Consider the following 144179-nt stretch of genomic DNA (forward strand, 5'->3'; position numbering starts at 1 on the left):
CTCACATCATCTCTTCTCTTGCTCTGCCCAGGAACAAGGCGGAGTCACGGGAAGTGACATCACATCACGTGACTCAGCTTTGTTCCTGGGCGGAGCAAGAGAAGAGACACTGTAAGGGAGCAGCGCGAAGGCAGCCCTGCGGGACTGCGCAGGATTACCGGGACGTGCAGGTACAGTGCCTGACCACCAGCTAGACCGCCCGCGGCGGCAATTTTTTTGGCGGGACCCGTGGGACCCGCCTCCCAATGCAGTCCTCTAGTCTGCTGGACCCTTGCACCTTACCACCTTAGTTATGCATTATGAAAGGCCAACAGTAGAGAGCTTCTGTTGCTAGGAGGACTGAGCTGATCATATGGAATGTGCAGTTAAATCAGCGAGATTTCCCCAAAACTTCATATATTGAACTACGCATTATGCAAAGCCAGCTCAGCCCTCCTTGTAAGGTTATAAGACTATAACCTTTCAGCTTAAGCCTTTTATAATGCATGGTGAAGATGTTGAATATATAAGCCCATAAAATAAAAGGTTTTCTTGAGCTGCAAGATACATGACAGTATACACGCATGGAAAACCAATTATTTAAACAAGTTTATTCATTCCACTGTAATGCAAGGAAGCACTCTAAAGGTTATGGTCAACCAAACACAATAAATAAATGACCTGGAATTGACGTCCAGTATGGGTTAAAAAAAAAAAAGGTTGGGTTGCATGAACTAGCAATTATCAAGCAAAGTTAAATATGACTCAATGGTTAAAGCTTCACATTAATAGTTTTGTTAGTGTGATCGCAGTAATGGAGCGGTGTCTGCTGCAGCTTCTGACTTGTTTTGTAACCCAGACAGACAATGGCAGCGTGTTTGTGTTCTACAAGCTGTTTGCCAGAGGAAAGGGATGTGTGTGTTTTGGCTATTATCTCCTGGAGGTGCTGCCATTTGCTCGTTACGTGGCTGCCTTTCCCGTATATTGCACTTCACTCGGTGTCTGAATTAGACAGGGTGGGGTTGTTATTGAGTATCGCACAAATGTTCTAGCAGGGCTCAAAGTCTGCAAAGTTATCAGAAGGCATCCCCTGTCGGGAAGATTAACCTTTTTCTAGCTATATGGCTGTTTACCACAAAAAGCAGTTTAAGATAGTAAAAGGAAAAACATATCTCTACCGAGGGGAGCCACACATGGTTCAGCAGCTGATGATGAACTTGACCCCCAAGAGCCATAAATTAGGTTATTGTTGGAGCAGCAGCTGCAGATTTGTGATTTTCTTACAGAGCTGCTAGTATAGACCTTGATGAAAGTGCTCTGTGGTTTCACGATGGGATTAAGCAAGATTGTCTACTCGAGGCATTGTTTCCTTTTAGTGGGGTCTAATACTGATGATAAAATTAATAATTGAGTAGAATATTTGTTTAAAGTGGTTGTCATTCCACATTTTCTTTAATGATCATTAAGACAAACTATGTTGATAGGTCGCTTCTCTGGCGGCTACCTTTCAGCACTGTTCACAGATGTAGGGAGCGCCTGTTCACTTGATTCCAAGAAATATCCCCTCCGCTTCTGCGACGTTCTACCAGCGCCGAAGCTCCAGTGCCATCTCCATTGCCTGCTAACCGTCTGATCTCCCCTCTGTCATCGAGAGACAACATCACTGGCTCCGAGATGATCAACATTGTAGCAACATTCAATGTGGGCTTCACTGAGTTTGAATGGCCGAAATGTGTTTTAGGAATTATTCTGCCACTTTTATCTCCTCCAATAACATAAAGACCTGTTATACATGTAGGGTATTAGTGTTTCTGAGATGCCGTAGAACATACCTTTATAAGAGGTTGGCGGGGCTACTGTGGCTACAGTGAAAAAGGATGACCCTTCCCTTAGTTGTCTGCTCTTTAGAAGCATATACAGTAGTGGGACAATTTTGGAATTTGCAAGCGGTATTTAGGATAAAGTACATGCATATTAGCGCTCCAAAAATGATACACATGCTGAAATATTTTTCAATAGATTGAAATCCTGGGCATATGAGATGTTTTCAAACACAAGTAAGTAAATCGAGTTTAGGATTTGTACAATATATAATGGGTAAAACTGTGGGAACATGGGTCTTTCCCCAAAATTTCAGACAATTGGACAGACTCCATTATGGGCATCAGTGATGGTAGAGTCTGCTTCCTGTCATGTGACATGATCAGCCTGTAAGAAGCTCCTTTTTAGTCACGTGTTGCAGTTAGTAATAGTGAAAGCTGTATGGCTCTCTGCATTTAAGGAAAAGGCAAGGATCATGGTTCCTGTGTGAGCATCCCCAGCCAGAAGCCTGCAGCTACAGGAGAAGAGATACTCTGCACGTATCAAATAATAATCGTAATATGTATGTGCCTTTATGCCTTTGCATGTCCCTGTATATCCGGGTAAGAAGCAGCTTCCATGACATATGTAAAGATGTGTTTATATACTGTCTTGCCTGATGGCTGCTTGGTTACGTGCAGACATTTTTACCCGTCATGCAGTTTTCTTGAATATGTCTGGAGCTTTCCTCTCCCTGGCTGAATGGTGCTGCGACTGTCTATAGGTGAATAAAAAAAAGTACCGGTACTGTAGAGATGTAGTAATTGAGCTACCTTTAGACCAATGCATATAGTGTGTAAGTGTGTAAACTTGTATAGTTTACTGGAGGGGGGCACTGATTGCTGCTAACATCACCAGATGCCACGGATGCTTAAACAAGGGGTTATATGCCAGGCATTTTACGTCAGTTATTGGTACTATCGCAGATAGTCGGTGTAAGCTGGGGGTAATTTAGTGCAACCTCGTTTCACAGCTTAAGCAAGATACAAGACATCTTGTGAGAAGAGCCCTCTTTACCTAATGTATTGGTTTGTCTTTCACCCTTTCAATGTGCCTATTGTGAGAAGCCTGGCGTAAATTGTTGGCGCTATCTCAATAGAAGATAATATTACTTTTGCATTTAACCTTGTTTCTGTTCATGTTCTGTATTAAAAAATAAAATGGGCTGAATGACCATGAAGGAATTACTCAGTGTCTGAGAATACAGACAGCTGGCATTCCTCGAGAAATATTTCTTTTAATCTTTGGGCGCAGAACACTGTTTCGTACAGAACATTGTGCAATGAGAACCAAGCCTTCAGTTACTGGGATATCCGAGAATACATTTTGGAGGGTGCAATATAGATCAGTCCTTCGAGGGCCGGATAGCTTGGCAGTAAGTATTTCTGCCAGCTCTTCCACCCACTGTTGCCCACAGAGGATACATGCTATTTGTCATTCCCTGTCCGTTGTATAACCTCACACTGTTGTCAAGAGTCTTGGACGCGATTCTTCCAAAAAATGCAACCTTTACGTTTTTGTTCATTGATATAACCACTCATTATTATTACATCCATGTAAGTTTTTCAGGACGGTAAAACTTTTTTTTCTTGCTTTTTTTTCTTTATATACTTGATAGATGGGTGTCACCTTTAAATTAACATTTAGGGTGGTAAGCAGCAGCTTTCTTTATTTGCTGCTGTAAAAGATGTATATTAAAGTGCTTAGGAAGTATGTTAATAACATTCTTCATTGGTTAGGCTGTGTAGGGGAATTATACTGCTTTAATTTTCCACTCCATACCAAATTATCCCAGCTCCTAATTATTATTATTTTTATTATTATTATCTTTTATTTATATAGCACCAACAATTTACGCAGCGCTTAATACAATACATATATTCAAGGGGTATGATAAGACGAGAATTGACAGACTAAGACAAACCGATACATTAGGTGGAGAGAGCCCGGCTCGCAAGCTTACAATCTTGAAATTTGGTAGGATGGTAGAAGACCTGAAGTAACATAGATCAGCACAATTGTATTCCTCAGTGGTGAGTGATAGTCATACAGCAGGGTTGCCGATGTGGTTTAAAAAAAAAAAATACAACATCTTCACTTCCAAAATAAAAATTCCTAACCTTGACCTTGAATATCTTAAAAAAAAAAATAAAGTAAAACTAGATAAAAGTATCTATTTTTAGGGGAAGAAAAATATGCACTCTCTCAATAAAATACCTCAGCACTTGTTTATGGAAATTACTGTATCGGGGAATGAAATATAATGCAATATACTACTTTGATGAAAACTTTAAATCGTTACAAGTTAGTGCCTTCTCCCTTGCGGTGCTTCTTCTGAGCTTTGCGTGTCCGCGGCAGGTAATGTGTGTACGTTCAACCCAGTGACAGTACGTGAATCAACCTTGTTCAATCAAGGAAATGGCAATGAAGAGTCCGGTTGTCTTTCTCAGTGGGCCAAAACAAGCATTTTTGGCATTTCTTTAACCAATGTAAAGAAATGATTTCTTATGTAAATATACAGAACCTTCCCCAGCCAGAGGTGTGTTGGGAAGCTGGTGTGTTTTGCACTAAGACCTGCACAACATCTGTAAAAACAAAACATACTTTTATGCTAATTTTCCATTATTGGCAAAGCCGACTAACTTTTTCATCCTACCAGAACACTATACTTCACAGAAGCAACCATTTGTAATCTAGGGTGAGTTTGGTAGGAGAGGGCTGCTCTTCACGGCTTTGAACTTTATTCCCCATGTTCTTCCCATGGGAGTATTTTATTGAGCTTTTAAGCTAAAAGCGCATGAACAGAACATGTCTACCAGCCGGCATCCACTCTATCTTGTTTTTGCAATCAGTGCTTCAGAATGGATTAAGTTTGCGTGTTGTTGGCAGATTTCCTGACTTTGCATACTAATGCAGAGGCTGAGCATTTTTGTAAAGCTCCTTTTTATGTTTTTAGTGACCTCACATCTTTTCTTGGATTGTAATCTTGTGTTGATTGCTTGTCTGCATTAATCTGTGCAAGTTTCTGAGAATCTGCCCATTGGACATGGTACCAATTTAAGGAATCGTTTCTTTTTGTAATTTCACTGTTGAATATTTTATTTTATCCCCCATAAATCAGCAAAGGGATATTGATGTAAAGTGCATGCATAGTTAATCCTGCATACATATATATGGATTTGCATCAGATGTTGGCAAAACTAAACCATGTGTGTAAACACGTACCTAACAAACTTAGCATACCATCTATTTATTAAATGGACAATCTAATGCCCCTGACCGTCCCACCACAGAAGCATGCATATGAAAGTATTCTGTACATTGTGTTTATTTATATAGCTCCAGCAGATTCCATAGCACTGTTACAAAAAGAGGCATCGCAAATAAATGACATTGAGTACTTTTTATTTGTTTACTTACTAGAGTTAGAAACTGTAGCTCTGCAGCTGCCCTCGGTCATACTATTCTTGCCACTGATTTGGTTGCTTGAAGTAGCCCACCAGTGGCAGGAAAGCCACGTGTTAGCAGATGTGCTCCGCCAAACACATCTCTTGCACGGAAGGTAGCCGGGGAAGGCAAAGGGGCAAATACATATGGAGGGATTCCCCCTTTATTGCTTTTGCAAGGGGAACAAACATGAAATTCTGAAGGGCCCATGCAGCTATTGTATACATAAACTGCTTATGGTCCCTTTTTATATGGCATATATGAACATAATTAGTGTGTGTTTAGACAGCCCATGCCAAGAAATTATTCACCGACATTCCCCACGAAGCACGTTTGGGAATTTTATTACTCTATCCTAATTTGTTTTTGTTTCTGTACCAAGGAATGGAAAAGGCATCAGAGAATTATGCAGAATATCAAGGCTATGATGAATTCACACTATAAAGGGGATTAGTACAACGCAGGTTCTTTTTATATATCGAGTTTCAATTAGTTATAGACTACTGATCTGAGCATTGCCTAACAGTGCAAGGTCAACTGAACATGCAAGGTCAACTGGAAAATGAAATCCAGTATGTTATGTGTCGTTGCTTCCCCTTTCATTCTATCTATTGGTATAGTGTCTGCTGATAATGTACTCTGCTCACTATGACATCATTTTCTCTCACTTGAAGCTGGACTGATTATCTGCCACACCTTCGAAGTACTCATTGTGATATTAACTATCCGTATGCCAATGAAAGGATTAATATGATCTACATATGATATAAATAATGCTAAACAAAACATAAATAAATCTTACTTTGTGTACAGTTGCGTATGCAAAGTGAAACCTGTACATTCATTGGACTTCCTCTGTACTGCCAGTGAATGTTGCCGAGCATCAAACTTTTTTACTGGGTTTAATGACCATATGCATATTTAAGTAGACAATGCCATGGAAATTAGTGTGGGAAGTGGTGTATTAATCTAATAGAATATGCGTTACTTTTATTTTTATTATACAGCATTAGTTATTGGACATACAGCCGTAACAGATCCATTTGTTATAATGGCTGCTACTTATACGTTGAAAATTCATGTCTCCGTACAAGGTCACTCTATGTACCAGTCTGAGCAATTTTAACAATTTACTAATAAAATGTATTAACTTGTGTGGCCCCATCATTTCGTTTTGGCAGTATGTCCCGGTGCAGGTACCAGCCAACCTGGCATTAATAACATAATACATATGCTGATTGCACCTTGGCCTTCACGCAACAGATGGTACTGTGACGTTCCTAGGGGCATAACACACAAGTGGGATTTGCTGTTCTCTCCCCTTGGGTTTATTGTATCATATGTAAATAGTCTCTGTCCCATCTATAAGCTTAAAAACCAACTACATATAATTCATCGTAGTGCATGGAAGAAATGTATTGAACAGTTCTATTATATGTCTAAAAAGTATAATCAAAAGGAGAGCTCATCCGCATAAATATATCCTGATTGTATGACCTTTTCACTGAAAAATGGACAGGTTGGTTGGTTTTGTAATTTACTCTAATAATAAACACCAGTGTAATAATAAAGTTATAATGTATATTATTTTGGTTTTTGAATGGCTCCTTAATGTTTAGGAAGCATATTTTTTATATTTCCTTTACATTCCTATATTTAATTTAAAATCTAAAAAAAACAATAAAAAAAAAACCGATGAAACTATGCGTTTATAAGTCCCCAAACCAGCTTAAAGGAACCATTGTTTCAGTTTTATTAGGAAAAACAACTCTGAACCTTCATTTGGCAAATTTCCTTGGTAGAGATTGGGTCATAATAACGCTCTATTTGTATGCAGCTTGCCAAGAATCTTCATTGTGTTTTCTAAACAAGTAGGCACATGATTTAGTTCCTGCTTCAACCTGTGATCCTTTTACTGTGGATTGGCGTCCGGCTGGAAGTCATGTAAGGACGTGGGGATGTCTGTCCACTTTCTGTATTTAATAATAGTAAGAAGTACCCCCCTAGTGTGGATTTGCAGATATATTCAGTGTGGTATGTTTTGAAAATGTTACAATCTTTGACTCCAGATATGATTGTCTGGTGGATATTTGGTTTAGCACAGAAGTGGCTTTTGTATCTGGTCACACTTGTTCCTACACTGATGAAAGGCAAAATAATATGGCTTTTAGATAGATAGTTAAGGGATTGTACAGTGGACTGCTATCGGATGCAATCAGATTTTTTGCAGTAAAATTGTGTTTTGTGAGCTCCAGCGTGATTATTAGTCATAAGGACATTGTGACGAATAGAGGCAGGACATTGTGAAGAAAACAAGAGTTAAAGCAACACTCTGGGCCCTGAAAACTGTATTTCTATTGTTTTAATGCATGGAGTCCAATTGGAGCATACATTATAACGTTATTGTACTTAACTAAATAATTTAATTCCTCTCCTGTCTCTACCGAAAGCAGGAAGCATTAGTGTGTACTTGAAAATGCTTGGTGACAATCCCATTGAAGTCACGGAAGCAGCAATCATGTGTATGCGAGTGAAATAGTGCTCAGACATGCATCTGAGTGGCTGCTGCTCCTCCCTTTGATTTCTGTTGGCGCTCAGCTCCCGTTGACTAGAAGGGACTTCTACTGAGCATGTGCAGGAAGCATACTGTGGTATGCTCCCCGCTTTCAGTTGAAGCAGCTGGAGGAAGAGTTAAGTGAAACCGAATTAGAGACTGTCTGCACCGGTTTGTACGCAGTAAAATGCAAAATGTACTCCAAAAGGCATTTAACACAAGAATAGAGTTTGAGTGTCCGTTTAAGGGTCACTCATATGTTGTACATTATTGTAATGTTTTTGTTTCTTCCTTAAGGTCATAACATCTGCCTTGTCATTGTTCTTCTTTGAAATCTCAATGAGTGCATCTCTCTGTATATGGTAAGTGCATTGATCCGAATTTTGTCTATAAAAAAAAATTGCAGTTTTTTTTTTTGCGTATATCTTTTAAGTACCTTTTTGTTGTGATAGGCATCCAATCTGTATTAACTTTAAACTTTTGAATGTGGACTCTTGAGTAAAACCAAAGTGAGTACTCTGTAATGCCTATTGTCTAGTGGAAGGATGGAGTTTTTTGATTGAATATGGTTGGTTTACACCAGTGTTGAAAAAAATCTTTCATTCATATGAAAACAGCCCCCGTTTACTAGAACACCACAAATTGTGATGGCAGGCATAAGTGTCCATGTATGAGTACCCTGCGGCCCCTCAAAGTAAGGGCAGACTCTGCTTTTTTTGCAGGAACAGCGTAATTTGGGATGTTTTGGGCAGGTTGGACTCAATGTACTTAACACATAGTCAGTGGGGGATACAAGATAACTGCTTAAGAAATGTATAATGTGTGGATGTGTTCACCCTTTTAAACATTCTGATATTCAATGAGAGAATAAGAACTACAGGTAAGGCAGCATACAGATGAACCATCACATCATTTACCATAACTAAATAATTACCCATAGCTTGTCTGTTTTGTTTGGCAATCAGTCTTGGTGTTTTGAGATATTAAGTTTAAGCATTAAACTTCAATGAAGCTGCGATTTGTGTCCCAAATCCACCAAATACCTAATCGGTAACCTCTACCACCCTTACAAAGTGTGCTAAAACCAATAAACAAAGATCGGCAACTTAATACGGCAGAGATATCATAATGGGTAGGAGTAATAATGCAGAAAAGGAAGAAAAGTAACCGGTTCTCATGGTATGCATAGAAGGTGGCCATTTGACTATTACATTGGTTTATTTAGTTGTCTAGAACGGTAAAAAGTTAGATTTAGGTGGGGGGGGGTCTCTAGTTGAACATAAAATCCAGTGATGTAGTTTAGCATTGACAAAACTCATTGACAAAAATGAGATGACTTTACATTGTGTACCATCACTAATCTTTCTTAGATTGTGTTTTCTTTCTAAGAGATATGTTGTGTAAAAGGACAGTGAATGTAAATAAATTGTTGTTTTTTATGTTGCTTAAAGGGCTAGTTTAATGTCAATGGATATATATAGCACTTAAGCCAAACATGTTTTGCACACAAAAAAGTTGGGGAAAGGGGTAAATGCAAACAGGGCAGAATCCCACCCATGTATTTCTAAGGGGTCCCCACAAAACTTTAAAGGGACTATGCAGCTTTCACTTGTATTAAATGGTGCATATGATGGTTGGTGTCCCTTTAATGCTAATCCTCTGCCTTTTCTCCCTACAGTTTTGTAACTTGTGGTTTAGGAGAAGCTCTTCTTGTCTACACGGAGAAGGCAGGAATATAACCGGGGGATGTGGATCATAATTCTAGACTGTAGAACACGCTACAGAATGGTAGCTTTTTTCATCCAGACTTCCACTCATAATCGCAGATCTCTTCAGTCTCTGCTGCAAATGGGAGTTCTGGATTCAACTCTTGCAGTTCTTAAAAAAAAAAAATAAATAAAAAAAAGTCAAGTCCATTGCCTGCCTGGCATTGATCTGTCAGTGGACAAGTTAGTGATACCTGACGTTTCACACGTGGTACCCTATGCATTGTAGTTGTGTTCTTACAATTTGTGTAAATCCGGGAATGTTTGCATTGGTAACAGAATGATGTTCTCTTACAGGTGAACCACAATACCAATAATGTGTTTTGTCTTCATCGTTGTAAATAATTACTATCAAGGACATGAACTTGCCTTGTTCTAAACGTGCATTTTATTAATACGCAGCAGGCAAATCATGGCACATCAGGATTTGTCTGCTTTTGATGTCACTTGTGCTACAAGGGCCATGATCACTAGGACTCCCAGCATGCTTAGGTAGCCGTTTGGCCAAACGTGCCAGAGATGTTTACAGCCCACGACACAGTATGTTTTGAGAAGTCAGTAGGAAGAATGTTTGGCATGTAATCTTCCGAAAAAAGATACATCCCGCTGCCAACTCCATTCATACTGTCTGTATAAATAAAGTGAAGATGTTATTTTTACCATTTAGCATCATATAGAATGGGATGATTGCAATCTGTATCTTACATGCCATTCTTCGCAACATCTCTCCAATGAGTAAACTGAGACAAGAATATTATCACCATGTTATTATATTGAAGACGTAAAGACTCGAGCTGCATCCTCGCTCGTTATACTGTGAATTTCTACAAAAAGCATTTTAACCGTTATCGTGGCCGTATGTTTTATAAAGGGTGCTGTAGAAAAACGTCCTTATCCTAAGAAATCCCTAGAAAATAGAATTCAATACAACACATTGCAAAATGTTTCTATTCTCACTTGATATACTTGTATATAAATATATTTATATTATATATGTACTCGCTCTATCCAAATGTTTTTAAATATTTTTGTAGCAAACAAAAACACTTAAGGTGGTCTAGGTCACCGGGTGGAATCAAAAGATAATGTTTTTTGTTTAAATAAATGTTTTGAAGCAACCAGAAAGAGCCCAAGTAAGCATCCGACAAATCTTTGGAGAAGGCTGCACATTGTTCCAAATGCTAACCATGGCTCTTGTTAGAATACCTAAAATGTAACCACAAAATAAATCAGTGCCTGTTTAGAGTTCTGCGATGCCTGAAAATTAATGAACGGTCTGTATGATTTTACAGAAACCAAGGAGATAAGTACCTCTTGGCTCATGTCCCTACTCTTTATAAAATGTACGATCATATTTCATCTGTTTCTGTCTTTATGGATATTAAAAAAAAAAAATATTTAAAAAAAAAACAACTTTCCATTGCTTATTTTATATATATTTTTATAACTTCCAAGCATTTTCCTTTAAAACCTTTCTAGAAATCCTGGAAAGCCGAAGCGAATTCCTTAATCGAGGATGTTCACACAAATAACAGGAAATCATTACGAAAGGGCAACAACCTAACATTTACATTTTCACTTAAAAAATCCACTGTTCCCTTTCTATTATCCTTTTGTAAATTTTCTTTTATTTACTATTGGTCAAGAAAATCCATGATGACATCGTATGGCTTTATAAAGCCTCAAGCCAAAGAAAGTGGACAGAATGAAAGATTGAACGGTGTACAACAGATAAACTTATACTGAACTCTTAACATGTTAACGTTTTGTGTTCTAAAGTATCATTTGGTCAAATACTGTATTTGCTCGATTATAAGACGAGGTTTTTTTCAGAGCAAATGCTCTGAAAAATACTCTCGTCTTATAATCGAGGTCATCTTCTAATCAGACCTCGATTAGGTTGCCAGGCTGCTTACCGGTACTTTGGTTGCGAGCAGCGTCTCTTCTTCTAGCAGCAGGAGAACAGGAAGCTAGCACAGTCCTCACATAACTCTACCTCCCCCCTCCTTCCTCTGGGGGCGGGGCCAGAGAAGTTGCTCGCACAGCCGGGCTCCTGCAGAAGTCTTCGAGTGAGAGATCTGCAGTTCAGGTAAGGGGGTGGGGGAGGGTTTTTGTGAATAATGGAATGAATGAGTATTTAAATGTTTGTGAATGAGTGTGTGTCTGATAGCATGGATGTGTAAGGTGGGTGGTGGTGGTAGCATGGCATAGGGAGGCTGTACTCACACTCCTATCATCCCCAGGTTCCAGAATGTACTGGCTGCCTTCGCTTGATAGGAGTGTGATTGCTGTTAGCAGTTATATATATATATATATATATATATATACACACACCTCCACAAATGCCTTTTAACCCCCTATATGCCACTCTGGCATATAGAGGGTTAAAATGCACATAATGGGGCAGAGTGGCAAATAGGGGGTATAAGGCATTTCTGGGGGCAGAGTGGCAACCCTGGGCGCAGATGTGCATAACTGGGGGGGCAGGTTGGCAAATAAAAGGAAATAAAAAAAATATATATTTTTCTCAATCATAGCTTTTATTAGATATGAAAAAAATGTTTACATACATTAATATTTACTAGTAAAACTTTTTTTTTTCTATAGGGTAGTCTTATATTCAGGCTTTTTGTTCTTTTCCTAAATTAATATTTAGATTTGGGGGGGGTCGTCTTATAATCGAGCAAATACAGTAATTGTAGCCCTGTGTAATTTGAGTGGCTATATTGCTGTCGGGAACATTGCAAAGACATAAGGCGCTAATATATGAGACAAACTACTCTGCATTTAGGGATTTTGTAGCGACATCGTTCATTTTAATTAATGAAACTACATTCCTATACGCTATATGGATTAGCTAAGTAACCCAGATAGGATTTTCTAGCACATCTGCTAATAAGATGACTATGGACAGAGATGCTTATGATTTCGTATGAAGGTACGTTTTCTGTGGATCCTAAGAAACTTTCAGGTATGCAGATATGTGGTGGTTATGTGAAGGCATCAGGTTTATTTCTTGTAACTGTTTTCGTAGAGCTGGAGTCCCTACTCATGAAACAAACTTTATTTTTTAGCACATGATGCATTGCTTAACTATTTCCCTAGCTAAACCTGTAGGTTTTTTTTTTTTTTTGTTTTTTTTTTTAAAGCTCTAGGTATAAATAGTACAAGTCATTAATACTTTCAGCAGATTGTGATGATACATTACTTCTCTTTTCAAATGCAGGAAAACAACTCTAGATAAGGACTCTATTCTGAAGTGCTGGGCAGATAAGAATGTAAAGCTTGGCCATAAGGTGAACTTTATTCACAAAAGTCTCCGTCCCACAAAGATTATTATTCAGAGTGGCAAAAAGTACAGTTACAGTTGTGGGTAACATCACATCATGCTGCTATTGTATATACAGTTACAAAAACAGTGAAACAACTCACTCAGAACCTGGATGGGTTTATTACTGGGTAAAGGGACACCTGCACTTAAGTAGATATACCCAGTAATTCTGGGTACTGCTTGTCTACTTGTCTTCTGGCACTTAAACACTATTGGTTATGAATGTCTGGAACTTATATGTGGATATCCTGTGGGACCAGCTTGAATAATGGACTTTGGGACAACGTATACTGCTCCTTATAGAAGCACTAGGCGACTACTTTGAAAAATTGAAGTATTTCTCATGTTTCCTATTAAAAGCTTTAAGGTTTGACAAAGGAGGGGGGAAAGAAAATATTTTAACAAGTAAACATATGTGCTTTTTAACAAGTAAACATATGTGCTTATGGTGGGTCAAAAAGAACAATAGCCCTCCATTGTTAGTATTTTTTACTTTTCAACATTGTCGCTGTTTTACAAATGCTATAACTATAGCCCTCGGAAAGTAGAAGATGTAGAAACTATGCTTTTCCTTGTGACTTTTCCCAAAATAAAATACTTTGCCATTATGGGCACATCTAAGCCTGAGGTACGCACACAAAGTCACAAGTGTATTTTTCTGGTTCTCCTCCTTTTGGCGAAGATCATGTGTTTCTATAAGAGAAGGGAACACTTGATTCTTTGGCCGTAGGGCTGAAGAAACAATGAAGCCTTAGTTGCACGGGTGTGTTTTTGGTGATTTTTCACAAAGTACCCACTGGGGCTGTGGTGGTAAGCACACAGATGATTCAGACATGAATTTGCACACACTGGAGGTCGGTCCAGAAAGACTCAACTTTGGTGGGGGCTAACTTTGGTGGGGGCTGCCTTTGGCCATCATCTCACCTCAAAAGACTTAAATGGTTTCCCTCTTCTTTGTGTATGTGATGGGGGGGGGAAAAGAAGATTGAGCCCTTCTTCTGCTCTTTTGGGAAGGTTGGGTATCCACATGGCCACCTCCATTTTCTACAACAGATAGGAAATCATAATACCTTGAGTTTTCTACAGTGGCTTTTTTGGCTCTTACGACCCAACATTGTTGGCTATATGCGCTAGATCTAGATATTCAAGATTCACTACTGTTCCTACCATGTACCTCAAAAAAATGGTTTGAAATGGTTTGCAGGTGGAATACTCACTTTACGCCCTTCCAACATCATGCTTAAAAGGTTGTGATTTAAAGCTGTGTATTCAAATGAGGGCACCCCTGTAACCAAGGGTAAGGAATAATAATATAAAATACATACTTTGTGTGAGTTATAAAATATGCCAATGGACAAGTAAATGGATTTTGACCACATACCATTCAGCCGATCTAGTCTGGCTGTTTTTTCCTGATGTAAAGCATAATGTTCCATATACATACCTGTAAACCTAGGTGCATTTTCTTAGGCTGGAAAGTAAGGCATCTGCATGTAAAAATGCATCTTTCCCTGTTAAAAGCCAAAGTAAATTTCACAGCACAATTTTTTTTGAGAATTGCATAAAGAAAATTAATATTTTTGGTAGGTATGCCTTAAAACAGGCATGTAGTGTTGGGTCTCCTTAACATACTAAAATGTTTGAATCCGGATCATTTAGGTCATCGGTTCAACTTAATAAAATAAGTGCATTATCAATGTAGATGGGGGGTTTTTTTGTGCCATGGCTTCAGGAACATTTTATCATAAATGCAAAGCTTCCATGTTTTCTAATTTTTTATATATATATATATGACAAACATAACCTGTCTTAATTATCATGCTAATGCGTTTCCAGGGGTTTCTTTTAGATGATTATGGTTATTCAGAGGCTGGAGTTTGTTAAACCCCATCACTGGTAGGAGAGAACTAGTAGTATTAAGTACCACCATAAATATCATGTCCATGTCTGGCTAGAATCAATGGTGCTGTGTTTTGTACACAGCTTTAAGTATTGGTTGTTACATTCCCTCAAAAATGAAACAAAAAATGAAATCATAAGAATGACGAGTAACAGCTGTTGACCTGCTTTCCATTTGGCAGAGTCAGTGTCTTAAATTTTGATGATTTACGCCAAACTGGCTTTTGACCTCCTGGATTTGCCTCTAAAAAGGTAATTGCTTTTAGTTTAAATGGTATAACCTATTGAGAAAACCTCTACACCAGGATTGACATGGACAATATCCACGTGGTGAGATATAAATTGTAATTTTGGAGCTCTGCAAGTCATTACAAAATGATCTTTGTTGTATCGCTATTATTTGACATAGAAAAAATAGTCTCTATCATACAGATATTACAGTCTGAGCACATTTTCCGTTTACTGTGACCTGTTATAAACCATATCCAGAATGTGTTAATAGCTGGCCACCCAACTGCTAATGGTATTATAAGTAGCATTACATGCAAGGATATCATTCTTTATGGTATTAACTCTTACTGTATCTAATGTATAACTTAAACATTAAAGAATAGCTTGTAGTCAGTTTTTGGTATTGTCTTTGGAGCAATATAAAAATTGAAATAGAGCTAAGATTCAAATTGAGCTTTTGACATACATATATTTTGATAATGTAAATGCTGTACATTTTGGTATTCAGATCATAACGTCAAGACAACCTGCAACCAATTACAGGGGATTAGTAACCTCACGGTGAAGAATGGATGCAGTGTTCAGCGCTAAGCAGAGTTAAACATTTCTTATTCGGTTAGGAATTAGCGTTCTCTTTTTTTTTTTTGCTGGCAGGAATGATCTGGAACCTGGGAATTTCCACTACTTACAGAAGCATAGCTGAACTAAATGTTTTTGGAAAGCAATTCTAACCACAAGGCTGGTCTGAGGCCATCTCACTGGGAGCGTGAGCTACCCACAGCAGACAGACCAAACACAGCATGTAACAGAGCACTGGCAATGCTAAACTATGCTGCGAAACAGAGGACATGCTTGGGCCACAATATTCTTTAATCCTAGACACACATGGAAAATTAATGTAAAGGTACTTTATCACGATAAAGTAATATCTTTTGAACTAGTAGGTGGGTGAACATAATAATGATACATTCTTGGTTACTTTAAAGCCCCACTAAATACATTGGCAGTGCTTTAATACGCATTCTTAAATTAAAAAGCATCCCTACAGCTCCCCTCCTCCTCCATGGTCCAATGATTCTCATCACTGATAGGCTGCTTGAAGCAGCCTATGAGTGGCAGGAATGAACACATCTCAAGCATGGCTCCAGCACAGCATTTATCTTGGAGGGAAGGGGAAAGAGATACAGATTCCGCCCATGCATTATATAATATTTAATGCATATGATGGCTGGACTGTCCCTTAAAGGTTCTCTGAAAATGCTGAAAGGCTGTACCCCTCCCTCAATTAACCAAACCAGGAGAATGCATAGTGAGTCATTTAAACCGTTCCCTCAAGATTGTAAGCTTGCAAGCAAATGTATCGGTTTGTCTTAGTCTGTCAATTCTAGTCTTGAGTAAATTGTTGGCGCTATATAAATAAAAAATAGTGTTGAATGAGTCAGCCTATGCCATACAGCGAGATTGCAGCATTAGCATTAGTATTAGGTTCTTGGGACAGATGTAGCCCTTTTGTTTATTTTCACAAGAGCCATGAAGCACAGGTATGCTCCTTGCATTAGTGTCAGCATCTTGTGCGAGACCTAACAAGAGGCATAGGCTACACGATCCAAGACATTCCAGGTCGGATACAAAATATAGCGGGGTCAAGCATCTTAGGTGTCAAATTAAAACAGTTGTGGAGGATAAGATATCACAAACTTTAGGAATTTAGTCCAATAACCTGGGCCATAGATAACATTAGGGGGTAATGAACCAGGTTCATATATTGCACTGCCATTGGCCTTAACGCAACTTACCACAGAAATCAAAAGGAGATCGTAAGTAGCTCAATCAAACAAATGACATTGTTATTGAATCAGCATGTTAGAAATAGTTTAATTCATGGCATCCAGTATGGGTAACGGAAAAGCATCTCCACGATTCAGTCATTTTATACTATTATAATATTATTGGAAACGAAAACATTGTGTGGCATAAATTACATATTTGATACAGCTCACACTTCCGTTTTCACTTATTTTATTCATCCAGGAAACAGTGGTTCATTTTAATTTCAGACTTGCCTTGCCAGAGGTTGCTTATTTGTACCTACAAATGACGATATTGATAAAAGGCTCATATTTCTTCCATTATAACCTATTTAGTGACAGATAAAGATATGTAACGAATGAAGAAGCCCTTATATATCGTTTCAGTTCATTTTCAAAGTATAAATCAGACTATAATTATTGCATCATAGGCAAAATTTAGAATGTTCCCAAAATAATACACTTTTACACAATTGGCTTTAGCAATCAAACTGCGTAGTCTCTTGTTCATACAACTTAAGGTGTTCAAACTAGGGTCATAAAAATTATTTCATAATAATATATTAGGAAATTGGTAAACTGCTAAAAAGCAAAGCAATGCAACGCCGATGATACTTATTGTGGAGAAAACAAGCAGATACATTTTTCTAAAATAAAACCAAAAGGTTCTCCTTGTTGCGTTTCCATACCAGGATCTGTAATACTATACTCATGTTATTTCTGAAAACAGAAATGACCTTTACCAGGTTAATTTAAATGAATTATGATGGTCTGGCAGAGCTATCCGAACATCTGGTCCCTGGGCACAAAAATATTCCTCTGAGTTCTAGGTCTCTGTGGCCATAACACATTTCAAAAATATTGAAATTAAGTAGCAAATCACACAAAAACAAAGGCAGGTGCACTCTTGTTACCAACATCGCATGGTATGCACTATAGCTATACTAGCCAGAGTGTACTTAAACCCAATCCAGTCTGGTTCCTCAAATGGGGAGAAGTATGAGCAAGATCCAACTAAAATACGCCTCTCCTTTGGTATTATTGTCCTAGCATATGTCCATAAACATCTCGTATGCAGTTTGATGAGCCAAGCAGTGTCAAGGCCACTCACTCTTAAAACCAGTAAGTTTTAATTGGCTTTAGTTTGAATATCTTCCTTTGCTAAACATTAATAAAGGGAATACTAACACAAGATATTGACAGTTTCTAAAATTCTTTTTATGGGGCCAATTACCTATGTTACATTACCACCTGTAATACAGCTCCTTTATAAAGCAGACCTGGCTTGACATAGATAACAATACATGTGGAGCTCGAGGACCGTCAGCACTCAAGAAATTCCACCTTTTTCTAGCTCACGTCTTCTCAGCCACTCCGAGTCACAGAGAATCCAGGCTCGCAGCTGGGTTCAGGGGGAACGCGTCATAACATAGCCGAGTGATTTTTTTTTCCAGTCCTAAATGTATAACGCTTTGTATTAAAACTCTTCTTACCCCAAAAACATCAATGCAGCCTTGCTCGTCTGTTTTTTTCCCTTACATAAAAATATCTTCTGTCTCGATATCTGCCTACACAGATATATCTATCTATATATATATCTATATAGATATATATATATTATATATTCTTGATAGCGTATGCAAAGATGTGAGCAGTAGAAGACATCCACATCATATGGATCTGCACGATTAACAACCTAGACCTTTTGCACATAATTGGCAGTGGATTCTTGATTTATTAAAATGCAATGATGCTTTCTGATTGGATTGTTTGGTTTATAAAAGGTTTTAAAAGCAAGAGGATTCACTGAATAAAGTTACATTTCTCATAGTCATGAAGTTGAATGTATCTGCACCACAGATGACTGCTTTAATGCCAACGAAACACTGCAGAACAAAGAGCACTATAAATCGTGCGTTATACGTACTCTAACATAGAGCACAGGAATGCCACACTAAAGAGTGCAATTATCCGCAACTCATCCACTGTGGAAAAGTGCAACTGTTTATAAAGTCATGGCTTTTTCACCAGTCTTATTTTGGCCTTCAAGATACACAGTAACAGCAACTCAAAAAAAACGTCCAGGTTTAGCTATATATCAGTGGAATGAAATGTTCTGATGCACTTATCCATTTGTAGTGTTGGATACTGTGTCAAGAGAATGTAAAATCGGCTCGATTTTCCTTGTATCTATGTTCAGAGGATTAAGACACGTTTTTTCCCCCGAACATGAATCTCTGTTCGATTTTTCCAAGGGTAGAAAGAAAACCAGATTCTGTATTATGAAGTACAAACAATAAAAGTGCTTCCAAAAAGCGGATCATAAAAATTGATTGGCACAAACATTTTAACAGCTAAGGTGGCTTCCGAAGTTCAACACAAGTGTAGAGTCCTTTATCACTATGTTCAATGTCAGATGTGTAGTTAAGTGGAGAGATGAAACAAATCTGATCTGTAGCTCCTAGAAAAGCTGAGGTCCAGTTATATTTTGTCTCTTCCTAGTAGCATCTGCAATAGTGTTTCTAATCTGTTGGTATATATATATAAAAAATACCAAAGATCCGCACCAAAAAAGACATTTCATTCATTTTTTTGCGTGTCCAGTAGCAGCTGCAGCTTGATAAATCCACACAGTATTGTAGAAGAGTTGTGTGTCCTGTGCTAGGAATTTTGGATTAAGCGTCTATAATGAGGCATTATTTCATGCTCCGGCAGATGAAGAGCAAACTCCAAGGCAACCAGTACAGGGAATTCAAAGGCCATTAACTCCCTTCTGTTCAAACGAAACTTTTCTTCTAGTTTCTAAATACAGAGCAGCAAAGGGCATGTTACATACAATCTGACATTTACAATGATTAAAAAAAAATTGTATAGTATACAACGCACTAAAAGCTGCAGCTTAAAATCATGCATCCTTAAAACTGCCAACCCCAGTGAGCTGTTCCTACAAGAAGAGCTTGCAGTAAAGATTTCATAGTCATCTTTCCAGGTGAGCTACGTGTTATTAGGACCAGTTCAGTCCTTCATACATACATTTGTCAGGGTTGGTCCTTGATATTGCATAATGAGCAGGAGTTGAAAATGCAAATGACTGTAAAAGATGGCTCACATCTTTATCTCATCCTGCTTCCTTCACAAACAGCTAAATTGAGTCCCTGTTTTAATATACACACTCCTCCTTTCTCGCATCCCCACTTATGCATTCTTCTCTATTCATGCAGTCCTTTCATTCCTCTCCTTTTCTGCACAGCCCCTTCCTCTCATTCCCCTCCTTTTATACACAGCCCTTTCCTCTCATTCCCTTCCTTTTATACACAGTCCTTTCCTCTCATTCCCCTCCTTTTCTGCACAGCCCTTTCCTCTCATTCCCCTCCTTTTCTGCAGAGCCCTTTCCTCTCATTCCCCTCCTTTTCTGCACAGCCCTTTCCTCTCATTCCCCTCCTTTTCTGCACAGCCCTTTCCTCTCATTACCCTCCTTTTCTGCACAGCCCCTTCCTCTCATTCCCCTCCTTTTCTGCACAGCCCCTTCCTCTCATTACCCTCGTTTTATACATGGCCCTTTCCTCTCTTTTTCTGCACAGTCATTCCCCTCCTTTTCTGCACAGTCACAAAACTTTGACATACAAATCTGCTCATATGGAATGGGTATTTTAAGCTTCCACATATGAATTGCTAGCAATATGGTGCAATTTAAAAAAATCAAGCAAAGTACATAAACTTACATCAATGAGGTGTTTAACTTCGTGTTTCCGGAGGTCACTGCCAATTTTGGCAGCTAATAAAACGCAGGCTCCAGCACAAAGCTTTCTGTTCTGCTTGTTCAACTTCCCCTTCAATGCAAGCTTCTCAAAATATACAAAAGCCATGGCTACCGTGGGCTCCTCATAGCCACAGTCATCCTGCGCCAGCTTACGAATATCACGTTTCAGACTAGACACCAGTGAAGAGAAGAATTGTTAGATCCAGTGTGTATACCTATGGTGCACATAATCTAATACATGCCATCATTCTACATTGGCAAACAAAAAACAACAGTACTACACTGTCCTAGAACATGGATGGATAACACTAGAAGGAGGGTGGATGTAATAGGATAATGGGTAGCATTACTTGATAACCATTGTGTGGATTGGATTGATGATAAATACCGCATATCATATACATTGTGTGGACTGGACAGAAGTGACATGTTTACAGTGGAAAAATAATGGTCAAACCTAGAATGACGACGAAAAAAACACGAGGGTGGATTGGTAGCAGCAGGGGCTACACATACAATTTACCATACCTTCTTATTTTGCTGAGCGTCAGCTTAATATGAGGAAACTTCTCTTTGAACGTTTCATTCATATCTTTCTTGAGGTCGGAGGGTTTCACATACTCTATCACAGTGGTCTGTGGATACAGGAAAATACAATCTAAAGGACTTCAAATGCTTCAGCTGTCAGTGTGCTTGCCCAACATAGTCCGACACCAAAGCGTAATAATAATACAGACATAATAAGTTAAGCATCAGCTTCACCGAGTGCTGGGACGCAGAGCATGTTCTCTGGAATATGTTGGGGCTTTACACATTCACATTTTCAGCGTTACAATTTATGGCTAATGTTCCTCTAACACCATAATCAGCAATTATCTGGTTCCATTATCCATTGCTTAATTAGTTTAGCATTTAGTTACTTGGGGAAAGAGTAAATCAATTTTTAGCTTTCCTCCTTTGTGCATATTACTTTGCATCCTTCCTTAGCATCTTCATATGAATAAAACAATATCTCAACCATTATCATCCTCTTACAAGGTTTGTTCTTTAATGAATGTGTGACGGAACATGACATATACACAAATCAATATATTATTAAATGAGCCCACTGTAACAGTCTTAACAGTTTCAATAGTCAACACACTAACACAATAACTATAACACAATCAATGAAAAATACTCAAGTGCTATCTATGGGGATGGAGTTTATCTGGGTTGTTTCTGTGGAAACTCCATAGGCCTTGACAGAAGACGCACCTCTCCCAAGATCCTCGTGCTCCTCAGCATAGGCACACTCTAAGGGTAAATTCTCTTCTACAGAAAGATTGTTTCCCAAAATGTCTGCTCCTGTCTTTCCATCACAAAAACTGTGTCTCTCATCCCAAGATACATTTTGTTTTATGAACAGGTCTGACCACTCACCACCTTTCTGGTTCCAGGACTGTTACACTGTGCTCATTTCATATATTTATTTTGATACACTTGTGTATATGTTTTGCCCCGTCACACAATCGCTAAGGAACAAACCTTGCAAGAAGGTCACAATTTCATATATTTGTGTTTATTATTTTTTGATTTGTCCAGAAATCCATTTGTGCCCTTTGGGACCAGTTGACCCTAAAAAACCAGCTTCAGGAGCCAGAAAACAGGAGCTAGGAAAGCGAGATCCCATGAGAGATGTGACTTTCGCAGTTGATTTTCTTTTCATAAAGCAAAAAAAAACAAAAAACATTGCACTCTGCTAGGGAATAGTTCCTATTACAATGTTTTAGCCACGTAAGGCCTTTATCTGTATTAAGAAAAATGAGAACAAGTCCTGTTTTTGTTTTTTGACCGAACAAAGGACACGCGTGGCCAACATGTTTGTGCATGACATAAAACATGCACGTGGTATGCTTGTTTGTTTCATGCCATCCTTTGGGATTGCCAAGTGCTATTTCCATTAGCTGGTGTACTTCTGCACTTTAGTATTCTTGTTTTACTTTTAAAATGCACCACCAAACTCTTGTTTTATGCTTATTTCTTCAGGCGTTAGCGAAGCAAACGTTTTCCCGCAATCTAGGCAGCATTTGCTTGCAGAAACCTAGTGGCCGTCTCCTGTGATACCGAGGATCTTCATGGGTTCCCCATAACATTTTTCCTTGTGGCACAAAACCTAGCAACACTCCATCCATGCCACAGAAGCTTACTAGATAGGAAGGAATAGTGGCTTAACGTTTCCTCAAGGAAGATTATACCATATTTGCTCGATTATAAGACCACCCTGATAAGACGACCCCCAGAATTTGAATATTAATTTAGGAAAAAAGAAAAAGCCCGACTATAAGACTACTCTATATGAAAAAGTTTAACTAGTAAATATTAATTCACATTATTTGTTCATATTTAACAAAAATTATGATTGAGAATTTTTTTTTTGTTTTTATTTCCTTTTATTTGCCAACCTGCACCCAGTTATGGACATCTGCCCCCCCCCAGATATGCCTTATACCCCCTTATATGCCACTCTGCCTCCCTGATATGCCTTTTAACCCCCTATATGCCACTCTGCCTCCAGAAATCCCTTTTACCGCCCTATATGCCAATCTTACCCCCCAACTTACCAGTGCATCCCTAAACTTGTCTCCTGTGCTTCAGATTCCCCGGTGTCTAGTGGGGGCAGCCGGTGGACGTCTGTGAGATGCACACAGACATCCTCCGCTGCTGCTCGTTAGTTCCACAGGGGCTTCTATGCCTGAGCACCAGAAGGCCATGTCACGCCGGTGCTCTGTCATAGAGGCCCCAGCGGAAGTGGCGTCAGCAGCGGAGGTTGTCTGCGCGCATCACACAGATGTTCACCGGCTGCCAGTGAGGAGGATCCAGGTCCCCTGCAGCGCTGCGGGGGATCTGGATCTTAGTCTTGTAGTCAGACCTCTATTTGAGGTCTGATTATAAAACAACCTTGAATATAAGATGAGGGCTATATTTCAGAGCATTTGCTCTGAAAAAACCTTGTCTTACAATCAAGCAAATACGGTATATAGAGAGTAATAGAGAGAAGTTATCGAGGACCCAGAAACCCCTATAATCTCTACCCCCTCACCTGTTCCCAATTAGTTCAACAACCTGTTAATCCGGGTGCAGAGACTATGGGCCAGAATTGACTTTCTAGGAGCAGGACAACTAAGCAGTGCTTGAAACAAGTTGGTTAAACCTATGCTAACTACCCTGAATTAGTTAAAAGGTATGTAAAGTTAGTGCTTAGTATTCCAACAAGTTTTAGTTTGTAGATTTTTCTTTATTTTGTTTTGTAAAATTGGCTGCTGTTTGTAACTGCACATCATTTTTAAGAACTGTGGACTGTGTGTGCGTGTGGTACCCTAGTTCTTTTTTGTGTCCTCTTTATAGATGTATTAAACATACTCTATGTCTATTGCATATGTAATGGTGCATGTGAAATATTGCATGGTAGAGGGTGACATATGACATGCAATAGTAATGCCATAAATACCAACACAATTGTTGCTTCCCTTAGGATTTAGGTTGGATCTTGAGGCCAAGCAAACTGTTATTTTCATTAGGATGCTGAAACACCAGAAATTAACTACAACATGTGTAACATAGGCCATGCATCTTCAGGGGAACGACAGGCCTCTTAATATACAATGGTGCCTCGTAGTGTTGGCCAAAGAAGGAATTTTAAATTTTATTTCAGTGATTTTTTGACCTGACAGTTCATATACTCAGCTGGGTACAGTAGTAACCTCAACAAACTAGGCCGCATCAGGAGCAGACTTTGCGGTGAAATACAGAAATAAGGTTATAATTTTTCAAGAGACTTGCTCTGCTTCCTGTATTGCTTTCCCATACAGAGATCACGTTTGTATCTCATTCGCATTCTGTAATTTTTACAAAAGGTAATTATGCTGATAATTGCTAAAACGGGTCAAGAGAAGCTGTTTTGATGAATGAATTTGTGTGATGTCGTAACCCCATCTTCTTGTAGAAGTACTATATTTGTACACAGAGTATGTGTTCATCAACGTGATCTGTGGGATTAAACACAGACAAATGGTATGATGCGTGTAGACAACCGAAGAATGACTGGGGCTTTATCTTCAAAAGGAAACCCTAGGTAAAATAGGTTGTTGAGAAAACAAAAGACAGAGAACTTAACATTAATCAGTGGACTATAATTGTCAATTTGTTGACCTAGAATTGGTTGCCCACTGAGTGGTGATTCTGCCAAGTCCTCAAACTTGTGTTTTCTGTTATTTTGTGCTCCGCACAGGTAATTAACGGACGGCTAAATCACCCCGACGCACTTTAGTAATTTGGAAAGGTGTGAAAACAATGGTATGTACAAATTGGTGTCAAAAGTATGCTTAAAAACACAAACTACAAGATGACTTTACACCACAGCTAACAAAGGAACCAATAAAGCGGTTGTACAGAGTGAACTGTAGTGACGTACCATTTAAGTGACCTCATATTTCTGAGAATTATGTTTCATTAAGAATACTTTTTACCCCAAGACAAAGCCCACTAAATTACTTTGTTACGGCTCTGGGGAAATAGTCTGCCTCCGTGGTACAACATTGTTATAACACAAAAAAGTGGAGTTGATGGAATACAGAAAGTTACAAGTTTGTTCTATTGAAAACATTAAAAACTGAAGAAAAATAATAAATAAAAAGGCTGCAAAACCACAGATTACATGTTTGTGAATTATGCAATATAAAATATTTTCTAATAGCCACAACATATATAGAGCATTTTTTTTTTACTTAAACACACATCAAACTCCATTTTGCCTAAATAAATATTGATAAGTATCCAGATGTAATTAGAGGGCTTTGTGCACTTGTTCGATAAACACTCATCTTAAGTCTAAGTGTAAAAATATAGCCCCGTAGCTGAAAACTTACTTACCATATAGGAAGGGAATATTAACACCCTTTTGTGCTTGCCGCATGGCCACTGAGGGTCATCCAGAAGGTTTGGATCATATTCAATGAAATCTCCTATGTCGCTACCTACATCATAAACAAAGACATGAAATGACTTGATTACTTTCGGAATATTATGGAAAACGATCCTCATCACTGCCCAGCTCATGATCTGATCTTGTACTCAGAGGTCCAAACCATGATTGTTTTACAAAAATACATACAGACTAGATCTATAAATTAAAAAGTCGTGTCGTGGAAAAATAACCTTGCATTCTGACACGGTGCTGAAAATGCACACACAAAAAAAAATAATCTATTAACAAATTCATAATCTGCAGTGCTGTACAATGGGAATTTGAGCTACTTTGATGTATGTCATTGCCAGCGATTAAGTAAAAAACGCGGGATGTCGGCTTACTGAATGCTAGGGTACAATTCAGAAGATGAGCTCTGAAGCCATTCATAAACAGTGATCAAAATGACCGTCACCTGTATCAATGCTCCCCTGGATACTGTTGGCTCTGCCCAGCGTGAGGTTGCGGTAACTTGTGTTTCGCCCCTGGGCAAAGGAGCAGGTTGAATCTATTGTGTTTCTGCGAGCTCCCAAGGAGTTGGTGGAGTACAAAAACTGGGTATAGGAAACAGTCTGGAGGAGCAAGAACACAAATATGTACAGACAGATGCAAGAATGTATATTTTAAAAAAAAAGCTCTTTAAGGGGTTAAATAGTTACACACAGTTACCGTTTTATTCTTGCATCATCGGTGAAATATTTTCCTAGAAGCAGTTACACTCAGAAAGCCAGGGAAAGAATCCTACAGTTATTATTACATAATCCGCTTCCTGAACCTTATCTGAAGACACTGTACCGGTGTTTATTACACACATTTTTGCCTTTTATGCCATTTTGTTAATCCTACGGGGTCCGTCAACTCACTAATAAAACAGTGAAGAACTGAGGTGAAAACTTTTGTGGAATCTTTAACAAACTTACAAAACCATCACGTAACATATATTAATAGCTTTGGTGGTGTTTAAGAACAGCCATAGTCAGTCACTTAAAGACATCCATTCACCTCCATGCAATGTAGCCAGAAACAGCATCTCAGAGCCACAATGGGGATTGGACTGGATTGTCAAATGACTACTGTACACAGCTGATACATGCCATTTGGTAAAACAAGCCAATAAGTTTCCATTTCCAAAGATGAAGCAAAGAACCTGTCATCTGTAGAGACTGCATAGATCAGAATTTGTGCAATACAAACACTTTCACTTAACCCGATTTTTGTATAATGTTAACTTTAGTGAATAAGCTCCCCTAGGTTTCGCGGACATACAATCTAGCCAGTTTTAGTCACCAAATGCCAATTATTCCACACATTTATACGTTAAGCCGCTTGCTGTACTCCAACTCACACCACTTCTTGACAATATGATAGCCCTGGTGTATAAAGTAATTGCCTACGCTCTCACCTTCCCATCAGCACCGAGTTCCACTCCTTCCAGGCCAAGGATCATTTCTCGTGTTCCGATTCCACCCGAGGAATGGCGCTGCCTTGTCCCTTCGAGTTTCAGATCCCTATTTATCGTACACAACCAATGAAAACAGGCTCAGTGTTACTCCTCATAAATCCAAACACGTTTCCAATAATAAAAAAAAAAGCATTATACATGAATAAACGTGTATTTCATATGTTAGTAAAAAGTGGGTTGCCACGTGGCGTGACATGACTACTTTATTCACTTGCAAAATATAAGCAAAAAAGTTTGGAGGAGGATAATTTTGGAGCAATCAAAAGTAATATAGATTATCGATTTTTATGGCTATTTTTAAATTTGTAACCCTTTTTCAAAATTCTTCTTAGAGGCTGTGAAGACTCCCAGGGGTAACAAGGCAGGAATATAGAAAGTGACTACCCTGGAACAGTTTTTTTTTTTATATTTTCAACATTTTTTGTTCTTTTAAGTATAAAACCTTAGTGCTTCTATCGCAAAGGGGTTCGTTCAGCATGCCAAGTTCAATGTATTGTAAACAGGCAACCCTACTGAGCTCCTCCTGCAAGCTAAATTACTAAGATTTCTTCAAAGTCTCTTCACTCATTGAACTATGCATTATACAGGGCCACCCCAGTCCTTCTTGCAAGAGATGAGGTTGACCCAACACATTACATGCTAATTCCAGTGAATTGAAACTGCAAATCTCCTGCAATCTCCTGATTTACTGAATAAACACAAATTACTGGAACAAAAAACACAGGCAAGTCTCCTTTAAATAGTGGAACTTGTAAATCACAAGTCCACTTGGCTAACATGGAGCCACAAAAGGATCTACCTGTTCCAAGGACGAGCACTGTCCATTTTTGGCAATAATGGATTAAAGCCAGCTGAATGTAACCTCTTATGGACAGGGATCTACTACCATTTTAAATGTCATTATTAATGATAATTAGCTGGGGGGAAAACTGCTTAGAACTCTAAAGCCAGGTATTAGAAATGTCCAGACACTGCACCAGGATAACCCGGGCAGCTAAGCCGACTGATGTTGGCTTCACGTGATTAATCCTGTCTTCAGGCCAGTGGGATGTCTGCCTAGTCATGTGAATTACTGAAGAACTGAAGAACGGCTACTCCTCCAAACAACATTCCTTTACTTCGCTATTTTAATCCCCCCCCCCCCCAAGTCTAAGGAACCTGGAGTACAGCAGTTTATATATTCAGCTCCATAAATAATCACATATAAAGTCATTACTTCTATAACATGGAGGAATTTATCTAATGGATCATTAATAAGCCAAACAATACAATGCTTTGTGCCAAGTTAAACACTACAAAAGACGAGTCTCAAAGCAGTCATGTCTGTTTAGCTCTGCAAATGAGCTAAAGAGTTATGATTGTTGACATTTTATAGACAAAAAAGTGTGAGAGTCTTAAAAATAGAAATGTCATTACTCTAAATTAAGGATGACAATGTTTAGCATGTTGGGCTAGTGACGAGGGGGCTAACGTTAGCATACAACGCGAACCAGATGGTGGACCTACTTTCCTTCACTCTTAGACCAAATAACTCCTACATCAGCAGCAGAAGGCATAAAAAGACACCTGACCCCCAACAACACACGGCAATGAGTTACCTTTGAGAATGAATTTACTATGCTTTGAGTTGGTGGGATATGATAAATATTTCTCTAATAACAACTCAATGTTAAGATCCAATGCAGAACCTCTAGTATAATAAATATATTCCCCTACATGATCACATATCTTAACACAAGTTTCACACCCAACATACTCTCTACATGTGCTGTCTTTGAAACAATGTGACAGACGAAGCATGAAATACAACTGGTTTTCCTGGCATTTACTGTTAAAGGGACATTCCAGCCACCATTTATACTTTAATGCTGTGTGGCCCTTTTACATTTTACATGTTCCTTTTGCAAATTCTGCAGAATATCCCAATATGCATTTACTTGTTTCACCTCGAAAGAGGAGGGCAACTGCAGCAGCAGGGCTGCAGTTTCTAGCTTAGGTAATTGTTTTTTGTTTTGAAGTATGCATATTAAAGTACTCACAGCGTACTTTAGTATGCATTCTTCTTTAGTGAGAGTGTCGGGGTATTACATTGTTCCTTTTATTCGCCAGCAAGCGAATTATTATCTTAAAAAGCTTATTAAATATTTGAACATTTTTAACAAGAAATGAAACGTGAAAGATAAAGGCCTTGGTATGTGTCTCTAAACAAGATAAATCAAAGAACAAAATATGTTTCCAGCGATTCACAGAATCAGATTTCCTGATTTACAAGGCTTGGTTAATATAAATTTTTCCTATTTCATGTGCACAAGCTCTCTGCTCTTATCACCCTCTTGACACTTATTATTTAGACAAGTATATTAATATAACAGACACGCACACACACAAATATATACACACACACCTAGCCTGCGCTGTGAAATGCTTTTTTGTCCCCCAAATTCTCTCTCACTGAATTACACCTACTTTCTCCCACAATACCATGGAAATAACAGCATAAAAGCAGCTCCCTTTGTCTTTCATATTTACTCTGATATTGGCCTTAGAAAAGTACTAAGATTCAATTTTGTCAACAGGTCCACAATGGTGGCACCAGTGCTTTCTCTTTACTACAGCCTGGTGCCACATGGTGTAGATACGGCCAAGTGAGAAACAATACCCCAAAGACACAGACATCTTCCTAGATGTAAAGGTATAAGAGCAGAAGGAACCCCCTTAATCCTATGCCTACTTTTAGTCATTAAATTGTCACAAGGAAGTGGGGGGTTATTTGGTGCATCACTTTTTATGGTTAAAAATTCATGGCGGTGGAATAGGGTGGAGAAAAAATACTACTAACCACTTTCCTGTAATCATTTATTAGTATGGATATAAAGATAATTAACCAAGACTGGATGACTGCAAATCTGACCAGAGCTGGCTAATTGCCGATTTGGTCCTTACAAGTTTCCATACAAACAGGAACTCTCCCTACGCTGCAGGTAAATCAGCTCGTGCTTTTTATGGAGAACCGTTCTTCCGTTTACAGGGTTAAGAAGAAATGCTATGGTGGAATAAACCAGATAAATTTAAGGAAATCTACAGACAGAGCATTGCATGAAAGTTTGTACATACCCAATATTTGCACAGTCTTTGTAGGGTAGCACTGAAAATATGCTACAGAATGATCTTCTTCCACTTATCAAGACTATTCTGTAAAATGAACAATAATTAAGATTGACGAGTGAAGATTATGTATAGGATTAAAAACAAGATGCACACCACAGAATTATATATATATATATATATATATATATATATATATATATATATATATATATATATATATATATATATATATATATATATATATAAATAAATAAACACTCCATACACAGGTGTCACCACATGATTAATTCCATCAGTAAAGCAATGCATGGTTAGCTGGGTATTATAGCATTATAGAATATAATATATTATAGCATTGTTAACATGTAAGAAATCTTAGGAAGTGTGTGCACTGTAGGTTACCTGCCACTTCTGGTGTCATGTTGTCTCATACTCTTAATAAAATGCACCTTCTTAAAACTCTTTGGTCTGGGGGAACCGGACAGAGTCCGACATCTGAAAAATAAGGATATTAGAGCCAAGGCTGAAGCCGCTAGTGGCATGCCAACACAAAGACAGGAAGGAAAGACCAGACAAATGACTCCAGTCTACCCGCATTTCACAGACGGCAGGAACGCAACGAACAAATACAGGGGGGAGATCTATTTTTTTTCCTACCGTAACATTTTCTTACAGGACTACATACAGTTTCCTTCCATTTAATCTACCAGTCACAGAAGAGGCAAGAAAATAATTGTGATCACAATTGAAAGTAAACATTGTGTGAGAATGTGCTTGCGCTGCATGCACACAGAGTAGGAATTTAATCTACCCTCAGGAGCTCTGTTGGATGGAGCAGTTTGGAATAAAAAGGTAATCATTCAAAGTTTCTCAGTTCTTTCTAGTATTTCTTGTCAATCTCTCTCCGTCGGAACGGCTATGCGAAGGTGTCAAACACAAACATGAATTGCATTTTACGTGGCTACAGAACAAAAACGAGCTCCCTCAATATTTAGTGACACCAAGGCTTGAAGTAGCAGCACACTGGTATTGAGAGTTGAACATCAGAGACTTGCTGGTAACCAGATGTTATTGTAACCCATTCAACAAAAACAAAAAATAAAACCCGGGGGGAAAAAAAACAAACCAAAACAAAAACCCCAGACAACAGGGATTTTACCTCCGCAAAGGAGCATTTTCTTCAATATCTTCAAGTGTTTCCAACGATGATCTCTGGGAGATAAGGCGTCGCCTGGATAAAATAAACATAAAATTAAATTAAATGCTGTATATAAATAAAATACAAAAATCAGAAAATACCTCCTAACATTTCAAATGGCCAAAGGGAGCATTTTATTTTCTGAAGTGGCATGATGATCCACTTTTTAATACATTTTTCAATACATATACAGTATACTGCGTATAAATATGTTATAAACACATTTACGGTACTTTAAGCAGACACCATATTGAGTTTTGTTGCTTTGGAAATCTGAGAAACATACATTCCAAAAAAAAATTAAAAAAATTAATCTCCTACAAACAGCATCAGACCCACACTGAGAGAAAGAGGAATGGGGGGGACGGACAAGACGGTAAATTAGAATGCATTAGAAAATGAAATATAACACCTGCTGATCACTAAAACAAGAACACAACAAAATGTTAGTCAACATGATCAACTGACATCAGTTTATTTTACTGCAGTTTCCCAAGGAACCCCATGATGCTACTTCTAAAGCAAGCGCTTCTGATTGAGTATTTAGGCAAAGTGGACCAGTTTGTTTAGACCCCCTCTTGGGCAAATTGTCTCAAACATGCTTTCAGCATACAGCACTCTATTTTATATTTTAAGCAGCTTGAGCAGGGAATGTCACCCAAAATATGACATGGCTGCTACTAGGCAAATCGATAGCGTGACCATTGGCCAACTACACCGATGAAGTTGAAATAGGTCCTATGATTTCTGAGATGCTGGTTCTAGAACACCTGTCACTGAGACAGAGAAGGAATAACCTTTTGTAGGGTTTTGTGAGCCAAATCAACGGCTTTGTTAATCAGAAAACCAGTTCTACTGTAAAACCTCAATAGGTTTCAGATAGATGCTCAAATGTAATGAAGTAGAAATGCTTTGGAATGGGGGCCATGTTGGTTCCGGGAGTTCCTTCAGAAATTCTAGAATTTTTGAGTGTTTAGCTCATGCAAAGGTCTGAAACTCTCATATAAATGGAAGATGTAAGTTAAATTGTACATGGGCTGAAAGTAAGAGTGGTTCTAAATAAAAAGTTTTAATAACTTTTGGGGACTTAAAAAAAATTAATCAGATTTGAATCAGCTGTCAGACTATTTGTTTCTTAAACAGTCGTCACAAAAAAATAAAAGGTGTGAACAGAGTGGTTTTAATACTGTTTGTTCTGGAACCGCTGGAAGCAAGCATGTGATGTACTTGCTGGAAAGAGAATCTGATAAAAAGCCTGCTGTACAATGGGAGTTGTTTATTTTCCCTGTCAACAGGTGCATTCAGAATGGTTATGTACACTTCCAACAATGGCATCCCATGACCGGCTCTAGCATTAGGCTGCTAGAGTTTGCTTTTATCCAGGCTGTGCCCGTTACCTTGTTTATATATATATACACATATATATATACACACACACACACACACACACCGTATTGGCTCGAATATAGGCTGCACTTTTTTCCCCCACTTTAAGCCCCGGGTGTCTTGCTGGGCCGGCGGGGGACACCTACGCAATACACTTATACAACTTCCGGTGCCGGCACATCCGCTGAGTCCCGGCACCGGAAGTTGTATACGCGTGTTGCGTAGATGTCCCCCGCCGGCCCAGCAAGACACCCGGGAGTCTGCTCTGGTAAGTCGGGGGGGGGGGCAGAGTGGCAGCATATCTCGGGGGGGGAGGAGGAGGGGGAGGATAGTGGCAGCATATCTCGGGGGGGGGGGGGGGACGACAGCAGCGTATCTCGGGGGGGGGTAGACAGAGTGGCAGCATGTCTATTAAAAAAAAAATTTCTTTAAAAAAGCACCAAACTTTTAGGGTGCGGCCTATATCCAAGCCAATACGGTATATATATATATATTAGAATGAGGGATTATTTGTTGTGTATTAAAACATGATACATGTTTTACATACATGATCCCTTTCCATAAGTGTATATATATGCTTTTTAAATCTATATCTCTCATATATATATATCTATTATATATATCTCCATTATAATATATATATATATATATATATATATATATATATATATATATATATATATATATATATATATCTCATAATAATAATAAGACATGTTTCAGTTTTGAACTTTTCAGGTCCGGACCTTGAATGAATAAAAGCTTTCCTGGCCATGGGCTGCTGTAAGAGGCTTTTATCACCTTCCCCCAAATTGCTCTTGTTTAATCATAAAGGTAAAAGGGAAAATTTATTGGAATATTCCAATTATGTTCTGTTTTCCTGACATCATTAAATCATGTGCCACGGGTGTAACAGAATGGCAGACTAACAATGTAGCCCCAAAAGATGTATGTCAACACACTGCACATCTATAGAAAAGAAACCAACAAAAAAAGATCTGGTTAGGGTGTACATGCTACCATTAAGTTCATTTTACTTCAGACAGCCTGGCGATGTATGTGGAATCGCACAAAAAAATATTGTGGAAGTGGCCCAAAGCGAAAGTTTTCCCCTTTCCCCATTTCGTACTTTTCTGTTCCAGAGGTTATGAAGTCACCAAGTACTGTACGGTGGACAGCTGTGAAGGGCATGCCTTTATCTAATCAATGAACTAGTAACTACTATTGTATTGATTGCAATAAGAATATGTTTTCCTCACTGACCCCAGCAGTCAGGATACTATACTCCCCCCTCTAAATAGATGTGATAAAACTCACGCGATAAGGAGAGCTCTTACAGGAAACAGGGTTGGAACATTACATTTTCTAAAAATATATTTTGAGTATTTTTAGCAGGATAGCCACAAATATATTGTCGCTGATACCTGAGTAATGGGGAAAGGATTCTGAGTAAACCGTAGATTGCAAAATTTCTGTTTATAAACATGGCAAATAAAATAAAAAATAAAATACCAAAAACTATTGGCTGACTGCCCTATTTGAGAAATGTGCTGAAATTCTAGGTCACGTGTGGAAATAAAGCAGAAATGCCTCTAACAGACATCGTAAATAAGAGTTTAATGTCCTGACGCTCCTATTAAAGAAGAATGCCTATTAACCCCTTAAGGACCAGGCTGTGTTTTACCTTTTGTACCATTGGGACCGAGTCTTTTTTTAACACTTTTGCGGTGTTCGTGTTTAGATGTAATTTTCTCTTCACTCATTTAGTGAACCCACACAAATTATATGTTGTTTTTTTCAGGACAAGAAGGGCTTTCTTCAGATACCATTGTTTTAATCATATTATCTAATTTCCCATAAAAAAAATAAAATATGATGAAAAATGTAAAAAAAACAAACCACATTTTCTGACTTTTACCCCAAAAATCTTTTACTCGTCCAAAAAAGCTAATGAAAAAATCTACTAAATATATTCTACTATTTGTCCTGAGTTTAGAAATACCCAATGTTTTTTTGCTTTTTTCTGCACGTTAGCAAAACGTTACTTGTACTATTTCAAAACCATTTTTTCCAAATCTGGTAATTCTTCTCCCCATGTGCCATTTCAGGTATCTTTGAAGCCGGCCAATGCAATTTACCCCATCAAATCATATATTTTTGAAAACTAGACACCCCAAGGTATTTCAAATGCTAGAATTTTAACTCTTTCCATGCACTAATTCTACCACCAGTCTTTGTCAAACTTTGTGGTAGTCATTTATTTTGTGTTTTTTAATCGCTAAAATTGCTCTTCAGGTATGGATTTACAGCTCCTGGTATACATCACTTTCAAACAACACCCCAATATGTGTTCAGCAACATCTCCCGAGTACAGTCATACGCCCCATGCATAGGTTTGTCGGGTTGTTTGGGAGGTAAAACGCCACATTTAGGAAGTGCACATTTTTTAACTTGGAACTTTTACATCTGGTCATTTTGCCCCCATGTCCTAATAGGACCATCTTTGAAGCCGGCTAATTCAATTTACCCCATCAAACCATATATTTTTGAAAACTAGACACCCCAAGGTATTTCAAATGCTAGTATTTTAACCCTTTCTATGCATGAGATTCTACCACCAGCCTTTGCCACACTTTGTGTTAGTATTTTTTTTGTAATTTTTTTTTTTTTTTTTTTTTTTTTACACAAATTGTACTTTGGGTATACATTTATAGCTCCAGGTATACGTCACTATCAAACAACACCCTAATATGTGTTCAACAACATCTCTCGAGTACAGTGATACCACCCATGCATGGGTTTGACTGCTGTTTGGGATTAAAAGGCCACATTTGGGAAGTGCGCTTTTTTCCATTATTTTGGTCAGTCTGTGCCTATGCCCTATCTTTGAGCCTGGCCACTACAATTTACCTCATAAAACCATATATTTTTGAAAACTAGACACCCCAAGGAACTTAAAATGGTAGTATTTAACCCTTTCCATGCATCAGATTCTACCACCAGCCTTTGCCACACTTTGTGGTAGTATTTGTTTTGTATTTTTTATCACACAAATTGTACTTTGGGTATAAATGTATAGCTCCAGGTATATGTCACTATCAAACAACACCCTAATATGTGTTCAGGAACATCTCCCGAGTTCAGTCATACCCCACACATGTATGGGTTTGTCTGGTGTTTGGGGTTAAAATGCCACATTTTGGAAGTGCGCTTTTTCCCCCCCCATTTCGGTCAGTCTGTGCCTATGCCCTATCTTTGAGCCCGGCCACTCCAATTTACCCCATCAAACCATTCATTTTTTTAAATTAGATACCCCTTGGGTATTTAAAATGCTTTTATTTACATTTTTCCACGTCAGGATTTTTGGGAAGATACAGCGCTAATTTTAATAAACTTTATTTTTTTATTTTATTTATTTTACTCTTTTTGGACTTTTTTTTTTTTTTACATTTTGCTGGAACTGGATAGTTCCTCTAAAGCATAATAATTTTTAAATGTTACCGTGTTTTTTTTTAAGCTTTTTCTTTTTTTCCTTTTTTTTTTTAAAATATTTTATTAATCACATAGTGATTAGAAAGCTGGGCTCCATTGACTTGTATGGTTGAATGCATTACCTGTATTCAACCTGCAAGTGGAGCCAGAGTTCTCTAGAGGGTCTGGAGACCATCTAGCGAACTTTTTCAACTTTATTAATTTTTTTCCCGGGCCGCCGCCATCTTGCGGATGGCGAAGACTGCGTGCAGCTGCGGCTGTGACCGCTCTCCGGAGCGGTCACAGCACGCCCTGGGGTAAGTATTTGGTGTCGCTGGATGCCTCCTGATCGAGGCATTCCAGCGACACAATTGAAGTTTAGGAGGTGATCGTTGATCGCCTCCTAAACGCTTTTAAAACGGGCGTCCATCGCCATACAATGTATGGCGGATGTTGACGCCTCGGGGAGGGGCCAGACATGGCCCATCATGCCTATCTCGGTGTTGCTGAATGCCTCGACATTCTAAGCTTGTTTAAGTCTCAGGACATGTCAGGCACGTCATAGGTCGTTAAGTGACCGTTTTGCATGACGTGCCTGACCCGGCAATGGACGTTAAGGGCTTAATGTAGTCTGTGAGTGCTTTAATACGCATTCCTCAAAACAAAAAAGAAAAATATATAAAATAGGTCACTTACCCTATTGCTGCAGCTGCCCTCCTCATCCTTGTTCTTACTTTTCTTGCCACTGATTGGCTGCCTGAAGCAGCCAATCAGTGGCAAGAAAATTCTCTCATTGTAATTAACTCCACACTGCTGCCTACAACAATACTATGCATCTATAAAAAACAAAGAACACTATGTGTTGTAAGCCTGTCTGTTATCACACAGAGTGATGCATGTAGAAGTGCTCCCAATGCTTGACCACCTTCATGACCAACGTTGGGTAATTAACCAAGCACCGAAACACCACTTAGCGGTGCTTACGCGGTCTGCCGACACCGAGCACCAGCATATGGTAGCATATCCCAAATACTTCTTTCGCAGACAGTGAGAGACAGTCCTGGAACAGATGCCACTGGTATGGTACAATACTGGGGCGCAACATTTTCACCACCATACAGTACGTATTACAGGTACTTGTGATGAAGCGGTGTGGAGGTGATAAAACAAGTGTCACTATATACCCACAACACTGCACGTTTTCAAGATCTCCTCAAATATGAGCACAGGGCGATTTATTCTCTATGTGCTTACTCAAACTATTTTTTGGGTCCAAAAGATGGATACCTGGCAGCTACGGCAAAGAACCATTCTACTTAATGGTTACCATGGTGAAAACCCATATATTCCAACACGAAAACATGGTTACATAACAGCAGCTATCAAAGTTGGTACTTAAGAGTGAGGAAATAAACACTTGCCGGTGTTTGGAATACAGACAACATGTGTTGTGAATACACTCTTTACTTGTGCTTTTTTCAGATCAGATAATGTTCTTATAGTTTGCAGTCTGGCTGGAAAATTTTACCATTACATAAAGTGAGCACCAGTAACAAAAGGGGACATTTCCTATATTACATAAAGGGGATGCTTATAGCGCTCTCCTGTAACTTAGCAACAGCCTAATTAGAGACAGTCTTTTGCAATCTGTGAAGCATAACAGAATAGCTCAATTTAAGCATAAACGGCTTTTATCTGTGTTTAACACCTGCCAAAAAGGTGGGGTTGCCTAGAAGTTGAGAGCAGGAATGCTTCATTGGCTTCAAGCAGCCAATCAGAGGCAAGAATCCTAGGGTCACGGGGGGGGGCTGCAGCAGCTCTTCTTAAATACATTTTTATTTATTTTTTATTTGATGCAGATGAAAGAACTTACAAAACTACTTTCATATACATTGTTTGTGACCCTTTTAAGTTATATTGGCTAAAAATTCTACCACCATCTGGGACCCCCAAGATAAAACCGGAAATCCTCCCAGAATCCAAAACAACAGGTTGTTTTATTTTCATTTTTCATTCATTTTCCTTCATCACACATGATTAACAATTGAAGGATTAGTTACCACAGGAAGGCAGATGTTAGAATAGCTCCCTTCCACTAAGAGAACGTATGTGATCGCATCTGGTACAAGCAGGTAAAAACAATAACACTTGCAATACTCTGTAACAAAGCACAGCAATGTGTGTAATAACATAGGATTGCAGTCCCAGAAGCCTAATTTAATTTTAATTATATGTTGCAATATGTTTAAAATGCATGAACAGGTTACAGGCGGGGTCAAGTTTAATTATATTCGAATAAGAGGCCTTAGTAAGGACAAGGAGAGGCTGCTTTGAAAGGAGAGACCAATTTTGCTATAATAATATTATAAGTCATTTGTTTAGTTTTCTTTTTTACCCATTTTTGGATTTTTCTGTGCATTCTGTGGATTTGGATATTTAAACTTTGCTGCAGAACCCAACGACTTTCAGCATTTCAGTGGCATGCCCAAAACTTGAGGACAATGAGTTTACATTGTGTAGCGGGTACACAACATTGTGTGATCTGAGAGATACTACTTTAATGGGCCACACAAAGATCTATTTAACTCAAAGGAGTCCAATAGCCTACATACTTCCCTAGCATTACTTAATGGATAGAATAAGCTACCTGCAGTGGTTTGTATTCAATGTATTTTTTTCCCGACCTTGTAGGACCAGAAATAGGTGTTGCATATTTTGAGAACCTCAAAGTTCTAGTACCAATCTCGTTTAGCATACTATGCATGCCATGGAAGCCCCAAGGCTGTCGGATCAGACGACTGGATGTTGCGCAAAGCTTTTTTTTTTTCTGGCGACAGAGAAAAGCCATTCTACCAGCGCTGAGTCTACACCTTGGGTACCAAACCCAGCTGGATCGATCACAAGATTTCCATCTGTTATAATGCTGCTCAAGGTGTTTCGACTTTCCATCATGCATACTTTAAGTGTTATTTACAATTATCAGGTGTTATACTAGCCACATTGTATCTGTTAGCTGGGACCTGTTGGGTAGGACAGCCAATTCTTCACCAAAAAATTGCTGGTTAAAACTAAAGAATAATACCAACAAGACCTGTGGAATATTGCCCAAGTTTGTGTCTGCTAAAATAACATTCAAATCTTACCATCTATAAAGTGTGCCAGTTCATAGGCATGCAGAAAGAAATAAGGGCTTAGATACCTGGTCCCTATCGGCCACACACTTCCATTTGGTTGCACTTTGGATTTAAACATGGTTTTATTGTAGAATGTACATTAATCACACCCGACTGATTCTGAGCTGCTGCATAGCTCCTCTCAGCAAACCTTCCTATTAAAATTTTTGATTTTATTCACATTTAAAGATCTGCATGTTGCACGGTTCATCTTATTGTAAAGGAGAGTGGATCGCAGGCCAATTAAAACAGAAGGGGATACGATACACATATTTAAAAGCCATTACTAACAAACAACAATGTTCTGTATTCTTACAGAATACTTCTTACTTCTGTATTCTTACAGAAAGTCTTACAGGGACTTGGGGAAAGTGACCCACTTTAATTAAATTAACACAGTTTCTTCATAGAGCTCCGCTATGTTTTTCTAAACACTGGGGCTCACTTGCTGTAACATAATACTATCCTTGATAAATAGCCCTTTAGAGAGGCTGGATCCCTTCCAACCCAGATATTGTGCAATGAAGTAGTCTTTCAGGCATATGTACCCAATATAAAAAAAATAAATACAACCACAGCTCAATCACTCATTAGTTCTAAATGTATATTATTACATTGATATATACGTCTGTTAAATATATAAGATTGTATTGAGGGGAGAACCAGGGGAAGGGTGACAATGAAGGACTGATGAACAGGTAAGGCTAAAATAAGAGGAAAACTTAACTTATAATGCTGGCCTATATAGACAAGTGTCAACTGTGAAACAAAGTCTGTCAGCTACCTGATCATTTATTACCCATAAGTAAGCAAGAATGAACAGAAAAACAAGAATACATCAATGATCATAATATAAAAAACACAAAGACAGGGTGGAAAATGAATATCCTGGTCTAGGCCAATTAGGTCCAGGGTGGAAGGTCCAGGAGTCGGTAGTCCTCTTGCTGCAAAACAAGGGGCAGATCTCCCTCTTGGCCCCTCGGTCTCCTGCTGCTCAATGGGTCGGTTCCAGAGGAGATCTTTGATCTCACCAACCGGTTAATTTACATTATGGGCTGCATTAGAAGGAGTAGAAGCCGCAGGGAAGGTAAATACATGTCGACATATACCCCAACTAGGAGAACAGGAGATGTGTCCAGTGAGCAGAAAAAAGAGGAGCTGGGCAAATAAGAGAAGCCTACGTGAGAATACAAAAGTATTAAAGAGTGGGAAGAAGATGAGAAATGTAAGGAATACAGGGTTCAGCAGGTGGGAAACCAACGAAGGAGAATCCACGACGACAAAGACTTGATGAGATAAGACACAAAGTTGTACGCATGCTGTGCAGATTAGCATGGGTGTAACCAATGACAAAACTCTCACCAATGTGAAGTAACCATTTACAAAACCAAAATAAGAGCATTCATTGAGTCTCTAAAGTCAAATCAGAAGCCAAGTCTATTTTATTAAGACACAAGGGGCAACAGTCAATGTGTTGCCTGACATCGAACTACCTTTACAGGCATATTAAAAGGGCACGTCTATATCCCATACAGCCCCGCCATCAAAGAAAGCATATGGTAGCACTGTGTGGGCACTCTAATATGCATTCTTTACCTGTAAGAAATAAAAATTAGAAACAATTAGAATAAACTGCAGCTTCTTTGTGGACTGCATTTAGCACTTTCTGTGCAGGGGGTTCCAGCTGGTTTACTATCCCTTATAGTTATTAACCTAATGGAGGATATTTCCACTTCGAGGGGGTACACAAGGTTTCAACAGCGGAAATCATAATACATTTTCCAAATATTATAAAATACATTTTATTTATCGAGAGCCCTGAATATTCTGTAGTGCTATAAAATAGGAGAGAATACAAAACACACAATAAGGCAGACTGGTGAAGGAGGAGAAGATGACTGTGCTTTTGTGAAATTACAATACAACAGATGGTGTGTTCAATGCTGCAGAACACAGGGATAGTTAGGTGATTATATATTATAGATACACACGGTGTATGTATAATATATATATATATATATATATATATATATATATATATATATATATATATATTAATTATACACCTATACAAATGAGGATAAAGTGGATTAATAAAAGTATATAAATATATCTTCCTTGATCTTGGTTTAAACCAATATTTAGAAAAGGGAAGTACTGCTTCCTACCACATAAAATACAATGCTGTAAATATTTGACAATGTATACTGGACTCAAATGGCACCCCTCCCCCTCCAAGACGGCTTTCTATGTTTCAGCTACGATGTCGCACAGTCCCATCAGACCATAATCCAAAATGGTACCTCAGAAGGAATGTTTGATTGAGCATTCACACATGACATGGGGACCCAAAAATAGCACCCTGTGGGCCAGAATAAAAATTTTTTTGGAACTATTAGGCACTAATGCAGGGGCGTCCAACATGCAGCCAGGGCAACCGATCTTACGCGAGCCGCACCTCAAGACCTGCTACTTACTTGTGGGAGGGTCTTCTGGACTGCACAGAGGAAGCGGAGTTCACGTGACATCCTACTTCCTCTGTGCTTTAGCAGAGAAGGCAGAGGGAGGCCGCGCCCCCTTGCTGAAGTCTGTGAGCGGCATCGAGGAACTGCAGTGCAGGTAAGGGGGTGGGGAGGGTGTTTGAATGAGTGTGTGTGATTGAGGGAATGAATCTGTGAATTAATGATTATATGAATAAATGAGTGTGTGTGTGTGTGATAGCATGGATGTGTAAGTGCTGGAACCTAGGCATGATGGGACTGTGATTGCTGTTAGCAATCACACTCCTATCATGCCAAGTCAGCCAGTACATGCTGAAACCTGGCCAGCTGCCCCCCTTGTGTAGTGATGCTGCCAGCAGTATGGGGTCTGCACTTACAGCCACCCTGTACCAGCATGTACTGGCTGACTTGGCATGATAGGAGTGTGATTGCTAACAGCAATCACAGCGAGCACAGTCCCATCATGCCTAGGTACCAGCATTTACTTGTTGCCTGGGTATGATAGGAGTGTGATTGCTGTTAGCAATCACACTCCTATCATGCCAAGTCATATTGCTAATTTTGTCCAATTGTGTGTTACCTACTTTTATTAAACATGTGAGTTTTTATTATTATTTTTAAAGGTGGGGGTCATTTTCGGTTTTGGCTAAGTGAACCCTGAATGTTTTGGTCCAGAATTTTTATTTTAGTTCATCCCTAGAATAAATCTAGGGAATCCTGAATTTGTAGTCGCAAAACTTTCAAGGCCCAGAAATCAGTGAGAGGAAGAGTAAAGGTTTTGTGTCATTTTACTTTATTTTAATCTGCATATTTTATTAAAGGCCATATTTTTTGTCACAGTGAAAAATGAGTGCGGCCCTCGCACGTATACAATTCTGATGAAGTGGCCCACTGCAGAAAAAACTTGGACACCCCTGCACTAATGGAAACTGTGAATTCAGAGCAAAAAATTTTTAAGACAGGCCCATGTTGGCATAGTATTTATGAAGAATACCGCTAGCTAAGAATTTCGGATTAAAAACACACAGATTCCATGACACAACATTTTATAGAGCGCCAACAGATTCTGTAGAGCCATTACAATAAGGGTCAGTGAAAAATAAACAATTTGAGAAAAACTTTAACGTGCCCAAGGCATACTGGTACAGAAGGAGAAGAGAACCCCATTTTTGCAACCTATTAGGACAAATAGACTATACTAAGTCTACAAATCTAGTTCCAATGAATAAAGATAACAGTTCCTATGCATATACATTTTCTATTTTTTTTTTAAGATTCAAATATTGTCTACTTCTTCAAAGGAAAAACCAGTTGCGGCTTTTAAAAGAGCAAGGAACATAAGGATTATGCCATAAGAGCTGAATCTAAGACCTTACCTTTTTTTCATGATGATGATTTTTTCAGAATACCTATTATAACACAATTAGGTAATTACTTAATGTTTTACTGTGCAGTTGCATAAGAATATTAGCAATAGGATTCATACCTAAAATCATTAGTATTGCTTGTTCTACATGTATTTCACATGTATGCAAGTTGATAAAAACATGAAGTGGAAGCCACTCCACTAAATTAATTATTCTATAAAATACGAGGTTGGTTCAATAAATTAATCTGAAGCATTTTATCTTGCCAAGCAAACTGTTAGTTAACTTGCTGAAGAACAACAGGACCGTTGCCTCGTTGATCCTCCAAATGCGATTATATAAGCACACATCCGATGTGGGTAGAGAGCGGGCAAACCGATAGGCGCGTGCACAACGCCAATTACGTCTAGGCAGATCAACAGCCGGATCGGATGCGTGATGACGCAAGACGCTCGAAACCCAGAAATAAGTGTATTTAACCAAGGCACGGACACGAAGCACTTTACTTTTACTTCTTTTGACTGCACATATTTATACATTTTGACTTTTTCTCCTGAAGAAGCCAGCGTACGACTGGCGAAACGCGTAGAGAGTTTTCTTGAGAGAGTTAACTTCAACAGTGGACTTGGGACTTTGGTTTACATTGCGCTTTTGCACACTATTTATACATAGTTGTGCTCTTCTCAACTGTAAGTGTATTCAGAGCTCCCTTTTTCCTGAACTGTGATGATACTGCACCATTTGTGGTCTCTTTGTTTTTATAGATTTTAGAAGATATTAAACTCTGCAGATATCCTACTGAACCTTGATGAGCCTAATTTGTCCAATGCGTTTGTGAGTGGATCTTACACCCCTTCTTATTTTTTATTTTGTGTGTACATATTACACTATTATTGTTGTTTTTTTCTCCCCATGTATATCCGCTCCATGGTTGTCGTATTGTATCAAGCTAACTGTTACAGAGGGCTGACCTTGGGCAGTTAATCGAGATGGGCCTAGTTGGGTTAGTGTGTGGAGAAAAAAAAATGATTAAAAAACATTAAAAATATTCCTAAAAACCAAACAGGATGTTTCTGCATAATCCTCAAATTTTTGATGAATCTTATGTATTCTTGGAAGAAAAAAAAATTCTCCAGGAGAAGTTGTTGAGTTTGCACAGCTCAGATGAGTTTGTGTATACAAGCAACTCCGCCATTGTCTTAAAAACATCTCGTTCTGCTCACCTCTTGTAAAGTTTACAGGTGTTGCCTGCGAATGTACCTGACTCACGGAAAAAAAAAAGATTATCACCAATGATAACTCAAAGTCTTTATTTATACAGTAACAGTGTTTGTTTTTTATAGTTGTGACACGTGGTGACCTGCAATGCTACCAGATGAACCTATAAGTGTCATCAAGGAGAGACAAAGTGCACGTCTAAGACTCAGATAAGCATTTGCAGGTTTATACACTAAATCAGGGACCGGTTCCCAAATGCTAATTATTACTGCTTAATGTTATACTTAACACAGAATACGCAATGCCTTCTGGGAGCACTGACATCACAATTTTTTTTTCAGAAGCCCCTCAATGACTAAGGTCCAATGTACTGTATATTAGCATTTCAGTTACTGTAGACAGTACATAGGCATTTCAGTAAAACGTGAATAAAGTTTGTAAAAGCAATAGTATTAAAACACATCAAACGGAGGATCCCCCCGCCATTTGTATGGGTTTCATTTCTGATAATTAACACAAGGATCATCCAATTATCATCCATACGGGGTCAGTTTAAATTACTTGTGTCACCAGCCTGAATGTGACAGGGCATGAGGCAACGCGTTAAAAATAGAACAAACAGCTTTGTTTGGGAATCAGCCGTTAACGTGCATTGTTATGCTAATTCCTGTCTTGGAGCTCAGCACACACTGGTCTGTGTATATCACCCATCCAAGAAATCATTATCCATTCACTGCTACACCTAGGCTAACTTCAAAACAACCAACACAGGACATTTTCACTTATTATGACCATGGCTTTTCTGCAAAGAATGTTTGGAGAAATTCATATTTTAATAAAAAGAAAATCACTTTCAATGTATGTATTACTAATATCTTAACACACATCACGTGCACCCAGCCTGCTTGTCTATCCAAATCAGCTCTGCTTTGTCCACTGTGAAGACAATCACAGATTTGTATGTCACACTGCTTGTTTTGACTTTTTTTGCAAGAATAAATCATGTTTAAGGACCGAGTGTGGCACAGTTCACTCTGGGGTACACTCACTAAGGGCTCAGCTGGTCTAAAGGGAAGTGGTCATTCAATGAAAAGTCTGAAGGACAAACTCAGGACTTCTTGCAGGAGAACCGCTATCTCTTGCCAGTTATGACCCTGCAAGCCACGCTACAGGTTTTCACAGAATCCGGGAGATGTTGGTTAAATTGCGAACTGGCCAAGCACTCACCACTCACAAAAACGGCGAGTACTTTACTTCGTATCCTTATGCTTACGATTTCCCATCGCTTATTTGGGACTACTTCTGGTTGGCAAAATATCTCAGATATAAACTGTGTCTGTATATTTCTTAAAAGGTAAATTAACGTAGAATATTTCCAATTTTATGCTGTAATCCATGTTTCAATCTAAGGAAATGCATAAAGATTTGCTATTGGAATATTGTCTGAATATAAGGGCTGAAGTAACAATGAACTACAAAGTGCTCACTCTGGGGAGTTTTTCCCTGCACACAAAAAAAATAAAAAAAAAGGGGAATATTTTGCAATTGGTGAGAAAACATTATTTTACCGATACCATCACCCAAATATATAACAAATACACTGTTACTATCCACCCTTTTAAAGCTAAAAAATGCACCAAATATTTCACTGGAGCAGAGACTAGTTTACTTTGTGTTTAAACAAACCTTAAAAATATTACAAACAATATAAAAAAAAATAAAAAAAAAAAAATAAAAAAAAAAGAGTAAAAGATTAAAAGAAATAGAATACCATGAAAGCTCTTTCACTACGTACTAGAGCACCAAGGGCTGACGGGAATGTATTGCGTACCCTGAAATTCTGGCCCTGCTGGGCCAAGCACCACCCATCGCCCTGATAGTGAACCCTGCTAATAACTACTGTGTTGCGTACAGACCGAAGTGGCTACTGTATTTATTGTTAAACAGAAACTCCTTTTTTTCAGGGCTAAATTCTACATCTGTCATTCCTGGCAGTCTTTCTTTGAAAAATTAAACACTTTATGGTTTATTAAAGTAAACATTCACTTCTGCAATCTGTCACCTGAATACACTTAACCCAATGAAAAATATGTATATGATTATTTGGTACTATACTGTATGACAAAGATAAACCAATTCTACCTGCATTAAGGAACACAGGTAAAAATGTGTGTTCAAGTGAGCACTGAGTCAGATTTTTGCTATGTGGTCATAATATATTTACTAATAAGTAAATAAAACTGATGTTTTAATAGGAAACTCGGAGATCTCTCCTTTCAATGTTGCCCAAAGACGCCAACAATAAATATCATTTAGTATACGAGGTAACAAGTTTACCAGGACAAGAAATTACAAACATCTCTATACAAGATTAAGGGGTTGGTGTAAGTAGCCCACGGCAAAGCCTTGTGTTGCCAACACCTATTCTACAGACAGAACGTGTGCAGGCAGGGCTGGTGCAACGATTTTTGCCACCTCCTGGCTCCACCCCCACAAGCACCTCCCCTTTTACCACACCCATAGTGACCTCGAGCCGCAGCTCTAATGAATTACTGTGGCCGGTGGTTCGCGGCTGCAGGCTGCCGGCTCCCCCTCCAAGTAGGCGCCTTAGGCAGGCGCCTACTTTGCCTATAGGTGGCGCCGGCCCTGTGTGCAGGATAGAATGCAAAGGTAGCCCTCAAAGGAAAATGGCAACTGGAAACCATGAGCTGGACCAAGGGTCAACAAATTTGCAGGAGCCATTCCCCCCCCACAATGATACTAAGTATTACACATACTAACACAGCAACACATGCACACCAACATACATACACAACCTAACACACACTCAGTAACATTCACATACACATGCAGGGCCGGCCCGACAATGGAGCCGAGTGGGGCAACCGCTCCAAGCCTTTTTTTTTTTTTTTAAAAGCCAAGAAGAGAGAGTTTTTCGCTTACCAAGTTGTCAGTACCCGCTCGGCGCCCCTCTCTCTCTCCTCTGCGAACCCTCTAGCTCGGTCTCGGTGCCGGCTTGTAATGTTGATCGCCGGAAGGTGACGTCATTTCCGGCGCTCAGCATTACAAGCCGGCACCGAGACCGAGCAGGGAGACTCGCCGCAGGACTGCTGAAAGGTAAGTACGGGGGGTTGGAAGGGTAGATAATGGGGGGGGCGGCATTTTAAACTTCGCCCCAGGCAGCATTTTGTCTGGGGCCGGCCCTGTACACATGCAGTAAAATACTTTCATACACATACATTAACATACTAAAAAACATACGCACGCAGTAAGATACTTGCACGCACAGTAACATAATACACACATTTTCACAGACAGGCGAGAAGACCTAGGAGAAATCTTGATGATTTAATACATTATACAGGGCCAGCCAAACTTGTGTTGCAGCAAAAGTGCTCTGATCTCATTATGCATTTTCTTATAATGTATAATGGAGTGAAAGAGCCGAAACTCAACTCTCCTACAAACCCTCTTGTCAACTAGCACTATGGTGAATACACTTGATTCCACTATACATTATGATGGCATAAAAGCACTTAACTTAGGTAGAACTTGTCCTCCTCCTCCATGGCCTGATGATTCTCATCACTGATTGGCTTCTTAAAGAACGAATCAGTGCCAGAAAAAAAAGCTCCAATTGAAATAAATGGGAGAGTTTTCCAGGCGATGTCCACCGAGCCAGCTAAGTATGACAAGTGCCAAGAGGTGCATTCGGCCAAACATAACACCCCCGTGTATTTGCAAGGGGAGCATCATAACATTGTAAATGCAGCTATGTGACATGAAGGCTTTTTACAGGCTTGTGTTGTTTTTTTTTGGGACAATATTAAACCATTAAATAATAAAATGAAACTTTAGGCGCATTTTCTATTATACTAATCAAAGAGATCTGCCAAGAGCTGTTATGCAACCTTTGGTACCTTTTGCCCGTGCATTGAGAATATTATTTTAGACTAACAAAGCATTAATTAATCCATGACAATTGATGTGTTATAAGGAAGATTTTTACATCAATTTAGACAGACAATGCACACAGATTAAGACGCACACAAAAGCATTTTTGGATTTACAACACATTGCCAACATAATACAGTTTCCGAGCATTTAAAGGAATATTGCTCAACAATGGCCTCCCATTGAAACAAAAGCACCCTGTGTTACTACACAGATAGAATTATATTGCTTTTCCTAAATTAACCTAAGGACCACCCTACAAAAAAGCCACAGAGAAAAGTTGATGAGACCTACTTGCCATTGATGAACAATTTGAGAGCTACAATGAAAAGTGGCATTTCGGGGATTACAGATCCATGTAAAGCCAGTTGCCCCATGGCTATTTGGAAGTAGCCCAACAGCTTGTGTTCCATTTAGTGCACAATATGGTATTGCTGTGAGAATATCTATAAAATTATGTAGGCTACATAATTTCCCTAAACCTATTATTCATGCGCAGCCTACTCCGTTCAGTGCATTATGGAGGCAAGCACTACGCTTCTGGACCTTATCAAGAAGACTTCCCAAATGTTCTTCAGTGCTATGAAAAAGATGTTGCCAAAGTAATGGATGTCACCAACATCTAGCTCACCTGAAATGTTTTCTGATACATATTAAATACTGTGGGTCCATCAAGGTCTCAAATATCAGTAAAGCTAGTCTCAGATTCTGTAACATGGGTTTCACTGGGGGTCACTCTGAAAAAGCTTTATTGCCATAGCAGCAGATCCTTTTTGTCTAGGTGCAACATCACCTTTCTAAGCTCTTCCTTTAAGCAAAATCATGTGAATCTGCCCCCAACTACTGCACGCTCCTTAGGCTAAACTACTTTTTGATGCCTTCCTGTTTTTAATTAAAATGTTAAATCTAATTAAAAATAGGTTACACACGCTTTGTTAAAAAATAAATAAATATATATATATATTTATATATTCTCTTGAAAAACCAATTACTATTCCCAGATATGAACAGCAGATAGAGATAATTTCTTCATAATGGGCTCCTGTAAAAGCACAAACTATTTACATACTTGTATCCACACGTCTGAATCAGCCTGCACTAATGACAATTTGTTTGTTTTTTCTGCATGGTTCCCAAAAGGAAAATATAGCAAAGCTAACACATGTAAAGGCTATGCTTTTGTTCGCGTGAACAGTCGTGCTCTGAAACTAGAAAGGGTGGCTGCCTTTCTAGGAGCTCAACTAATCACCCTCTATATTTGTATTCCAAGGGAAGGGAAGGATATAAAAACAAAAGAGTGCTAGAGGGATTTCACATAAGAACAGAATAATTATTGAAATGGCTTTTACGATCTCAAACAAGCAACTCAGACAAATCCCTGATTGCGGTATCCATAATAAAGAGATATTAGAATTTCCATGCCTGGGGTCAAAGAGAACAAGCATAGCCTATATTCTCTCAGTCCTCCTTCAAGCCACTTCATTTAATACCAGAGTCAACCTAACTGGCCCCTTTCGTGTTCACACAGCTGTCCTGTTGTGGCATTACTGTCGGGGTTGGGCAACGTCTCTGATCCCATTCCCGCGTTTCGTGAATCGCCCTAGAATACTGTGTTATAGAGTATACCATGCTGTGATCATGGGAATAATGATTCTGATACCCTTTTAGGACATCCTTTCATTTTAAGAATACAAGACATCTCTGCTAAGAGCTGCTTTACACACTAGAGAACGCAATCTGTTTTCTCTTATGGAACAGCACCTTTACATAATCCCAAAATAAAAATCTATTAAATTCAATAGCTGAAATAATAATACTAGTTCAAATTTACCAAAAACTTACTTGTCTTACCAAGTAAGACAACTTTCTATATTAAATACACAGATGTATTCTTGTTTTGGAAGACATGCTCTCCAGTTCATATTCTTTTTATGACCCTGCAGACCACAGAACGCCACTGATCTAGTAATTGACCAACTATTGTAACTTTCTCAACAAATGTAACTGGCCACTGATAAAACATTACAAAGTCTGCCCAAAATGGATTGAGCACGGCCTGTGTAGTATACAGTTCTAAGTTTGATGAAACGGGCATAGTATCTCACTCATCTGCCTCCTCATTACAAGATGCTGTAACATATATATATTATATATATCCTTTTCAGCGCAGGTGCATTGCTCTGCTTATATATTGATCAATGAATCATGCTTTGCTATTAAAGGGGTAATCGTGATAAACAGACTGTGCTTAAGATCCTTCTATTTAATCGGGGGGGGGGGTAAGGACTGATCCCGTACGTGTGTAAGAGAGGCAATATCTGCCCTCCTCATAGGAAGACTGACTTTCAGGTCCATTCAGTTTGGAGAGCAAGTGGAAAAGGCATGCTAATGCACACAGCCACACGCACAGCACGCTGCATTCCCATGGAAGCTTTTTGACATACAGAATGCGTGTAAGATCACCAGGCGTCTACTCCCATAGTCTATTCACTTCTACGGAGGAGGCTTTACATTAGGAAACCTGAACAATGGATGGCTTACACCCACAATTCTCCAGGCAGCTCTATATAAAGTGATGCAATGACAGGGCAGAGCCGACCGATGTGTACACATGGACAGTCGTTCATTCATTCTCAGCGCGTCTCAATGAATTGGCAAAGTTCCATGAACCAGACTAAGATTCTTAGAGGTGGTACATTAGACACCATCTTTTCCCCAATCACCCATTTTCATACCTGTCAGAGGTGATGGGTGTTGTAGCCCAACAGTAACTAGAGAACTGGATTTTACCATGACCTCATTAAAGACATTATTGTAAATGCACACAAGAACAGGTTATTGATAGCAGTCACCCATTCATCACCAGTGAAGCTGCAGTGTGTTGGGGGAAGGGTATCCCTTTTAAACCGGGGTGTGTACAGAACTGTTGCCCCGTGCAATGCATTTCCAAAACACATCCAACGGCATACATTTTCTTACGCCGCAAGCATTTTTAGATCAGTTTAGACTGTATGCACATATTTACATATGCAAGCGGGTATCTTACAACTGGCTGCTATGCGCCTCAACAACTCAATGAACCCACGCTAACTTTAGATGTGTTAACAAGGTGTTCGAGTGATATGTGATAAATGCATGCGATTGACTGGGGAAGCACAGCCATGCATGATGTACGGAAGCAGGGGAAAAACGCTATAGGTGGTTTTTAATTCCCATCTACCTCAGCCATTCCAAGTGGTTGAAACCTGAACAAGCCTGCTCTCATTGCACAAGATATTAGATTGTCTATGGTTCATGGCCTATGTCAAGCAACCAATCTGTGGCAGGAAAGCCAAATGCGCATGCACACCTTGTGTCTCACTCGAGCCTTTCCTCAGAAATCTCACATGAGCCAGAGCTGGATTTGGCAGAAGGTAGGTTCCTTGTGCAACGGTGAGCAGATGCATTTCACCAAACGTATAGAGAGGGCATTAAAGTGCACAAGGGCTGGAGTGTACCTTTGACACTTATTAGTAACACCCTAGTACATAGGTGCTAAAAACACACCCCTCTGTTATATAAAGGAACGTCATGCCAAAAGTCTGAACCCGGCTGTGACCTGTCCATGCCACGGATATACCGGCCTCCTGAAAGTACTAGTGCATGGAGACAGAGGGGCTTCGCTATCCGCAGAGTGTTTCACATACAAACATTTTTCTAGGCAGGGAAAGGTTTGGGGGACTACAAATTATATAGAATGATAAGATACGTCAAAAAAATATTACACAAAAGTCTCCAAAATAACTACTCTACAGAGCTTCTAGAAAACAAGAGAGCTGGCATGTATTATATCCGAGTTACACAATTCACATGCCTTCTTATGAATACGTAAAGAACACCTGCATTTCCGCACCCGGCCTCCGTCGACAGACGTCCCTTATATTTGTTTTATTTTGCTATACTTAGATTACCTTCTTGTTGGTGAGGTCATGCAACCCCTGCCGGGGGTTAGATCACTATGCCTTACCGTGACCTGGGAATGTCGAAGGCACTGCTGGCAGTCCCCTGCATTTGGTCAGAGAAGAATGTCGGGGTAGCTGATGTCCTGAAGGCAGGGGATAATATTCCTGAGGTAAGAGAGTTCAGGCGACTCCGGCAGCCAGGTAGGCCAGACCCAGCACCCCCGGGGGGCGCAGACAGTGGAACACTGCTTGTAAATGCATCCTCTTCTTCGTCTTCCTCATCACACGCCTTCACCTCCTGCCTTTTAAATTGCATCTCTTGCTCCATGGACTCCTGTCTGTTTACTATAGCACATGGTAATGGTCCCAATGGAGAGGCCCAGCCTCCCCTATTGTACTGCACACTGAGCTGGGGGGCTGCAGGTAATCTTGCATTGGGTGGTGAACCCTGATTTGCCCCCTTACATGCAGGCTGCTGCCCCTCTATAGCCCCGTCTTCGGTAATTGCATCTTTCCTTGATACCCCATAAGGCTGCAGGGGTCTCCCATCCAGCGAGATGTTGGTGAGGAACAAGAGGGCTGCCTGCCTCCTTCGAGGGTCCATGCGCTGCTGCTGCTGCCTCCTAACATGATTCAGACTGTGGGTACCTGGAGACTGCACGGAGCCTCCTATCATTATTCCATTGCTGCCGATTTTAGTGCTGGTGGCAGTTGCCATAGTATGCGTGTGTGTGTGTGCGTGTGTGTGTGTGTGTGCGATGAATGGGGAGCTCGGTGCAGGCAGCACAGAACACGAGTACACAGCAGATCACAAACAGCAGCAGTAGGGCACTGCTTGTTATTGCTGGGAGGGGGAAGGCTCCCAGATGACATGCTTCCTTTCCTCCCCTCCCCTGTTTATGACTACCGCACGTGTGCAGGAATGGGCTGGATCTCCCCAATTTCATACAAAAGTGCAATCTCTTCATAGATCATTTGCTCCACCTACAGGGCATTTTAAATACGATAGAAGTAGGGTTTTTGTTAAATATAAATAACGTGCCATCGGCTTTCATAGTTATTTATTTCCTTAAAACAAACAAAAAAAAGTCCAAACATGTTCTGCAGTTTAGTATGCTAGGATTCCATAATAACCACGTTACAGGGGATATTTCCAGAATTCTGATTTATTGTGAATTTTAATGGAAAAGACCAAAACAAAAAAAACAAGAAACATGACTTTTCAGATGATACAAGTTAACCTTATACAAGTTTGTTATCATAGATGAGCAGCCTAAAAAATTGTACCTATGGCTGATGATTTTGGACGGGTTCCAAACTATTCTCATTAATTGTGGAGAAACGGGACAGTAACCATATTATAAAAATACCATAATTCACGTAAAACTGTAATTTTAGAAAAGCCTATGGACAGGAGCTTACACCCGACAGGTGTATAATCGGCAAAGAAAGTATAAACAGTTCAACGGGTTATATAGTTCATTCATTTTTAGTTATCGTGGCTGGAGCTATAAGGGTTTTTCGACCGAAAACATCAAAATGCTCTCAGGGACAGACATACAGAAAAGAGCAGTGTTTGGGAGCAGCTAAGGAAAATGTATAAGAATGTGTAAGGAAATAGCGATCTTGGCATCTTCATGCACAGCCCGTCCAACAAAAACGCAAGAGGGCAATCACGACAGCATAACCCAACATCCATACGCTTAGGATATGTCTGCCTTTTATTGATGAACCAAAATATAAAACCTTCTTGGAAGCTAAACAGATACTTCAGGAAACACCTAAACATTGCTTTATATCCACAAGTGACAAAATGCACACACATGGCTTAGTGATGGGTCCAGACCTATGCTGCACCAGATGCCTTTTCCTCAAAATATTAGTTTTCTGGTTGGTGAAACAATGTATAAAAATGATATACATGCTACTCAATGACACCAATGCCTCTTACATGAGTGGCAACAACAGCAGCAAAAACCTTATGGCAAATCAATCCAAATGAAATAAAGCCCATTCCTTCATAGGGATCATACTTAAAACGCCAGCAGACCATGAGTGTTCCTCCTAAATGACTAAAGCACCGCAAGATCACAGACTGCATGAGAGCCATTTGGACCATCAGCCAATGAGATGGCAGCTGAGCTCCAAGCAAGCAATGTATTATTCATGGCAGAAATCAATAATGTAAACAACTTCATTCTCAAAGGTCCACGTACCTAATCTGATTTAGGTGCATTAATCAGCTATCCTTTATGAGTTAATATATAATATATAAGGGTAGGAGATGCATTACAAGGAAATTAAACTAGTTCAAAAGCCTTCCCGCATCCTTGGTTAGTAGGTCCCAAAACGTGTCTGGGAGTAGACATTCAAGGAACTTTGTTCAGTCCAGCTCAGCTAATGTCGCTTTATGACCATCTTACCCATTTCTGGGTCTGCTCCGATTAAAATAATTTGGGCAGCTAGTAGCAGCTTTTCATTGGTCACAAATTTCTACATGGTATTGTGGACCATCACTATTGCTCCCTTGAGGGCAGTCTAGCTTGTGAAAGCCAGTGCTAGCTGAATAGGATTATGATATATGCACGTTACAAAATGTAAGAAGTGCAGTAGCAGAGTGTGAATAGCTCCTATATTCCTGCTAAATCAAAACTTTTGTGTTTAATAAGAATATAAAAATCACCACCTTACTTCTAAATACAGTCATATGATCCAGAGTTCTTGAAGAAAGTATTTTTTTATTGTTTAAACAAAATAACACTCTGTCAGCATTGTCTCCTTGGCATGATGTAGCCTGTTCACTATAGGCCTCAGAACTTAGCTCTAATTTATTGAGGTTGTGCCATAGGTCTTGATGTTCTTCGTTCATCTAAACTTGAGGCGCCCCCCCCCCCACATCATTACATTTACTGGTTGCCATGGGGGATTTTCTTTACCATTTGCTGTACATCGCAACAAGGTATACACTTTCTTGTAGATTTACAACATCAAAATCAGGTGCAAATAGTAGACAAAAGCTGCCTTTTCCATCCAGTCTGTCCCTAATAGGAATGTGATCATGAAGAGCCATGACATTGTTGAACAGGTGTATACACAAATGCGGACAAGCAAAGGTGAGAAGGGCCCTGCTCAAAGAAGCTTACAATCTAGAAAGAGGCAGGGCCATATTACACAAGACATTACCTTTCTCATTCACGCCACACAACTCTGACCAAGTACTAAGGAGGCCACTGAAACGGCCGCAAAGACAACTATGGCATCCAAAAATAAAGTCAAACCTTTACGCGGGAAGCGCCATGAACATAGTTAACTTTGCACTTATTCACTGATCTCATCTAACACAAAAAAATATGGGAAAGATAGACATAAGATGAAACCATAAGTTTGCTCACAAGGGTCAGGAAAAGGGTCTAATAACGAGTGCATTAGACACCCACCTAAATAGAGCAATTGAGAGACTGCCGAGTTCAAAGCAAAGTTCACTGTGACCGCTAAGACAGAAGACACCTGCCTTTCACATAAGACCTTGATCTGGGGCTGATCATTACTCCTCCATATAATCTGTAGCCTAGCTGGTCGGTTTATTGACCAGGAGACCATTAGGAGAGAATGTAACCTATAACAAACCCAGAATGCAGCGTCTAGAGGTGTTTTGCAGTGAATGCATACATACACACACATATATAATCTATAACATAAACACGGAGGCCTGTCAATACTGTGACACCCAAATGACCATCTTTAGGTTCCGAAAAATCTAATCCATTGGGTAACATCTTGATGTATACAACAACTCTACTTCTTACCTGAAAGACCGCCCAGAAAACCCTAGGCAGAAATTCTGTTTTTTCTACACCCTTCCCGTAAATGGATAAACACAGATAAAGTGCTTTTTTAACACGTTGCCACTTTATTTCCAATCACTTACAGAGGAAAACATGCTCGCCGTTGTTGATACATATATTTGCCTCTGTGATTCTAGAACAGGCCCGGGCAACGTACAGCCTTCCAGCAGTTGTAGAGCTATTAACCCAATAACGCCCAATTTAGTGGGAGATGGTTTAACTGGTAAATGCTGCCACATTGCCTGGGGTTGCTTTATTGTTAGTATTTGGCGTTAGCGTGAGTGTGTGTCAGGGATGAGCCCTAACTTAATGGTGCCTGGGAGATGGGAAGCAATGTATTAGAGAAGAAATATTGCTCTCAGGCACCACTAACCTTACGCTCCCCCCTTCTCGCCCCACACGCTGTACTCATTGCTTACTGGCAGGATTAGACTTTCTAGGCTGGCTTTATACATACAAGAAGTGAGACTGCCGCGTTCTACCCAAACATAGAATTTCATGGCAGATAAGAACCATTCAGCCGTCTAGACTGCCCGCTTTCTTAATGTAGAGACTGAGGTCTTAACCAGCCCTTGGTCTTGTCTCAGATTGAGGATCGCTTTATGCCTGTCCAATACATGTTTAAATTCCCTCACTGTATTAGTATCGACCCCTTCTGCTGGGAGGTTGTGCCACGTATCTACCATTTCCTCAGTAAAAGTAAAAGAAAGTCAGAATTTGCAAAGAGTTTATTAAAAGGTGCTGGGGTTTATTTATTGAAGGAGGGGGTTCCTCACTTCACTATTTATCATTAAGGAGAAGCACTGGCAAATTTCTGCACATCTCCCTGATTAATATATACATTATTCCAGGGCAAGCCAAGCGCTTCCTGAAGCAGAAGCATATGGAGAATAGCCCTTCATAATGTATAGAGAAGTAAATAAATGGAAACCACAGCGCTCTCGCAAACTGTCCTGTCATCGCTCCCTTTAGTAAACAGATCTCGCCGTGTTAAACCGGATGGATCTGCCACGGAGGTGAAACTGCACTTTTTTGTATTTTTTTTCTTCTTGTTTTTGGGTGGACACATCTCACATGGCCCGACATGCGGTATACTTGCTGCCAGTGAGCTTCGGCACTGGCTCCAAAGTGGTCTATCAAGACCCCCTTCTGCACACCTGTTAAAAGTGCTCCGACAGCCACTTATTGGTTGTTCCATACAGCCAATCAGCAGCATGAAAAGTCAGAGCATAGAGGAGGTGTTCTGCAGCAGCTCTGGAGATGCAGCTTCTACGTAAGCAGGTTTAATGAATGCATATTAAATCACTTTAATATGCATTCATTTTTCAGGGGACACGGAGGTCTTCTCTGACACGCACCTTATAATATAATACGGTAATTAGATGTTCATATGGGATAGATAATTACATTAAAGCTGCAAAAAGATAAAAGTCTGTATTATTGGATGTATCCTCTGGAAGGAATAGTTCCAACATCGCCCTGCATTAATACATACAGCACACAGGGCTCTCTGCACACCCAGGATAAAGCCAATTGGGTCAACATAATTGGAACAGCAAGTGGCCCATTTAACCCTTTGCATTCCAAGGCTGTCTGCCATCGAATGGCTAGGGCAGCAGCTACTGACGCCCTGTAGCCGGCCTTCATCATGCCCCATACCCCGGTGCACCTCGCTGGGCTCCTGCAGCGGCACAGCTAACACTCACCGAGACCTCTGGCAGTCGATGGCGCTGCACACGGCCCCGGGCACCGGGTCCGGAGAGGAGAAGCTCTGGGCAGCCGGGCTCCTGAAGGCAGCCGGTAGGATCCCATAGGTGAAGGAGTTGAGGCGACCCCGGCTCCCCGCGCCCCCGGGCACCGCGCTACCTGTAAAGGCAGACAAGGGGATGCCGCCGCCTCCGAACTCATCCTCCCCTTCGCCAAGTAGCACACTTTCCACGCACGCCCTGCTCTCCCGACTCTGCCGTAACACGCCCTCCGCACATATCGTGACAAGCTGCGGGGAGGCCCAGCTCGCCCTGCTGTAGGGGGCATGCAGCCGGTGCACGGGGGACTCGCTGGGCGGTGAACTGTATGCGGACTCCTGAGCGCCCGCTGCATCCTCCTCCTCCTCCTCTCCGGTTCCCCCGTTATCCTGCAGGGGTCTCCCGTCCAGCGAGATGTTGGTGAGGAACGAGAGGGCTGCCTGCCTCCTACGGGGGTCCATGCGCTGCTGCTGCCTCCTGGCACGATCCAGACTGTGGGCACCCGGGGACTGCACGGAGCCTCCTATCATTCCATTGCTGGCGGCAGTCGCCATGTATCTGCGTATGATGAACGGCAGCCGGTCGCAGCGCAGCAGTAAGGCACTGCTTGTTATTGCTGGGAGGGGGCGGGCTCTCAGCTGACATGCTTCCTGACCGCCTCCGGTGTGTGTAAACAATGCAAGCCCTGCACCGCGGCCTCCCGCCGCCTTACCCGCAAGTCGCTATATTATCACTGGAATCACGTTAAAAACACAGAGTATTGTGCGCTCACCTTTTATAAAACGGTCTATTAGCCTTTTGTTCTGTAGTCTTAGCCCAATCTACTACACAAACACGCATTCTGCATGTGGCAATAGAATGGCTTAGTCTTAATCACTAAGCAGGACACTGACTTGTTAAAAGTCTATGGAGGAACAGACTTCATTAGCATGGACATAAAGAATCAGCTCAGTGTGGTGTTTGAGCAGGAAAGTCACCCAAAATATCACACGACTGACAACAACGGCGGCCTCCAGGTCTGCAAATAAAAGGAGTTTATCGGCACAAAATGAAATAAAACCAGGATTTTGTCAACGTCGACCTACATTACTGCGTACAGCATTGCATTTTCTGTAATCAAAGAGAAAAATATACCGTATTTGCTTGATTATAAGACGACCCCCAAAATTTTAATATTAATTTAGGGAAAAAAGAAAAAGCCTGAATATAAGATGACCCTATAAGAAAAAAGTTTTACTAGTAAACATTAATTCACATGTAAACTATTTTTTCACATTCAATAAAAAACTATGATTGAAAAAAAAATGCATTTTTTGTTTTCATTTCCTTTTATTTGCCAACCTGCCCCCAGTTATGCACATATTTCCTCTAGATATGACTTATACCCCCTTATATGCCACTCTGCCCCCCAGATATGCCTTATACCCCCTTATATGCCACTCTGCCCCCAGATATGCCTTATACCCCCTTATATGCCACTCTGCCCCCCAGATATGCCTTATACCCCCTTATATGCCACTCTGCCCCCAGATATGCCTTATACCCCCTTATATGCCACTCTGCCCCCCAGATATGCCTTATACCCCCTTATATGCCACTCTGCCCCCAGATATGCCTTATATACCCCCTATATGCCACTCTGCCTCCCTGAAATTTCTTTTATACCCCCTATATGCCACTCTGCCTTCCTGATATTCCTTTTAGCCCCCTATATGCCACTCTGCCTCCGATATTCCTTTTAACCCCCCATATGCCACCCTTACTCTCCCCCGACTTACCAGTGCATTCCTAGACTTGTCCCCCCTGCTTCAGATTCCATGGTGTGTAGTGGGGCAGCCGGTGGAGGTCTGTGAGATGCGTGCAAACAACCTCCGCTGCTGCTGTGCGCGCTTCCACCGGGGCTACTATGGTGGAGCAACAGAAGGTTATGTGACACTGGCACTCCGTCATAGAAGCCCCGGCAGAAGCGGAGTTTGTCTGCGCGCATTGCACAGACCTCCACCGGCTGTAAGAGAGGAGGATCCGGGTCCCCTGCGGCGCTGCGGGGGATCTGGATCTCAGTTTTGCAGTCAGACCTCTATTTTCTCTGAGAAAAAACTAATCGAGCAAATACGGTATATTTTTATGGTGCTTCCCTTTAAGCAGAACATACGCTACTGTTCAAAAGTTGGCGGTCACTTTTCATAGGAAAACATGGAAATTTTTAGCTGTACTATAATTACAAAACGGTTTTCTAACGATCAATTATCCTTTTAAACTGAAGCTTGGATTACCAAACACAGCATGCCATTGGAACACAGGAGTGATGGGAGTGATTAAAGCCCTCTGTCTGCCTATGAAGATATTCCATAAAAAAAAATTGCCGATTCTTTCTACGGTCATTTACAAAATTAACAATCCGATCCATTTCATGTTATTTTGAATTAATGGCTTTTTTTTTCTAATGAAAAAATAGTAATTTGTAAGTGAAGTGATAATCTTACACTTCATTATTAATTAAAGTGACACTTCAGCCATCATATGCACTTTAATGCGTATAATAGCTTAGTGTTACCCTTAAATTAACGAACCATGCATGCTCACAACAGTGGGTAGTGGGCGCCATGCCCCCCCTTCATATTATCCTGTCCACCCCATATGCCACCCTACTGAAACACTGTCTGCGGGTTTTTTTTTAAATACATGTCACTGGAGGAGTAGGACCCAATAGGCTGATCGTGAATCTCCATCTAACCAACCCAAATTAAAGAAAAATGTCTATACAGACCTCTGCTTCACTGCTCCCTTTTGAAGCACCCTGGCTATTAACCCTGAGTGCCTGGATATGATGTTATCATACCTTGCGCTCCCACTACAGGTCTGTAGAAAGGTAAGTGATGGGAAAAAAGGGGAGGGATAAATAGTATAGAATAGGTAGTATGAAAATGGAGAGATAATAAGAAAGAAGAGATATAAAGAGAAAAGAGGGATGACATAAAGGAGTGAGAAATGACGAGAAAGGGAAGAGATAATGAGAAAGGAGAGAAATAGGGATAAAATGGAGCTATAGGAAGAGAGAAAGAGGAGAGATGAGATGATTAAAAAAGAGGAGAGATAATGAGAAACAGGATTAAAGAAAAGTATGAGAGGTAAAGGAGAAAATGGAGAGGTAGGAAGATAAAGAGGAGGGGAGATAACAGGAAAGGTAGGGATAGATAAAAAAAAGGGGAGGTAAAGTTAGAAAAGCAGAGATAAAGAGAAAAGGAGAGAGAAAGGACATAAGAGAAAATGTTGGGAGATAAAGAGAACAAAGAGATAAAAAGTAAGGAGAGAGATAGAAAGGAGAGATAACATGAAAGAGATCAAAGATAAGATGAGAGATAAAGAGAAAGGAAAAAGGTAGGAAGAAAAGGGAGAGACAAAGAATGGGAGAGATAAAGTAAAAAGGGAGAGATGAGATAAAGAGAAATGTGAGATTATGGAGCTCCTAAAGACAGGGTTTAACCCCTTGGAGGAAAGACCTCCCAGATATAGAGCTGGAAACCGTTGCAGAAGCCACAGCTTTAAATTCTAATCTTTTGGTGGTCTGATTGAGGTCTCATTTGTTACAGCAGGAAAAAAGGCAGACTAGGTGAGATGAATTGTTCTTATCAGCTGTCAAGTTCAATGTTTCTATGAAACTTTTGATATTGCTGATGTTTTCAAAATCACCTACAGTCCTATTATACAAAAAGTGTGGTTACGCCTAGGACTTGCATTAAAACAAAAACAACAATACATACAAGCGGCATTTGTAGTGTGTGTCTCACTCTAGTGGACATTTGAGGAACTGCACATACAAACTGCTATTAAAAGTCTCAATTTTGACCACATGGATTTTTACATGAGCAAAATTTTAATCAATATACGAAGTTTTGGAGACTTTACGAAGAAAGCAGGGAGCAGGAGTTGTAAACACATAATAAAAAGAGATCTGGCACTGTTGAAACCAAAGCAGAGCTCTGCTTGACTTCTTGGGTTGTCAGCTGTAATTGAAATTGTGGTCATTTGCCATAAAATGCACAGTGAAAAACAATCTGAAATCAGAAATCTGCTTCAAAATGGAGCAATAAGGCTAATAAATTCACAGTCACTTCAAACCATTTTCAGTTGAATCTAGGTGTGATCTTTCATATAAACTAAAGTCATGGGAGCAGTCAAATGTTTGCTTCTGGTTCTGTTTGGATGACTGTATATTAAACGTAACCAACCATATTAACTTTTTCTCAGGATCTGAATCATTATTCCTCTGATTACTTTTTAGATTAATCCAGTTTTTGTAAGAGAGGGTGAAGACAAGGGAAATAAATTTCAACAGCAACATTTGATGATGCCAAGTCTGCCACATACAGCCACATATCTCATCTTGCTTGGGGTAAGCCATTAAACTAAGTAACGACAAAGCAATCAAAATGACAGATAGGAAAAGTAATAGGCAGTGTTACCGCCTTAAAAAAATAGAATGGATTATTTAAGAGCATAATTGTCATTAAATATTCTATGGCCACTTTAACTGGAATCAGGGGGTGTTCTAGGATGTCCCTGGCTGTCACGGCCACCTTACTCGTAGCAAAAGCCGGTTACAAGATGGGTAGATGCTCCGGTTCTCAGAGTAAAGGTGTTCCACCACCATTCATCACACGACACACCAGTCAGGATGCATGAGAACGCTTTATTGGGACTGGGTTTAACACATAACACAACGGCATTGGATTATGCAAACATCGGCTCCAAAATAATCTCCCCACTAATTCAACAATGGTGCAAATGAAGGGATTATGGAAGTAACACTTAAATGTAGACTAGACGGTGAGTCATTCTTAATACACAGAGAAACAGAAACAAAAAGGGGAATGTACAAAATATTACAATTTAACCCCTGTAACTCAATGTAAAATTGCAGTGCCAATAATTTTGATAAAATGAGGGTTCAATATCCGTTACAGATAACATTGGGAATGCTAGACCAGGGGCATAACTAGAAACCGCACAAATAATCAATCAACAAGTGCCACCTCTGCCCCCAAACAGCTTGTGAGCACTACCTTTGCTTCAAGCAGCTTATCAGTGCCATCCTAACCCCCAAACAGCCTGTGTCATCATTGTCCCTTCCTCCCTCCAACATACACTCTGGCATACATATGAAAAAACACACATTTACACATCCTGACACACGTACACACTCATCCTGACACACACTACATCTAACCCCACTTACACATCCATGCTCACAAACACTTACACACATGTATACATAGACAGTCATGTTCACATACATACAAACATACACACTCCCTCTCTCCAGCCTGTACCTCCTTACCACTCCTGCAGTCCTGTGGCATAACATGACCCACCTGCGTTTATGTCTCCCCGTGCCAGTTCCAAATTGTTCAGAAAGAACTGAAGGTCAGAAGGGCCACTTTGAACAATTTGAAGCCAGCACTGGTCGCCTGGGCCCCCTAGAGGCACAGGCCCCTTCACAGTCACGACCCCTGCAGTTACCCTACTGAGCTGGACAATGCTGACCCTACACAAATTAATTAGTGCTGTGGAAACTGCAAATAAAGAGCGCTATTGCCATGCTATTATTCTCGGAGAATCAGATTGGCAAATCAAGTATATAGATTATTGCCTGAATTGGGAGATTACAAGTACATGTCTTGTGTAAATTGAGTTGGCCCTGCCTACTGCATAATAAAATCATTAAAATATGCTTTATACCAGGACCATGCCTCTTTCTTGCAAGAGAAAGTTGCTGGGGTTGTCTCTCTTTGAAATCACATTATCCCCCCCAGTGGTTTTTATTCCACCTACAAATTTCTGTATAAAATGTTTGTGCTTTGCTAATTAATTTGCATCTTTTTTTTTTTAATTATACACATATTTTAAAGGAATTTTTATCAGATTTAATATATATATTTTTTAAACTTCTTAAGGCAGAGAACATGGTCTATGATATAACATTTCTTAAATTAGAAATATTTTAACTAAAATAAAGATATAATGCTTATAGTGCTCCATCATACAAGGTCAGAATGAAATCCCTGAGGCAGCTGGATATGACATATTACAGTGAGACACATTTTTATGTTTACTCGCCCCCAGGATCCCAACGTGTATTAAGCGTAAACCATTAAGCCTGACACGTTTTCTTGTGAATGTCATAACTGCTTCAATTGGGATGCCTATTTAGTTGGTCAAGCAAGGATTATTCTATATTTAAGGGCAGCTGAGTGAAGCATAAACTTATTTTTGTGGACCAAAATTTCATACTAGTAGCTTCAAATCCTGAATGCGAGATTTTTGCTATTTTTTCTTTTCCTCGTTTTGAGTGATCCTTTTGCACCTCTCTACTACAAGTTGGTGTTATGGTTGAAATTTTTAAAGATATTACAGTTAAGAGTGGTCTGAGGTAGGATTCTTCTGAGTATGGATATTGCTTACTGTAATAAATACTTACTGTAGTTGTCACATACACTCCCTTTACCACCATTCACTAACACATGGCCACCAGCAGGAGGTACAGCAGCCACAGATACTCACGGAGATGATTGTCCCTACCTTTCCGTGCCTTGGTTGTTTCACGTGTAGTGTGTAGAGCTGCCCGACAGAATGAATTATATATTGCTTTAAGGATGAAGGGAGATTTCTTCCAATACAATATTTATATATTTGACCAATTATTTAATTTGTAAAACACACAGTTTATTACAGGAAACTAAACAAAACACATAAAACAAACAAACAAAAAACAGTTGCACCCCCCCCCCGATCACATCACCCTAGCAAAAACATGGAAATAGGATTTTTTTTTAATATTGTATCATCTTAGCTTTTTCTTTCCAACACTAACTTCAACTTCTAACCAACTAACGCCCCCCATTTGCCCCAATAACCTATAGCTTAATATAGCAATATTCTATGACATCATGCTAGATTTAATGGAACCCCAAAATTACAATGGAATTGAATTTCCAGGTGGATGCAGCAGGGTTAGTCACATAGGGAATGTATGTGTATGTTTTTGTTGATATATTGGTTAAACACTCTTGATTGTAAGCATAAATGTCTTAGTCTGTCAATTCCAGTTTTGTCGTACCCACTGAATCCATGTACTGTAAGCAGCACAGTGTAAATTATTAAACTATATAAAAGAACACACACCCATACTATAATCCACAATTTTATTACAATTACTGGTATTTCAACTATTAAACGAAAAAATATGTTTTTACATTAAGTTATCCAGTGCAAAACCGAGTGCACCCTAAACACTAAAAAAGGTGCTAGAATACAAACAGACTCATTTACAAATACAAAATTACACATAAATATAATAACTGCAGATATTTTATACAAACAAGAAAAACAGGATTATAACCTCCACCTGGTAAAGATTTAGAATGCAGGTCATATTTACCAAATTATGAGCTTAATTAAGACTAGCTTTTTATAGAAGTATAAAAAGATCCTTTTAAAGAATGGTGCCAGAAGACCTAGTAGATCTCAGGGCCCTTTGACAACCACTTTCTGTCGCAAGGTCTCATTATGATTTATTAAAAAAAATAATTAAAAAAAAAAAAAAATCTATTGAGATGTATCCTGCAACTTTGGTTCAAAAAGCAAGTGCTCCGTGACCTAGACGTGGCCAACCAGAGAGCCATTTGTCTCACAACAAACCTGATTATCTTCAATCCCAGGGAATATCTCCAGTGACACTTACAACTAATGGTTCACAAGCTGGTATTGTAATATTTGAAGATGAAGAAGCAAGGTAAAGTCTCATTTTAGATAACGCATAAAGTAAAATCCTGGGTACAATACACACATGTATATAACACACATACAGAATAAGAGCTGCAGGACGACATAATGTCATACACAGCACATGTTATCTTTTGGTACATTTGAAGAATGAAGAATGAAGGCATGTGGATATTAATGCTTCCTGCATATCATGAATTATATTAATGAAAATATATAGACATTAAGAAGGTTGTTTTATAATTATGTATAAAATGTTTTATAATTTTGATTAATATTGATGTGTTACATCAAAATCCAGCTACCAAAAAACTGAGCAAGACCGTCTAATGGGTATTGCTTGCGCCTACGGAAGCTAACCCCTTCCATTAAACATACACAGAACCGCTAGTAATGCCCACAGAAATGCAGCTGCTCTTTTCCTAAAATTGTGTTTAGCTAAGAAAATTACTGAATTCACATAAAAAAAAGTCCGTTCTCGTGTTCAGGTCTTCTGTTCCTTGCCTTTTGGAGAAAACATTACATTATACGGCTGTCTTCTCCGTGGACGCTGACAGGGCGAAAGCTCCTCTTTGATGTAACCTTCATTAAAAAAAAAATATATACATATTTAGACTTTAAAATAAACTTTACTGGGAAAGCAGTGATGGATTTTAGCCAAATAAAGTATTTCAGCATTGCATGAACAATTGAATTATGTCAAGTCTTGAACCCAACCCCAGTATTTCACTAATCAGGACTGGTACCGGCCTATAGTATAAGTAAGCAATCAAGCAGGGAGCTTGAGTTCTCAGGTTGTTATCAGAGGGGCTTCTGTGTGGTCCGTTTCTACAGTTTGTTTCCCCTATAAAGTTATCTTGTGCTCTCTAGCTGCCAAAACATACCTACTAGGTGGTATAGAAGGATTTTTTTGGAAATGGTACAAAATGAGACATAGAAAAAGAAGCAGATTATTAAACTAATATGGTATAAAGGTTTAAGAAAGGAATTAGTGAAAAAGTTCACAAGTCCAAAATAGTAGATAGAAGGGCTAAACTATGCGGTGAACATCACGGGCCACTTGGGATAAAGTCTGCATTAAGTGCTTTAAAAAATAATATAAGAAAGATCTTTGAACACTATTACAGAGATATTGTTTATACGATACAATGTTGTAAAGTACCACTTGCTTAGATTTAGTTAAAAGAAAGCAACTTATCAACAAATATTTTGTACATTTAAAAGTATTCCAGCCACTTTAGAAAAGGTAATAGAATATAATATTGTAGCTGTATGTAGTAATTGTTATATAAATGGCATTGTTTGATTATATGGATTTATATCCTTTTGGGATTATTCTAGGATTATAAAAATTATGCTCCTTAGTGTTAGTTACCAATTAGCCTTTCTTTGGATGGCAGTAATAATATATATATATCTATATCTATATATATATCTATATATATATATATATATATATATATATTACTGCCATCAAAAGATATAGGATCTTTTTAGAATTGTGTCCGATTCAAATGGCAGTAGTTAGAAATATGGCAGGTTCTACTTTTGACATCTTTTGTTTTGGAAGCATGCCACAGGCAGACAGAATAAAGATTTGAAACCGGAATGCTGTAAATTGCTAGATTTATAAAAAGGGGTTGTGTGTTTCCTCATTTCCAATGATATACACATATGATGCCTTACAAATAGGGGAACAATCTATGAGTTAAGGTCTGTACTTACCTCTGTCTTTACAAGTCTGGGTAGAAGGAAAGCCCACTTCCCAGAAATTCTCTGGTGTACTGGGTGGGATGTAGCGGAAGCGATGCCTTGAGCACAAAGCCAGCTTCTTTGCTCTCTCTTCTTCTGGGAGATCAGCATAATACTGAACATACACAGAGCAAAACAATTATAAATGTTTACCTTGCACCCATTCAAAATCTTCCCTACTTGCCAACTCAGAGGTAAATAGTAGGTACAATAGGATTATCATTTTGTGTGTGTGTGTGTGTGTGGGGGGGGGGTGAAGGTCATTGGCAGAGGTCATGCAATAATCCCCAACCTATCTTGTATACAGTGGACCAAAGTATTAGACAGTCCCTTAACTAATTTGTGCATGTCATTTGGACCTTTAGCACTGTGTCTACGTGAAAGCAAGAGTATATGACACAGCTCTGGGCTAGTGTGCAATGGACATGGGATTAGTATCCATTAACCCTTCATTCCACAGTAAACGGGATAGAGAGGGGGCAAACAAACAGGAGTTAACACCAGGTCAATTTTTTGCCATTCTTTATAGCGGGGAGGGTACCTATTAAAAGTTAGGGATTTTGGCACGGGCTGCCGCTTCAGAAGCAAGTGTCATACCTGTGAATTTTTAGAACATTTGTTAACCTTCGGCTTTCTTTTTTCCCCCAATTAAGAAATTCTTGTAAAGTATAAAAGTCCAAGGGCCTGCTGCCTACTTACGATTTCACATTCCTTGCATGTATGCCCGAGCATCTTTCTTCTCTCCTCTTTGTTGCGTACAACCTCAATATGAGGATAGTCCACTGCAGACCTTTTCCTGAAAGATACATCAAAATTATGTGACAGAATCCCTGATATTTATGCCTTAGATTAGGTGATTTTAAACATAGCATTTCGGTGTCTACTGGTTCCTTGATTTGTTGTGTGTACATACTGGTCATGCAAGAAGCGCGTGTGTGTGTGTGTGTGTGTGTATATGTATGTATATATATACATATATATATATACATATATATATACACATATATACATATACACACACACACACACATATACAAACACACTATAATATATATACTATATATCCACCAATAATGTGAAGCACTCATGGGTCTTGTACCAATAATTTCATTATGGTCTAAATTTGGGTTTATTCCCTAAAGGTTGAGGTTTTAACTCTTGCTTTAAAAAATAATAATGTATAAATCAAAGGGTAGAGAGAATTAAGCATTCTCACTGATTTAACTATATATAAAACAGGTCAAGACAAGCTCTTACACTGCAGTATGTATAGTGTAAATTCAAAAAGCTGCCAGAATGTCAAGAGTCACTCTTGAATAAACCCCAGCGTTGTGACAAACTATACAATATCGAATACTATTCATACAGTCCTATTAAAGCTATACTTTAGGCAAAGATATCTTACCTTTCAGGACTTTGGAAGTAAGGTTCTATAAATGCCTTCTGTTTTTCTCCTTTACCATCAGCCTCTGCGAACACAGGATTACACAGAATTTATGCAACGAAAACCTTGCATCCATTTGAACATGGCATAAACTACAGATGATGATTTCTAGCAAAAAGGGTAATAATGCAAGATTCTGTAACAACTAAAAACATGTCATTTTCAGTTTTAAAAACTGCTAACCTCTTTCTTTTCCATTTTTCCTTTTCAATGCAGACACTTCATGCTCTTCATCAACCTCCAACCTCTTTTCATGGAGATAGGACACATAGTCCCCACACTCTGTTTTGTCAAACATCTCCTCAAAGCTGTCATTTTCTTTGCTTTCTTCTGCTGCAGGAAACATTGCATATTGCTTCATTATATCACGTACAGCGCATTAAAATGGACACAATATATATATATATATATATATATATATATATATATATATATACATATATATACACACATATATACACACACACACATACATATACACACAATTTTCTTTTACAAGTTTAATAAGGTCCAGAAGCAATAGTTTCACTTATCCCATTTGCCTTATGCCAGAATTGCAGGCCTTTGGAAACACCTAAATGATCGTTGGGCTTTCATGAGTGCCTATAATAACTACAGAAGCAGGCAAATACCCCTGTTTTAACACACCATAAATGGGAAATATATGTCTGTCTGTGACCCTCAAAGCTAATTAGCTAAACATTGATCTTTTTATAATGTTTCCGGTAGAGATTGATTCTTTAGAAATGTGCAATAACTTATAGCGGAGAAATCTAAGAGGTAGAATCAAATCCAAAAATCACACAACCTCCCAAGACTTCAGAGGCCCCTTCTTACATCTGAAGACAACACTGCTGATGTCTCGAAAGCTTGTCAGTCTTGATCATATGATATGCTTGGACTGGGGCTTAAAGCCAAATACCTTGCAAGTAACTGTTGGTCATGGGGGTTCTCTCAATGCCAGAGAAAACGCAAACGGACAGTAATGCAGAACAATCACCATCAACATCTAACATTTATATTGACATGCCCCTTTTTAAGCAACATATATATGGTTTATAATCTCTTAAAAATACAACCTAGACAGGATTTAAGATCTCTCAATACTCCTCCTCATGTATGTTTTTTAATCTAATCTCAGGTGTTTGCATGAAACCGCATTATATTCTATAGAAAACAAAACAAACCCTAGGTACGTTATACACTTACGTGGAGTGTCACTGTCAATGAGCTCCTGCTTTCTCATCTTTAATAACATACTGTCACTCACATAGGTGTAGTCCATGTCGTCCTGCTCTGTCTTTCCTAGGACCTCATCCTATTTATCAAAATAAATAAAACAAAAAATGATTTACTAGACTGTTGACTAGAGTGTGATCCCTGAATTCTATTTGCATTTTGTGTCAAATTACTTTGGCTTCTTCTTCTTCTTCTTCTTCACTATAGTCCATTTTGTATTGAGAAAGATCTGCCCCCGGAACTATGCTCCATGGCATGTTATCCAATGAAGGTGTACCTTAAAAAGAAAACCCATCATTAGCTTTTGAGGCATGACTACTGAAGACCAGAACTTTTACATTTTCACTTTTTTATACACAAACAGCTAGGCGTATTAGAATCAGTAAAAGAGATGCAGATAACAAAATATCAGAATTGAAAATATATACTTTTAAAGTACACAAGCCCCACAAAAAAAAATCATTAACCATGTAGAGATTTTTTTTTGTTTGTCTCCCATAACATACAGTGAGGAATAAGCACTTAAGGCTGAAGAGAAATGGGTGCATGTCAGCACTTATCAAATGCCTTGTCAGCGTAACACAATACACGAGGGAAGAGATGCGCTCCATGTCACGGAACATGTACACATCCATCCATCTCTCTTTCATGAAGCATGCATTTCACTGGCAGCACTGCACTTTGTACCTAGCAGATCACAATGCATGTTTTTTCCACATTAATAAATCACTGCTGTAATAACGTTCAGCAACATGTACTAAAACAGGGAACTAAGAGTGTTTTCTTTAGGGGCGTTTTCCTGAATTTAGGCTAGTGCCTTACACACAAATAACTTTTATGGAAATTATCCCAACACAGCCAACAGATAATGTGTTAATACAGTCACCACATAAAATACACAGTTAACAGACAAGACAAAGAGTATATAATAACGGTTGTTATATATATATAGTGCCATCATATTCCCCAGTGCTGTACAATGGGTAAACAAAACACCCTTCTGCAGCTCTTTTTTATTACATCGATGTTCATGCTGATTGCACCCGTTATTGCCTTACGCTACCCTTATTTTATACTGACTGATGCTATGATTACCTTTGAATTCATACTACTTAGGATTATAGATCCATCCCACTATTATCTTTGATTTTGGCATCATTTTCAGCCAGACAATAACACAATCATGTCCCAAATTCATTAAAGTGTATTTTATTTATTTTTTTGTTTAAAGAAAATCTTACTTGGCCCATTATTCAAGGAAATGACTTTGGCCTGTACCATGTGGGGGTTTGGCTGCAGAACGGACGTCAGCTCACAGCCTCTGTTCACCGTTCTCCCTTTTCTCCTTGGCTCCTGGGTGCTTCCAGTCTAAATATAATAAAAAAATAAATAAAAAAAACAACACAGAGAAACTTGCAAAAGTGAATTACCAGAGAATTATATGGATTAAATAAATTTAACCCCACATATTTCAAGGATTCACATTAGAGCGAGCCCCGTCCTTATAAACAAAATGCCTCTTACCCTCATACTTACAACAGTACCTATAATGAATGCATTCATTTAACTATATTTATACATTATGCATACCATCTGCTTCAATATCCTTTTAGTTTTTTAACATTGAAAAAATGACTTAAACGGGGGGGGGGGGGTGTGAGATGAAATATACCTTTAAATCATCAAAAAGTAGCCTTTCATCTTTGTTTTCATAATGCCCCCCGTTATTTGATCCAAGAGCTTGTTCCTGTGGCTCTTGCGGATGGGGATCCTGTTTGAGATCTGGATGTAATAATGAGTTTCCATGCAAATTCCCAAATGAAGAGTTCTTTTTGGAACCCAGCTTCAAGGAGTCCTGTGCATTTAGTGGTATAACATTGGCGCCAGAACTATTGTGGCTACTCTCCCGAGGGTGAAGCCCTGAGAAACGATCTGAAAGATCCAAAGGCTTGTCCAGCGAGATGGTTCTATAAGGTCCATTGTTTTCCTTATTGACAGAAATGTCACAGCTGACCTCTTCATCGCTATCCGCTTTTCTCCTTTTCACATATCTGTTTTTGGTCGGCTTATAAAGCTCTCTGTCAAAAGTGTTTTTTGTACTCAAATTGTCATTAGTGTTGATGGCATCGATAATGGAGACATTTGGTTGTCGGTTGCCTGAATATCCACTTATTACAGAATCTGCTTCTGCGCCAAGGCAGACGGGCACAACTACAGTCGCGTCTTCAGACAATGCCTTAGTTTTCTGCAACGGAGAGTCAGATGTTCTGCTATAATACGGAAACTTCAACTTGCTCTTTATTCCCATAAGGACGGATGTAGAAGTGTCTGCATCTGTGCTGTTCTCATTTAACACAGGGGGTGCTCCAAATACTGGGGAAGCTTGCTGTGTGCCCCATTCCATTCCATGTGGATTATCCTGAGAGTTATCTGTATATCTGAATGGAAGAAAAAAGGTAGAGCTGAGTACACCTGATGCAAAATGATACCATGCAATTAAAAAAAATACAGACTGCCAAATGATGCAGCCATAAGAATGCATCGAAACAGCTTTTTTTTTTTTAGCCTGCTGAAAATATCAGAATGTTTCAAATAGCCTAAGAACCATATTACAATGTTCAGCTCTGCCTTTTTGTGACTTAAACAGACACTGTTGCCAGCATATCCACTTTAATGCATATGCTAGGTGTGTGATCCGTTTTCATGTGGTCCGTTTTGCAAATGCATGGGGGTATTCTGCAGAAGACCCTCAAATGCATTTGCCCCATTCCCCAGCTAAATGCCCTGCAGGAGATGCATTCAGCCAAATGCATCTCTGCACATGATGTACGGCACCGCCGGTCAGCCCCAGTACTGGCTCTGCGGAACACTGCGTGCACGGGTCTTGCCACTGATTGGCTGTCTAAGATGTCAATTGGCGACAGGACATAATCCCAATGATTTCATTGGAAGTACTACGCGGCTATTGATTGACAGCTTAAGCAGCCAATCAGATCATGAAGGAAGGGTACAGTTCCTGCTGTCTTCTATGTTAGGTAAGAGCTTTAATTTCATTTTCATTTTGGAAGAATGCATATTAATGTATTCACAGAGTCTGTTAATTAGCATAGTAGGGGTGTCAGGGACATTAAACTGTCCCTGTACTATTGCAATAATTGATACAATAAATCTGATTTTAAAAATCCAATTCTGTTAGGCTTAAGCACATGTGCAACATATTGCAATTACTTTCCCTTTAAAACCTTAACCTGTATTGATCTTACGCTAGCTCGGCCAGTCTTGGGGAATGTTCCTCTTGCTTGTGAGCATCAGCCCGAGGATGATTTAAGACACTTTGGGATTGCTTGAACAAAATAGAGAAAAGCAAGATTATGTTAATATTCAAACACAGAAGCCCAAATCACCGTACCTCCCTACTGCCGATTGATTAATAGTTTGCACGTTAGACATTTGTTTGAACACAGCTGCAGGTGTACTTACAGAGTCTTCGTGTGCTTCAAGGCCTAGCGTTTCTGCAACAACGGCTGCCAAGTTAAAAAATGGTTTCTCGTCTTGCTTATCTGTGTAAACAAAAAGGACCAATTTGAGAATGAAAATTGCTTCTGCGTAGTGGCGTTACACACTCCAAAACATCCTCTTATGTGACTAGCTCTGACAACTCTGTAATAATATTTTGGTCTGGCTCAACACAGAAATGATAGGTACGGCTGGTAAAATATAAGCTGCCGGAGGTTATCCGCTATGTTGGCCCTTATTATTTTTGCTATGTGTTGTATGTATGCTTTGTGTTGTAAAGTAAACCAGTAGAGCATTTCTATAGTGCCAGGGACTAACACTGCTCTCCAAGGACGTCATGATCTTGAACTCAATTAAATCAGAAAAGAAGAGCGAACATCAAAACTGAGAGGATAAGTACACGTAAATTAAACCATGTAATAATGAACATGTAATAAGGTAAAAATTAACAGATTACCTCGTCAGATGGAAAAAAATGCAAAAAAAAAAAATTGGCTGATATATGGCCCCACATCTGCTGTAGTTTGCATGTACTTACTTGAAACAGAAGACTGTTCCATGTCACAAGTTTCTGCTACCAAAATATCCTCTCCTTTTCTTACATTTGCTTGAGTGGGTGTACGTAGTACGCTCCCAGAACCTAAAACAAACAAAAATATTTAACAAAAACAATGTATTGTACTACAAACGGCCGTTTTAAAGGTCTACAAAAGGTGGCAAACACATATTGCATTTTACTGCATGAACAGTGCTTCGGAATCAGCCAAAAGGATGTGCGATTACACGCAGTTTGTGTAGCCACGTCAGCCAGTTATGTTTGATATATGCTCAGTTCCCGCTCTTAAGCACTCTTTCAAAGACACATCAAAGCCAAGATTCTTTATAGAATCAAAATGTCTAAGGGAGCATGACTTAGTTTTGTTGCCTTTAAAGTTTATTAATAAACAAAGAATATGAAGAGCTGTATTACGTGGGGGTGTATAACACCCATTATAGCAGGGGTTCTCAAACTGCGGCCCTCCAGCTGCTGCAGGACTACATCTCCCATAATGCTCCTTCAGCTAAGGGGCTGGCTGAGGAGTATGGGAGATGTAGTCCTGCAGCAGCTGGAGGGCCGCAGTTTGAGAACCCCTGCATTATAGCATAAAATAAAAAAAGAGCACTGGTGAGAGTGTTAAGACCTGGTGTGTACTCATTTTTTGAGTAACAGTCCTGCTAATTTGGACTTGCTTGATTTTAATCAGTAAGCGGAGAGCTGGTCTCATGAACGTCCTGGTAGGAACCACAACGATCATCTTAGTTCAGATGTTTTTCGGAGGATTTAGAGGAAGTCCCCCAACAGCAAATCCCATGGTAAGGTTACCATCAAGTGCCCTAAACATATAAATAAAGGAGGAATTCTGCCAAAACTGTTTCTCTCAAGCTTAACTCATGAGTTTCCATAGAAACATGAATTATTTTTTTTAAATGAAAGACTGTATGGACCTTAAACTTATAAAGGCAGCACACACTTACTGCTGGGTTCCGCAGCTCCCACTTCTTGTGCTTGTTCAGTATATCTGACACGCTGGTTTTCCTTTCTTCTGCGCATCCGACTGACCATGGACAGGGGAAAGGAACTGACTGGGGAGTCTGGGATAATACCATCCTCACAATCCCCTCCAGCATCTGTTGTTGGCCCGTCACTTGTTATCTGCTTAATGCTGAATATAAAGATTTAAAATAAATGCTGTAACAGTAAGCCAAAGCCAAAGTGAGTGAACAACAGAAACCCTAAAATAAATGGGAATGCATGTGAAGAATTGGGATGGCTAAAAAAGGCTTGAAAGCAGATCCCAGTAGCGACCATCATGTAGTATTTCAAACACTCTGAGCAATAAGGAGATATGAACGTCCTAAAATATCCCTTAAACATGGGAGCTAATGTTAGAGTAATAGTGGCCACATAAGTATGCTTGACAGAAGCAAGGCAGTTGTATTCTTCATATAAACTAAAGATCATCACAAACACAAAAAAACATTTTTGTATTTCAACCCCTGAAGGACTGTACGGTGGGTTTTTTTGTTTGTTTCGTACCCTTCCCGACCAAGGGCGTTTTGAATTTTATCTGTAATTTTCTCATTCAGTGTGCCAACACACACACACAAAAAATAAAAAAATATCTATCTATCCGAGGACAAGAAGGGCTTGCTTTAGATACCACTATTTTGGTTTACTTAATCTTAGAAATACTATTACTATTTGTTTTTAATGCCTAAACAGAAGCCTTATCAATGGGATAAGTAACCCCAACGCTCAACTAAAGCTTTGATTCAAGGTAGATCAGAGGTAATTGGTAAAGAAAATGGATTTGAACAAAGTACTCACTCTGGTTTTTGCATGTGTTTGAGCTGCTCTGAAAGCCTTTTATTTTCATCCTGAAGAGTGTTCTTATCATTCACTGCAGGAAATGAAAAAAGGAAAATAGGTTTAACTTCACCACAGTTTCACTACTTTATCTGCAGAAATTCAAATTGACCAATAGGTGCACCTTCACACTCATCAACAAGCACAAGTATAGCAGTGCGTGAACCACAATAGGGGACAAGAGACACTCAAGTTTCTACTTGCAAGCAGAGCTGAACCATTTTTTTTTATCTCACTACAACACATCTACAACTTACTTAGAATATAACCTCTATGGGACAGGGATCTTATTTTGTAACATATGCATTCTTATAGCACTATATAAATGCAAATACCTGTTTAATATACTAGTAAATATACATACACCAGTGACTAATGCCAAAGTTCAAAAACCTAATAATTTTTAGGATTCTACCAGGAAAACACAAACAGCCGCATAAAAAGCTGGGTCATTGCCCAGTAATGGAGATCATGATAGTGGCTAAGAGCAAATCATTGTTTAATCATGTAATACACAAGTGTAAATTACCATACTTGCTTATAAGTGTAAATTACCATACTTGCTTATAAGTGTAAATTACCATACTTGCTTATAAGTGTAAATTACCATACTTGCTTATAAGTGTAAATTACCGTAGTTGCGATTATAAGACAACCCCCCCCCAAAATTTGAATATTGATTTAGAAAAATAAAGTCTGAATATAAGACTAGCCTATAAGAAAAAAAGTTTTAAAAGTAAATATTAGTTCACGTGTAAACAATTTTTTCATATTTAATAAAAACTATGATTGAGAAAAATGCATTTTTTGTTTTTATTTCCTTTTGTCAACCTGCCCCCAGTTATGCACATCTGCCCCCCAGTAAGCCTTACACCGCCCTATATGCCACTCCGGCAGCAGCAGGGGCTGTCAGAGAGGAGGATCCAGGTCCCCCGCAGCGCTGTGGGGGATCTGGATCTTAGTCTTGTAGTCAGACCTCTATTTGAGGTCTGATTAGAAGACAACCTCGAATTTAAGACTATTATGTTTCAGAGCATTTGCTCTGAAAAAAACATGGTATTATAATCGAGCAAATACAGTAATAGCAATGCAATCACACTAATGGCCATTTCATGCAATATCATAACAATAATATAAGCAAAAAAAAAACATGGACAACATAAAAACACAGTATATTCTTTTGCTTGTAAAGTAATATAGCTGTACAAAAAATAAATAAAACAGAGTAGCCCAACTCACTAAGTTCAGTGATGAGTTTCAGATTCTGCTGCCTGATGTTTTCAAATTCCTGCTGCTTCTTCCTCATATGTTCCTCTGTTACAGCACACCGGTCACACAGCCCAGCCCTGAGCCTGATGAGAAGCACAAAGAAAACATTCTCTTTTAGCCCTATAAAATACATTGTATATATAAACTAAACATTTTTTTTTAAGGATTTTATGTTTTTATGTTAGCTCCACTCCCACCCCTTTTCGCACTACATTGATGCCTCAAGATCACAGTTATTTGGAGAGCAGTCTAGTGCCTATTTTGTTTTTATCGTTATTTAAAAGGGAAAGCTTAACACCCCACCAACCATTCCCTACATTGGCTTGATATCCATAGAAATGTGATCCCATACAGATTAATGGAACGCATCTCCAGCAAGCCAAACAGCTGGGAGGTAGAGAGACAGCGAAAACGCATACAAGGAGATTTTTGTGAATCCCTACATTCACGCCGGAAGTCAAAACATTCTTTTAAAGATTACAGTCAGCTATCATACGCATATAGAAGCTGGGTGTCCCTTTAATGCATTTTACTGCATGCACATTGAAGCACATATTCTTTAGACGTCTCTCTCATTTAACGACCACGTCTACAGAAAGCAAGTAATAAACCTAAATATGCATTTGCCTCTCTATACCTACCTGATGAATAAACAGATGGATGGTCAATAATACTTACCGAGGTAAACCGCATAATGAATTCCCAAACCGTAAAAAGGAGGGCGCTATGTTCATATGTAAATGACTACTACAAAGTATACTTAAAAAATTTAAATACACCAAGAGATCATTTCTAAAGATTATGGAAATGCTTAATCATAACTAGTAGTTCCGGTCCTTTTTGGGACCTCTTTGCAGGAAGAAGCTTTGGGTGCGCGTTTTATTCCGGTGAGTAGTATTCATGTTTGATGGCCTCACACATAATATATTATCTTACCTGTCTTCTAAAACTTTAATAGTGTCATGAAGCACCTTCTGCTGCTCTCTCAACTGCTGATTTTTAGTGTAAAATTCTTCCAAACGTTGCGCATCTCTGGACAAAGAATAAAATAAATAAATATCACATACAAATAGATGTGTTGACTCCGAGGGTAAATAAAATCCAAATGCCAGCTAAATCAAAATACAAGAGAAGGGGCATCCGTGGTACTCTCCCCCAAATAAATCAATGCTTGTATTCATGGTGACATTTTGCATCAAAACAGATATATATATATATATATATATATGAAGATTTGTGATTTAATGACAATTCATCTGTGGAAAGTCCAATGATTGTGCCAGTATTTTCAAAAATATATATGAAAAATGGCAGAGCAGTGCAGACCCAAATCATATCTTCATCAATATTCTCAAAATAGGATGAATGGGTTCAAGGTGCACACCGTGAGAAAGGGACTAAAAGCATGTTCCAACTATTTGAGTCGCTACATGTAAAATGACTGACAGATTGGCTCCACGCTGCATTGGCAATCATGGTCTACGACCCGGCCTCTCGGAGATCATTAGATTCAATGGGAAACCTTGAATAAACATAAGGCACTCATTGTCGTTCTGGTTATCAGCTCTGAAATATTAAACCTCAGGTATTTAGCAAGGGTCACAGAGAACAAGAACGCCTATATACAGTTATTGTATCTACAATGAAGTGCTTGTCGAGGCTCCAGCAAACAATAATTAAGGTATTTGGATTGGTATGCATTAAGTCACAACAGAAGCCTGTGGAGGATATTCGTCTCCCACAGACACTACAGCCAAGCTGGTGAAAATAAAATACTCTTTCATGTTTTAGGAAAGCACGGAAACGAAATGCTTTAATACTGCAGAATTAGAGCACCAAAGCTCATCACATTTCTACAGTCAAACGTTGTTTTAGGAAAAAGTGTATAGAATTTTAGACAGCATATTGGTTTAAAGAAGGACCTCTTCAGTTACATATAAACACCGAATTTGACAGCAGATAAGTACTATGTAGTCAGCCCATTCTTCTCTCAAATGAAAATGTTTCTGAAAGTTCAGAATTAAGAAGGAGTGATCCCAGAAATGATACGAGGTTTGTAAATTTCATGGTCAATGCCAGAACTGTGGGATTGTCTTCCACATTTAAAGTAGTCTTCTTTTAGATATTATCTATTACATGGCCAACATATACAGCTCTGTGCAGGGGTGGGGAAGTATGTATAGGCTGTATTATCTTAGGATATGTGGGGGTGAGTATATCTTAATGTTTCTATGAGTGTTTTTTGAGGGTTTTCTTATAATTGCTACCATCACCTGCAAGAGAGAACCTAAAAAAAATGACTTTTTAAAAAGCCAAAAACCATTTTTAAATCCTTTTGGATTCAATTTCTATTTATTATCAGAAACCAAAATGCAGCATCCGAAAATACAACTAATTTTCTGTAGCTTTAAGAGTGACAGCTGATTGGCTGTGGACATGCCTTCATGTCAGACGGCAGGAGCAATCTCCTCTCTCGGCTGCAAAAAGTAGAGGGGACCTTGTTTCGACCGACTTCATCATCTGACTGTAGTCGGGAAAGAGATCTAAAGTACAGGTTGCATTTCTGGTTTGTTTTAGAAAAATAACCAACTTCCTCATAAGAAAGCAGTTATTTTTAAAGATTAGTGTTGCCTTAAAATCAGGGCGGATTCTGTTCTCCCCGATTAATCAGCAGCTGCAGAATCTTACTGAATATGGCTGCATCCAGCACGTTCAATACTTACAAGCACCTCTGCTTCTTTAGCTTGGCGATTTTCAAAAGAAGCTCTGAAAGAAAAGAAATGGTTTCAGTTACACATGTACCGCGCCCCAAAGAGCACACGGATATTGTGCTTTTAGACCAAGATGCAAAGACAATAAATTGATCATACAGACTACGACATCTTGTCTGCATGCCCTCAACTTAATGGGCACAATTCATGTATAAAATGGGTATATTAAATTACAGATGCTTAGCATATATATATATATATACAAAGTCAAATAAATCAGAGGTCTGTTGAAAATATTTGTGAAATCAAACCATTTAGGAGTCAGACCTTTCATAGCTGCCAAAGAATCCTTAGACCAAATAATCATGCTAATAGCCCCTGCCTTCTGTGAGCAAACCCCATCACCATGAACCAAGACCTGGTACAGTTCATTGTTTTATGTAAGATAAGATGTGACCACATGTACAGTCCTGAAACAAAAACTATGCAGCGACAATCCCCCCCCCCCCCATTTAGCAAGTGTGAACTAGCCTTAGATAGTATAAACCGTACGCTCACATAGAACAATGAGTGGTTCATTGTGCTAGAGCAATCTAAATAGCTACGTAGTGGCCAAGCATTAACGCAATAGTAGGAAACGCTACCCCTCGGTCTCTACTTGCATGAACAGGTAAAATATTGCTAACTGGCAAGCATACTTTGTTTTTCTCAAGTATTCTCACTGAGCTAAAACACCAAATCAAGGAATAAAAAATGTGATAGATTAGGAATAGTTTTCCCACCCCTAGCAGATATCTTGCTTCAGCCGCTAATGTTTTTCTGGTGTATTCATTTCTCTCTCGCTCTCAAAAAATTTTTTTGTCCAAAAAAAAAAAAAAAAAAAAAAGAAGAAACAAACATGTCCGAATCCTTTTGGTCCATGTGGAAATGTCTAATGAGCAGTATAACCAGCAACAAGGCTGCCAAGAAAACATGCAGGCGACACATGGAAAGTCTTCAGGGCTACAGAGGCAACCAGGGCTGGAAAAGCCACAGGCGCCAGGTCAACGAGAAATCACTTCCTAGCGCCTTGGGTTTGGCCAAAGGCCAATGCCAACAGCGCTGATTCCCCGGTCAAGTATATCACTGTCTTTTAGTATGTGTGTATCAGTAGGTATATGAAAGCAGGTATTGGTATTAATTAGTTTAATTGAAGGAAAAAACTGGCTCCGCATTTTTTTGGTGGGCTGCTTAATCCCAACCAAATTTGTTAACCACTAGAGGCAACTAAAACTTTGTGATAGAGGATTCTGCATGCACCCTAACAGTACAAAGCGTTAACTTCTTCCCCAGTCTTATTTGTAACATTGACAGAAAGAGAAAATGACAATGGGGTCCAGTAATATCAATTTAACGGCACAAAGCGTTTAATTCGCTACAGTGGAATGCTGTTGTTTCAACTCTCCAATTCCATTACACATTATGAAATGCCCAATCCCAGTGAGCTTCTGCTGCAAGAGCCTGGCTGGCCCTGTATAATGTATAATTAAATCACACGAGAATTCTTGAAAGTCACCTTACCAACTATACAGGGAAACGCTAGTAGCCTTATCTCCTGTACACAAGTACGGTTTTGGCATCTTTACAAAAGCAACATAATGAACTATTTTTTCATAAAATGATTTGTCCTACGACACAAGAAAGTAATTGCACACCGTTTTTAATTCTGCACAGGCTTCCCATCATACCTTGTAATTCTTTATCATGGCATTCCTTTAGTTTGGACCATAGCTCCTTAAATAGGTCCCCTGCAGGAAGACTTTCAGTAGAGCTTGGGCTCCCACAGCTGCCTCCTGAGATGTTCATCCTGAAGACAAAAGCAACCCCGATGTCTTATCCAACTGGCTTACTTTCTGCAAATCTCATAGTGATACCGCACTTACAAGACGTTGGCAGAAGCCTGAAAAGACATAATGAGGGAACATTAACGTCACATACAAATTAAACAAGAGAAATGAATAACCATTCCGATAAATGCACATGTATTAAACTTACGAGATGTAAAATTACTGCTATAGTTCTGACAATTCAAGGGTTTAAACAAAGTTACAATGTTAGACCAAGGCTTGGTCTAATTGATCTCATTTGAGTAATGCATTGGTTGCTATGGTAATAAAACCACTTTTCTAACCTGATAGCCTAGAATTTATCTGGGTGTATGGATTTAAACTATATTGCTTAAAAAAACAACCCCTGTACCATAAATGTACTTTATTTCAGTAAAACCCTTTCACACTGACAAGAAAAGTATGCATTCGGGGGTATAAACAAACTAGTCAAAAGTGTATATAACAAACCTTAGAAATTTTTGCTAAAGTGTATATGGCAGGAGACGTATAATAACAGTTCATTATTTCATGACTCCACTGGTAATTAGAGCCAAACGCTTTAGGAGAAAGGCCCTGAAATGACTCGTCAGCGGCATCCGTGAGGCTTAAAGTACATTCTGGTCCAGTGACGGACTCTGGCAACCAAGAATGATCACATCAGCTATACTGAGATGGAGGTGCTATATTAATTTAGTTATACAAGTTATATAATAACACACATTAAAACTGCCAGTGTGTTTGGACAGATATAATAAAGTGTAAATCACATTAAACTGAGAAATAACCTGTTACTGACTTAACAACAGAGAACAAAAAAAAAAAACCCTACTGTGAGGCCGTAAAGTGGTGTCTTTCCTCATGCGGACAGTGTGCCACCCTAGGCTGGCACCTCAGCTTCCTCGGACTACACATACCACAATGCAATGCTGCAATACCTGAAGGGAGTTTATATCTCCCGGGCGACAAACTCTGGGTGATCTGCGGCGATCACGTCTATGTATAAGCGCGAGGCCGCTGAAATCCGACGTACAGCGGTAGGCAGAGAGACAGCAGCAGCCCGTTTACCCCTGCAGAGAGCGGGTAGCGAGAACCCTCCACCCCGCAGCCTGAGAGAGCGCCGGGCGCGAAATACAAACACAGGAAATCAGCAACTTCCCCTTCCTCCGAACTTTATTAACACTGTCACACTCTGCGCTGCTAGTAACACAACGGGGCGGGATACCGGGATTACATGCTTATTTATCGTCTATGCTAAACGTCACTAGTCTATAAAAGCTAGAATCGTCTAAATGGGTATTTGCACACTACACAGCACCATAAATAATTGGGGTTAGTCCTGTGTGCCCCTATAGTGCTATTCAAATAGGAAGTAGCCACAACGCATCATCCGCTCAGCAGAACTGACAGCAGACATATTCCTATAAATACAAAGACCACAAAGTATAAAGAAGGCGTTAGATTGATAGGATTATGTACATTCAACGTAAACACGTCAGAGTTTGATAGCAGATAACAACCATTGGGCCCATCTATTCAGCCCGTTATATCTAATATATTCATATATTGGGATAGCCATATCATAACGGATGCAACCCTAGTAACTTGAGCACTGGTGATCACCATTGTCAATATACAAGTCATTAATTGAGTAGAGGATTGGATACCATCAGCTGGGGTAGGCAACTGTAGGATTTGCGTAGGATTTTACATACTAAGCTCCCCATATGTACCACTTGGATTCACGAGTCACTGATGTTACGTACAGTCGGCCCAAGGGTAGATGTTTTCATCTTTAGCCCGACTTACTCTTATAAGGTGTGAGTTATTCATCAAAAAATGAATTTGTAAAACACTCCCACGCTTGGTACTCATAAAATACTCATAAAGTTTGTATTTTGTTAAATTCAAACACCAGTGAATCCTGGGTCATCCAGAGGATGGGCGCACCTACGTTTTGTTTAATAAAATGTAAAATCAAAGTTGTTCCCTATCGTAAGAACATACTGCACATAAATGAAATATTAGATTAATAGGTTGTAGCTGCAGCCCAAGTTTTGGGAACCAAAAAAGATGAAAAGAAAATAGTAAATACAACTTTAGTATGCTACAGGTTAAAAGAACAAGCTTTTCTTTCACTCACAATTGAATCTGAATTCCGTATTACTTAATTTTCAGATTATTTAAATGTATATTTGTCTAGTTATGTATTGATGCTTATTATACAAACATTCCTTGCATACCTTACATCATAATGCCATTGTGTTTAACAGTTTAACACTCCCTCCTTTCTGCTCTCCGAACCCCAAAATAGCCAAAGACAACAAAGACCTAAATAAACATCTGAAAAAAGATATGGTTCTCCACAATGCGGACATATGAATTTTCAAAATTTTCCACCGTTCATTCACGTGTTCCTTTCTTCTCCACTCACTCTATGAATACTACTGGGCAGACTGGAAGAGCTAGTTGGTTTGACTATAAGTATATGTACACACCTAAGCAGTAAAAGTGTGGGAAAAAAGAATCAGGCTAGTATTCTTGCAAGTAAGCAGATCTGAAATTACATTTGGTTGATATTTGTGAACGTATTACTAGATTAATTGATGGTCTGCGTGTAAGCAACCTAACTACAAAATAAAAAAGATATAATAATACTTTATATTTATGCGCCCCCCCGAGACACAGCAAACACATGTATGTATCACAATGTAAAACAGCTCACTGCTTTCCCCCAAAGGGAATTTTCTTATTTGGCAAACGACCTCTTAGGTACCAAATGTAACATAATCAACATGTAATTTGAAGAACAATTAACCTTTTGTTCATATTTGGTTTTGTTAGATACCTGCAATGCCTCTGAAATACTCCAAATTGTATTAAAGGTAAAAAATATTTGAATTAATACTTTATTCATTTTTTATGCTTGTTTGATATATTTTCATGACATGTTATACCTCAAACACTAAAACTCAAAGAATAACCTTTAACAAAATGTTATACTATATATATATAAATATATATCTAGGGAGAGCGAGATTGACTCCCTCGCTGGAATAGGAAACCAGGGAATGGCGACGCGTCTCTTGCACCTAAAACCCAATCATCATCTTAATAAATGTAATACATTTATTTCACGCTGTATAATGTAATATTTTACAGATGAGTGAAGTGAGCCCAATATAATCTAACAATTATGTTTTATGTGACAGTGTAAATAAATGAAAACCGTAATAGTTTGAAAAGGACTATAGACTGAAAACATTATCATGCGAGCTATATGAGCTATCACCAGGCCTGGACTGGCCACCGGGCATTTGCCCGGTGGGCCAGGCCGACTTAGGGGCTGATGGAGCTGCAGCTCCAGGCCCCTACCTTAAAATAGGCCCAGTCAGGACCGGACTGACTGGGCCCATGCGGCCTCTACGGCCGCATTAACGCAGGGCATAAGGGGCACCCGCCCCTTAAGCCCGCCGCAACTGCGACCGGGTCCGCCACTCTAAGGGGCCGGGAGGCCCCCACCAGGGCCGGCCTTACGGGTGTGCGGCCGCACAGGGTTTAAATTAAAACATCAGGGTTTTTTTTTACTTTATTTAACATCCTCCATGTTAAATAAAGTTTTTGTTAACTTTATTTAACATTGAGGATGTTAAATAAAGTAAAAAAAAAACCCCAATGTTTTAATTTAAGCCCTGTTCGGCCGCAGACCCCTAAGGCCGGCCCTGGTGGGGGCTTCCCGGCCCCTTAGAGTGGTGGACCCGGTCGCAGTTGCGGCGGGCTTAAGGGGCCCTACGTTAATGCGGCCGTAGAGGCCGCATAGGCCCAGTCAGTCCGGTCCTGACTGGGCCTATTTTAAGGAAGGGCCTGGAGCTGCAGCTCCATCAGCCCCTAAGTCAATCCGGCCCTGCCGCGGGCCCGGTCGCAGTTGCTGCTTGCTCCGGCAACAAGGTAAGTAAGGTGAAGGAGGGGGGTTAGATAGTAAGAAATTGAGAGAGTGGATAGATAGTGAGAGGGGGTACATAGTGAAAAGGAGGAACATAGTGAGAAGGGGCAGATAAGATGGGGAGAGGGGGTAGTGTGAATGCGTATGAGAATGAATGAATAAATGTGTGGATGAAGTGTGTGAATGCGTATGACAATTAATGAATTCATGTGTGGATGAATTGCTTGAATGATTTGTGAGACTGCTTGAATGATTTGTGAGACTGCATTAATGATTTGTGTGAATGAGTGAGTAAATGCAAAGATGGTACATAAAGGGTGGGCTTTAACAATAAATAAATAAAAATGGGCTTAAATGCCCGGGCCTATTTTTTGTCCCAGTCCGGGACTGGCTATCACATACATGAATTGAAGAGCTTCTTCCTATCTGTTACTGCATTTTGGAAACTCAATCCATTGTGGTGAAACTAGACCGTAATGAACTTCCCCTTTATTTTGGAACCAAAGTAAATGTCAAACATAGAATGATAAATGATTTTACCTGTTTGGCCTGATATTGTTACAATTATTATTTAGCATCATATGAAGTAGCTTGTTCAGATGATTAACTGCTTCTGGTAACATCAGACAGCATATCAAGTGGAAAAAAAAGAAAATCCATATTTGTTGCAAGCATTGAACCATGGGGAACAATGTCCATTACAGAAACACTGTACACAGACGAATGTAGATCCTCCAGACGCTGTAGATCTATATGCCATTAATATAAGCTTTGTCCAGAGTCCATTAGAAGCTGTGCGACATGTAATCAAGAAAATATTCAGTAAGTTACAATTTTATGGAACCTGCTATCTACATTGACCTAAGATTTATTATGTAAGTTCGGCCCCTGGAGTAAAATAATGTAATAAAAATATTTCAAGTGTCTTTTTAATGCAATGGGAAGCACACACATACTAATGCAATACAAATGTGTCTTTGGAGTTCCTTAATTGCGCCACACCTCAACAGAGCACGCGTGGAATCCCTGAAGTCTGAGTCTGCTTACATTTCAGCATCACGTCTTTTAAATAGAAAGAAGAACACATGTCTTCTTTGTTACCCAGCTACAGCTGCATAACATTATAATCCTAAAGTGACACTGTGCCCCTGTAGAAGAAAAACTGGGTACACCTTCCCATCCCTATCATTTGAATAGAATGGGAAACTGAATGGGAGCTAAATTTCAAGTCTATCCAACTTGCTTATGTTATAGTTAACACATGTACAAAATGTCTTACAGGCTTTAATGTCCGCTAAATTCTCATGACTGCAAGTTTTCATATAACAAAATGTGCTTTCTTTGGGCCTAAAAATCCAGGTCCATTTTCCAGAACCCAAACTATCGCCAAGCAACAAATGTATGTACCAAGAGATTCACAATTGTGCAGACCAACTGGACTGAAAAAGATGACAATGTAGACTTGCCCAGCTTGCCCGGTAATTGCCCAAATCCACTTTTTTATGGCTCTCTCCCTGAATTTATATGGGGCATATACTTGGTTCTTGGTATGTGGGTGTTTAAATGTAGTAGAAACTTTAGCAAATGGTGAACTGAAAACATCCCCCTGCATTATGGGGACTTTCTGTCTTTCCACGCTCTATGTGTCTGGTTCTGTGGACAGTGTCTTTGTTAACTTGAACCACATCAGAGACAGAATGGAAAAAAAAGGCAGTCCCCAGAATTCCCTCCATGCAGCATTTCTATTGGTAAGCAGAAGCAGTACAATTTTATACAAAGTAGGTAACAAATAGACCAGGGGCGTCCAACATGCGGCCCGCGGGACCTTGAGGTGCGGCCCGCGGGACCTTGAGGTGCGGCCCGCGGGACCTTGAGGTGCGGCCCGCGGGACCTTGAGGTGCGGCAGCCAGGATCACAAGAGCCCTGCTGCTTACTTGTGGGATGTCTTATTGTCCTGCACAGAGGAAGCGGGAGGCCACGCCCCCTGCTGAAGTCTGTGAGCGGCATCGAGAGCTGTAGTGCAGGTAAGGGGGTGGGTGTTTGAATGAGTGTGCCTGATTGAAGGAAAGAATCTGTGAATGAATGAATTTGTGTGTGTATGTGTGTGATAGCATGGATGTGTAAGTGCTGGAATCTAGGCATGATGGGACTGTGATTGCTGTTAGCAATCACACTCCTATCATGCCAAGTCAGCCAGTACATGCTGAAACCTGGCTAGCTGCCCCCTTGTGTATTGATGCTGCCAGCAGTATGGGGTCTGCACATCACTTACAGCCACCCTGTACCAGCATGTCCTGGCTGACTTGGGATGATAAGAGTGTGATTGCTAACAGCTAACAGCAATCTGCTAACAGCAGTCACAGTCCCATCATGCCTAGGATCTAGCATTTACTGGTTGCCTGGGTATAAAAAGAGTGTGTTTGCTGTTAGCAATCACACTCCTATCATGCGAGGTCAGCCAGTACATGCTGAAACCTGGCTAGCTGCCCCCTTGTGTATTGATGCTGCCAGCAGTATGGGGTCTGCACTTACAGCCACCATATACTGGCTGACTTGGGATGGTAGGAGTGTGATTGCTAACAGCAGTCACAGTCCCATCATGCCTAGGTTCTAGCATTTACTGGTTGACTGGTATAAAAAGAGTGTGTTTGCTGTTAGCAATCACACTCCTATCATGACAAGTCATATTGTTGATTTTTTTTTTGTCCAATTGTGGTGTTACTTTTAACAAGTGTGGTTAACGCACTAAAATTGGACAAAAAAATACAATAACCATTTATTTATATATGATTGTTGACAGCAATCACACTCCTATCATGCCCAGCCAACCAGGTTTTGTGTCGTTTATTTTAATCTGCATATTTTATTAAAGGCTATCTTTTCTCACAGTGAAAAATGAGTGCGGCCCTCGCACGTATATAATTCTGATGAAGTGGCCCACTGCAGAAAAAACTTGGACACCCCTGAAGTAGACTATGTCTTTTGAAATGTTCTAAATATTATGTTTTGGGTGCAACTCACTAAACCATGAGTTTGAAGACAAATTGAGATGAGAGGAATGATTTTGGCTCAACAACTTCCCTTTACATTATGAAGGGCCAAATCCAGACAGTGCCATTGCAAAGTTTGACCCTACATGATGCACAGAGAAATCTGCAAGATCAATTAATCTCTCTACATTAACTATGGTTACATAAAGGTGACATCAAATATTTCATACAGTCAACTTCACTATGCATTATGATGAGCCAACCCCTTATCCTGCACAAAGGCATAATGCATAGCGAAGTTGACTGTATGAAATATTTTATGTCACTCACAATAACAATGTTTGCTGTATTTTATGTTTTGGTTGCACATTATACCGTATTTGCTCGATTATAAGACGACCCTGATTATAAGACGACCCCCCAAAATCTGAATATTAACTTAGGAAAAAAAGAAAAAGCCTGAATATAAGACGACCCTAAAGGAAAAAAGTTTTACCAGTAAATGTTAATTCATGTAAACTATTTTTTTTAATAAAAGCTATGATTGAGAAAAATATTTTTTTTGCTTTTATTTCTTGTATTTTCCAACCTGTCCCCCAGTTACGCACATCTGCCCCCAGGCTTGCCACTCCAATATGGCACTGTGGCCCATGATATGCCCTTTAACCCTCTATATGCCACTGTGCCCCATGGTATGCCTTTTGACCCCCTATGTGCCACTCTGCCTCCAGAAATGCCTTATACCCCTATATGCCACTCTGCCTCCAGAAATGCCTTATACCCCTATATCCCATTCTGGCATTTAGGGGGTTAAAATGCATATTATGGGGCAGAGTGGCATATAGGGAGGTATAAGGCATTTCAGGAGGCAGAGTGGCATTAAGGGAGTTAAAAGGCATTGTATAGAGCACTCTGCCTCCAGAAATGCCTTATACCCCTATATGCCACTCTGGCATTTAGGGGGTTAAAATGCATATTATGGGGCAGAGTGGCATATAGGTGTATAAGGCATTTCAGGAGGCAGAGTGCTCTATTAAATGCCCCCTTAACGCCACTCCAGAAATGCCCTATGCCCCCATTTAACACACACACACACACACACACACACACCCTATACCCCCATTTAACTAACACACACACACACACACTCTCCCCTCCCCTCCCCTCTCAGCCCTCTCTTACCGGTGCTTCCAGCCGGGGCAGCGGGTTGACGTCGCCTTCTGCTGCAGCCGGAAGGAGGTGGAGTTGGCAGCGGGGGTTTGTATCCGTCCGTCGCGTATACTTTCCCCGGCTGTCAGAGATCAGAGTTCCCCGCACCGGTGCGGGGAACTCTGATCTCTGACAGTCGGGGAAGGTTTGCGCGACGGACGCAGACAACCCCCGCTGCTAGCCACACCTCCTTCCGGCTGCAGCGAACGTTGTCTACGCGGATCGCGTAGACGTCAACCCGCTGCCCCGGCAATACAGCAGGAAGCACCGGTAAGTGTGTGTATGATGGGGGGTGTTAAATGGGGGGGGGGGGTGAGACAGGAGGATCCAGGTCCCCTGCAGCGGTGCGGGGGATCTGGATCTTAGTCTCCTAATCAGACTCTATTTGAGGTCTGATTAGAAGACGACCCCGATTAGAAGACGAGGGGTATTTTTCAGAGCATTTGCTCTGAAAAAAACCTCGTCTTATAATCGAGCAAATACGGTATTTTTTTATACTCATATTGTGTCAGTGATTCTTTTTGTGATTTGGAATCCTAATTGTGTTTGTCTCATTCTCTTGTGAGACATAGTATAATTTTAAATTCAGTGGCATATCAGACGGTATGGTGTAGAAAAAGGTCATAAGACTTCTTGCTTTATTTATTTATACCTTGAAAATACTATATGCAGATTCTAATTGTCCTGAACTAAAGAATGTTTCAGGACTGATAGGCATGATGTAACCTGTCTTCATTCCTTTCTGTTCGGCTCCAGTATATTATGCGACGTTCCGAGGTTAATCAATTACTTGAATGTGGCTTTATTCCTATTATTAAGCATTCTTTACCAGGTCATTCTACCTTATTTTTCAGCTATGCTCACAAACATTGTCACTCACTGTTCCGTTTAAAGAAATTCCCTAATACACTGACCTCAAACACTCCAGATGAACTTTACTGTGGTAAAATACTTTGAGGATCCCATGCAATGTTGGGCTTCTGAAGACAAACATCTAAATACATATTAGTAGGCCAGTTCGTGGATTCACTGGAGGTGCTCTCAATCCTACTGAGGTCCTGGCAGACAGGTTAGCGAGTGCTTTTCTAATATACAGAATTATTGTCTATAAAGGCATTATTAGTACAAACGTTCCATTGAAACAAAGTAGTAATTAAAAAATTAACATAAAATTAATGTTTTGATCATTGCATTAAATTTTACATGCAAACATGCCGAAGTATCTTCTCACAAATGTGCTTCATCTTAAATAAATAGCACTCTGTAATTCAAAAATTGATTGTTCTTCATTAAAAAAATATATATAAAAAACAGTATATGAATAAGAGACTTACAGTTTTTATTTCAGTTATGTGATTGCAAATGATGCTGAGGATTTACTGCTGTCTCCTCCTCAGGTTCTCAGCGATGAAGTGTGCAGGCTGGACCATCCTGGTGCAACTGCAGCTGAAGTGAGAGTTAAGTTAAGCTACACCTCACATATATACAATGTGCAATGGATATCCTAATATGCCTTTCATTCAACTGGCTGGGCAGGTTTCTGCATACTGTGTAACATGGAATGATACCAGAATTTGTTGGCATAAAATACTGGTCAAACCAGTTGCTCAGTCAGCTAGGAACAAGTTTAACCGGTCTTCATCAAAGACTACAAGGACATGCTGTGGCTCAGCACCACAAAGCTCCATACACTTCTGTGAATGATTCATTCCTTGATCAACGCTCAACAAACAGGGAGAGAATGTTGTAGCCTCCAGCAAAATAATTTAGCATTCTGCTGGGGGAGTGGCAAACATCCATGTCAGGTACACAAAGATCCTATAGATGCTGTTATTATTAGAACCTATTCCTGCATTTTCACATCCACCCTATGGGCTTCAAAATACCAACACAGAGGGGATGCTGTTAGATGGTAAAAATGCTATAACTATAGGTACATGTGCTATGCAGGGAGTGCAGCAGAGCATCCATGCCCTCCAGGTATATACTTTAAAGGAGTGATGTGAAAGATATACAGTATAGACCTGATATACTTCCCAAGTTTATTTAAAGAATAACAATAACAATATAACTATATTTACAGTAAGCTATGATAATAAAAAAAATAATAGGGAAGTAAAGTAAATAGAAATGCCCTGGTAACTTTCAAGTTTCAACTTTCAAGGTGTAGTAACATAGCAATTTAGGTAGAAAAAGACCCAAGTCCAACAAGCCCTATGTATACATATTAAAAACGTATCTAATGTGTATAACATCTTCATGGCAGAAAATTGATTAATGCTGCCAATCTCAGCCTCCATGAGGTTAATTTTCATTAGAAAAAATATCCCCAAAACTATTACACTGATTGTGAAACAGAAAACAAAAGCTATGGGTGGTTTCAAAAAATGAATATATATTCTGAAATCTATGGCAGCAACAACCCTACCAAGTAACTACCAAGTTGATCCACTTTACCCTTACCAATGGTTATCTTGTGTCAGTCATACAAGCAATGATATTGATATTCAAAGTGATTTCATGGTTGCATATAATGACCATGAACGAATGTCATTTAATGGGCTGAATGTCTTACATTTTGATCTCACTAATTTAATTATTCAGTCTGCACAGCCAATGTGTCCCCTTTGGAGGAGCAAGTTGCTGAAGCTGCATCCCTGGTGATCCTATCAGTGCCCCATCTAGGTTATGTCATTGAAGCACCATGTCTTCTTACAGGGAACCTACACCTACAGAAAAAGTGTCTGGTATGGACCTAGAAGACCCAGTCTTGAGTTAGCCACCGGGAACAGAATGTGCACAACACAAAAACAGCATCCCCTTACTCCTTGATGAACACAAGCACCATTGTTCATTGCACATGACATAATTTCTCTTAGGACTGCAATACAAACATTCATATAAAATAGGCAAAGTTATATCCATTATTCCACCACAACCAAAGTTGGGTTTACCTTTCATTTACCATAACCCCCCCAGCTATTACAACCATTAAGCTAGTAGTAAAGTACAAATGTTTGTATGTTGGGTACATGTTTTGAGGGGACTATTCTCCTAGGGACATTCTACAGGAGGAGGACTAGTCCCACTTCCCTCCTGGCCCACTCTCCTCAACCCTAACCTGGCCCCAAACCTACACCCTGCACCCACAACACCACCCCATGGTCTCCAGGTCTGCTTTCCAATGTGCTAAACCATATGTACCATGTCTAGAATTGCAAGTGTACACTTGCTTTTACTGTATTCAGAGCTTTCCATAAATGTGAGTTTGTACTATACATGAATAGTCCTGCGCTGCAGTACCTACACATGTACAGTAAATATGTATCACTTGAAATTGTTATCCACCTGTTTATAGTTTTTTGTATTAATAAAACAATTTTAAATACAAAAGCTACATGGGTTTTAAAACAAGCATCTCATGTAATTCTGAACTTTTCATGCATTATTTTTTTCTATTCCAACCCCAGCACTGCTATAAGCGTTGTATGCCCCCACTGGTATCCAAAAGATTAATGTTGTCTTATTTGATTGCTGAATGAGTAAGCTATAAAGCAAACACACCCTGTCTGTTTCAGCTCAACTAAAGCACAACAGATTCATACACGAGCTGATTATTGCTGTTCCAACGTTTCCCTTCATGCTTTAAGAGCTCCATGATGAAAGGCAAAATAGATTTGCAGATTCTTTTCAAACTATTTTTCATGTAACAATAATTAGCATTGTGCCACAGGGCATGTTATTTGCAGCACTCATATTTTGTTTAAAGAGGAAGAAGTTGAGCCTGATGAAGATGAATTGCAGAATCATTGTCTTCTCACGTAACATTTTTCGCTAAAACCATTTTTTTTCGAGCCAAGTGTGATACCACATTACATAGTATTTTGTTGCAGTGCTATAAACATATGTGGGAAAAAATACCCTAGAGTTTAAGTTGGAAATGCATATAAAATATAAACCTCACTACTTTTATCATATGGGATTGTAGTAGATACATATTCATTTTACAAAATGTTTTTGGTTATTGCAGTGACTGGTTTCATGCCAAATATCCAAATTTCCCTAGAAGAAAATAAAAACAGTACCCTGATGTTTGTCGGTACCATATCCATATTCTATATTATTTGCAGGAAGGTACGTTTTGGATTTAGTAATTGACCCAAATATCAATGTTAGTGCAGTAAAAATGAGAATATACATTTTAGCTTTTAATAGAGAGACCCTGGAGCCTCCAGATATAACTCAGATAGCTCGCTAATAAACTCGATGTATAGTTTTTTCCATTGTAATAAAATTAGTCCCCCAGAAAAGGTGTGCATTTACATGTCTGTCCTTTGTAGTTTTAAGCATGACTACTTGTTTTCACGGTAACTAAGTTTTATGGTTCATTTGTTTATGATTCCCTTTAAAAGTAAAACTAGCTTAAGGTTAATTCTTTGACCTGCATCGTTATAATGTGCAATTTTACACTTTGCTTTGAGAGCGGCATCTACCTAGTGATAAATCACAGCATGTATTAAATAGACACTAAACACTTAAGGAAGAGTTGGCTGGAGAGTTGTGGTTTTAACTCTATCATGTCACTATTCATTATGATGAATGAAACTTGCATGATAAAGGCATTTTATGCTATGCATAGATATATTCAAGAAGATGTTGTGACTATATCTATCCCCGTTCTGTGTTTCAAGAATTTTATAGCTGCAGGTCTCTTTACTAACCCTTCCTGTCTATTATGTTAGAGGCTGAAACCTCAACCATAGGTAGTTTTCTCTTGTGGCACCAATGAGCAAACATCAGAAACCAGAATGTCTACTTCAGAGACTGAGCATCTGGGTGCATGACTGGACCTTGAGATAGAAGTCCTAGACACACAGGAAAAGGAAAATAATGTGTCCAGCATCATTCCCACCCGTTCTGAGTATTATTATTATTATTATTATCCTTTATTTATATAGCGCCAACAGTTTAGCTTTATTTAACAGTTTTATTTATTTATAGTTTGTGGAGTACCAGATCTTCTAGGTATAATTTATAACAATACGGGTCACACGAGATCTGCCTCTCCTGATCTTGTGGACCATTCTTGACATCATAGGGAAGGGTGGAAACACATAGGCTAGATTCTCTCAGACATGGGACAGAGCGCCTGGACCTTCCAGACTCCCACACCTTTGTGTGGCATAGCAAGAAAACACTTATGGCTGCAGACTCCACTCTCCTGGAAGAACAGGATGGTGACTCATGTAGTCTGTGGTAGCATTCAGAACACCCTGAATACAGATACAAACCCCTTTGCATCTAAAACTAAAATACATAAGTTGTGACTTTTTGCATCATATTGCCTTTTCAAATACACCACTACAGAGGTGTTGTCGCACTTGATACTTACTGACTGATTTCTGTTGTGATGCACTTTGTGATAGTGGCACTGAATTTACTCTGGCAATCATTCTTGCACAAAATTGCTTCCAAAATGTACTCCCCAACCCGCTGAACTGCTGTCTGTAGTGATATTCAATCGGGAAACAACCAAGATACCATGCTGGAAAAACTGCCACCACCAGTAAAGAAATGCCTTTATGTGACTGAGGATTATCACCTGGCATTCCAAAGAATGAGGGGACCTTTCCCAAGCCTGTTGCCTTAATGGGCCACACCAGGTCCCCTTTTTGTTTCTTCTGTAAACCACATTCCCCAAAGGGACACCTGCAAGAGGGCCGGATCTTCTTGGCCCCGTCCCACAAGGGTTAGGGCCACTGAAACCACCTTTCGAGGGGGGGGCACTCGTAAGAGCTACCTAGCTCCCCCTCACCAGAAAAGCTGGGACCTCTTAGAGGATATGCCATTTTCAATGTCAGTCGGTGTTCAATGCTTCCGTGTCGCTGTACATTTCATATTTCAATCCACACTCAAAATGTAAAAAAGAAATGCTCCCACTTGCAATTTTTTTGTGTTTGTAATTGTTTGACAGCAGAGTATTTTTATGTATGTTTTGGAAGAGAAGATTAAAAGGTTAAACAATAAAGAACATTTTTCACATATTTACCAAGGGTGCCAATATTAGAAGAGGGCACTGTGGGTTGCACCAGGGTTCCATTGAGGAAACATAATGAAATGTTGTGTGTAGAGAGCAATCCTGGTGCAAACTTTTAAATGTAAATGACAATACAAAGTCCCTGGCCACAAAACACAATGGGCATGGGCCTAACGACATATATATATATTGGGTGCTAACCTAGGCCCACTCCTGGACAGTGCTGCCAGCTTCCTCCTTTGGTGACACCATCCTTACTCCTGAACACTGTTATACAACATCATATCCTGAGACTTTGCCTCCTAAGGATGTACGGCTTGGGCAAAACTCAGCACAGTCCTCCTCAGTGGAAATTGGATGGTCACAAGGGAGAAATCTGTAACTGGCCAAATAAACTGAGCATGATCACCCAGTAGGGCATTCTGCCCTTCGCGGTTTAAGGCAGAAAGGGCTTTTGTCCATGAAACTGGCATTCAAGGCCTACTTGTCATAGGCCAGAAATACACCACTGGACAGGCCTGATTTTTTTAGTTTTTTGCCATGTATAATATATTGAGTTATCTTGTTTTCAGTAGTTATTTTAGAAAATCAGAAATGGAGTTCAAATTATTTATATTTTCTCCATGTTCTCTGTAGATTCATGCCATATCTTAAATCACCAGGACATATGTTTACTGCATTTTCAATTTACAAATATTTTAGTCACTTAACAGCTGAATATTACTGTTTGCTTACATGTGTATGATAACTAGTTATATAATACCTTCATGCAAATACTGGAAGATATTTTCATAATGTGTAATGCAAAATCTGAAATCCAATAATATACAGAATAAAAAGACACTGGCTGAAGGGTTGCTTAGAACAACAAAATCAAGTTTTTCCACATCTCGAACAGAACATATGTTTGTTGCTAGTGCATTGTTCCGTGATGGTTTGCAAGAGGGTTTTAAATGGGATGTTTGAGTTTCACGTGAAATCATCATGTGGATCCTGGCAGAACCTTCTGCATGGGGCACAGTATGTTATAGTCAATATACATGAAGAGTTCATGATTTTGTTTGTGATCTCTGTCACGTTGTACAGGAAAAAGCATAAAGAGTTAAGAACGCAAAAGTCTCTCAGAGACTTTATATTGTGTCAGGCAAGCTATAACCAGAAACAGGGAGTTTGGACAGTATATGAAGTAACTGCAGGTGCTAAAATCATTGTGTCCCTTTTACATTACTCCTTTCGCTTAAAAACCTAACTTTTTTGTAAACAATTGCCATTTCAGATACATTTTTCCCCCAGGGCCACTTTTCAATGTTGCTATAGTTTGATTTTGATGGCGACCTTAAAACCAGCAGAACCATTTTATATATATATATAAAAAAAAGAAAATCATGTTCCTTTAAAAATATTTTTTTAAAAACCTTCACTACCGCAAACCTAGAAGCATTATAAAAATGTGAAGGATCTCTAGTTGAGTAAGTGACACCTACTATGTAGAGGAAATCCTACACAAAATTGCAAAAAAAAACATTTTTTACATATTAGCCCTAATCATTACATGTCTTGAAAAAATTATATTTATAATTTGTATAAGTACATCAAAAATGGGAAAAAGGAAAATGGTTTAATAAACATAATGGTAAAAAATGCAGAAAACCTCTGATAGTTTTGTAAAGTTCTGGAAAATCCCTTTTCATATTCTGCTCTTGCAAGAATTTACATGCTTCCTGAAATTAATTGCCAGGTACTTCTCCGCTTACTCTAAATCTCTAAGCAATCAGAGGTGTTGTCTTAATGTAATATACTGGAGAATGGATGTGTAACAGTTACAGGACAGTGTATTGAAAGAAAAATGTGACAAGGTACATCTAGTAAAATATGACACTCTTTAAATATGACGCAACTTAAATGGCAATAAAGCAATGGTAAAGCCAACCCCCCATTTTCTGGAAATTAGTAATCTCTGATATTGTTTTTGTATTGGTTTTTGACTGACTTTTGGTGTTTTAAAACAGAAACCATTACAACAATTATTTTTAATATGGTCTTCAAAAAATGTTTAGTTGGTGTTATCACGCCATTTTCCAGAAAAGGTAAACTGGTAACTTATTTAGGGCACTTAGTGTTTTTAGTAAATATGAAAAAAATGAACTTGCCGCAAAACTACCGTTTCAATAAACAGAGCTTGTGGTGGGAGTAGGCTGGGAAAGCTAGGGGTGCCCTGGTTTTGGGAAGCGGGGAGCAGTGATCTACTACCTTCGGTGCTGCCCTAAACCTAACCCATGGCAGCACCACTTGCTGCATCCTGCACAATGCTGTCCATACTTATGAGTGTTGGGATATGACATCATATGGCAGTAGTGGTGATGCAGCCTGAGGCTCCCTGATATGCAGCAGAGGGTCTGCCTCCCCCTGGACCCACCACCCTAGGGAAAGGAGGCTTAGGCCAGAATACGTCACTGTCTAGGGGTACACTAAATATAGTTCATGTCAGAATCTGGGGTAGCCTGCCCCCCCGCTGGGAAATAGGGGCAGGGTCCCCTGGGCCGATCCAAAAATCTTCACTACTCGGTTCAACTTGGACCTTTGGACTAGCCCTGGGGGGGAGGGAAAACCTCTGACCCTGGCCTATAGAGCCCTTCTGACATATCTATACTCTATCTAAATACAACCCTACCCGCCCCCTTCGCTCCTCTCATGACCTGCGGCTATCTTCTACTTTTGTTACCTCTTCCCACTCCCGTATTCAGGATTTCACTTGCGCCGCACCCCCCCCCTGGAATTCCCTTCCCCGTTCCATCAGACTTTCTGCCTCATACATAACTTTCAAAACTTCTCTGAAAACCCACCTGTTCAGGGAAGCGTGCAACATTCCTTCCCATTACTTCCAACCATCATCATAATCAAGGCATCTGCTTCAACACATCATCGGAACCAGATCAACTCATCCCCATCCTAGCAGTCCTCTCTTATTGTCTCACTCCCCTCAACCACCGACTAGATTGTAAGCTCGAAAGAGCAGGGCCCTCTTCTCCTTTGCACCAGTTTGTTATTGTATGTGTTTATAAATTGTTCTACTGACTGTAACAGAGCTTCAGAATCTGCCGGCACTTTATAAATAAATGTAATGTAATGCAACAGGGTCACGTTAAGAGAGCTCTGAGTGAGAGGAAGTAGGAAGCGAGTGAGAGGGCAAGGGAGGGAGGGTTTATGCATGCATGTATGTGTGTGAGCTTGAATGTGAATGTGTGTGTGTTAGCATTTGTCATGTGTGGTTGTATTTGTAAGTATGTGTGAGCATAAATTTGTATGTGTAAGTGTGTGTGAGCATGTGTGTGTTCGTATGTTAGCATGAATGTGTATGTGTGTTAGCTTAAGTGTGTAGGCTTGAGTAAGTGTGAGAATGTGTGTACATGTGTATGCTGGTGCATATGTGAGTTACAGGGAGGGGCCCTTTGGGGCTACTTGGCCTTAACTGCCTCCTGAGCCAGAAGGTGCCAGCCTCCCCCTGGTAAGATATCAGTGTAGCATCTACAGCTGCCACACCCTGATCTACTTCTGAGGATGTTGCATTACCAGTGTAAGCAGAATTGTTACAATATATGTGGTGACTGTCCCATGCAGGACACATTTCTTCTATAGATATCTGAATTTTGTCGCCAAGGGGAAACTCATGGAAGCCAAATTCCTGACATTATAGTGGAATAGGGGAGTTGCTGTGAAAGCACTTTCCATTCAGTTTGGCAAGATTCCAGATCCTGCCACTACCAGGATGATGACCCTGCCATGTATACCTTGGAGATGGGAGATCATAAATCATGTCAGGCATACACATAACTAGTCATGAAAATAGTATTGAACCATTTCCTCTTAAATATACAAATATATTCTATATTTACAGAACCTGGGACAAGCTAGAATAAACTGAGGAACAAACGCATTTTGGCATTGACGCTTATTCCAAAGAAAGTATTAACTTCTTATTTGACTTTTAAAATAATCATTTGCCAATTATTTTGAGTATTTACTTTCTGATAAAAATGTTTTTATGTACAGTACAACCTTATTAAAGCTGCCAGTCTGTAGCAACTATAATTGAAGGAGAATTCCATGAGGTCACGCCAAGGACAGCGTCTGGTTTCTCTGCCAGAACGGTAAGTTCATTTTGTTGTGGTTGTTGTATGTAACTCAATCACTGTTTATTTGTTAACCAAACTTAAGCACCTGTTTGTGGAAGGCTCCATCAGCCGTGGCTTGCATTGACATACCAGGTGGGTTTGACTGTGCCAGGTTTTAAGACAAATGACATTACCCATACATGAAGCTTAAATTACATTGGGCCTGTCACATAAAAACACATTTACATTAATCAGTGGACCTTAAATCCTTTCTCTATATGCTTTGATATAAACAGTTCAATTTTTAAGGGATTGTAACCTACCTTTGTAGCCCATTATTGTACATGCACCTATGGCACATATGGAATTAACCCTTACTTTCCTTTCACAGCCATCTACAGAGACTCTCATATCAACAACCAGTTAGGGATTTATTTTGACAGTAAGTAGTCAAAAATCTTATTCCATAAATTATTTTTACTAAGAGGGATAAACTTTTAATCTGTTTCAACTTTACAAAATCTGCTAAATGTATCTAACATCAAGTAACATTCAACAATGCTAATGCCACTACACTCACATATAAAACGTTTTATTTCACATCATAGTGTTAATAAAGTTAGGTAGTGGTAGTAATGCACCATGTTGTAGTACTTGAATACTGTGGAATTATGTATCCATATATGCCCGGATTATATCAATTCGGGGTTAGGGTTTTTTCCCCACGGAAAGTTGATTAATTCATTTCAGGTATGTCATAGTTCATTCACAACCTTTATTGTAAACAGAGCCTTTACGAAAATGGAAGAAATGAGTATTATTCAGATTGTCTTGTCAGCTCACGTCTCCTCCCTATTTAACAGGCAGTGTGCTTTAATTCAATACACTAGACACATTTGAAAAATACATTGCCACAAGGCTGATGACAGCAGCTGCCAGCGCACCCTGTCCTGAAAGCAAGTGAGAACTTGATATTAATTTCATCTTCCTGGTTTGTTTTAGTAGCATCGGCGACATGCCTCTACCAGCAAAGGCTCAGAATGCATTCCTCAAAGCAGTAATTCATGTTCAGGCTCCTCCCATTACATAAATAAATATATATATATATATATATATATATTAATTTACATTTTATTTTCATTCACTTAAAACATGTATCAATAAAATACACTCTGTACTGTGATGCACCACAGAGGCAAAAGCATCATCAGTACAAATGCTCAGAACATCAGAAATCTGATATACAGTTGTGTGAAAAAGAAAGTACACCCTCTTTGATTTGTATAGTTTTACAAATCAGTGTATAATAACAATCATCAGTTCCTTATCTTAAAATTAGGTAAATACAATCTCAGATGAAAAACAACACATGACATATGACACTGTCATGATATATTCAGAAAAATAAAGCCAAAATGGAAAAGCCATGTGTGAAAAAACTAAGTTAACCCTTACTGCTTCCATAGCAATTAAGATACTAAGTAGCAGACATGAGCTGCTAATCAGATGCCCTTGATTAATTGATCATCAGCAAGTATTGCCACCTCTATAAAAGTTTGCTGGTCTGGAGCGTTCAGGTGTGTGTTAACACAATGTCAAGGAGGAGAGACATCCGGAATGATCTCAGAGAAGATATAATTCCTGCTCATCAATCTGGGAAGGATTATAAGGCCATTTCCAAACAAGTTAAAGTCCATCATTCTAGAGTGAGAAAGATTCACAGCACCATTTATGTTTTCATATTTAATGGGTTGTGTGTCTTGGAGATCTGATTCACGGTGATTTAAAACAAATTAATAAAAGTTAAGTCTTAAGGTCCAGCCTTAGAGTGCATTGATATGGCCGTCAGAGGATGGTCCTTAAAGGCAGCTACAAATTTGTTTATAGGTATTTATAGTGGTTCATATTAGTAAATAGTATGTGGTTTCTTCTTGGTGTCTTTTTTTCCAACCCAATGAACACTAAACAAAACCTGTTTTGCATTCTGGATGGCAATATTTATATACCTGTTCATGGTATCAGCAGCAGAATATTATTTTGTATGCAAATTGAGTTGTTAAAAAAAATATATTTAACTTGGCTTGGTTTGGACCAAAACATGTGGTTAATTTATATTCAATAGCTGAGGAAAGTTTGATGTATGAGACACGGATTATAATACGGTACAACATTACCAATGGGCACTTCAGGCTCAGGAGATTTTAAGTAATTTCAGCATAAAATAATTCAGTTATCAGCATTGGAAAGGTTCATTTAAAAAAAAAATCTACATTTATAGTATATTTTTTATATTTTAAGTGCAGTTTTATTCTAGCACTGTCAGCGATGCTTCTATTCATTCTTGAAACAATATTTCTGCACAAAAAGCCACAGATTGTACTAGATCTCTGCAGAGCATTTCTGGTGCTAAGTGCTAAATGCAACGCAATCGGTAGTTTACATTGCTTTCATCTGTGTCTACTTGGTATTTAGCATAGTCGTTTCTGTAAGTCTGATTGTTCAACACTGCAGAATATGATAGCACTAGATAAAACAATAATAATGGTAAAACCAGAATTAGTATAGTAAACTAGAATTTCTCTATTATAAATAAAGCCCAGTGGATTTTTGTGAAATCTTATTTTTTCTTTTTTTTTAACAAAAAGTGGGTTTTGCGCCATCTATTGTTGGGTTTATATATAACATTTCCATTTTTTAGAAAGGGTGCTTAAAGTATGTATGAGAAGAAATAATGGGCTTGATTCTGACTTGACTTAACCTTTATTGGCTTCAACGGTGTGAAAAAGAGAACGCAGGTAGCAATTCAATGGCTCATACGACTACAGAAAATGCTAGATTGAAACCACAGAAAACCCTTCCCTTAAAGTGATTCATTGAGGTGCATCTAAAATGGATACATTTTTGCCTGTAGACTTAAGACCATCAAATACTTCCACACATGTTATTAACCATATGATAACAATCACGCATCTGTTCCTGCTCTACTTACACATTACTAAGCAAACTTACTATTATGACTTCAAAATGCACCACTACTCATTTGCGCACTCGTATCACCCCTATTCAACAAAATGCCCTGTCAGTCGCAAATTGCATGGTTCAAATAAAATTTTAAAATGCGTAACACATAGCAGTGTGTGCAGGTCTCTCCTCGTATACCTGCTGCCAAATATATCCAATATCAACTCTCTCTTCTTTTCTGTCTCTCTAAATATCCACCGTTCTTTCGCCCTGTGTTGTCTTTCAATGAACGTCCATCCAAAGACTAACAGTTCCACTGGAGTTTATATAGGTTATTTAGAAAGGTTGTTGCAAGGTATACAGGTCACTTCAACATCGTTTGGTATTTTTAATTTGATCTTATTGGGGCTTAAGTGGTTTGGCTGTTCTCACTGCACACTTTATGTCTTTTCTGTCTCTCTCCAGTTCATGATCACAGTGAGAAGGAAAGGGGCAGAGAACAGGGCCAAATGCCCTGTTTACAAGCACTTCATTTTAGAGCCCTGCGCAGGACTGCTTTTTTAATCCCACTCCCGCAGATTTTTTGCCTGCTCCCGCAGTGTGTGTGTTGCATTCCCGCCCACTCCCACAACATGTGTGCCCAATCCCGCCCGCTCCTGCCACATTTGTGGCCAATCACGCCCACCTCCTTACCTGCCGATTTCCCGTGCAGTCCTGCAAGTTTGCCCTCGAGTTGCTCCCCACAGCGTCTCTTCTCTTGCTCCGCCCAGGAACAAGGCGGAGTCACGGGAAGTGACGTCACATCATGTGACTCTGCTTTGTTCCTGGGCGGAGCAAGAGAAGAGACACTGTAAGGGAGCAGCGCGAAGGCAGCCTTGTGGGACTGCGTGGGACTACCGGGACCTGCAGGTACAGTGCCTGACCGCCCGCAACACCAGCTAGACTGCCCGCGCCCGCAAGTTTTTTGGCGGGATGCGCCTCCCAATGCAGTCCTCTACTTCATTTCACTGTATACATGTGATTGGCTGAATAAGTGATCCCGCCATCGTACCAGTTACATCATGGATTCCGTAGGGACGCATTTTCATGATGTAATTGACCACGAAGGAGTTAAAGAAGTCATAGAGTAAAGTGGCTATTGGGACTTACAGCCTAACAGACTCCAAAAATTGAAGCAGAATACAGATAATTCCTAATTAGAACAGATAGTTTTCACTCAGAAAAAAAGAGCTCTTATAGTTCCTTTGTTTTCAGAAATCAAAACAAGAGTGTTGGAATGACCTTTTTAATATGTTCTCTACTTTCCCATTTGTTGAATAGCAACAAAACAATAAGGGGAACTAGAAAAACATATTATTCTTTTTAAAAAAAGAGGAAAATGCGACATGACTTAATGACTTTGACCTAACCTGGAACATTAAAAGGGTTTCCCACTGTTTCACTGGGCGCCATATGAAAATAAGTGATATATGCACAACAGTTCAGATGCACAAGTAAAATCACATAAGCAACAATAAGGAGTCCCGTTTTCCCAGGTTTTATCGATTGCAGGCATCAGAGCTGAGCTCCTAATTTTTCCTCAAAAAGGGCCCTGTTTCCTCTGTTTGTATGAAACTTCCTCTAGGAGTTGTTAGCGAATTTATTCTCCAGAAACCAGATCACGCAGACTTCAAGCAGTCACCTGGAATAGTGCAGCTCAGTTATCTTGACTACTGCCCCTTAATGACAACAGTCGTTTGGGGCATTTTTTCCACATAGTGAAATAATGGAGTGTTGGTCTTTTTCTTTCTTGATAAGGAAGAAAGCAAAAAAAATGCACTGCAGCCATTGTAAGTTTGATGTGTTATTTCTAAGCCAGAGGATGTAAGGTAAATGCTGTGTTTATTGTATGAGTAGCCATAATCTGGATGATGTCCACAACCATTCTTTAATTGACCTCTCTACTGGTTCAGAAGAAATGCAAAAACAACACACAATGCTATTCGTTAAAGTTTTTCTGCTGCAAAAACTTATATCATGTGGATTTAAGCTAGACTTGGAGGAGAAGGCCCTTTAGCTTCTTCATCTACTTGACCTTGACCTTTGGCTCAAGTGCATGTTGGACCTATGTTGCCTCACCCAGCTATACTTTAATGCTTAACATTAAACTCTTCAGCTTACAGACATGCTTTGTCTCTATGATTATTGTACTTCTTAGATGACTACACATGTTGTACTTTTTCATTTATTATATTACATTATATAAAAATATACATATATACAATGCAGTTGTGCTGAATGCAGGTTTTCTTGCATCATTAAAACTATTATGTCTTGTTTCATCACAACAACACAGATGCTATTGGCATTTTATGCATGTGTATTTTCATTTCATTATATGGTGGCAAGAAAAAAATATGTAAACCAGGATTTATTTATATATTTGTCTGAAAATATAGTCTGATCTTCATCAATAATGAACAAACTTGCTAATCTTTCATTTCATGTCTTTATTGAACTCACCAATTAAACATTCACAGTGCTGGTAGAAAAAAAGTGAGTGAACCCTTGAATTTAATAGCTGGTCGAACCTCCTTTGGTGGAAGTAATCATCAGGAGGAATTTTAGACCATTCTTCCTTACAGAACTGCTTAAGCTCAGCCATATTTTAAGGATGTCTGGTGTGAACGGATCTCTTGAGGTCATTCTGCAGCATCTCTAATGAGTTAAGGTCTGAGCTCTGGCTGGGCCACTCCAAAAGGCAATTTAAAAAAAAAAAAAAAAGCAATTCTGTAGTAGATTTATTTAAATGTTTAGGGTCATTGTCCAATAATAATTGTAACTAGTCTGAGCGCTTCAGAATAAAGTAATAGTAGGGTAAATAATCACAGATATAAAAGTTATTTTATGACAATGAAATCTTGAAACATATTAACATAAAAAAGTTAAATTTGCCTTTTGTCTATTTACTATGCACTTGCCTCTGAAGAAGCCCAGCGAGGCGAAACACATTAGACACATTTTATTTTTAATGTGTTTGTTACACTTTTATTTTGCTTTTATTGACCTTTTTATGTTTAATATGTTTTAAGATTTATTTAATAAAATGTATTTTATACCTGTGATTATTTACCCTATTACTTTCTTCGCTAGTACCATTTCCAATTATCCATTTATTTTTGCTTTTCTTCTAGGATATGGTAACACACTCTAGGGTGTTTGCTTAGTTGCATCTTTCTTTCACTATCTACTTTTTTCTTTCCTCCCTCTACTTCTGACGAAAGCCTATTTTATAACTCAGTCATCTTGGCTGGGCGCCCACTTCTAGGGAGAGTAGCCACAGTACCAAAGCATTTCTATTTATAAATGATTTGTCTAACTGTGGACTGATGAATATGTAAACTCTTTAATATTACCTTGTAACACAGCTTTATGCAAATCAACAATTCTCGATCGTATCTTCTGAACTGTATTCACCACTGCAGGTGATTCTTGTGAATACCAAACTCAAAAAGTTATACGTCACAGTAGCTCTTCAATACATCTCCAATTCCGTTACATTGATTAGACTCCAGGTTTGGTAACTTCTGACTCCAGGGAGCTCTTGTTATCATTAGTCTAGGGGCTCACATACTTTTTCCAACCCACACTGAATGTTTGAATCATGTATTCAATGTGGATAAGAACAATACAATAATTTGTGTGCTATTAGTTAAAGCAGAATGTGTTTGTTCATTATTGTAACTTTGAAGCAGATCAGATGATATTTTAGACGGATTTATACATAAATGCTGGAATTTATTTATTTATGTTTTGTTTGTTTTTTTGGATTGTCCACTTATTGTCCAGCATATTGTGATAAATGATGCCATTGTGTTTGGTTTTCTTTTTTTTTTTGTCTGTCTGGGGAAAAAAGTATTTAAAGAGAAAAATGGTAGAAAGGTCACAGTTTTGCAGAAACACAGGAGACTTAAGGTTTCAGCCTTTAGCTCTCTCAAGGTGATATATAACAGTGAAACAAAAATCCCACATTCCTCTGGCATAAAGTCCAACTTTCATGCCCTTAAAGGTCCCCTTTTATACACACGTTTCCTCTTATTCTCTTATAGATTTATAGATCTTAAAACAATGTTTGTAATATTAGACGCCAACATCCACAATTAATAACCAGCTGAACAGTTATAAGTGTAAATAATTAAAAAACTAGCGTATGTAAAAATGCTATCCATTTTCTTAAGCAAGGAGTACATGTTGCTTCAATATATACAAAATACATCTCCCTTAACTATGTTTTTTTTGCATTAAACTTGAGGTTTTAGGTGAATTTAAACAATTTATATCAGTTATGCGTTGTGACAAATGGCTAACTTTCAAACAAATATATAAATATTCAGTTATTCATGAAATTGTTGAGATTTTCCTTAATCTCTTGGTTTTGTTCTGACAGTATATAACTCCAGTGATTGATTATATGAGTAGCTATTGTTGAACAAACATTTGGAAACAAAGAATATGACGGCAGGACCATTGGCGCATTTAGTCTGTCCATTTCTTTAAAGACTAAAACGACGAATCAGTCCTTGGTCTTGTCTTCAAGCTTTATGTCCGTCTCATACATGTTTAAATTTCCTCACTGTGTTGAGTTTTATAGCATTATGTAATCTTGTTGGACAAACTATCTGCTATGTTCTAAATAACACATTTGCAAACCTCTTGTATTTAGAGTTCCGGAAGCAAAGAGCTCTTTGTAACCTTGAAATAACAAAAGTGCTATTGTACCATGGACTGTCTAAATGTCATTTGCAATGTAAAATATATTTTCATATATTTTTGTCATTACCAAGGTAACTCATGTAAATAAGATCAGTAACGCTAACCTGTCGACTGTATGCCCTTTACAACTTCCCATAACTCTTTGCCGGTCCTCTGTAGTGAATTACAGCTTATTGATCTGTTGTAGACTGATTGATTTGGACTGAAGAATGTGAGGCTGTTCCTAGTTTGCATCTTGGAATCCAAGAGGGGATATTTTTCACTGACCACCCACATGGAGAATTGCTTTTTACACAATAATTCCTGCTTTGTTCATAATAGGGACTATTAATAATTTATCTTTAAAGCAGTTTGATAAAGCCTTTATGTTGTGCCAAACGTTATGAATATATCCTTATATCTTTTTTAAAAATTAACTACAATTTTATGTGTCCCTCTGCTAACTTTACACAACTTCATGTCCTTCATAATGTTCCACTATAGCAACAGATTACCTAATATAATAAAACTCTGGAACCACATTGTAAACCTTACATGCCAATTTGACCACTTGGGGAAAGATTAATAGCTAGGGCTGGGGATTAAAATAGTTGCTGGCACTTTATGGCCACTGGCTGATAAAATAACCCAATCTATAAGTGTGTTGATACATCCAACTGCACTCTCTAAAGGTGTAAGATACATACAGGTGTATATACATCCACTGGTAGCAGTCTAAAGGATGGCATCTGTTGCAATAATGGCAAACAAGTGGCATCCTTGGGCACGGCTGACTGGTATTTGCACAGTTTGCAGATGGCAAGTCCAGGCCTGTACATTGATGCAGTATATCACAAGGATGTGCATAATGTAAAAATGGACAGTGCTTTTTGTTTATCAATAAATCTAGTAAATACAAACTGTGCTATCAATATGTCACCCCCCCCAAACCACAGCAATGGGAAATCAAGCAGCAGAAGCGATAGCATTTAATGAATTGAGTGAATTTAAAAATAAGACTAATCCAAACACCAGGTAGGTAGAAAGAATGCACTTTAGCCTTATTGGTTATTAGTCTGACGTCAATTCCATTTTTCTAGAATAATGCTCTCTTATAATTATAATTTCCATCACAGACTATAGGTGGCGCTGTTGTACAATGCACAGAAAATGTGCAATTTGTATCAACTAGAAATGCAAGTAAAAAATAAAAATGTTAATAGTTGAGAAGTGCTGAGAAGTGAAAATTTGCCACGAGTGGTGAAATAAACGTCTCTCTATTACAGAGTGCTGAGTTATATCCCTTTTATTTATATTTGCTCCTGGATTTAATGGAGTGCTGCCTGACACTAGCGTTGTTTCTTGAAAATTTGTCAGGGACACCTCACTACCATTATTGTGTGTGTACAGGTGACAGATGGATGTGGTCAATGTCATATCATCTCATACGCACAGAATGAAGAACATTAAGAAGAACTAGGAAAGATGGTGAGAAATTCTCATGCCACATCAGAGATAGATATATTTCTTTGGGGAGAGGTATTTTTTACCTCTGGCTCACATCCTACACAAGAATAGGATACCCCCTAAATGTCACATTTGAGCGGGACAGTCCCACTGCACTGCCCTGCTTTTTGGCAGCTGGGTCATGGGCAGGTTAGGGACATCAGAAGCTCTCTCCTGACCAACTCACTGATCTGTGCTTTTGCACCTACGTACTGCTCCTCAATATTACATCATATCACAGTGTTCTGCTTTAATACATCACAAGATAAAAAAACAGTTGATATAGATGGGTGGTCCCACCCCAGCAATAACTATAATGGCACCTGAAATGTTGTGTTGTTAGCAATGACTATAGAGGCCTTAGTTGGAAGGTGGACTCACATAGCTAGAATTAAATTTTCATGCAATGAAGAGTAGCAATATTTCCCAGCAACTGTGTACCGAAAGGTAAATGTGCGCAAAAATCATATAACAGTATGTGAATATACAAGAAATATACAAATTTAAAGATATGTAAACGATTGCAAAAAACATATTTCCAATAAACTATCCTCAGTATAACATTGACACAAGCACTCAAAAACAGTTAATAGTCTATTAAGGAGTACTAGTAAACTACATACATGATAACTGCCCTGGCTAAAGGGAACCCCGATTTATGCAATATTGTATGCAATATTGTATGAGAAAGCCAGTCATTTACTCACAATCAGTTCTGCATAATGTGGGAAGTACACATCCAACGGCTTGTACCGTTGGGGACAGGGCCGGCCCGACAATGGAGCCGAGTGGGGAAACCGCCCCAAGCCCTTTTTTTTAAAAAAAATTTAAAGCGAAAGAGAGAGAAAGGGGCGCCGAGTGGTCAGTACCCGCTCGGCGCCCCTCTCTCTCTCCTCCGCGGCGAGTCTCCCTGTTCGGTCTTGGTGCCGGCTTGTAATGCTGAGTGCCGGAAGATTTCCGGAGCTCAGCATTACAAGCCGGCACCGAGACCGAACAGGGAGACTCGCCGCAGGACTGCTGAAAGGTAAGTACAAGGGGGGGGGAAGGGACGGAGGGAGAGGAAGGGTAGATAAGGGGGGGGGCATTTTAAAATTCGCCCCAGGCGAAGTCTTTATTATTTCCCATCAAAGGAAACAATCATTATTATTTGTAAATATGTTTAGCAAGGCTGACACTGCATGATAAAAGTATACAAAATCCATTTCATGGAAATTTTAGTAATTCAGAGGGCTTTCAAATGTGAAATTCAGATGGCTTTTTCCATTCAGAAACAAAATTAGTTGTCACCCTCAATTACTCTCTCATGCGCTCTCACAGGATAAGAGGCCAGAATAATGAAGACAGATTCGTGGAGAAAGAGAAGCATTTTTGCACCTCTCTTTCTCCGTGAATCTATCTGCCTTAATGTGGCATCTCGATGCACTTCTGCAAAAGGGTGGAGCCACAGGGACAGCCTCTTCCCCCGTTCTGCCAATCTGATGGTTAGGGTGTGACTGGAAGTTTTAATAACCAGAGAAAGAAGACATGGGAAAAAGCGGATGAAGAAAGAAGACAGCATAATTTCCATTTGTTTTGTTGGGGGTCCCTCCTTGTTTTTGGACATCCGTATGAATTGACGAAATATGTAGATTTCGTTAACATTTAAATTTGTACGAATACGAATGCACAAGTCTAGTTCTTATCTAAACACGTTCTCCTGATATCTTCTGGAGTTTGCTTGCTGTGTTTCCAATTCATGCCTTTTTTGGCAGATGGTAGCAATTTATAGTACTAGTAATAGTACCGTGTTTATGCAACATCATGAGTGCTGTTGTCCAATGTCCAAATTGTATCATCTTGTACTGTAAGTAAAGAATAAGTGCTAAACAAATGTCTAGTGTTTGTTCAGAGGGGAGGGTATTTGATGGGGACACCTGGTAGAATCAAATAGGTACTGCTACCAACACCCTGTTTATGTAACACCATGGGGGCTTATGTCCCTGGAAATAGTTAGAATTATAATTTATTAATTGTTTTTCCCTTAATCTGGAATGCATGCTGCCGGCACTTACACCGGGCGTCTATCACCGAGCGCTGGGGAAAGTGCCGGCAGCAGCGGAGGTTGTCTACGCACATCACGCATACCTTCCCCGGCTGCCAGAGAGGAGAATTCCCCGCAGCGCTGCGGGGAATTCTCTGCCAGCCTGCGAACGTCCGCTCCATGAACGCAGACAACCCCCGCTACTGCTTGCCACTCTGGTATAAGGCATTTCTGGAGGCAGAGTGGCATATAGGGGTTAAAAGGCATTTCTGGAGACAGAATGGCATAAAGGGGGTATAAGGCATTTCTGGAGGCAGAGTGGCATATAGGGGTTAAAGGCATATCAGGGAGGCAGAGTGGCATATAGGAGGGTATAAGGCATATCAGGGAGGCAGATGTGCAAATAAAAGGAAATAAAAACAAAAAAATTTTTTTTTCTCAATCATAGCTTTTATTAAATATGAAAACATACTTTACATGAATTAATATTTACTAGTAAAACTTTTTTCCTATAGGGTCGTCTTATATTCAAGCTTTTTCTTTTTTTCTTAAATTAATATTCAGATTTTGGGGGGGTTGTTTTATAATCTGGGTCATTTTATAATCCAGCAAATACAGTAGTTATAATGAAAGAATTACTATTGTGGTTTATATATAAAAAAAACCCAACCTTTTTTTCCTAAATGTTTGATTGTTATTTTTCACTACTTCTTTCACTACTAATATGCATTTGTATTATTTCTTCAGTTAAATGTTATTTCTCTATTCCATTGTAATTAGAATATCTGAATATAACTACCTAAAAGTACCTAAAAACTAACTTGTCCTTGCACGTCACCATCACCCTTATGTCACAGTTTACATTTCACAGCTGGGTTCACTAATATAAAAGAACAACAATCCAGTTGCTTTACTATCACTGTTTTAACAAAAATTGATGCATTACTTCACATATAAGTAAAATGATTAATGAAGATAAGGGATCCTACAACTGAGGACCTATTCCCTAATCTTATGTATATATATATATATATATATATATATATATATATATACCAAAAACCCACTTTGTCACAAAAAAATCCTATAAATCAATTGAAGTATGTGTCAAAAATGTAAAAAAAAAGAAAATTAAGAAACATAAAAGGACAGTGCTCCATCCTAAGGGTCTAAGAAGCTTTCATGCAGTAAACGCGGTACTACACCAACTGACACAAATCAACTGGGCTAATCAAAACAATAGTTGTTGCCTATACAACATGGTATAGAATAAACAAATGCTTTCACCCGCTATATGCGCATGAAGTTATAGATGATCCAAAGGCATCCCTTGTCCCGCTACAACAGTAAACCGCTGCTGGAGTAGGTCAGTTGTCTTGGCGAGTCTTTGCATTGACAGAGAATACCCACCTTGGGTGCTATGTGCATAGAAAAAAATCCTTAAATTTGCAGTTCTGGACACTAAACTGATCATTGAAATCAATGGAAGAAATTTCTGCACATGCGCACAGGATTCCTTGTTAGAAACATACTGTAAATCTAATTTATTATACAACCATAAGGTCCTCCTAGTTTTCCAGTCCAAATTATTCCAAGGTTATTTGAATACTTCTGGTATTAATAATTCTCCGCTACCCCCCATGCATAACCTTTCCAGATTGAACCTTAGCAAATAACAAACATCACCATAAGAACTGTTTTGGCATATTCAGCATTCATCTCATCACCTACACAATTTTCCAGCAGCTCTCATGATGGTTGTCTGTTTTTGCAGATCTCGGCAAGAAAAGCCCTGCTTGTACAAGCAGTAGCGCTCCTACTACAACTGATACAACATATCTTCTTTTAATATTATTTTGGAATAGTCTCAGTTAACAAATCAAAACTTTATTTTAGCATGGTGCTTTATTTGTTATGTGGGGGCTGTAAAAGAATTGCACAACATCAATAAAATAATGCAATATACATCTAACTCATATATAACACTGAGTACATTGCATTAAAGGTATTTTAACAGACTGACCAGAAATGAGTCAGCAAGCTTATTTGTAAAACAAAGTTCATCTCAACATGCGGCCATATGACCTCACCTGCAAGTAATTCCTATTCCATTGCAAGTCATTACCTTGCATAGTTACTGTGAGAATAGTGTTCATGCCATTGTTTAATGGTTTTATAAATTGAAGAGGACACTGGGAATATTAAGCCTAATCGTGGCAAATTAGGCAATAGTCATTACTTATCTGCATTTCCAATCACATTCCATTTTAGCACATGGCTTTGAGTTGAAGGAGTAACTTGAAGTAACTTGATTTTGTTACTGCCAACTTCCTTTCATTGTCATTACCGCTCATGTATATCAATATAAATCCCAGTGTGGTCTTCTGTGGTTTCCCTCTTTTTATTACCCAAAATGTCACTCTTCTCAGAGCATTATCACTCTCAGGTCAGCTGCTGTTATCTCTTACTTTTTACAACATTGCGCCATTTTCTTGCACAATGCCATTACTTTATGCTCCAGAGTTTTAAGATTTATCTCCTTCATTCATACACATGAAATTCCCCATGTAATCTAAGTATAATTTTTTTTTTTCTTTCTACCACACCCTTTACTATCTTTCTATTTCTGCTTTGGTCAGGCACTTCAGCTGCTTTTCCAGTAACCATCTGACATTAGCTGACTCATAAGCCTATATATTTCAACATGTAACATCACAGACAGTAACAGCCAGAGATAGTCATCTCATGTTCCTCTCAGATTGTGCCGCCACCCTAATGCACCACCGAGTGCTTGCCACTGCACCACCACCAGGGGGATAAAAAATTAATGCACCAGAGGCTTTCTGAGATCAGACCAATGATAAATCTGACACACCGCTATTATTTTGCTATTATAGTTGAAACATGGTTCAAATCACCAAGGTTTACCTAAGTCCTCTCTGCACCCACCCATTGGTGACATATTATGAGCGTGTAATGAGATCTGTGCCTTTTTTATTTCCTTGGTCTCCTTATAATGTCATATTCTATTAATTCCCCCATCGTACCAGGAGGTCTATTATAATCACGCCCTATAATTTTACCTCCTGGCCCACCAAATAAGGAAGTGACCCAGGGCTAAGCTGTATGGTAAATTAACATCTCATCTCCAATGCAAAGTTCAGTTTACCCAGTCAGAATGTTCCTGTCCATAGCCACAATAATTTATTTCTTGGGAGTAATAGGGCTGCAACCTAGTAACTTTTAAAAAGATAACAGAAAATCTTGGATATGGTCACCCTGAGTTGACCTTGAACTCACATTGTTTTAATGTGTATATTTGAGACAGTATAAAAGACAGCTATAACTTTTGATCTTGGCACCTGGGACAAGTCAGAGGTTGCACTCCAGGCTGGTGTCAAATCCACATCCAGGAGTAAAGAAAACTGCAAAGAAGTGCAGGGGCATTGCCATTAGGCTGTTAAAGTCCACCCCTCACCCTGCAGCTCCTTGCTTACCCCATAGAAGTTATGGTCCTAGTCTAAATGCATGTGTTAGCATATGCTTTCTATATGTATGACCTAGCTTGTAAAGTAGATGTTTGGTAATGTGGACAAGCTGAACCAGACCACAGGTCTGATTCTCCTATAAGAACCAAGCTGGACTTGCCTGCTGTTTATAGAAATTAAAATGCTATAGTAAAAAGGGGTTTCAGTCAAGGATACTGACAAGTACAAGGACCCCAGTGTCCATAGCAAAAATTGTAAAGGTCTGTAGAACATCATTAAATTGTTGGTGCTCACCCCTGGTTTCAGTTGACTTGGCTCAGGCTTGCACTGTCTACAAGCCAGGTCAAGCAGCACATTTGGCTTGAACAAATGCTGGCTCACCCATCAAACATATAAAGACTAAGACAGCTATAGCAGTATATGGGTTCAGGCAAATTTACATCCTGTTAGCAAAGAGTTAATTTTTTATAGGAAAGCAGAGCTCGTCACATAAATGTCTAAATTTGGATGCCAAACTTTCTTTGTGTGCTTATTCAATAGCATATACAATCCTTTGACTGCTTGTTAAAAAAAAAAAGCATCGTGTTAGCAAGCAACTAATTTACTATTTTAGTTGTCTTAATTATAATGAACCACTTTATCTTTCTGTGTATGATATTGCCCAGGACCTCTGTGTCTGCGTTGTAGCCACATTACACCTCAAAAATCTCAACTAACACTCGGAAAAGACATTATTATCTTGTCATTAGGCAAATTCCAGAAGTGCATTAATACTCCTTATTAGAGATTAATCCTCTTTTAGTTCTGGAGATCATCCAGTATAACAGACACACTATTCATAGAAATCTATAAGGGGGGGGGGGGTAGGGACAAGCTGGTTGTCTCCGTTCATTATTACTTTAAAGATTTAAACTTTTAACCATCCGACACTTTATTCTGATGATGAGAAAATCAGTGCTTAAAGTAAATACCCAAATCAAATTAATGCATTTATCGGCCGTGATAATTCAGTAAGCGCGGCCGCGGCTCGCGGTCACTATGGGGAGGAGTGGGTGTGGCAAAGGGGGAGGGGCTTGTGGGGTGCAGCCAGGGGGCAGCAAAATTGTGTTTTGCCTAGGGTGGCAAAAATCCTTGCACCAGCCCTGCATGGAGGTGTCCCCACCACCACTCTAAACCCTCTGCCTCAGTATAAAAAAAAGATAAAAAAAACCCCCCAAAAACTCAAAATACAGATAAAGTTTTATAAAAACTTATACCGGTCTTTTTTATTTAAAAGGACCAATTATCTTTTTTGTGTGGCCAGAATGTTCCTGAGTGGGAGTTGTAGCCCACAAAAATAATTGCACCATGGGTGCAAAAACGATGCTGTTCTTGTAGACACATATTTTCTACCTATATTTTGTCTTTAGCATAACTTGGAAATTTAACCCCTTAACTGCCTATCCTATGATATAGTGTGTGCTATCACCTGCATTAGCTCTATGTGCAATCTATAGTGAAAAAGTTATATACAGGAGTTTTTGGTTGTTTTTTTTAGAAAATTGGCCCGTTTAGTGTAACCAAGTAGCATGTCTTCACTTGACACCATACGCATCCACAGAAAATATAGAAATATCACAATATATATATGTATATATAGAGATATATATATAGATATGTATATATACACACAGACATAAATAAATATATATATATATATATATATATATATATATATATATACACACACAAATTATTAACTGTATCCAAGGAGGGGTGGGGCATCGATAACATTTATGGGTGCCATTTTCTGAGAATTTCCTGTGCTGGTAGTAGAGGGGGGCCTCTCGCCCCTTTCAGCCGAAGCACATGCCTCAGACAGGAATTTTAACCCTTTGAAGAATTCCCATTTGTATTTCTCTCTAATATATATTAAAATGTATTACTGTATTATGTATTATATATATATATAATGTAGATAAAATATGTCTCATTGACATACATCTATAGTATCTATCTATATACAATGATATATAAATATATACAGTATCCAAATGTATAGAGTTAGGTTATTTTAATGCATGTGTTTTCATAGGCAGTGAAAAAGTTAACTCTTCTTCTATACGGTTGAATATGATCATGGATGAGTCACACGTGAATGATCCCACAGTTCTGGCTCGCTGCAAACATTTTATTGTCCGTGGGATGTGTCCACAGGACGGGAGGAGCAGGCTTACGGTCGGAGTAAACAGAATCCATCACTGCTTGTTCACGTATTCCAGGGTCAATGTTCTATGGGAGTGTAGCTCCTAGTGCCTGGCACCTGCTGGTGTAAGGAGGTTGGCCAGCAACAATAAACCCACAATCAACCTTGATGACTGTGCTAAGTGCAGACTGTAAATAATAAAACCATTTTTTTGTCCGAGCTGGGAACGGTGTGTTAGGGTAAACAGAATGAATTTCAACATCCTTGTACTGCAAACAGGTGGTGGCATGCACTTCTGTTTCTTGGTTTCTATCCTTTTCTTCCTCTTTGGCAGTTTGAAAATTAATTTACCTTAAAGCAGAGTTTGTTTGTTTTTTTTCATCCCTTAGTTTCTAGAACAACCGCCGTACAGATCCACAAAGAGGCCATGTTGTCATGAATGCATGGTGACCCAGGTTAAAACTAAACAGAGACCTTATGTACAAGTTTAGGGAAAACACCAGATTAAACATTTTGTCCCAGAATTGCAAAATATGTACAGCTTTATATTTGATGTAGCCAGTCTTGGCACGGTGCGCTCTGGAGTAAAATCTACGAAGAGATTCTCTGTTTACAGAAGAGAGGCATTAGTGATGGAGGACCGTGCTCTCCACCAAGTAGAGAAAGCTCATCTAAGATGAAGGCCTCGATGATTACCCATAATAAATGCAGCTCACACCAATAATTAATTACTTTTGGTGATCATTTTCTTCCTTGGGAAACTAATGAAGTATTTATCATTGTAGCCTTTAGACATATACCTCGGCAACTATTACTGTTCTCTTTTTTTTAGCTCATTTTGTAATGTAGTATATCATTCATGATAGATTAATGGATCATCATCTTCAAACATTACAAATAGTAGGAAAGGTGCAACTCACAGTTTATATTCTATGTACAGTGCTATGGAATATGATGGCCAAGTAGATGCCAAGTGTTCTCTTCTTCATGGGGACTGAGAAAACGTGGCCGTTCTGGCTGGCCTTTTAACTGTAGAAGGGAGGTAATGCTATCTTATTTTAAGTAGATTAGAATATGAAGACAAAGACTAAGGATGCAGTTGTCCACGGGGGCTCCTGTTCTCATAGAGGAGTTTATAGCACTGGACCTCAAAAAAAAATTAAAAAAGATTTGCTGTATTTAGACTTTGCAGCCTGCACTCAGAGTATTCAATATCCCTTATTTCTTAGTAATATAGATTAATAGTGTGTTAACAAATGTGATTGTTTCTCTTAAGAGGGAACATTAGAAGGATAAGTAGTTAATGACATCTTAGCAATAATACAATTTAATGCATAGCTTAACTGTGTACATTGATTCTCCCCTCCTTCCAGCTCAGTGGTTAGGGCAATCAGTTGCTGGACTCTGATATGCATTAGCACTTTGAGCCTGCCTCATCATACCCTGCCTCATTAGTCAGTAATGAATTGTACCTCGATTTGCATATAGCAGGAGAGTCTAAAGCAAGATGGCCATTGGGAAACCGAATGCCCCATGATGCCTCACATATACTTTTATTGCTGCTCGCGTGGCAGATCCTGTTCTTTTATGCGTGGCCGCCAGCTGGATACTCTTACTGTATGATGATGATAGTGTGATTGAGTGTGCACATACACCATTTTATTAGATCTGTTAGAAAGTGTAATGCAGAGGTGTAATTTTATTGACCGACGAATAAAGTACGGTTATTCAGATTAATTCTGATTTTTTTCTCTACTAAGTTAAGTGGCTGAGACTCACTGATGCAATTTGCCCTTTCTAGGGAAATCCACTGTTTACCGAGTTGTGAGAATCATCTTTCCTTAGGGTTGTCCATTTTTCTGGCATTAGGATTTCAAGTTTGTTGAAGTTTGCCTTATAATGCGAGTTGCCCTATATTTAAGGAAGTACGGTATATGAGACTTTAAATGTCTATTTAACAATGTTAGATATCAAAAAAGCTTTTTTCCAAAATGGTTGTTGACAAGTAGACCAGTTTTTCTGCATATAACTAATATATTTATGTGTATTTTGTTACATTTTAAAATCTAACTTTTCTCTGTGTAAATATTTGACACAATTGCACAGAGGTTTAAGCCCATATGAATGATATAACTAGAGTGATCCTTTTATTGTTTTAAAAACTATTTCACGAGACATTCCAGGCATAATATGCACCTCCAAGTGTCCCCTTTAAATTAACACATTTTGCATTTGCAATTGCATTTCCCCCCAGCTCCCTGGCTGGTCTAACAAGACCTCACATGTGCATGAGCAGAAAGTCCTCTCATGGATTTCAGTGGAAGCACTTTCCTACCAGCGATTGGCTGCTTAAAGAAACCAAAACTGACATGAAAACTGGACCATGGATGGGGCAGTGGACAGGTAATTCCCTCCTGTAGTCAATATACACTCACTGGCCACTTTATTAGGTACACCTGTTCAATTGCTTGTTAACACAAATAGCTAATCAGCCAATCACATTGCAGTAACTCAATGCATTTAGGCATGTAGATGTGGTCAAGACAACTTGCTGAACTTCAAACCAAGCACCAGAATGGGGAAGAAAGGGGATTTAAGTGATTTTGAATGTGGCATGGTTATTGATGCCAAACGGGCTGGTCTGAGTATTTCGGAAACTGCAGATCTACTGGGACTTTCAAAAAAGAGAAAATATCCAGTGAGCGGCAGTTTTGTGGATGAAAATGCCTTGTTGATGTCAGCGTAGAATGGGCAGACTGGTTCGAGGTGACAGAAATGCAACAGTAACTCAAATAACCACACGTTACCACCAAGGTATGCAGAAAATCATCTCTGAACACACAACACTTTGAACCGTGAAGCTGATGGGCTACAGCAGCAAAAGACCACACCGGCTGCCACTGCTGTCAGCTAAGAACAGGAAATTGAGCCTACAAGTCACAAAGGCTCACCAAAATTGGACAATGGAAGACTGGAAGAATGTTGCCTGGTCCGTTGAGCTCGATTCCAGCTGCGACATTCAGATGGCAGGGTTAGACTTTGGAGTAAACAACATGAAAGCATAGATCCATCCTGCTGTTTATCAACAGTTCAGGCTGTGGTGGTGTAATGATGTGGGGGACATTTTCATGGCACACTTTGGGCCCCTTAGTACTCATTGAGCTTCGTTTAAATGCAATAGCCTACCTGAGTATGGTTGCTGACCGTGTCCATCCCTTTATGACCACAGTGTACACATCTTCTGATGGCTACTTCCAGCAGGACAATGCACCATGTCACAAAGTTCACATCATCTCAAACTTGTTTCTTGAACATGATAATGAGCCACTGTACTCCAATGGCCTCCACAATCACCAGATCTCAATCCAATAGAGCACCTTTGGAATGTGGTGGAACAGGATTTGCAGCCGACAAATCTGCAGCAACTGTGTGATGATTCCAGCAACTTGTAGATAGTCTGCCACAAAGAATTAAGGCAGTTGTGAAGGCAAAAGGGGGTCCAACCCAGTACTAGCAAGGTGTACCTAAAAAAGTGGCCAGTGAGTGTACACACTAGAATTCACACTCACACACAGTTACGTATACCCACTCTAACGCACTCATACACTTACTCAACTAACATACACTTACTCTAATGCACACTTACATTAAAACATCACACTATCATCACACCTCATACATAACGTGTCCTGAGCCTTTCCTTATGGCAATGATATTATTGCATAATATTATTATGTACTATTGCATTATGTGGCCTCACTCTGCTCTCTCATACCCGATTGGGCCAGGAATTTTGGCTTATCCAGGGTGGCAATTGCCTTCGGGCCAACCAGCCCCTAGTTGTGGCCTGCAGTTTTGAAGATGCATCATCTCCTAGTGTTTATTTATTTATTTATTTATTTTTGGGACATCTAATGAATGCATATTAAGGTATCATTGGTGGAGCTAAATAGAAACACTTGAGTGTCTTTTTAAGCAACTTGTTTGCATTTTTCTTTACCATGTATCTTAATATGTTTTTTCAAATGCTACTAATTTAAATGTGGCAGATATAATACATACAGAGTATTAACACATGAATAAAGACTAAATGGAAATGGAGAAAGGAGAACTGCTGGGGGAGTTATTGGTCTACAGCAGATCCTTTTAAATTAGTGAACTTGCTAACACAGTCCCAGTACACAAACACATTTGTTTTTATTATAAGACTTTCCCATACATTCTATTGCCAAGACAGGGTGATCATGGATTTTTGGAACAAGAATAAATAAAATAATAAGATTTTCCTTTTTTTTCCTTAGCAATAGAAAAGACGTGAATACATGAATAACTGAAAGATGTAATCAATGGAACATATTTAAAAAAGTAATTACATTTGTGTAGTTTTTAACCCTTACTATACTGAGAAAAATCATTCAGTTACATAAACCTCCTTATAGTTTAGTTATGCTGCTTTAAATTTTATTCCATTCAAACAACCTCGCTAATCTGTGCTATTGTAATATACTATACTGCCAGCTTTAACATGTATACTGTGCTGCACTCTATTTCCTTTATGCCACCAAAATGTTGATTAAAACTATATAAATAAATAATAATTATAATTACAATTAAACATTTCAAAAATGGGCATTTCTATAGGATCAATGTTGTCTATCTTAAAAACAAAGCTACTTCTAAACAAAGTCCCCTTTTAAAAAGTTATTATTTGAAATGATATAATAAGGATATCAGTTATTCCCATAGGTGACCTTATCTAAGAGTTTTGTTGCTTTTCTCATAATCATTCTATTGCATCTTGGAAACTAACTAAATATACTACAGAATAGCGACTGTTATATAACTAAAGTCGACTAGTACTTTGTGATCCACTAATGGATAACAAATTGTTAATATGAATTAGAGTGTAAATAGATGTTTACTCAGTAGATCATGACTAAGCTCATTGCAGCGAAACGTACGTTGGGGTTGGTACGTTTGGATTTGGCACCATTCATTACCAGGCTTTTTGCTGTTTTCAGCCTTGCTTCTAGGTTTGGTTAGTAACTTTTCATTTGTTCCTTTTCACTTTATCGCTGTGGTCATCCTTGTGTTTCTTATTTGTGCCTTCATATACATACGTATTTCCATCCTAGTTCCTGTAGTCTTGTGCCTCTGTTCATATGTACATTCCTATATGTGTCTTGATGCCGAGAGGCTTTTATATTATATACAGGGGCGTACCTAGAGTATTTGGCACCTGGGGCGGATCCTGTATGTGGCACCCCCCCCACACACACACTTTAAAACTGCATAGCTTCTACCGTTATATACCGGCGCAGACACTGAAGGTGGTACAGCATAACACTTACTGTTATCATTATATACTGAGGCAGACATTGACGGTGGTAAAGCATAACACTTATCACTATATACTGAGGCAGAAATTGACGGTGGTACAGCATAACACCTATCACTATATACTGAGGCAGACATTGACGGTTGTACAGCATAACACCTACCACTATATACTGAGGCAGACAATGACGGTGGTACAACATAACACCTATCACTATATACTGAGGCACACATTGACGGTGGTACAGCGTAATCCCTATCACTATACATTGAGACAGACATTGACAATAGTGCAGCATAACTCCTATCACTATATACTAAGCCAAACATTGATGTGGTGTAGGCCTACCACTTCATTAGTAGTAGGGATGCACCGAAACGAATTCTGGACTGAAACCGAAAATACAGCATTTACCTGGCCGAAACCGAATATGACCCCCCCATACCATAAAACACTTTTATTTAAAATAACTAACACACCAAAATAGGACAAAACAATTAAATAACAATATATATATATATATATGATTGTTAACAGCAATCACATTCCTGTCATGCCCAGGCATACCCAGATTCCAGGATGTACTCGCAGACTTGGCATGATAGGAGTATGATTGCCCTATCTACCCCTTCTCACTCCCTTTTGTCCTACCTACCCCGTCTCACTCCCTTCTCCCTATCTACCCCCTATCCCCCCGCCTCACTCCCTTCTCCCTATCTACCCCTTCTAACTATCTACCCTCTCCCCCTTTGAAGTTCACTTACCTTTCAGGAGTCCTGCGGTAGGGGTGCAAGGCCTCTGTCTCCCAGCTCTGCCACTGTATGGAACAGTATAGAGTGATGGAAGTTATGATGTACTAGAGCATAATTATATAATGAAAAATACATTGGAAATGGTACAGCATAACACCCATCACTCTCACACACTTACCAATCCGCACATATACCAATCCACACATATACCAATCCACACACATACCAATCCACACAAATACCAATCCACACACACACCAATCCACACACACACCAATCCACACATACACCAATCCACACACATACCAATCCACACACATACCAATCCACACATATACCAATCCACACACATACCAATCCACACATACACAAATCCAGACATATACCAATCCAGACATATACCAATCCACACATATACTAATCCACACATACCAATCCACACATACCAATCCACACATATACTAATCCACACATACCAATCCACACATACCAATCCACACATATACTAATCCACACATACCAATCCACACATACCAATCCACATATATACCAATCCACATATATACCAATCCACACATATACCAATCCACACATATACCAATCCACACATACACCAAGCCACACATATACCAATCCACACATATACCAATCCACACATACCAATCCACACATATACCAATCCACACATACCAATCCACACATATACTAATCCACACATACCAATCCACACATATACTAATCCACACATACCAATCCACACACACCAATCCACACATATACTAATCCACACATACCAATCCACACATATACCAATCCACACATACCAATCCACACATATACCAATCCACTCTCACTCACTGAATGCTTTCCTACCTTTCCTCTTTTCTCCTTACAGCTTATTTTCCTCCTCTTTGCTCCTCTTCTTCAGTTCTTCTGTCTTCTTCCAGTTCAGTGGGCGCGGCTTCAGTGTTGTGCGCCGGGATCTGACAACAAATCCCGGCGCACAGCAGCTGTTGCCGCGCGGATCGCAAAGGAGTGATATCGGAGGTCTTTAACAGACCTCCGGCTCCCTTGAATGATTTTCAGCCGGGTTCCAGGGTTGAACCCGGCTTAAAATCACTCAAGGGAGCTGGAGGTCTGTTAAAGACCTCCGATACCGCTCCCTTGCGAGCCTGCTCCTCCAGCGGCGGACATTACTGACCGCCCCGCCCCCCGCTAGGTACGCTACTGATTATATATATATTTTTATATGTATTTAAATCATATTGTTTAATAAAGATTTACTTTGTATATACCTTTTTTCCTTACATGCTCTCCTTGCAATAGGTTTTGGTGTTTATATATGTACAATGCACGTACCTCTACCATTATTGGTAGTTTGTTCGTTTTTGGTGATTAATATTCATGCCTCTGATGACACAGACATGTTCATGGGGCAGGACATAGGCAAAATTATATAGGGCATAGACAGGGATAACGGCTGAATAGCGCTAACATGTCCTTATTATACCAATAAGTGCTGATTGGCAGGGCAAAGATTTTGAAAGTACACCCTCTTTGAATTTTTTGGTTTTACATATCATAACATAATAACAATCATCTGGGTCTAAAAATTAGGTAACTACAACCTCAGGTGAACAACAACACATGAGATATTACACTTAGTCCTGATTTAGTCAACAAAAATAAAGCCAAAATGGAGAAGCTATCTGTTAAGAACTAAGTACACCTTATGATTCAATAGCTTGTAGAACCACTTTAAGCAATAACTTGGAAGTAATAATTTTTTGTATGACTTTTTCAGTCTCTCACATAGGTGTGGATGAATTTTGGCCCACTTTACAATGTTGCTTCATTGAAATGAGGTTTGCGGGCATTTGTTTATGCACAGCTATCTGAAGGTCCCACCACAGCATTCAAATCGGGACTTTGACTGGGGCATTATAACACCTTGATTCTTTTTTTTTCATCCATTGCATGACCCAAATTTGGCTAAGCTTTAGCTGTCGGACAGATGGCCTCACATTTGAATCTAGAATACTTTGGTACACAGAGGAGGTCATGTTCGACTTAATGACTCCTGTGGCTGCAAAACAAGCCCAAATCATCATTCTCCCGCCACCATGCTTGACAGTTGATATGAGGTGTTTGTACTGATATGCTGTGTTTGGTTTTTGCCAAATGTGGCGCTGAGCATTATGGCCAAACATCTCCACTTTGGTCTCGTCTGTCCAAAGGACTTTGTTCCAGAAGTCTTGTGTTTTGTGCCGATGTAACTTTGCAAACCTATGTGCTGCCATGTACTTTTTAGAGAAAAGAGGTTTTCTCCTGGCAACCCTTCCAAACAAAGCATACTTGTTTGTACTGTCATGAACTTTAACATTTGACATGCTAACTGAAGCCTATAGAGTCTGATATGTAACACTTGAGTTTTTGAAATTTCTCTGAGCATTGCACCCCACACTCCCTTAATTTTGGGCCATTGAGAGGGAGATAAATAATCTCTCCAACTGGCCCTGCAGCTGTACAACACCCGCAAGTGTTGATTTCACGGGACATGACCCGGGACAGGAATATGACGGGACAAGATCCCAAATCACAGGACTGTCCAAGGCAAATTGGTACAGCTGGCAAATATGCCTGTATGTGTGGGGAAACTGTGGCCCTAAGAAAGCCCACAGGTGTATAACTGTTTAAGAGGAACAGATGTGGCGAAGATCTCTGGTGAACACCTGCTGTTTGTTTGGTAATGAGTTGCTTGTGTCAATTTGTCAGTTAACAATCTGGTATCTTATTCCAGCTGGAAAATCCATGCCAGCTTCTCCAAGAGGCTAGAAGTCTGCAGGATCAGGTCTGAGATTCATATGGGGCCGGCATCAGGCACAGGTGCTGGACATTAAAACCCCTGGAGCCTGATAATCAGAGAGAGTGTTGGGGGAAGATTAAGTTTCCCTGTGCCTCCAGGGCAATGAGAGGCCCTGAAGAGCCAAGTGAGGCATTACCGACCTGGACCATTTGTGTACTGTCTGGGGGAGGTTTTCCAGAGCCTGGCTTAACTGGGTCAGTCTGGGCCAGCATAGTGTAGTTAGAGAGGGCTCCAATTGGGGGATAGGTTGTTTCTTTTTATGATTTTTTGGGGGGTGTTTCATTTGATCAATTAAAAATAAAGCAGTGTTATGCTACAAGTTGGTGTTCCTGTGCCTGATTGCCCTAGAGGACTGTGCTTAAGACCCCTAACTGTGACATTTTATGGCCCTCATGCTACATGGTTTGTCACACTATCACTTCCTGATTTAATGGACTTCCGATCTTACTAAAATATAAGGGATATAGCTGTGTTAGCCCACGATAAAATGGAATCTTTTACTCAGTCAACAGAAAAATATGTATTGTTGCATAAGCTTTTTGTCTTGAAAGCTTATATACCTTTGTATTTGTTTTCTATGGTACCATTGTTGGAAGAAATGGTCTTTATCAGTTCTAATTACTCTCTCAAGACTTCTGCCACCAAAGTACTGATTTTTTTTAAAATTAAGTTACAAAAGGTAATACTCATGTTGTAAAGATATAATTATAGATGAATTGCCTTTCATGCTTGCTTTTCGTGAATCTATTAATGATATTCTATTTATAGCAGGTTACCACCTTGAAAATTAGAAGATAAGTAGAAAACCAAAATTATGTCAGGTACAACAGAAGGGCTTTCCCAAGGTAGCACTGGCTAATTGTTCTACTAAACAATTAAAACTGATTAACAAATGCATCATTACAGTTAAACACATAGAACATGATTACACAGCATTACATAATCCGAGGATGGCTAAGAATGCCGTATAGCTAATTGCCCCCTACCTTATTTGGTCAAGCACTGGGCAAGTATATTTCGGAGAGGGGACAGTCTGGTTTCACTTTATTTCCTTTCAACACTTTATGATGGATGGAGCACTGATAGTGTAATTGTGGGCCTCTGTTTTTCCATATCAGCTCATCACAGTTTGTTTTCATCCCAGGGATTTACAGTGGCTTAAAGGATGGTCAAATGTTTTTTTTTTTATCCTAGAAGGTACCTCATGACTTCCCTTTTACATTAAAGAGGTTGACAGGTGATCCAAAGTAATAGGGCCACAGTGGCACCTGGATCTCCAATCTTCATCTTTTGGGGGTATAATGCCCACGTAGGGATATGCAGCCTTTTACTCCCCTCTCTGATGGACCCCCCTGATATGATTTAAATGATTTAAATCTCACAATTGTATGATCTGTTTTCATTATATTGACTTAATTTTTAGCACATTCTGCAGACAGTATAATTGCATTATTCTGGTTCTCATAGCAACACAATAGTAATGTTATAGTAAATAAAGATATATCTCAGGATTACAGATGCTACTGCTTAACTTTTTAGTGTTTTGAAATATAGCCAAAAAGCACATATGAACCACTCGTATCCATTAAAACGTTTGGATTTTGCCATATCCTTTACAGGTTAGCAAAAAAATAATTTATTCCTTTTGGGCTATAGTTCAAAGACACAGGGTGTTGAATTATAACTAATATATAACCAACCCTTCACATATACTTATCAAATAACATTTACAATAGTTCATCTAAAAACCTTTAATGTTTATGTTACTCAATTTTGTTTTCATCAATAAATATTTTTCCATCATTTACCCATACTATTGCCATACATTATGGGTTTAATTTACTTTAAATAATTACTCCCTAATTAAACTGTGACACCCTTACCAACAGAAATGTTAAGTAATAATTTACGTTAATCATCATACTACAAGTAAAACAGATTCATGCTTTAATTGACTAATGTGTAATAACCAGCGACCCATGGTTTTTTATGTACAAAGAATATGTACAATTGTGCTTACAAGGACAAGGTGAGTCAAGTATCATTTAGGAAATGGGATGTTTTCCTATTATATTGCAAGAAAAGTCACTAAAAGATAAAGCAGGTTCATTTCCCATATAGTTGCAGTTGTTAGTAGGTCTCTGTAATATGTAATAAAAGTGCTAAGAGTACATAGAATAGACTATAAATAGTGTATCTAGAATAGAGTCCACCTAATTGTTCTAAAAATCAAGGGGTGTAAATGCGTATAGTTAATCCATATGTATAGCGTTGTTTTTGTGCAGCTTGTGTTACTGTGTCTCTACCATTGCATGTGACAGCATAATGAGTATACCATCATCTACCATGCTGGTGACTTCCATTCTGAGGCGATAACATACTAATTAATTGCGGGTGTGCCACTCTCGCTACTTTATATTATTTGACTTTCATTCTGGGACCGTGATTACACCAACAACTATTTTAATTCATGCTTAATCGAGAAGCCTGTTCTCTATTTGGGATATCCAAAAATGTGATTTTCTTGCCATCAAGGACTACGCAGCCCTAGTCTAATACCAATTAAAAAAAAGACCCCATAAAATATGGGATCCAACCATTTAAACAATGCACCATAAAACTGGTAACACCTTAGATGCTAAATATGCTTGACATTGTACATGTTTCTCAACTTCATGTTGAAATAATTGTGGAATTTGACTTTTAGGACTGGGGGAGCAGTAATAAGAAATCATTAGCTACAATTACTATCTATAACAAGGAATACAGCACTAGCTTATTTAATTCTATGAAATCTACCAGCGTTTTACATATTTTAAATTATATTTCCAACTCATTTGTTTACTTGTCTGTTTATATTATATTTATTTTCTTTCAATATACTGTATGTTCTCTCCAGGAAAATATTAGCTGATCCCTAAAATAGAAAGAGTTAATTGTTTTAACAAAGTTTGTAGTAAAAAAAAAAAAAAGCATCATTCTGTGCTAATTTTTCATATAAAATGCAACCTCCTTTCCGTCATGTGAAATAACAACAGGCACAATTAAAGGCCGTTCATTGCTCAAAGTGACTCATGTGGCCAAGTACAACAAATTAGCAGCCAGAAATTTAATCAGATATTTAATCTTTCGAGCATGTAAGTGAGATTTAGTGTTTGCTATGGCATATTGCCAGCTTAATCTTGGAGAAGAAAGATTGCAAGTAGTGTCCTTGAGACTAAGGCAAACCTTCTGAAAAGGAACCAAGTCTATCTGACCTGAGCCATGCAATATGTGATGTGCTTTCCAATTGGTTTTCAAGTTTGCAAACAATGATACATTTTACTATCTTGCATGTCAGTCAAAACAATGAGCAGAAAAACAAGACAATTATGTCACTATTTTATTGGCAGTAAATACGAAGCACTTCAAGTTCTCAGTAGTAAATTACAGCCTCTTGTAAGTTTTGATTGAAAACATATTAAACCATTTAATGGAATGGCCATGCTTTGTTTCAGGGATCTGCGATAACCATACCAGAATCCTTTGAGAAGGAAACTAACTGCTCCATTCTAGCGTATACGTGGAAACTTTCTAAATGAGCTGATCCCAGCACTCCTTAGCTCTTTAATAGCCCATTGTGAAGATTATATGTAGTGACTCGCCAAATGTGTTCACCAAATGGCTCTAATAGTGGTACTCATGAAAACCCTAAGTTGTCATCATTAAAAGATATATTTCAACCGCATTCAAGCAGGGATATCAACCATACTGGTAACAAAAGCACTAATCTTTGGGAGTCTTTGGTATGATCACAGCAGTGTACAATAGGAACGAGCCACTTTCAAACTATGTCACTTTGAGAATCTACCCCTTCACACCGATACCCTAAGACTGGGGCAAAAACACAGAGAGTATCCAGGTATGCATTTACTCACTGGGAATACCCATTTTCATATCTGGCAGCAGCTCCCATGTCTTTATCACATGAAAACCATAATATTCAGGGATATCATTTTTAAATTATGGGGAAACAGCTTCTTGCTCCAAGGAGAGATCTGACTGCCATTCTGGGGTCAAGAAGGAATTCCTAGTTTGTTGCATAATTGGAAAGAGCGACAAACTGGATTTTTTTGCCTTCTTTTGGGTCAACAGCAATTAACAGATGTAACTATGTAACTATGAATAAAAAAAACATAGTCTTGCTGGTCATACACTAGAATTTTTTAAACCCTTGGTAGCCAACAACTGATGTTGATAAATTCAATACCCTTTGAATTTATGTAAAGCAGTAAGAGTTGTGTAAATTGGCGCTATATGAATAAAAGGTATTAATAATAATAACAATAATAACCGGAAAGCTAACAACAGGAAAAACATAATTCAAAACAGGTTTGGAAGTACAGACATAAGTATTCTCTTTGAATTATTTCATAGTCGGGAATCATGTTTGAAGAACATTGTAAGTGATCAAAGTGAGAACGTCTCTTGAGTTTCTATGCCTTATTTTTCACAAGCACCCTCTTACCCTGGAACTTTTGCTTTGCTTATTATGTTTAATTTAAACTTTCAATTTAAATATGAAGAGTGTACTGTTCATAAGAGGGGGGTTATGTAGCGGTATTTAATATAAGAAAGTCATTCATGTAATGAATTTTTTCGACACGAGTCGAAAAAAAAATAGAAATATTGATGAGAAATTAGCAGATATGGTGCCATAATCTTATTTATTCAATGTAACATTTTTATGAATTTTTAGGTATTGTCTAATTGAATAAACGGTAGAGCCTGTTGTCTTGTTGATGATATATTATTTCATCACTTTGTGTTAATTGACATTCTCGTCTGCTTAATGAATAAGGAACAATAACATTATTGAACATATGTCACCCAGCCATTCACAAGGTATTTAACAGAGCTAGAAATGCTGGCTTTCATTATAATTAGAGCAGGAGAATTTTCCCATATTACGTGCACATAGCCAGTGTCTGCAATCATTACAATCCCACTATTAAGGACATAAAAAATTGAGTTGTAAAAGTGATTAATCGGATCCCTTCACACGACTTTCATTTGTGGTTCTGTTTAATTCCGTGTAGCAGCAAACTGCACTTTGACTTGATGAATGTTACAACAGTTCAGTGGACAATCTTATTTTTTTTTCTTAAATGCAAGACAGTAATGACAAAAAGCAGGTCAACTCATGAGGAATTACATGAGTCTGATTGCACTGGTAGCATTCATGTGTCGAACAAAAAATGACTGGCTCCATTTCCTTCCGAGACTTGAATTTCATTCTTGTGAAAATGTAGATGTGGTCTTTGCATGACCCCTTCCAGGGAAGTCTGATGAAATATAGGAATATTCGCTCTATAATAGAGTTCACATGGCCAAAGCAATTCCTTAAAGTACTCTACAGAGGTTTACAATTTGCATTGTTGAATTATGTGAATAAAACATAGATTTTGTTTGATTGGGCTGCTGAATAGTTATTTGTTTTTATTATTATTATTATTTTATTTACAGAGCACCAGCAAATTTTGTAGCACTATTACAATAAGAGAATACAAAATGAACAATAACATGAAAATTAACAACATACTAAATGAACAATAACATGAAAAAGCGATTTTGAGAGCTTACAATCTATTAGGAGGTTGAGGGAGATTGAGACAGAAGGAAGTTATATGTAACATATAGATATGTGATACTGGAATGTATCATGTTCTTTGTTAATGCTTTGTTTTTAAAAATCAAGAAATGACACCATTTTCTATGCCATCAAAGTTACTTATAACAGCCATTACACATTTTAGTAACAGTTTTAAATTTACACATATTTTGGTATTATTTGTCACAAGGATCATTAAACAAACTATGTCTCTGAACCTGTCCTCATCCCTGTGCCCATAACATGTGTGTGGGAGGGCTCTAGCCTTAGCCATGCTGTGCATTTTAACATTTTATTTAAAATAAAATGTCAGTGTTACTTTAAGCTCTTGCTGATGTTAGAGAATGACACTTTTAAACTGTAGAATAAAAGAATTATGTGATTTATTTTAACTTTTGAGTAAAGCATGTATTTTGGAGCATGCGCTGCTTTCCTGTTTTCATCTCAACTTCTTTTCTCAAGTCCCATTACACTGTCACACATTTTACATCAGGAATATACAACAGTTTAGCAAATAAACCTCTGCAGGGCTACTACATGTGCGCTACACATATCTAGAAGTTATAACATAAATAGTGCTGTTCCACTTAGACAAAACATCAACTGACCTCTCTAGCATGTTAAGCAAATAAGCAGATCTGTCATTTCATCCTTTCCTCTGATAGCAATGCCCCATCAATGCCTGGTTCTGTGTCACATGACAATTAACCATTTCCTGAGTAAGTGTGAGTAATGCAAAATTTGGCATTATTTAAAGAATTATTTCTGAGAAACATTTGGCCTTTGGACAATACTAGGAATGCCACTAGATTGTAAGCTCGTTTGAGTAGGGCCCTCCTCACCCGTTGTTTCTATAAGTGAAATTGTTTTGTTATATATTACTTGTTATGTCCTGTCTACCCATTGTACAGCGCTACGGAGAATGATGGTGCTATATAAAACAATAAATAATAGTAATACTGCCGTTTGGAATATGAGGACTATGATGGTGCTTTATAAATGAATTAATACTCATAGTGAATCCTTTTAATCTTTTATTTATATAGCCCCAACAATATACACATCACTTAGAAGCATAAACATTATATATATATATATATATATATACACAGATTTTACTAACGGCATAATTCATAATAATAATAATAATTATCTCTCTGTGTGTCTGTCTACTTTGAATTAGAGTCAGTAAGCACTTATAAATCATATTTAAATAATATAAAAAAATAAAAAAACATTTACAGGGTAGAATGGTGTTTTTTCAATTCTTAATACAAAGTTGATATTAGTTCGGTAGATGAAAAAATATTTTTTTATCAGGATTTTCATTCTGAAAACAAAAAAAAATGATATCTATATATATATATTTCTAACTAAAACAAGAACTATAATTAAAGCCATTTTGTAAAAAGAAATAAACCAGATTAAAGAATGTTGCTTTTATATATTTATATACTTCATTGCGGTGAACAAATGCCTCCCGCAGGAATTGTAGAATAACAGGCCCCAAAACAAAACCCAGGGAGATATACCCACATGCGATATTGTAAGTGTCACTGCGCAAGTGACTTATTTGCCACAGATTAAGTCAACCAAGAACAATTAACAATGATCCCTTTCCTTTTTGTTCACCAGATTACAAATAGGGCATGAAGCGCGACATGACCATTTAGGGGGAGTAAGATGTGAGAGCACAGAGCATGTTGCTGACTTGCCGTGCAGTGTCTGCTGTGCTTGGAATGGAGCTGCTTGGCTCCAGCGTTGTGTTTGTTGTTATTGGTGAGCCTGGGGAACTTGGCAGGAGGAAAGCAGTCAGTTCCCACTTAGTTCTTCAGTCAGGAAAGTCTCACAGCCTGCAAGGAGACAGGCTGACTGAAAGAGACCAGCCAGCTCCAGTGCAGATAAGTTAAAGTACACACAGTGGACCTAAATTACCACGACCCACAGCAGTGGGACATTGACCAGGTCCTGTCAGAGAGAGGACATATATTGACGGGGTCATGTGTATCTTAATGGTGTTGCTTCATGCTTTCTTCTATAGACAGAAGGGATCCCCTGCTGATTGACTTGTCTGCTACTTTTGTTGTCGCAGGCCAGAAGCCTGTATTGTAATGCTGCCAACCTAGTTTAAAATTACAGTAAAAGTTAAGTTTTTTTGCAAAGGCCACTATATAGATGCCACAAGCACCATGTGGATATTATGGCTAAACACAGACTGTAACATTGAATATGTAAATTGCGATAGGGAATTTCTTCTCAATTATATAAATGGAATACAAAACTTTTCTTTTCATCCTGTCCAGTCGGCTGTTCTCTCATTATTATTCTTTTTATTACTATAGGGCCATCATATCATACAGTGCTGTACAACGAGATCTATCACAGAATTCAATCAATGCAGTTAAATACATCTCACATTGTGTACAGAAATATTGTACAGAAATCTGTATTATCAATAGGGTAACTTTTCATCCATACATTTCTTGGCTAACATAATATGTAAAGAATTCTGCACTAATAAAGTTTGATAGAAATGTTTACTGAGAGGTACACTTTTATAATTTAGAAAAGCTCAATTTAGTGTATCCCTGGTAATATAGTTAATAGCTCAAAAAGCTGTACCTCCAAGTAACAAAACAATAAAATGCCACCATGTTTTGTGAAAAATTGTATCAACCAAAATTCTATTACTTGCAGTCAGAACACAATATAATCAGAAACATCCAACCATTGTATCCACCGTAGCTCTTGTGCCGCTAAATCTTTTATTACATATGGAGGTTCCAAGGCATGGTAATAAATAAGTATAACACATATAAAAAACACCCAGTTTATGGATACTAAAGATATTATTGAACATAGATCAACATATCTGGTACATATAAAATCCCTTTTGGATCTAATCCAACCCATGGTCTTCAGTTGGGCAGCTAGCTATACTATAATTTAATATAGTTTATTTAATCTCTACAAGTTTAGTCTTCTTATCTGCAAACAGAATGCTCTTATCACAATAATATATTTAATGCCACTAGCTAGCATTACTCTAAGGAAGTGCACCCTCATGAACAAACCAATCTGTTGTGAAATGTCTTTACACTGCTAATTTATGGTTGATAAAGTGACTTTATTTAAATTTTTATACTCTTTATGTTTTTTTGTCTTTATTCTGTTGTATACTCATGTAGTCATTTACACTTGCAAGGTCATTGACAATACGAAACAAGATAACATTTCTAATGACTTTCTTTTCCAGTGTTTCTCTTTGATACACTCTACTTGTTTGTTTTAGTAATAGAAATATATTAGGATATATCATTTTGGGTTAATATTTAACTATATTGTACAGCACTGCTGTGCGTTCATGTTATCAGCTTCTTAGAAGGTCATAGATATGGTGGAACACTGATACTAATATTTCTAAAGATAATAACCAGCAAGTATAGACATACCTAACAATGGCTGCTCATTTGCTTTATATGTAATATTTTCTTTGACAAGAAATGTAAGCAAATGCTGTACCGTGTATCCTTTTGTGTCCCTTGTGTAAATAATCTGCAAAAAGATGGAATATTTGGGCATCAAGTTATATTTAAATTCCGCTCAAGGTCTCATTAGGTGGCATTTGCTTTTATGTTCAACAAATTATGTGATAAAGAAAAACAGTACAAAGAAAGGTAAAGTAGTCTTCACCTCAGCTGTAACTAACTAGAGGTGGGTGTTTGATTTCATCTATAAAGCACCTGAACTCTGTAAGAGAACTCTGCGTGATCAAGAGACGCCTGGAGACGTATTAATTCCTAGAATCAGACAACCTTCAAACAATATTTTATGAAAAACCCTATATTGGTACACCTCCCTCTCAATAACCCTAATCACAGTGCATCATTTCACCTGAAAAGGAACTATCTTTTTAGACAATGTAACAAAAAGTAAAAGAAATGCCAGAAAATGTGTGTATGTGTGAAGAGGGTGGTATGAGTTGGTTAACAAAATATGAGAAATATGTATAGCTTGGAGCTCTTCATTAAAGCTGCTTGTAACTGCTTGAGGTGCTTAACACCTTTCAAGTTACTGAGCTCTCCAGTACGATCCATTCTACTGTTAGTGTTTGTCTGTGGAGATAGCTGGCAATGTGGTTTTTTTTCTACACTTGTTAACAATAGGTGTGGCCTGGGGGGCAAATCTAGTCAAGTGGCCCATTGCGCCACTGAATCAGCCCAACATCCATGCCCATCTTTTCCTGATTTTCTAATGCATATTGATGTTATGTGAGGGGATTGGGAGTACACCAGTACACTAAAACAAAAGTCATCATACACGGGATTATTTATCATACACCAGGACAGGCTCTGCCACACTGACACCCAAACACACGCCAGGACAGGCGCTGCCACACGGACAGCCAAACACACACACAGGGCCGGCCCAAGGCAAAATGCCGCCTGGGGCGAATTTTAAAATGCCGCCCCCCCCCCTTATCTACCCTTCCTCTCCCTCCGTCCCTGCCGCCCCCCCATTATCTACCCTTCCTCTCCCTCCGCCCCCCCCCCCTTGTACTTACCTTTCAGCAGTCCTGCGGCGAGTCTCCCTGTTCGGTCTCGGTGCCGGCTTGTAATGCTGAGCGCCGGAAATCTTCCGGCACTCAGCATTACAAGCCGGCACCGAGACCGAACAGGGAGACTCGCCGCAGAGGAGAGAGAGTGGCGCCGAGCGGGTACTGACAGCTTGGTAAGCGAAAACCACTCGGCACCCCTTTCTCTCTTTCGCTTTTTTTAAAAAAGAAAAAGGGCTTGGGGCGGCAAAGTGCCGCCCCTTCAAAAGTGCCGCCTGGAGCGGTTGCCCCACTTGGCTCCATTGTCGGGCCGGCCCTGCACACACACACACCAGGACAGGCTCTGCCACATCGACACCCCAACAGACACACACACCAGGACAGGCTCTGCCAAGCCAACACACCAAACACACACACACCAGGACGGGCTTTACAACACTGACACATCAAACACACACACCAGGAGAGGCTCTGCCACGCTGACACCCAAACACACACACCAGGACAGGCTCTGCCACACCAAGTGGGTTTCCATCACCTTTACCCACCATAACTTATGTAATGGTATTTCTTGGCTACCCCAAGCCTCAACTATTAAGCCAGTATCACAATCTCATGTTGATGAGTCCCATTAAGGACGAAACAGCTGTCCATGAGTGATGATCTGGCTACTGCACATCTTCCCGAGTTTTGTCTAAAGGCTGACCTGTACAGCGGGCAATTACTTTCATGGGATTCATGTATAAAGTGGATATAGAGGTGATAATTGTTAGCTTATTTCCATGTGCCTATCCAGAATCCCTTGTGGTTGCGGCAGCACCATGAGATTTCTGAGGGAAAAACAAGCCTTCTGGCTTGTCTGGTGTCTGTAGATGAGTGTTTAATAATACTTCTACTACCCCTTAAATTTAAGTGGAAGGGGTTCCATCACCTTTATCCACCATAACTTATGTAATGGTATTGTGTGGTTAACAGAACAGTGGCATCACAAGATCCTGGATGCACTTGCAATTCTGTTAAGGAGCAGTTCCCGATATACATATGCTGCTTTGTATCTAAATGGATGTGCCCTGGAACATGCTATTGAAAGTATGTGAAAGTAAAGCTTGTGTATTCTCAGTAATAAAGTGTACCGCTTGTCACATAATGTTTCATTTCTGGCATTGTCACATAGGGTATGAGATATCAAGAAAATAAGACAACCAACACAATAACCCAAGTTTACAAATCTAAGTATTGTTACAATGGACATCAGCCAGAGATGTATACTACAGTTCTACAGGCAACTGAGCCTCCTTCTGCTTTGGGGACGTAACACAGAACCCTGCAGGCCCCACAATGCAAGTGGGTCACTGTAACGGGTTCACCAAGAGAGCTGTAGTAACTCCCAGAGATCACCCAGATGTATCTTCCTGTAGTCCCCGAAATCACTTCCAGCACCAGTCAGCATGCACACCTTGGAACCCTGCTATGTGTACCCAATAAGTAGACACAACTACCTTGAATTGAGTACAGCAGGAATGAACAGTTTATTCTTGTAAAACATAGACTGATATAGCCACAGAACCTTAACATAAATTAACATTGATAAACAGGTACATGTAGACAACCCAACTTTTAATCCCCTTTAGCTACTGAATCTACCCCTGGCAGCAATCCTGTTAATGGGATTAGTTTACATAATGGAGTTCCTGCCTGTTTGGCAGCCAGGCTGGAGCCACCTCTGACTACCTTGGAGCCCTGTATGACAGGTAATTCTGGCAAGAAGGGCCAAATGTGCCTTCTCCCTGGAGTCCTCTCAGCCGCTGGGGAGAAGACAGAAAGGTTGGGGTCCCTTCCATATGTGGTTCTGGGCTGACTGCCCGGCACCTCTGGGGACTCCAGGTGGCGACCGTAGTCCAATCCACCTGCATAGTATAAATGTTTGTATGATCCGCTGCATGGGGAGGGAAGCCACATGCATCCCCTCCTGTATACTCCATCTGCTGGGGAAAGATGTCAATCTGCCTCTCTCTCATTGCCAACACTTTTGCTGGGGTTACAGGATCCATAGAAATCACTGCCTCTGTGCAACATTGCGGGGGTAAAGCCAATGGAGCTGGGGTTACAGAGGGCAGTGGGCAGAGGCCTGCGGCACTCTGCCCTGAGGGCAGCGCTTCAGCTGCATTTGTAAAATCCCGGGGCACCACTCACTCTGGGGCTGCCTGACCGGACCCTCCTTGGTTGCTGTGGTCAGGCTTGGGAACAAGGGGAAGGGGTGGGCAGAGGCCAGCAGAGCTTTGCCTCAATGCCAGCAGTTCAGCTGGGGGATCTGGCTGGGACATGCAGGGGAGGTCTCGGTCAGTTTCTGGGCCATATTGCAGGGAATAGGGCAAAGTGTCTGGGGTGAGGGAAGGGAGTGGACAGAGACCAGTTGCGCTCTGCTCAGATGTTTGTGCTTCTGGTGGGGGCACAATACTCACAGGATCCACTGGGGCACACTGCTGAGCACGGTCAAAGAGTTCTTGGTAGGCCTGCTCCAGGATCCATTCTTGGTAAACCAAATAATCGAAATAAGCCCACAAGTTGGGCAGGTAACAGTGCACATCTGCGAGAATCCCTTCCCTAAACTCCCGGATCTCCTTGCACCGATATTTCGATGGGCTCTCAAATTCTCGGTCCTCCTGTAGGCTTTCCATTATCAATCCCGGGCCGCCAAAGTCATCCTTCAGCTCTGGACACCACTGCGCGGCCTGCCAATACAGGGCCCGGTATCCACAATCCACAGTCATTTCAAGTGGAAGCAACTTCTCCAACTCAGCCACCAAGTCCTCTTGGGGCTGTTCTCTCAGGTACTGCATTCGCCAATCTAGTTGGAGCACGTACTCGCCAATCTAGTTGGAGGATGGGAGGACTATTCCCCGGACACCCTGGTCCACTCTGAGAGCCTCCATCCAGGCATTTATGTAACTCACGACTCTGTTGCTCACCAACACGTCCTGTAGTGCTGGAACTATCTTTAGCTTGCTGCTGGTATACCCGCTGGGACGTTTGCAAGGAGGTTCCCACCGCTGCCGCCAATGTAACGGGTTCACCAAGAGAGCTGTAGTAACTCCCAGAGATCACCCACATGTATCCTCCTGTAGTCCCACGAAATCACTTCCAGCACCAGTCAGCATGCACACCTTGGAACCCTGCTATGTGTACCCAATAAGTAGACACAACTACCTTGAATTGAGTACAGCAGGAATGAACAGTTTATTCTTGTAAAACATAGACTGATGTAGCCACAGAACCTTATTAACATAAATTAACATTGATAAACAGGTACATGTAGACAACCCAACCTTTAATCCCCTTTAGCTACTGAAGCTCTCCCTGGCGGCAATCCTGTTAATGGGATTAGTTTACATAATGGAGTTCCTGCCTGTTTGGCAGCCAGGCTGGAGCCACCTCTGACTACCTTGGGGCCCTGTATGACAGCTCATTCTGTCACAGTCACCAAGGCTTGTTAATGCATTTTGAAAGGGACTGAACATACAGAAGGTGCTTGTTAACATATCACTAACTGGTAGAGGAAACATTAAAGCTGTCGCTTCCTCCATATTATGAACAATATTCCATTTATTTGCTCCATAATATAAGTAACTAATTTCACACATTCAATATCGTAAAACCATTTAAATCCAGGTGTATTGGGAGGAGCCTTGCAGGGGTCTGCAGGACATTGTGTTTGGAGGTAGCAGTGGGATGTTTCCTGAACGAAAATGTGTGTTTTTTTAAATTTTGCAACATGTTATATACGTTTCACACATGCCTCTAATATATACAAAGTGGTATTTTCTTTCCCAGTCATGTTTTTATTTTCATATATTACAAATCTAGAGTTAATGAATGTTCATTATACAACATAAAGCACACCTTTCTTCAGTACTTGGTCACTTTGTACAGTACCGCAGTTAACCCCTTCATGACTATGGGTATTTTACAACATAAAGACTCAAGCTTGTATGTTTAACCATTATTCCTCTTTTTGTGTTTTAATATACCAAAGATTAAATTATTTCAAGGTTTCATATTAAACCATATTCATTCTAATATATATTATTTATTGGGTCATGTACCTGGACTTTTTAAAACTTTCTCATATGCTGTGCAAGCAATTATGTTCGAGCTTAAAAATGCAATCATCTAACAAATTAGTACACACACATACATAAAGTACTCCCTCACATTTTCTCATATGTAAGGCAATATATACCTTTGTGATATTTTAAAACAATAACTTACACGTAAAAAGAATTGAGAGACAAAACTAAAGTTTATTATTAAATCAAATAATATTTGTGAACAGAAGCAGAAGCTACATATTTACATTAAAGTAGTAAGACCTCTGGACTCATAAAGAGTCATTCTTCAGCATTCTCAGGAAAGGAAAAACCCCCATATTTTTGGAGGAAACCTTTGGGGAACCATGGCTTGAAGAATTGCCCTCCCTCTGGGCTTTAAGAGGTTAATATAATGTTTATTGGTAGGATATTAAATGACATATATACTGTGGATGTTTAAAAAAAGCAGTCTCTCTTTTCTCTGATGATATCTTTAGGCACTAAACTTTTAGTTGGTGGCACTAGAGGCTATTCCACGCTGTGTAGAATGAGACTGATTTGCTGTCAGTTCAAGCGGCAGCAGAGCCAGGTGTGTCAGAGGGGGGTGTCTGGTCAAGTTGCAGCAAAGCCACGCAAGGAGGTGTCTGTTAAGGTGTCTCATCAGGAGGCAGCAGAGCCAGGCAAGTGGTGCAGTGTCTGGTCAGGCTGGAGCATAGCCAGGTGTGCGCTCAAGTGGTACCAGAGCCAACCAGGGGGGCGGTGGCGGAGCCAGGCAGGAGAGTCTCTGGTGAGATGGCAGTGGAGCCAGGTGGGGGATATCTAAACTTTTTACACGCCAAACCTCTAGCTGGTGACACTAGAGACTTTTCTTCGCTGTTTAGAATCATAAAAGATGTGCTGCATGAGGGAACTTGGGGAAGAAAAAAGGTAATAACTTCTACATAGAAACACTTTATGATGCATAAGTATAAATCAAAACATACATTTTTAAACCTGTTAGACTGTACTACACTTAAGTGTGTTATGTACTATACATTATTCGCTATTCTTACATTTACTATGTGTTTCTATAGTACTACAGTACTATAGTACTATAGTGGTTGATTTCCTGTAGGAGAGAGAACTTTGGGAAGAAACTACATCTACTTCTACCTGAAAACACATTATTATACACAACTATAAAACAGAACATATTTGAAACCTATTAGACTGTGCTACTCTACACTACACTACTATAGACTATTCACTATTTTACATTTACTATGTGTTTCTATAATTCTTAACCCTTTAAAGCAGAAAGTGCCCATGAATTAAAAAAGGATATGATTGCAAGTTTTAAAGGATACCCATTCCTCATTCTGTAGCAGCAGGGAACCCTGAAACATGGGTGTCTGGTCAGGCGGCAGTGGAGGGGGTGTCTGGTTAGAAAGCAGAGGAGCCAGACGGGTTGGTGGATATCTGGTAAGGTGCAGAAGAACAATGCGGGGGAGTATCTGGTCAGGCACAGCGGAGCCAAGCCGGAAATAGGTGGAGGGGGATATCTGGTCAGGCAGCAGAACAGCAGCTAATAAACTGCAGTAGAGAGAGAACTTGGAGAAAAAACTGAATGCAACCTAAAAAGTACAGCCTCTACCTAAAACACATTATTATACACAACTGTAAAGCAAAACATACATTTGTTTTAAGCCTGTTAGACTGTGCTACTCTACACTGTGCTATTTACGATAGACTATTCACTATTCTTACATTTACTATATGTTTCTAGAGTTCTTAACCATTTAAAGCAAAATGTTCACACAGATTAAAAAGGATACGAGACTGTTCCTCTGCATGCAGAATTGCGGCTGAGTTGCTGCAGGAGAGAGAACTTGGGGAAGAAACAAAATGCACCCTAAAAGGTAACCACTTCTACCTAAAAACACATTATTATACACAACTATAAAGCAGAACATATTATTTGAAACCTATTAGACTGTGCTACTCTAACCTACACTACTATAGACTATTTACTATTTTCACATTTACTATATGTTTCTATAATTCTTAACCCTTTAAAGCAGAAAGTGCCCATGTTTTTAAAAAAAAGGATATGATTGCATGTTTTGGAGAATGCCCATTCCTCATTCTGTAGAAGCAGGGAAACTTGAAACATGGGTGTCTGGTCAGGTGGCGGTGGAGGGGGTGTCTGGTTAGAAAGCAAAGGAGCCAGACGGGTTGGTGGATATCTGGTAAGGTGCAGAAGAATAAGGCAGGGGAGTATCTTGTCAGGCGCAGCGGAGCCAAGGCTGGTAAAGCGGTAGCCGAAAAAGGTGGAGGGGGATATCTGGTCAGGCAGCAAAACAACAGCTGATAAACTGCAGGAGAGAGAGAACTTGGAGAAAGAACAAAATTCATCCTAAAAAGTAACAACTTCTACCTTAAAACACATTATTATACACAACTTTAAAGCAAAGCATATTATTTAAAACCTATTAGACTGTGCTACTCTACACTGTGCAATATACTGTAAGCTATTCACTAGTCTTACATTTACGAAATGTTTCTATAGTTCTTAACCATTTAAAGCAAAAAGTTCCTACGGATTAAAAAGGATACGATTGCATGTGCTGGAGGATACCCATCCTCATTCTGTAGCAGAAGAAATCTTCAGATATTCAATCTGGAACCCTGAAACATGGGTATCTGGTTTGGTGGCTGGGGAGCCAGGCGAGGGGTCACACTAGAGACTGTTCCTCAGCATGCAGAATTGCGGCTGAGTTGCTGCAGGAGAGAGAACTTGGGGTAGAAACAAAATGCACCCTAAAAGGTAACCACTTCTACCTAAAAACACATTATTATACACAACTATAAAACAGAACATATTATTTGAAACCTATTAGACTGCGCTACTCTAACCTACACTACTATAGACTATTCACTATTTTTACATTTTCTATCTGTTTCTATAATTCTTAACCCTTTAAAGCAGAAAGTGCCCATGAATTAAAAAAGGATATGAATGCACGTTTTGAAGGATACCCATTCCTCATTCTGTAGCAACAGGGAACCCTGAAACATGGGTGTCTGGTCAGGCGGCAGTGGAGGCGGTGTCTGGTATAAAAGCAGAGGAGCCAGACGGGGAGGGGGATATCTGGTAAGGTGCAGAAGAACAATGCAGGGGAGTATCTGGTCAGGCACAGCGGAGCCAAGCCTGGTAAGGCGGTAGTGGAAATAGGTGGAGGGGGATATCTGGTCAGGCAGCAGAACAGCAGCTAATAAACTGCAGGAGAGAGAGAACTTGGAGAAAAAACTAAATGCAACCTAAAAAGTACAACCTCTATCTAAAACACATTATTATACACAACTGTAAAGCAAAACATACATTTGTTTTAAACCTGTTAGACTGTTCTACTCTACACTATGCTATTTACTATAGACTATTCACTATTCTTACATTGACTATATGTTTCTAGAGTTCTTAACCCTATAAATCAGAAAGTGCCCATGAATTAAAAAAAAGTATACGATTGCACGTTTTGGAGGATGCCCATTCCTCATTCTGTAGCAGCAGGGAACCCTGAAACATGGGTGTCTGGTCAGGCGGCAGTGGAGGGGGTGTCTGGTGGGAAAGCAGTGGAGCCAGGCAGGTTGGTGGATATCTGGTAAGGTGCAGAAGAACCAGACGGGGGAGTATCTGGTCAGGCGCAGCGGAGACAAGCCTGGTAAGGTGGTAGCCGAAACAGGTCTGGTCAGGCAGCAGAACAGCAGCTAATAA

The 144179-nt window shown here is 39.2% G+C and overlaps 2 protein-coding genes across 2 annotated transcripts; both read right to left on the reverse strand.

Moving 5' to 3' along the window:
* Positions 1–19536: 19536 nt before the first annotated feature.
* Positions 19537–52696, reverse strand: LOC149287827 (CDK5 and ABL1 enzyme substrate 1-like). The gene is made up of 10 exons (XM_089492456.1): positions 52485–52696; positions 31370–31441; positions 30613–30705; positions 30217–30294; positions 27043–27148; positions 26056–26212; positions 25547–25650; positions 21164–21270; positions 20598–20805; positions 19537–19677 (listed from the first exon to the last, which is right to left on the reverse strand). Exons 1-10 carry the CDS (start codon positions 52526–52528, stop codon positions 19537–19539), a joined length of 1110 nt encoding a protein of 369 aa, XP_089348582.1. The 5' UTR covers positions 52529–52696.
* A 13579-nt stretch (positions 52697–66275) lies between these two features.
* On the reverse strand, positions 66276–81974 carry LOC149287828 (DNA endonuclease RBBP8-like). Its single transcript, XM_089492430.1, is given in 18 exon segments — positions 66276–66373; positions 67517–67658; positions 68243–68339; positions 68949–69012; positions 69171–69320; positions 70209–70287; positions 70400–70503; positions 71468–71594; positions 71899–72664; positions 73490–73569; positions 73707–73772; positions 74255–74382; positions 75252–75438; positions 76107–76183; positions 77389–77501; positions 78355–78450; positions 80142–80184; positions 81857–81974. Coding segments are annotated over 18 exon segments (2535 nt in total).
* Positions 81975–144179: the final 62205 nt, after the last annotated feature.

Source organism: Sceloporus occidentalis, unplaced genomic scaffold (assembly GCF_023333645.1).
Source record: "Sceloporus occidentalis isolate IW3139 unplaced genomic scaffold, rSceOcc1.0.p SCAF_56, whole genome shotgun sequence".
In the NCBI taxonomy this organism is placed as follows: Eukaryota; Metazoa; Chordata; class Lepidosauria; order Squamata; family Phrynosomatidae; genus Sceloporus; species Sceloporus occidentalis.

What these genes read in the sequence shown, in the direction of transcription:
- LOC149287827 (XM_089492456.1), bottom strand. Translation starts at nt 52,528, where the DNA reads ATGCAGGGGACTGCCAGCAGTGCCTTCGACATTCCCAGGTCACG. An exon ending in TTCGACATTCCCAGGTCACG is followed by an intron (nt 31,442 to 52,484) that starts GTAAGGCATAGT and finishes TATTTTATCCAG; the next exon opens with GCGACGCCTTATCTCCCAGA. An exon ending in CCAGGGGAGCATTGATACAG is followed by an intron (nt 25,651 to 26,055) that starts GTGACGGTCATT and finishes TTTATGATGTAG; the next exon opens with GTAGCGACATAGGAGATTTC.